The 144,179-nt window shown below is 47.1% G+C and overlaps 1 pseudogene; it reads left to right on the forward strand.

Annotated features, from left to right (window-relative positions):
• The first annotated feature begins 12,116 nt into the window (after positions 1-12,116).
• LOC119954580 lies at positions 12,117-12,297 on the forward strand (annotated as a pseudogene).
• The last annotated feature ends 131,882 nt before the right edge of the window (positions 12,298-144,179 follow it).

A 144,179-nucleotide genomic window follows, 5' to 3' on the forward strand; every position in this document is an offset into this window, starting at 1 on the left:
CGATCCCGGTCCCGGGTCACTGTCCATGAGGAGTTTGCACATTCTCCCCGTGTCTGCATGAGTCTCACCTCCATAACCCAAAGATGTGCTGGGTAGGTGGATTGGCCACGCTATATTGCCCCTTAATTGGAAAAAAATTAATCATTTAAAAAAAAATTATTCCAGGCAAGCAAATTGGACTCGGTTGTTAAGCCCTCCTTCCTGGTGGGTTACCCAAGAGCTGATGGGCCTGTGGAACTTTACAATGAGGTTTGATACAGTGCCCATGGGAAATGAAGGTTCATCAAAATCTGAGTAAGTGTTTGAATATTTATGGGAGTGCAGACAGCGAGATTCTCTCTTTTAGGCATCCACCACCCACCACTCAAATTTTTTCCATCAGAGCTGGGCCGCAAGAAAATTGTTCTTCAACTAATTAGGGGAAAGAATGGTTGAACAACCAAACTTCAATGTTTCCAGTCAAAAATAATGAAAATTGATGCCAACTGTTTAATAGGAACATGGAAAGGCTTACCGCACAGAATTAGGCCATTCAGCCCATCGTTCTCGTGTTCATGCCAGCAAAAAGGGAGCTGTCCAGTTTAATCCATCTTCCAGCTCTTGTTCCATTGCCCTATAGATTACTAAAGCTCAAATACATATACAAGTGTTTTTTTAAATGCAATAAGGATTTTTGCCTCTATCACCTTCTCAGGCAGTGAGTTGCAGACCCCCCACTATCCTCTGGATGAAACATTATCCCCTCAACACCCTGCAATCCTTTTAACAGGCGCATTAACTCTGTTCCCACAGCTTATTGATCTCTCTGCTGAGGGAAATGGTTCCTTGCAAACCACTCTATTGAGGCTGTTCATTGTTTTCCACACCTTAATTAACTCTCCCCTCAGCCTCCTGCAAAGAAAACAGCCCCCGCCTAGCCAATCTTTCCTTGTGGCTGAAATTATCCACTCCAAGCAACATGCTTGTAAATGTCCTCTCTGCCATCACATCCTTTCTGTAACGTGGTCCAGTACTGTCTAAGCTAGAGTTTGTATACCATTCTAACGTAATGCCGCTGCTCTTATACTCTCAGCCTCAGTCAGTCCAGGAAAGTGTCCTGTATGCCTTCCTAATTACATGTCCCACCTGTCCTGGCTGCCAGCTTCACAAATCTGGGGACACACACTCCAAGCTGCCTCTCTCCCTCCACACACCTCAGAATCCTCCCATTTATTGTGTATTCCCTTGCCTTGTTTGTCCTCTCTAAATGCATTACCTCAGACTTCTCCAGATTCAATTCCATTTACCATTTTTCTGACCAGTCTATTGATAGCTTTCAGCAGCCTACAGCCTTCTCCCTCATTATCAACCGCACAGCCAATTTTCGTTAATATTTATGACTCCCAGCTCTGTTCTGACCTTATCGCTCAGATTTGAATAATCTTATTTAAATGTTCCATATGAATAAAAATTATGCAAAGTTTTGTGTGTGCATTTGGGGGATCACCAAGGTCTCAAAACCTGATGGCATCACATTAGGAGCCAACCTCCTTTTAATGGGTTGTCTGTCCCCTGAGTGCTGTGGATGGTAATGAATGAAGATCTGGGGAATAAGGACTCGTTGCGCACTGATCATTATTCTCCTGCTGCTTCAGTTAAGCTGCACTCCTGTTAAAACACAGCTGACCCACAGCTGTCTCAAAATTAATTTTAAAATATTCTTGCATACTGTTAGTCGATCAGCTAAAAATACATGGATTTCTGCCTGTCTCGATGGTGTTCAGGTTTCACAAAATGCGGTAAACCTACATGACTCTGCCTTTCTCTTGTGCATTTTCTGGGTGGGTGACAGAAATCAATCTTGATAAACTACTCTGCATTATGAGTAAGCCAATCCTGTCCTCAGAGGAACATGTAGGGCATTGGTGAGGCCACACCTGGTGTGGTAGGCTATATTAGGGGTATCATTAGGTGGGATGTACCTGATACTGTAGTATGAGTGGTAGAACCTGCCTGCTGGTTCCGCCCAGCAGGCAAAGCATAAGAGTCTGTGTTTCACCCACAGTAGTCATTCTGTACCGGAGTTGCTGGGGTAACTACTTGTTCATTAAAGCCTTCAATTGGACTACAATCTCGCTTCAGTAGTGATTGATCGTGCATCAATTTAATGAACAAAATTGAAGAATGGTTGCTCTCCGCATCAAGCCAGAGTATCTACAAATCAACCCCCACGCGGCAAATGCAGCAGCAACTTTTAAACATTGGCTGGCATGTTTCAACGGGTACATCAGAACAGTCCAGACTATCCCCACGGAGGAACAGGAAATGCAAGTCTTCCACTCAAGGGTGAGCCCAGAAATCTACACGCTTATCGAAGACGCGGACGGTTTCGAGGACACAATGACTTTGTTAAAAGAGCACTACATCCGCACTGTGAATCAGGTATACGCTCGGCGTCTTTTAGCTACCAGACGGCAGATCCCAGGGGAATCGCGGGATGATTTTTACCGCACATTGTTAGTGTTAGGTAGAAACTGTAACTATCCACAAGTCTCAGCCAATGACCACACCGAACTCTTAATACGGGATGCTATTGTTGCGGGCATGCTGTCCTCTAAAATCCGCCAGCAACTGCTGGAAAACCACATGCTAGGGCTGAAAGAGGCACGGAAACTTGCGCACTCCCTAGATGTAGCCTCCCGCAACGCCCAGGCCTACGTTCCCGACTGCGCGATACCCGCATGGACATGGTGGACCCCACCTGCGGCCGATTCCCAAGCACCCCTAAATTCCCGCCAAGCTTGTGCAGTGCGGCAGCGAGGAAACCCGGGGGGGGGGGGGGGGGCAGATGCTATTTTTGCGGGCAAAACAAACAACCCCGGCAATGCTGCCCGGCCTGATCCGCAATCTGCAAGGGCTGCAGGAAGAAGGGGCACCTCGTGGCAGTATGCCAGGCCCGGTCGGCAGCCGCTGTCTCCACAGGTGAACCGGGCCCGCTGCCATTCCTCTCCTCACAGGCCATGTGCGATTCATTGGTGCAGCCATCTTGGATAATGTCTCAGGACCCCGACGCGGGTGGCCGTATACCGCCAGACGAGATCACTCAGCTTCTGCCCCAACTTGCCTCAGTGACACTGGACCAGTCTCGGTCCCGAACGCTTTCAACCGCTACAACGTCGGTACTCATCAACAGGCACAAGACATCCTGCTTGATTGGCTCTGGGGGCACGGAGAGCTTCATCCATCCCAATACGGTAAGACACTGCTTCCTCGCTGTACACCCAATTAAATAAAAGATCTCCCTGGCCTCTGGGTCCCACTCTGTGGAGATCCGGGGGTACTGCATAGCCAACCTCACGGTCAGGGCGTGGAGTTCAATAACTTCCGACTCTAAGTCCTCCCCCATCTCTGCGCTGCCACACTCCTGGGACTGGACTTCCAGTGTAACCTGCAAAGTTTGACATTCAAATTCAGTGGCCCCATACACCCCCTCACTGTCTGCGGCCTTGCGATCCTCAAGGTCGACCCGCCTTCCCTGTTTGCAAACCTTACCCCCGATTGCAAACCCGTCGCCACCAGGAGCAGACGGTACAGTGCCCAGGACCAGTTCTTCATTAGGTCGGAAGTCCAACGGTTACTAAAGGAAGGCATTATCGTGGCCGGCAACAGCCCCTGGAGAGCTCAAGTGGTGATTGTAAAGACCGGGGAGGAACATAGGATGGTCATAGACTACAGTCAGACCATCAACAGGTATACACAGCTCCCCCGCATATCTGAAATAGTCAACCAGATAGTGCAATACAAGGTTTTCTCCACAGTAGACCTTAAATCAGCCTACCACTAGCTCCCCATCCGCCCGGATGACCGCAAGTACACTGCATTTGAAGCAGATGGGCGGCTCTACCACTTTCTAAGGGTTCCCTTTGGTGTCACAAATGGGGTCTCGGTCTTCCAATGGGAGATGGACCAAATGGTTGACCGGTACAGCCTGCGGGCCACGTTCCCGTACCTCGACAATGTGGCCATCTGCGGCCACGACCAGCAGGACCACGACACCAACTTCTGCAAATTCCTCCATACCGCAAAAATCCTTAACTTAACCTATAACAAGGACAAATGCATGTTTAGCACCGATCGCCTAGCCTTGTTTGGCTATGTGGTGCATGATGGAGTCAAAGGCCCAGATCCCGAACGCATGCGCCCCCTCATGGAGTTTCCCCTTCCCCACTACCCCAAAGCCCTGAAACGTTGCCTGGGCCTCTTTTCTTATTACGCCCAGTGAGTCCCCAATTATGCAGACAAGGCCCATCCACTAATCCAGTCCACGGTTTTTCTCCTACATGCAGAGGCCCGCCAGGCTTTCAGTCGCATCAAAGCAGACATTGCCAGGGCGACGATGCACCCAATCGATGAGTCCCTCCCTTTCCAGGTTGAGAATGACGCATCAGACGTAGCTCTGGCTGCCACCTTCAATCAGGCGGGCAAACACGTGGCCTTCTTTTCACGCACCCTCCACGCCTCAGAAATCCACCATTCCTCCGTCGAGACGGAGGCCCAAGCCATCGTCAGCTGTGCGGCATTGGAGGCATTACCTGGCCGGCAGGAGATTCACTCTCCTCACTGACCAACGGTCGGTAGCTTTCATGTTTGACAATGCATAGCGGGGCAAAATTAAGAATGATAAGATCTTACGGTGGAGGATCGAGCTCTCCACCTATAATTATGAGATCTTGTATCGTCCCGGGAAGCTCAACGAGCCTCCTGATGCCCTGACCTGCGGCACTTGTGCCCGTGTACAAGTAGACCGACTCCGGCCCCTCCACGACAACCTCTGCCCCCCGGGGGTCACCCGGTTCTTCCACTTTGTTAAAACCCGCAATCTGCTCTACTCCATCGAGGAGGTCAGGGCCGTAACTAGAAACTGCCAAATCTGCCCGGAGTGCAAGCCGCACTTCTACAGGCCAGAGAAAGCGCACCTGGTGAAGGCTTCCCGCCCCTTTGAATGCCTCAGCATGGATTTCAAAAGGCCCCTTCCCTCCACCGACCACAACACGTATTTCTTAAACGTGATTGATGAGTACTCCCGGTTCCCTTTCACCAACCCCTGTCCCGTCATTAAAGCCCTCCACACCATCTTTACCCTGTTCGGTTTACCCACCTACATCCATAGCGATGGTGGGTCCTCCTTCATGAGTGAGGAGCTGCGTCAATTCCAGCTCAGCAAGGGAATTGCCTCCAGCAGGACGACCAGTTACAACCCCCGGGAAAACGGGCAGGTAGAGAGGGAGAACGGGACAGTTTGGAAGGCCGTCCTACTGGCCCTACGGTCTAAGAATCTCCCAGTGTCCCGATGGCAGGAGGTCCTCCCCAATGCACTTCACTCCATCTGATCACTACTGTGCAGTACTACCAACGAAACACCTCATGAACTTCTCCTTGTCTTCCCTAGGAAGTCCGCCTCGGGGACCTCACTCCCAACATGGTTGGCAGCCCCCGGACCCGTCCTACTCCGCAAACACATACAGGCCCACAAATCGGACCCACTGGTCGAGAGGGTACATCTCCTCCATGCTAACCCCCAGTACGCCTATGTGGCACACCCCGAAGGCCGACAAGACACGGTATCACTCCGGGATCTGGCCCCCGCTGGATCCCCACCCTCACCCACCCTACCAACCCCAACCATTTTTTCACCGGCGCACACCACCGCAGCCTCCTTCCCAGGAGGATCCGTCGTCCCACTGGCCCCATCCGGATGCGATGAAGCTGAAGACGACACGCTTCCAGAGCCACGGATGCCCGAGCCGACGCCAGCATCACCGTTTGGACTGCGACGATCGCAGAGGAAGATCAGGGCCCCCGACCGGGTGATAGTTTCATTGCAAAATGAACTTGTAAATAATTGTCTGTAAATATGTGTATTGCATGTAAAGGCACCGAAGGGTACCGCTATAACCTCTACCACTGTAAAAGCAAGGCCACCACCCCCGCCGGACTCTTTTTTAAACAGGGGGTGAATGTGGTAGGCTATATTAGGGGTATCACAGTACCTAGGTGGGATGTACCTTATACTGTAGTATGAGTGGTAGAACCTGCCTGCTGGTTCCGCCCAGCAGGCAGAGCATAAGAGTCTGTGTTTCACCTACAGCAGTCATTCTGTACCGGAGCTGCTGGGGTAACTACTTGTTCATTGAAGCCTTCAATTGGACTACAATCTCGCTTAGTAGTGATTGATCGGGCATCATCTGGAGTATTGGCTGAGGAAGGTTGTTGCTGTGGAAGGGAATGCAGCCAAGATTTATCAGATTGATTCCTGGGATGGCGGGACTGTCCTATGAGGAGAGCCTAAGTTGGTTCATTGGCGTTTAGAAGAGAGAGAGGGGATTTCATAGAAAATTATAAAATTCTAACAGGATTAGACAGAGTAGATTCAGAAAGCATGTTCCCTGATGGTGGGGGAGTCCAGAACTAGGGGTCATAGTTTGCGGATAAGGGGTAAACCTTTTAGGACTGAGGTGAGGAGAAATGTCTTCACCCAGAGAGTCGTGAATCTGTGAAATTCACTCCCACAGAAGGTAGTTGAGACCAAAACACTGTACTTTTAAGAAGGAATTAGATATGGCTCTTGGGATTAAAGGAATCAAGGGATATGGGGGGATGGAGGGATAAAGGTATTGAACTTGATGATTAGCCATGATCATAATGGATGATGGAGCAGGCTCGAAGGGCTGAATGGCCTCCTCCATAGTTGGCCCAGAAAATGGGTACTGCAAATTGGAATTATTAGGCTATATTCTGTTTGCACCTGGAGAATATATAACTCTTGACTTAATTTCAAATTCCAAGAGCATAAAGTGCCCGAGCTGAAAGCTTTTGCTGATTTTGCACTTTTGTACTTTTTTCTTGTGTGTTGAACTGGGGCATGTTTTTTCCTAGAAATTACAGGAATCCCTATAGTAATGAAGCTCTGCAAAATTCTCTCCTTATTGATTTGACAGGTTTGCAGTTCTGGAATGACCTTAAGCGTGATTTTGCTTATTGAAGGTTAAACAAGTCTGCAGTTCCAAATGATGCTGCTGGAAATCCAAACATTGCTCCACATTGCACATCTATCTGTTTTGTGAGTATCCCAGGACATGGTGGCCATTTTGGGAACACAAGGCTTGAGTTCCTTGATGAGTTACAATAAATGCAGCAACAATGAACCATTTGAGGACTTAAATATGAATTAAATTTTTCTGATCTGGGTATTGTCAGCCTTTGAGGAGCCTTCTTTGGAGGTAGAAATAGACCAATAAAGGAATATCTTCTTTAATCTTCATTCACTTTAAAGGTTTGAGGGCCTCATAAAGGTTTCCAAGGTGCCACTGGATGTCACATGATTCTCATTTTTGGAAGGGAGAAAGGAAGTACTCGTGTTTATCAAAGCCTTTCACAACCACAGACTGTTTCAATGCACTTCACAGTCAATGAAGAACTAGTCATTGTTGTAATATAAAGAAATGCAGAAACCAATTTGTACATAGGAAACTCATACAAATATCAATGAGATAAATGATCTGTTATCCTGTTTCAGTGATAATGTCTCAAGGATAAAGATTGGCCAGCACACCACGAGAGCTCTTCTTCAAGTTGTGATTTGGACTCCTTTACAGAACTGCTACAGAGCAGAAGGGAACCATTCAGCCCCTCAACTTTGCTGCGGATTTCCGAATAAGCTTAATATTACTTTCCTGCATTCAGTAGACCCTGAAAGGTTGTAAAGCCCACTACCTTCATCAGATCAAAGATGAAATTGTAAATCAAAGATAATTAATCTAAAGGTCTGTTTGAGGACATCCCAGAGCAGGCTACATTGTCGTGGAGATGGGTGGAGCTTAGGGAATTTCTCTGGTTTAATGTTATCTGGGTGTTTGCTGAGTTAGTTGCAGTTTGGATCTCGTGTTGTTTGCAACTCAATGAGGAAGACAGCCTGTGTAAATGACAGATAGGCCTGCACTGCAAGCAGAGTAAAAAAGAATAACTTGGTGATACACTGGGATAAGGTGAGGCTCATACTCAGTTCATATTTTCAGAAGGAACAGAAATTAGAAGATAGATTAGTATGAAACTAATGGAAGAATCTACAGTGGTCCCCAACAGAGTCTTGTGCCAAAGAAAGCAAGAAGCAGATTAGCTTGAAAGTATTGAAAATGAACTGGGCCTATTTTATCATGGGCAATCACCATCAACCCAATCAGAATATAATTTCAAGTCCTTCCTAGTGGACCTCTAGCATGGCTTATAAAGGAGTCATTAGGCGTTCAAACTCTAGCTGTTATCCCCCGTAAAGCCTCAAGACTTTGAAGGCAATTGCAATGGCCGAACTTTAGCTCAGCTCCCTCAGCATTAAACAAGAGTGGGAACCAGAACATACTGGGTATAGCTGGCTTTGTATCAACTGGGTGCAGGTGGAAACCGATATATTTATGCTGTGCATGTGTTCCTGCGGATGGTCAGAAGAAAGGTTCACCAGCGAGAATGCAGTTTGAAGGATGAAGTGGCAAATGGGAAGAGGATGAATATTGTCCATGATAAGGTATGAACATAAAAAATAAGAGTAAACCATTCGAGCCTGCTCCATAATTCAATAATATCATAGCTGATCTGATTGTGGTGTTAACTCCACTTTCCTGTCTGCTTTCCATAACCCTTGGCTCCTTTGCAGGCCAAAAATCTGTATAACTCCTGAATACGTTCAATGACCCAGAAGAAATTCCTTCTCATCCTCCGCCTGTGCCCCCCCCCCCCCCCCCTTCCCACCATCACCACCACTCCCACTCCCCCCTCCCATGGCATGGTTTCTCGCAGCGGCGGCCAATTGCCATTTCAAAATAAGGGGCGGGACATTCCAGCACTTCCCGGCGGCAGAATCTTCCGGTTCTGCCGATGTTTGTGGCGTTTTGCATGGCTCATCCGTCCCTCGGTCGGGCAGCCTGCTGCAGGAGTCGATTTGGCATGGCTGGAAAATCCCGCTGGTGGGAAGGGCTGGAAAATCTCACCCTTTATTTTGAAACTGTGCCCCTAGTTTGAGACTGACCCCTCAAAGCGTTATATGATACATCAATTTCCAAGTGTTTATTAAGATTCTGATCCAGTTTAGTTTACCATTTTCTCCCTCTAACTTTATAGAGGGGATGCATTGGAGGTTCACCAGACTAATCCTTAGATTGGCAGGTTTGTATTATGAGGAAAGTTTGGGGAAACTAGGCCTGTATTCTCTAGATTTTCAAAGAACGAGAGGTGATCTCATTTAAAGTTACAAACTTCAAATCTGGTATTGACAGCATAGGTGTGGATAGGATGTTTCCCCTGGTTGGTGAGTCTAGAACCAGGGACACAGTCTCAGAATAAGGGGCAGGCCATTCAAGACTGAGATGAGGAGGAATTTCTCCACTCAGAGGTTGGGATTAATCTTAAGAGTTCTCTACCCCAAAGGGCTGTGGAAACTCAATCATTGAGCCTGTAAAAGAGAGAACTTGACATATTACTGGATACCAATTGCATCAAGGGATATGAGGATTAAAGTGGTGTTGTGGTAGATGATCAGCCATGACCTAATTGATTGATGGAGCAGGCTCAATGGGCCAAATGGCCTATTCCTGCTCCTATGTTCTTATTCCTTGCTTTGGTATGGTTATGGCTATCCAAAGCGTTATATTGCTTAATTCCTGGTGCTCAACATTGAGTGTCAACAAGTCATTAGGGAGCGAGCCTCAAAGCAAAGCACAATCCAGTCCCAGCAGAAGTCTATGTACCCAGTTACAGTTAGCATTCACTGCTACCCCAGCAGCGATCAGCAGCACTCAGCATGGACTGGGAATCAAAACTGTGACTTCTCTGGTATGGAGGACTCAGCTAATCACTGAATAAACTTGTTGAGCCACAGGGAGCATTCCGCTAGTATTTTTCTCTGGAAATGTCCATCCATATCTGCCTGGCTTGAGGTAGAGACAATGTATAGTTCAAAGTTGGGTTCAATTTACACTGCTGTAGGTTCCTCATAGTTTAGATAGCCTGTCCCCACTATGAATGGAATGAACAATCAGACAAATGACTGCATACTGATATTGAAACACGCCAAATTGCACAGCTGAAGCCCTACTTCTGTTCGAGGTTGCCTTTAGGTCATGTTCACTTTGAATCAAAATGAAGTTAACTCTGAGGGTTTACTCTAACAGCTGTCCCGAATCAGTTTCAATAGCTGGCAGCATTAAACCAGCAAACTCTCTTCCTGTCTCTTAAATAATGTGATAGATTCTCCTTTGGAGTTGGTGTCAGGAGAAGGGTTGATTTTTGTATGATATTGTAAAAACTCTTACCTCATGGAGTCACTCCTCACTGATTGCACATTGAATGTACAGACAGGATAAGCAACATACCTGGTCAAGGTTTATTCATTAAAAAACATCACCTTAAACAATCATTCTCTCCACAACTGACATACAGCTGCAGCTGTACCATTTAGAAGAACAAAGGCAGAGAATGGGAACACCGGTAACTGCAAGATCCCCTCCAATGGGAACACCGGTAACTGCAAGATCCCCTCCAATGGGAACACCAGTAACTGCAAGATCCCCTCCAATGGGAACACCGGTAACTGCAAGATCCCCTCCAATGGGAACACCGGTAACTGCAAGATCCCCTCCAATGGGAACACCGGTAACTGCAAGATCCCCTCCAATGGGAACACCGGTAACTGCAAGATCCCCTCCAATGGGAACACCGGTAACTGCAAGATCCCCTCCAAGCCGTTGGGTTTTCACTTTTCACTTGATTCCAGATCTGACTGGATTCCTATTACCACAGCTTGACCTTTGTGTCCTGGTAGCTGCCTGGGTTTCTGACAATTTTGTGACAAAATTCGACTCCATAGCACTGATAGTTCCAGAGGAGGGTGCGAGTTTAGGTGCAAAAGGGTGTCTATAAGGCTCCTGCACACTTTCTGCAGAATGCCATATTGGCAAGGGCATTAGTGCAGATGTTACATGTGTGCACCAGGAGTGTGGAGAGTCAGTGGTGCCATCCAGCACCCAATGCTGACTTGACCCTAAACTGCTTTTTAATTGTTTTTTCTTGGATACGGGCATTGCTGACAAGACCAGTATTTTTTGCCCGTCCCTAATTGCCCTCGAGAAGGTGGTGGTGAGCTGCTGAAGTCCAGCCAGACTAGGTACAGCCACAGTGCCGTTCGGAAGGGAGTTTCTGAAATGTAATCCCACTAGAGTGACGGAATGGCGATATAATTCAAAGTCAGGATGGTGAGCAGCTTGGAGGGAATCTTGCAGTTACCACTGTTCCCATGCATCCTCTGCCTTTGTTCTTCTAGATGGTAGAGGTCGCAGGTTTGAAAAGAACTGATGAAAGAGCCTTGTTGAGTTGCTGCAGTTGTTGCTGTAACTGTGTGTCAGTTGTGGAGACAGTGAATGTTTAAGAACACAAGAACTAAGACCAGGAGTAGGCCATCTGGCCCCTCGAGCCTGCTCCACCATTCAATCAGATCATGGTTGATCTTTTTGTGGACTTAGCTCCACTTATCCGCCCACTCACCATAACCTTTTATTCCATTACTGTTCAAAAATCTATCTACATTTGCCGTACAAATGTTTAATGAGGTGGTGTATATGGGGTGCTAATTAAGCAGGCTGCTTTGCCTTGAATGCTATCAAACTTCTTGAATGTTGCTGGAGGCACACATATCCAGGCAAGTGACTTGTGCATTGTAGATTGTGAACAGGACCTCAGTGAGTCAGTAGGGGAGTTACTCACCTCAGAATTCCAGCCACTGTCCAGCTATTGTGGCGACAGTATGTATAAAACTGGTCCAGTTCCTTGTCAGTGATAACCCCGAGGATGTTGATTGTGAGGATTCAGCAGTCAAGGGGAGATGGTTGGGTTCTCTCTCATTTGAGATGATCATTGCCTGGCACATCTATGGCATGAATGTTAATTACCACTTATCAGACCAAGTCTGAATGTTGTCCAGGTCTTACTGCATACTGGCATAAGTTATTTCAGCAACTGCGGAGTGGCAAATGGTATTGAACATTGTGCAATAATCAGCGAACATCCCCACTTCTGATGTTATGATGGAAGGAATTGCTTCTCGGCCTTTTGGCTAAGGTCAAGTGTAGTATCTGTTATGGTGGAAGGAAGGTCATTGATGAAGCAGCTAAAGATTATTGGACCTAGGACAATACCTTGAGGAACTTCTGCAGTGATGTACTGGATTTGACAACCGCAGCCACCTTCCCTTGTGCTGGTATGAGTCCAACCGGTAGACAGTTTCTCTCCTGCTTCCCATTGACTTCAATTTTGCCAGGGCTCCTGGTTGCCATTGTTACGGTGCCCGAACCAGCCTCCAATTTATTTTTCAATTTGTGAACTGTGAGGATAGGATACTTCGCTCCAGGAGTGATTCCACTGACATTGAGGGATCTTTTATATTAAAACAAACTTTATTATTAATACAGGATTAACGCCATTAACATACAGGGAGAAAACAGCTTTTCAATTAACAGTTAAACAGTTCGACAAAAAAATAAAGGTCTTTGAGCTTACTTTCCCATCTACATCTAAACTTTCAATTAAGCAAAACCCACGTGAAATGTCACTTGTTAATAAAGTTAACACTCGATGGCTTACAGATTATGCACAAAGTCTTTGGGAGAGAAGCTTTCAGAAGTCAGTCTGAGAAACACACCTCCTTCCCTCAGAATTCAGAGCAGAGCTCCAAAAATGAAACTAAAAACAACAGACACAGAGCAGGGCTGAAAACGAAACTAAAACAAACCCAGGCCCTTCCATGAATGATATCACAGCGTGCCTAGCTATTAACCTTTAAGCACATTGCAAGCAGACATACAATCTGGATATCTTAACCTATGTTATTGTAATAATGTTATTACAACATAATACAATATATAAAAGTTTCCCACATTCATCACAGCCATACTTGGTCAAACACTGCCTTAATATGAAGGGTAATCAGGCGTAACACCTATAATGATTTCAGCTCTTTTATGCATGTTTAGACCAAGGCTGTTGTCATGAAGATGTGTAATATGGAATTAATTTGATATCTTATTGGCTGATTTCATATATTAACATTTTTAAAAGGGCCATTTCACTGAAGCAAAACTGACTTAAAATGATTGCTAATTTACATCCCATTTCATGGAGATACTGGGTCAATGAATGCCCCCAATAAAAGTAAGGACTTACTTGGAGGTGTGAAGAGCCTCCTTCATAGCTCATCCAAATAGAATAATGACCCATTCAGGAGTTAATTGCTGGAACATAAAAAAAAATTAATCACCTCAGCTACCACAATTGCTACGAGAGAGCTGTGTCAGATATGGGCTGTTCACCTTTTTGGAATATACAAGTGCTGTGACACAACATTCTGTGTGGACACTTGGATTTGAGATTTGGCAGAAATATCTTAGCTGCTGGAGTGAGCGCCTGTCTCTTGCACCCCCCTCTCTCTCTTTCCAAGATAGTCTATCTAACCTTTGAACCCTGTTTTGCTGTGTTAAAAGTGTGTCTACATTCCTGTAGCAGACAGAGACTTTACAGATGAACATCGGATTTCTACAACTGTCGTTCCATATTAAACACAAATATAAACCGACTGCCCCATCTGAAGAATGTCTGGAATACAATCAAGGAATCTTTACTGACATTGTTTTTTTAAAAAGCTTCTCTTTAACTTAGCCAAGTTTACCATCTGATATCTGGTGAATTGTATTATTTTCTGCATGCTTGGGGTGTGCATGCAAAGGAGGATGTACCTGTACATTTTAAACATATTAAATATTTTTACCTGGGTGGATTTTAGCATAATAAAACTGACCCCTTACATGATTAAGTAATTAATGGGGAGGCAGTGGTGTAGTGATATAATTGCTGGACTAGTAATCCGGAGACTTAGGGTAATCCTCTGGGGATTCAGGCTAGAATACTACTATGGAATTTGAACTCAATAAAACATCTGGAATCAAAGTCTAACGACGATAGTGAAGCCATTATTAATTGTAAAAACCCAACTGGTTCACTGATGTCCTTTCGAGAAGGAAATCACATATAGGCCTGGTCTGGCCTATATGTGCCTCCAGATGCATAGCAATGTGGTTGACTGTTAAATGCCCTCTGAAATGGCTTAGCAAGCCACTCACTTGTGCTCTGCCACTGCAAAGAAAATACAAAGGAATGAAAGCGGACAGTCCACCCGGCATTGATCTAGGCACCAGGAACCACAATGATAAACCCAGTCAGGTCGACCCTGTAAAGTCCTCCTTCCTAACAGCCAGGGGTTTGTGCCAAAATTGGGAGAGCTGTCTCACAGACTAGTCAAGCAACAACCAGACGAAGCCACACTCACGGAATCATACCTTACAGATAATGTCCCAGACACCACCGGCAAGACAGACCCAGCAGGGGTGGGACACAGTTGGATACAGTCAGGAGGGAGTTGCCCTGAGACTCCTCAACATTGACTCTGGAGCCCATGATGTCTCTCGGCACCAGGTCAAATGAAGACAAGAAACATCCTGCTGATTATCAGGTACCGTCTCGTCGCAGATGATGAATCGATACTGGTCTATGTTGAACACCACTAGGAGGACATATTGAGGATGGCAAGGGCACAGAATGTTCTTGGTGGGAGACTTCAATGTCCATCACCAAGAGTGGCGTGGTAGCACCACTACTGATCGAGCTGGCCAAGTCCTAAAGGACATATCTGTTAGACTGCATCTGTGACAGGCCATGGGGGAACCAACAAAAGGGAAAAACATATTTGATCTCATCATCGCCAACCTGCCTGCCACAGATGCATCTGTCCATGACAGCATTGGTTGGAGTGACCACCAAACAGTCTTTGTGGAGACAAGGTTGTGTCTTCACATTGAGGATATCTCCATTGTGTTGTGTGACACTACCATCGTGCAAAATGGGATAGAACATAGAAAAATACAGCACAGAACAGGCCCTTCGGCCCACGATATTGTGCCGAACTTTTGTCCTAGATTAAGACCAAATTAATCTACACCCCATCATTCTACCATAATCCATGTACCAGTTTAAGCATCTTTGCTGGTCCAGGAAAAGATGTTTCCCAGATTTGATTATTCACACTGTATTGTGTGGTAAATACAAGCTGGATTTGATTTATAGATTTGTTTAATTTGGATTTTTTGTTGGGAATTGGGAAGTCTTAAGGAGTTCAAGTATTGTATATATATTTTAGGAATAAGGGGTATGGTCCACGTAAAGTGTATGTTTAGTGATTCATATACTTAATGGTTGTAGTCTTGTTTGTGTGTATTTATCTTTTCTTTAATTTAATAAATAGTCTTCAATAATTGTTACACAATGACTAAGCTGGTTATTCTCACTGGGGCTTCACTTTACTCCTCAGCCCATTCCAAAAAAACATATGCCACGAACCAATGTTCCAAGTTGGGATATCAGCAGCATGGTATGGACACTGTTTATCCCTCCAAAAAAAATCTCAGTCTTTTTATATTTCTGTTCTGTTGTGTGGGGTGAACTTATTGGAAATACTTTGATCAATAAATTAAATTAAATGATATAATTGTATGTTCCAATAAAATTTCTGTGTATACTTGCCGGAGTGAAGAAAATTAGTTGCTGAAATTAGTGAGAGTGATTTAATGGGCAGTATGGTAGCACAAGTGAATAGCACCATGGCTTCACAGCGCCAGGGTCCCAGGTTCGATTCCCCGCTGGATCACTGTCTGTGCAGAGTTTGCATGTTCTCCCCGTGACTGCGTGGGTTTCCTTCGGGTGCTCTGGTTTCCTCCCACAGTCCAAAGACGTGCAGGTTAGGTGGATTGGCCATGATAAATTGCCCTTAGTGACAAAACAAAAGGTTAGGAGGTGTTATTAGGTTAGGGGGGTACGGTGGAAGTAAGGGCTTAAGTGGGTCGGTGTAGACTCGATGGGCCGAATGAGAATGGGTCGGTGCAGACTCGATGGGCCGAATGGCCTCCTTCTGCGCTGTATGTTCTATGTCTAATGCGAGAGTGATTTAATGCAATTGAAAAAACAAATGGAGATTCTGCAAATAGCTGGTTCACAATTAGTAACTTTGATTGTGACTTCAAACAGATCTAGCATCTCAAGACTGGGCATCCAGGAGGTACTGTGGGCCATTGGTAGCAACAGAATTGTATTCAACAACAATCTGCAACCTCATGGCCCGGCATATCCCCCACTCTATCATTACCACCAAACCAGGGAATCAACTCCTGGTTCAATAAAGAGTGCAGGAGGGCATGCCAGGAGCAACACCAGGCATACCCAAAAAAATGAGGTGTCAACCTGGTGAAGCTTCAACACAGGCCTACTTGTGTGCCAAACAATAAAATATGCAATAGACAGAGCTAAGTGATTCCACAACCAATGGATCAGATCTAAGCTCTGCAATCCTATCACATCCTGTCATGAATGGTGGTGGACAATTAAACAACTCACTGGAGGAGGAGGCTCCACAAATATCCCCATCCTCAATGATAAGAAGCCCAACACATCAGTGCAAAAGATAAGGATGAAACATTCGCAACAATTTTCAGCTAGAAGAGCTGAGTGGATGATCCATCTCAGCCTCCTCCAGAGGTCCCCAGGACCACAGATGTCAGTCTTCAGCCAATTTGATTCACTATGCGTGATAGCAAAAATTAGCTGAAGGCACTGGATACTGCAAAGGCTATGGGCCTTGACAATATTCTGGCAATAGTCCTGAAGACTTGTGCTCCAGAACTTGCCGCAGTCCTATCAGACTGTTCCAGTACATTTACAACAATGGCATTTAACTGGCAATGAGGAATATGTTCCAGGTGTGCCCTGCACAAAAGACACAGGGGAAACCCAACCAGGCCAATTACTGCCCTATCAGTCTACTCCATCAACAGCAAAGTGATGGAAGGGTTCATCATCAGCACTATAAAGTGGCATTCACTCAGCAACACAACCTGCTCACAGACACTCAATTTGTGTTCCTCAGAGTCACTCAGCTCCTGACCTCGTTACAATCTTGCTTAAATATAGACAAAAGAGGTGAATGTCAGATGAGAGGTGAGAGTGACTGACCTTAACATCATGGCAGCATTTTACCAAGTATGGCATCAAGGATCCCTAGCAAAATTGGAGTCAATGAGCCGCAGGGGGAAAACTCTCTGCAGATTGGAGTCATCCCTGGCACAAAGGAAGATGGTGGTAGTCGTGGAGGTCAGTTATTTCAGATCCAGGACATCACTGCAGGAGTTGCTCAGGATAGTGTTTGAGGCCCAACCATCTTCAACTGCTTCATCAATTACTTTTATTCTATCATAAGGTCAGAAGTGGGGAAGTTTGCAGATGACTGCACAATGTTCAGCACCATTCACAATTGCTCAGGTGCTGAAGCAGGTCACATCCTAATGAAGCAAGACTTGGACAATATTCAGGCTTGGGCTGACTCGTAGCAAGTAACATTTGTGTTGCACAAGTGCCAGGCAATGACCATCTCCATAAGGAGAGGAGATCTACCCTTGACATTCAATGGCATTACCATTGTTGAATCCCCCAAACCCCACTATCAACATCCTGGGGGCTACCATTGACCAGAAACTGAACTGGACTAGCCATATAAATACTGTGGCTATCAGAGCAGATGAAAAGCTAGGAACCCTGCAACGAGTAACTCACCTCCTGACCCCCTCAAAGCCTGTCCACCATCTATAAGGCACGAGCCAGGAGTGTAATGGAATACTCTCCACTTGCCTACATGAGTGCAGCTCCACCAACACTCAAGAAGCTCAACACCCTCCAAGACAAAGCAGAATGCTTGATTGCTTTCCGTTCCACAAACATTCAGTCCCTCCACCACCGATGAACAGTGGCAGCAGTGTGTACCATCTAAAAGATGCACTGCAGGAACTCACCAAGGTTCCTCAGCCAGCGCCTTCCAAACCCATGACCACTACCAGCTAGAAGGACTAGACCAGTAGATACCTGGGAACACCACCACCTGGAGGTTCCCCTCCAAGCAACGCACCATCCTGGCTTGAAAATATATCGCCGTTCCTTCAGTGTCGCTGGGTCAAAAGCTTTGAATTCCTTCTCTAACAGCACTGTGGGTGTACCTACACCTCAGGGACTGCATCAGTTCAAGAAGGCAGCTCACCACAACCTACTGAAGGGCAAAAAATTCTAGCCCAGCCAGTGACATCCACATCTGTAAATTAATTATTAAAAAATTCAAAAATACTTATCTTGCTTAGTTCTTAACTCTCAGTCAAGGCACATACTAAATGGAAAATATAGCATCCTTTTTAAAATTCAAAACCTCTCTTTGAACCAAACAGGACACTGGAAAAGAGGGGACGATCGACAACACCTTTAATCACTTTGCCAATGATCAGAGGAGGCTAATGAGGCAGTCATTGGCTGGATAGGATTTGTCCTGCTTTTGTGGGTGGGATATTCCAAGTCAATTTTCCACATTGTTGGATTGATGCCAGTGGTGTAGTTGTAGTGGAATAACTTGTCTAGGGTATGTGGCTAGCTCTGGAGCACGTTTATTCGGTACTATTCACAGAGGCCATAGCCTTCACAGTGTCCAATGTCTTCAACTGTTTCTTGATATTATGGGAATGAATTGGTTGAAGCTTAGTATCTGTGATGTTGGGACCTCTGAGGAGACCAAGATGGATCATCCACTTGGCACTTTTGGCTGAACATGGTTGCAAATCCTACAGCCCTATCGTTTGCACGGGTGTGCTGGGTTTCCCCATCATTAAGAATAAGAATAGTCTCCTCTTCCTTTTAGTTATTTAATTTAGTTAAGTAATTTAGTTATGGTCCATCACCATTCAAAGACTGTACATGGCAAGACTTAAGAGCTTAGGTCTGATCCATTGGTTGTGGGATCGCTTAGCTCTGTCTATCGTATGCTATACCAGCTGTTTGCCGTGCAATGGCCAAATTGTTGTAGCTTCACCAGGCTGACTGCTCATTTTTAGGTACGCCTGGTGCTGCTCCTGGCATGCCCTTCTGCACTCATCATTGAACCAGGATTGATTCCTTGACTTGATGGTAATGGCAGAATTAGTGATTTTCTAGGCATAGAGGGTACAAGGTGTGGTCGGAAACAATTTTGCTGTTGCTTCTGATGCTTACAGAATATCATGGATGCCCAGTTTTGAGGTACTAGATTTGTTTTGACTCTATCCCCTTTTGGAAGTCCCACACAACATGATGGAGAGTATTTGTGAAGACGAGACTTCATCTCCACAAGGACTGTGCAATGGTCATTCCTACCAATACCGCCATGCCAGATGCATCTGCAACAGGTAGATTGGTGAGGGCCGCGTCCGGGAGGTAGGTTATTATCTCTTGTTGGTTCGCTCCCAAGCTGCCGCAGGCCCAAACTAACAGCTTTGTCTTTTAGGACTTGGACAGCTACCAGCACTATTGAGCTCCTGGTGATGAATATTGAAGTCCCCGACCCAGAGTGTATTCTATATGCTTAGCACCATCAGTGCTTCTTCAAATTGGTGTTAAATATGGAGGAATACTGATTGCTCAGCAGAGGGGTTGATGGTGGTGGGGCACTGTAGGTGGTTACCAGTAGGAGACTTTCTTGCCCATGTTTGACCTGGTACCATGAGAATTAATTTGAGTACAGAGTTAATGCAGAGAATGTCCAGGATAACTCTCTTCCTACAGTTTATCACTTTGCAGCCACCTCTAGTGGGTCTGTTGTGGCAGTGGGATGGGTGCTATGTGTTCTTGTTGGTTTTAAGATGTTGGTAATAATCACACTTGGAAAGCTTGGAAAAATCAGGACTCTTTACATTAACTTGCCGTTCTGATTTGTACAATAAAAGCATGGTAGCATTGTGGATAGCACAATTGATTCACAGCTCCAGGATCCCAGGTTCGATTCCGGCTTGCGGAGTCTGCACATCCTCCCCGTGTGTGCGTGGGTTTCCTCCAGGTGCTCCGGTTTCCTCCCACAGTCCAAAGATGTGCAGGTTAGGTGGATTGGCCATGCTAAATTGCCCTTAGTGTCCAAAATTGCCCTTAGTGTTGGGTAGGGTTACTGGGTTGTGGGGATAGGGTGGAGGTGTTGACCTTGGGTGGGGTGCTCTTTCCAAGAGCCGGTGCAGACCCGATGGGCCGAATGGCCTCCTTCTGCACTGTAAATTCTATGACAAAATTCTATGACCGGCTTGAACTGGTTGCTACACATCACATCAGTCTCTAGTGCAGCTGTGAAATGTGGCCCACTGGAACAGTGTGACATAACAATTAGTTCCAAGCTATTTAGTTCCAAGCTCTTTACAGATATTTACAGATAATAAAATCCCTGACCCAACTATTTTCAATTTGTAAAACTGTGAGGAAATGTTACTGCACCACAGGAGTGACACTGACTAATAGGTATCTTTTATGTTGAAACAAACTTTAATTTGAATCACAGAATTAACCACATCAACAACAAAATCTAGCTTTACAGTTAACAGTTACAAAAGTTCTTAAGTAAATGAAGGGACCTTACCTTACTTCATAAACCTGCCACTATATCCCAATTAATCAAACCAATATATATTAAATACCACTCATGAATAAAGTTAACAACCAGGGTTTTACTTAATTTTCTCTGTGCAGAATATTTGGAGGGAGAACCTTTCAAGACCAAACTGAAAAACCTTTGTCAGATTAGAGTTCTGGCGCCTACTGACTTTTCAGACAGACCTGGGTCCTCCCATTAACTGCATCATCTGTACCCAAATTCTTTTGTCTCTTCTCACAAAATATACCTTGACTTGTTTAGCCAGGACCATAAATTATCTACACCCCAGGGGTCCTTTAAACCTAAACAATATTCAATTAGCTTGCTATCTGTAAACAAGTAAATGGTTCTCAAGATCTATTAGCAGAACACTTCACCTGCAAATAAATGGTTTTGTGACTCACTTTTATGACACTTTAATCACCACTCTAGCAGTGATGTTGTCTGTATGCATCTTAACCCAGGTTTTAATAACATTACTGCCAAAAATATAAACTATGACAATTTCTTACATTAATCACACAATACATAGTAGGGAATGTGATGTTGGTATTTGGGACAATTGTCTGTAGGTATGATTCCATAAGTATGACTATGTTATTAGTCAATAGGACAGTTCTCTCAATTTTGGCACAAGCCCCAGTTGTTATGGTTGAGGATTGTGTAGGGTTGAGATGGTTGGATGCGCTGTTGTAGTTTCCTTCGCCCAAGTCAATGCCAGGTGGCTAGTCCAGGTTTATTCCTTATTAGCTTTTGTATAGCAATTTGGTATAATTGAATCGCTTGCTTGGCCATTTCAGAGGGCAGTTAAGAGGCAACCACATTGGCGTGGATCTGGAATCACGCGTAGGCCAGATCAGGTAAGCATGGCAGATTTTCTTTCCTAAGGGGCATTAGTGAACCAGATGGATTTGTACAACAATTAAGATAGTTTCACAGCACCATTAGTGAGACATCATAAGGCTATTCCCGTTTATTTTTTTAAATATGATTTTTCAACTTTTAACTGACTCGAACCTTTGCAATTGGAATGTCTGTAAGCAGAGGTGTTTTTATTTTTGAAGTGAAATGAAAAAATGAAAATTGCTTATTGTCACGAGTAGGCTTCAATGAAGTTACTGTGAAAAGCCCCTAGTCGCCACATTCCGGCGCCTGTCCAGGGAGGCTGGTATGGGAATCGAACCATGCTGCTGGCCTGCTTAGTCTGCTTTAAAAGCCAGCGGTTTAGCCTGGTGAGCTAAACCAGCCCCCGAAGTAGGCTGAGATGAATTTCCCCAAATCCTCTGGTCATGATGTTGATTTTAAAGTGGCTCGCAGTGAACTCTCTTTAGGGTTAAGACAGAAGCATAGTTTATTCACACATTTAAACCCGGGGATGGTCATCACAAATACACAAACACACTCACAATCGCACAAGACTGATGAAAGAATTTGAGTGGGGAAAGTAAATTGTTCCTGCAAAAACAATTTAAAAACGGCATATGTTTCTCTTGGGCTTGTAGCACTACAGTGCTAAAATGTGCAGATTCAGTGTCAATGCTTTCGTAGGACAGGGTGAGATAGCTGATGAGAAGCTAAGGGCACTGTCCTTGGAAGAATTAAAAGGTGTAGCTATGCACGTCGTGGTGGAGTTCCGCCCCAAAACTAGGAAAATTTAAATTTTGAAATGGTGGTGAAACTGCTCGCGGTGGAAATTGTGCACACTGAAACAGATAAATTAGCAGAGAAATTAAGATTGGACCAGAGGAAATTGGAACTGGAATTTGAGGGAAGGGAAAAAGAGAGAAAGGCAGGGACAGAAAGGAGAGAGAATTTCAGAAAAGAGAAATGGAAACAGAGCTTAAATTAGAACAGCTCAAACTGAGGAGGATCCCACTGTGCCCATTGAAGACACCCCAAGCTCAGATTTAAGGGCTGAGGTATTCAAGTATGCCCACTTAATGATGAAATGGGTTGATGCCTTCTTTATCTCTTTTGAAAGGTTAGCACAGCAGTTAAAATGGGCAATCTAACATTGGTCGCTGCTTTTGCGGAGTAAGCTGACAGGAAAAGATCACGAGGTTTATTCCCTCTTGCCTGAATAAGGTGCAATATGAGGCAGCAATAAGGAAATGGCCTGACTAGATATACCTGGAGTTTGATTGGCTGAAGCAGCTCACATTTTACCGGTAGGTATAGATGCTTAAAATTGAGGCCACCCCCAAAAACATCTGTGAAATAACTTTCCTCATGGAGTTCAAAAGCTCCACATTCTTCTCCCACAAAAACTCAGATCGGGAGACAAAGGATAACAGGAGCCAGGCAAGTATCAATCTTAACTGATGTTCATGAGCTTATCCACAAATAATCCTAAACGCAGAGAAAACCTGTGATGAATGGTATCGGTATAACTGCTGTAACTGTACCTTGCCTTTAATACAGTGGCCCCTTTAAGACTGGGCTTGGAACCCTCGGGGACTCTGCCTCTGGCTCCGCCCCCAGGAAACTGTATATAAGGTGATGCCACTGGGCAGCATGCTGTGACCACACTTCTCAGCAGCTGTCTGATTCTCTGGTAATTAAAGCCTTTGAATTATCAATCTGCTCTCCTGTGTCGTAATTAAGGGTATCTCAAAACCCTTCTCAAGTCACCCCCAACCAACTGAGAAGGGGAGAAGGTGGGAGAGTGTTCGGAAACTGAGCACCCCTGGCAGAGAAAGGACAGCTGGAAACACATGAGGCCCACCTCAAGCCAGAAAGGACGGTTCTAAGAAGAGGAGTTAGGCCAGGAAGTCCATTTCTTTAACTTCCACAAGATAGGACGTCTCCATGCTGTTTGCAGGAGGTCATGGAAAAGTCCCGTGGAATTTGTTGTGCCACATAAACCCCATAGAGAAAATGGGAGTCAGATCGAGAGCACGGCCGACCAGGCTGTGGATCTGACTGTAGCAGAAAATCCCTCTTGTCACAATACTGTGAGTGCAGACGAAGTGAAAAAGATCCCTGGCCGTTACAAGTATATTTTGTATCAAAAGGGAGAGTAGCCACATGTGTCCCGAGTGCAGTGAATAAACCTATACCAATATTGAGGGATACGGGGGTGAAGTGAGATTTGAGAAGGTGCATTGGACAGGAATGCCCTCAATGACTCCATGAAACCACTGACCACAAACTCAGCGACGGTTGTACCAGATATGCCCAGCACCATCTCCTCTTTGGGATTTACCACATAAAGCGACTTTAACCACTTTGACCTGCAAACGATAAGCGAGTGTGTCAGTGAGAATGATTCAGTGATTCTGCATGGTGTGCTTGCCACAGTTGCTTGTGCAAGCTATGAGATGTGCGTGTCCAGCTTTCGGTAAGTGTGTGAGGGTAAGGTGAAGCTTATGATTATAAGTCATGGTTGATAAAGATTGTTGTTTGGCGATTGAAGGGATTGTGGTAAATGGAGCAGGGAGCCTGGAAGGGCAGCTGGGAAGATATTGCACGTGAGGATTCAATCACTGACCTTGACCTCATGTGGGGCAATTTAAATTCTTTTGGCACTGCATCCGAGGGCTTGGGACTCTGTTATTGGCATTGACTGCTACGACTATAGGCTCCTACTGCCTCCTCAGTATTTGTCTGAATGTCCTCCTGGTCTTATGAAGGAAGACAACCTCTTGCTTTCCTCCTGTCCACCTCAAGGCCACCAGTGTGGCATCCATGAACCCTTAGGGCACATTCTCCAGCCTGTAGCCTGGCCGTTTTCTGTTACTTCCTCCAGATCTTCCATCTTTCTGTAAGCAGTTTCTACCCCTGGCACAGCCAGAATACACCTCCTCTTGAAATAATGCGGGTTAACCTTAAGTGTTGCGACCCCATGCACCAACCTGGGCCCCCCGCAGAAGCATGCAGCCATTCCACTGAGCTGTAAGCCACAATCATTATAACTAGCAGGCACTTTGAATAGATGCAAAGTAATTGATGTTCAGATCCCCTCGTTTGAATTCGGGGGCAGTTGATTTTAGCCCCCTCTGATTTTTTTTTCCCTTCAGCTCACGTAAAGGGAGGCTGGAAAAAAAGCACAGATCTAGTTCAAGCCAAAAGGGGGAAACAGAAGGAGTAAAACTATCCTGTTTTATATTCTTAAAGCAAGGAAGCTGTTCACTCAGACTATTGAAGTGAACTTTCAACTGAAACTTCATTAGACGTTGCTAATAAAGTTGAACATTGTAAAAAAAGGCTCACAATGCATGCCTGCTTGAATATAAACTGTACTCCCTCACAAAACTAGGGATAAACAGAAACTTTATTATGGCTATCGTTGGTGATTCCAGAACATCAATGCCAGTTTTCAGTCTGGCTGAAGTTCAGCGATTTCAGTAGCGGCAGGAAGCTTCTCTTTGCTAAGTGACTTTATGGAAACATCTCATACTCAGTTTTTGTTTACACAAGGTTTGTCAAATCATTAAAATCTGCTCAGTCGCTCCCCACCAAAAGAAAGACTTACATTTGTGTAGCGCCATTCACAACCTTAGGACATCCTAAAACATTTTGCAACCAAAGAAAGTACTTCTGAAGTGTAAGCACCATAGTGATGTGGGTAACAGCGTAGCCAATGGGCGCACAGCAAGGTGTCTCAAACAACAATGTGGTGATGTCCAGATAATCTGCTTTTTGTGATGTTGGTAAATGAAGGAGCCAATCGTTATATATAATTCCATCGCGCACACACAGGAAGGAATTCTCTTAATGTTGTGTTTGGAATTCCTTGCATACATATAACTGAAAAGAATTAGAGTTTGTAGCATAAGAAATAATCAATGGCTCAATGGTGAAATGTTCGGTTGGTGCTGGTTGGTGCAGGGGCTGGTTTAGCTCACTGGGCTAAATCGCTGGCTTTTAAAGCAGATCAAGCAGGCCAGCAGCATGGTTTGATTCTTGTACTAGCCTCCCCAGACTGGCGCTGGAATGTGGCGACTAGGGGCTTTTCACAGTAACTTCATTGAAGCCTACTCGTGACAATAAGCGATTTTCATTTTCATTTCATTTCATATTTTTAAGCTGTACTTTTAACAATGAATATTTCCATGACTCGTGGCTTACACTAAGTTCCATCATACTTTCCCCCTTCCCTGCTACTTTCTGAACCCTGAGGCCCAAAAGAATCTACACCTAAGACGACAATTATACGTTGGTGTATCTCAAATCAACAGGCTGAGAAATCTGGCAAGGGGCCAGGCCCATACACCCGGATCTCATTTACCCAATGGTATGTGGTTGAGAAGGGGCTAGAACAGCTGGCTGGAAGGCTAGTGTGTGGTTCAGAGGGCGCGATTCAATGGCCATGCTGCACCAGAAAAGCAGCTCGCAGTGGCACAGCGTGGCCAATATAAGCTGGGAAACGCCGCTCCTGGGAACTATTCGGCTCACAACACCTCGCGAGATCCAACGCAATCTCGCGAGACGTTGCAATGTAAATCCTGCCCATTGTGGGCGGGATCACATTTTGGCAAATCTGCATATTAGAGCGAGAAGCTAGTCTGACTCCAATGTGCACATTCCTGAGGTACCTGAGGCCTTTGGATTCATCCCCTCCCCCAGATGAATGCACTTTGGGAATGGTGGTGCCCTGGCACTGCCAGCCTGGAACCTTTATGGTACTACCTGGGTGCCAGCCTGGTGGTGCTGCCAGGTTGGCACTGCCAATGTGGCATTTTTTGCCGGTGCATGATCGGGCTGGTGTGCCCTGCGTGGGTGTTGGGCGGGTGGGGGTGCTTGAGACCCTCCCGCAGTGTGTTTGGGCTGGGAGGAGGTTGGAGATAGCTTTGGGGGCCTTGGAGTTTGGGATGCCATTTAAAAATTTTGTCCTGATCTTTCGCTTTCTTCAATGTACAAAACAGGGCTTATGTGCAGCCTACGCTGCACATTCCCCATTCTCGGCACTGTAAACGCCGGGAAACACGCAGCTCAACGCGCTCGCCAAGGACTTTGTTCCCTTTTGGGAGAATCGCGCCCAGAGTAACCCCAGCAGTGTGGGTTCAATTCCTGTTATGGCTGAGGTAGACTTGGAGCCTACATCCTTGCCCTGCCCCTGAGAATGGAAGGCAATGGCAAACCACTGATGTTCAAAACTGCCAAGCAAATTGTTCAGGATGAAGCCACAGCAGGCAATGAGCCGTGGACCTTTGGGCAGAACACACACATCATGTTATGTGCTTGAGGGTAGAGCTTCTGGAGCACTGGGCAGCAGTTTTGCAAAGTGTTTTTCAGTAACATCAAAGACAAACACATACATTGCCTCATGATAAGATGCCCTGAAAAATATGAGAGGATTGACTTAACTGATTCCTGTGACAGCAGAGATCCTCATATTACATTCATAGAAGATAGGAGCAGGGGGAGGCCTTTTGGCTCTTCGAGCCTGCTCCGCCATTTATCATGATCATAGCTGATCATCCAACTCAATAGCCTAATCCTGCTTTCTCCCCATAACCTTTTATCCCATTCGCCACAAGTGCTATATCTGGCCGCCTCTTGAATATATTCAATGTTTTAGCATCAACTACTTCCTGTGGTAATGAATTCTCCAGGCTCACCACTCATTGGGTGAAGAAAAGTCTCCTCATCTCTGTCCAAAATGGTTTACACTGAATCCTCAGACTGTGACCCCCTGGTTCTGGACCCACCCATCATTGGGAACATCTTCCCTGCATCTACCCTGTCTAGTCCTGTTAGAATTTTATCAGTCTCTATGAGATCCCCCCTCATTCTTCTGAACTCCAGTGAGAACAATCCTAACCTAGTCAATCTCTCCTCATATGACAGTCCCGCCATCCCTGGAATCAGTCTGGTAAACCTTCGCTGCATTCCCTCGAGAGCAAGAACATCCTTCTTCAGACAAGGGACCAAAACTGCACACAATATTCTAGGATGGCCTCACCAAGGCACTGTGTAATTGCAACCACACATCCCTGCTCCTGTACTCAAAACCTCTCGCAATGAAGGCCAACATACCATTAGCCTTCTTTACCGCCTGCTGCATCTGCATGCTAACTTTCAGCGACTGGTGCACATTCCCCTCTCCCAATTTACAACCATTCAGGTAGTAATCTGCCTTCCTGCTTTTGCTTCCAAAGTGAATAACCTTACACTTATCCAAATTATACTACATCTACCATTGATTTGCCTACTCGCCCAACCTGTCCAGATCATGCTATAGGATCTCTGCATCCTCGTCATAGTTCACCCTCCCACCCAACTTGGTATCATCTGCAAACTTTGAGATGTTACATTTTGTTTCCTCATCCAAATCCTTAATATATATTGTGACTAGCTGGGGTCCCAGCACCAATCACTAGTACCCCACTAGGCACTGCCTGACAATTTGAAAAGAAGCCATTAATTCCTACTCCTTGTTTCCTCTCTGCCAAACAGTTTTCTATCCACCTCAATACCTTCCCCCACTTCCATGCGCTTTAATCTAGCAAAATAATCTCTTATGCGGGACTTTGTCAAACGCCTTCTGAAAGTCCAAATATACCACATCGACTCGCTCCGCCTTGTCAACTGTACTAGTTACATCTTCAAAGAATTCCAACAGATTTGTCAAGCATGATTTCCCCTTCATAAATCCATGCTGACTCTGACTGATCCTGCCACTACTTTCTAAATGTTCCGCTATAAGGTTCTTGATAATGGTTTCAAGAATTTTCTCCAAGACCGATGTTAGGCTTACTGGTCTATAATTTCTGTTTTCTCTCTACTTCCCTTTTTGAATATTGGAGTGACATTAGTTACCTTCCAATCTGCGGGGACTGTTCCAGAGTCTATAGAATCCCGGAAGATGACCATCAATGCATCCACTATTTACAGAGCCACCACCTTAAGCACTCTAGGATGCAAATTATCAGGCCCCGGGAATTTATCCGCCTTCAACCCCATCAATTTTCCCAGCACCATTTCTCTTCTAATATTGATCTCCCTCAGTTCCTCCCTCTCACTAAACCAACATTTGTGGTATCTGATTTGTGTTCTCTTTTGTGAAGACAGAACCAAAGTATGTATTCAATTGCTCAGCCATTTCATTGTCCCTTATTATAGATTATGCTGTTTCTGTCTGTAGGGCGCCTACATTTGTCTTCACCAATCTCTCTTCACAAATCTATAAAAACTCTTAGTGTCAGTCTTTATGTTCCCTGCAAGCTTCCTTTCATACTGTATTTTCCCCTTCTTAATCAGTACCTTGGTCCTTATTTGCTGAATTCTAAACTTCTCCCAATCCTCAGAATTATTGGGCTGGATTCTCCGTTTTGGAGGCTAAGTCCCGACGCTGGCGTGAAAAGAGTAGACTTTCACGCCAGGAAAACTGCCGTCAAAAGGCCATTGATTCCACGTTTTGCTAGGGGCTAGCAGGGAGTCAGCATAGAGCTCGCAGTTCCTGGTTCAGAGGTCTGCTGTGGCAGTACCGTGCTCCATGGCGGACTCAGCCCTCGGACCTCGTCCACCAAAGTAGTGCCCCCCCCCCCCCATCGGCCGCGTGCACGCCCCGGACCACCTGGCTACAATGCTCCAGCCCCGAATGAAGCACCCCCTGCCCACCGATCGACCCTCCTCCAACTGTGGCGGCCCCGGAGTGAGTCCGCGGCAAAGGAATTGAAGGGGTTCATTGAACAGACGGGGGGGAGTAGACTCATGGAGGTTTGGACGGCCAAGGGCGAAGGAGTTTACTTTTTTCTCCCATGTCCACAAGGTATACTCTCGCATTGACTTTTTTGTTCTGAGCAGGGCTCTAATACCGGGGGGTGGTGGATACGGAGTACTCGGCAATCGCAGTGTCGGATCATGCCCCACATTGAGTGGATCTACGGGTTTGTTTGGAGAGAGGACAACGCCCACTATGGAGGCTGGATTTGGGGTTGTTAGCGGACGAAGCGATCTGTGGGCGGGTGAACCAGTCCATCCAGAACCACCTGGAAACAAATGACACTGGGGAAATCTCTGCAGTGACAGTTTGGGAAGTTTTGGAGGCAGTGGTCAGAGGGGAATTAATTTTGACACAGGCCCACAGAGAAAAGGCGGAACGGGCTGAGAGGTCTAGGTTAGTTAAGGAGATACTCCTGGTGGACAGGACATACTCGGAGGCCCCGGATGCGGGGCTACTGAGGGAGCAGCATAGGTTACAGACGGAGTTTGGGCTGTTGACCACAGGGAAAGCGGTGGAACAGTTGAGGAAGGCAAGGGGGGGGCGATCTATGAGTATGGGGAAAATGCAAGCAGAATGTTAGCACACCAGCTCAGAAAAAGGGATGCGGCCAAGGAGATAGAGAGATTAAAGAGGAGAGGTGGGAATATGGTCCTGGACCCAGTGGGGGTGAACAAGGTGTTTAAGGACTTTTACAGCTAATTATATGAGTCAGAAACCCCAGTGGGGTTGGAGGTGATGAGGCGGTTTTTGGGTCAGTTGAGGTTCCCGAGGATGGAGGAGGACCTGGTGGAGGGGCTGGGAGCCCCAATTGAAATGGAAGAAATAATCAAGGGTCTGGAGGACATGCAGTCGGGCAAGTCCCAGGGCCCGACGGCTACCCGGTGGAATTCTATAAGAAGCTTTCAGAGAGATTGAGCCCACTGTTGGTTGTGGTGATCACAAGTTAACTAGATGCAATACAACTGAGCAAACACTAGAGGGGGCACGGGAGAGCCATATAAATAGACGGGGACAGGAAGTGAGGACACACTTCACAGAGGGCAGAACTTGGAGCAGGACAGATACACCCACACCAGCTAGGAGCACTGAAGGTAACCTTAGGAAACAGCTCTGAAGAGAGAACGAACTCACAATAAAGCATCTTCTCCACATTTGAGACTACGAGCTTTATTAAGACACGAGTAACAACACATGGTACCCAGGAGTGGCTTCAGACGCTTACTACAGGACAACTCAGTGGCAGATACAGAAAGCTCAAAATGGCATGGAAATCTCCTATTGGACATTTGACTTGGGAAGACATCGCTAATTCGAGGATGTGGCTTGGATACCCAGATCAGCTAGACCTGACTGGCAATGTAAGAAATGTCTGGAAAAGGTTTAAACAAATGTTTGATTTTAATCTCGTAGCTAATGATATACAAGAAGCCTCAGACAACATTAAAATAGCAATTCTCACCGCAGGGCCTGTAAATAGGAAAGTGTATAATGGATTTAAATACTCAAAAGATGAAGACAGAAACAGCTTACAAACGTTACTAAACAAATTTGAAGAGTACTGTGAGAAATTTGAACAGCAAGGCATGCTCAGAGTCCAAACTGCACAGAGACTGAGTGATGCAAAACTTAAAAAATCACGAAAAGAACAAGAAATCGCGAATGAAAAGTACAGATCAAAAAGAAGAAATGACAAGAATTTCTCACAAAGCCAAAACGCTGAAACCCTGTCCAAATAGGGAAGAGAAGATTACTTACGAATTTTGGAGAGAGAGTCCTGGTGGGAAAGAAAAATCCCTGAAATCCGCGAAAAACGCCAAAAAATGGCGATGGAGCACATTTTGCAGTCTCCGGTAAGCAAAGAACTACAAATGGCGTCTGCGCATGCGCCGGAACCGGAAGCCGCGCAGGCGCAGTTTAAAAAAGATCGCGGTGCCGATCGTGATGCGCATGCGCAAGCCGCGCATGCGCAGTCAAAAAAAGTCTTGGTCGCGGATCGTCATGCGCAAGCCGCGCATGCGCAATGGACACAGAACCGCACAGGGAAGGAAAGCCGATTTGCGCATGCGCAATTCATTCCTACGCGTGACGTCATGACGTCTGAGCATCCCGACCACGCCCACTTAAAAGGGAAATGCCCGAAAATTGAAAATCAGACACTTAAAGTGGTAAACACAAATTTTCTTGCCTCAGAACACAGAAAAACGCCTGAACTTAAACCAACAGTTAAAAACAACTTGCACAACACCCTAAAAAAAGCAGTCTGCACCACCCAAAGTGAAGAGAACAAAAAGAATTCCGAAACAACAAAAGAAGATTTGTTTTTCGAAGATTACCTCTCAGACATGGCTGAGACAGTCGGATATGCTTATCACAGCATCAGCGACACGGTCGCAAAGTTCAACACGAATCAACTCGTGGTAGAAGAAGCCAACGAAGATGAAATGGGTATCAAAGAATACTACTCAGACATGGAGGAGTTATTTGGACATGCTGATCACAGCATCAGCGACACCGTTGCAAAGCTCAACACGACTCTACTCATGGTAGATGAATCCAACACCATGATGCCATGGCAGCTCGTCGATACATTGGATGACAGCAATACCCTAGACGAAGGCGACGCCACACAGAGAGCACAGGAAGACTCCACAGAGCGAGCGATGACAGGCTCCACAGTGCGAGTAATGAAAGACTCCAAAAGGGATGCAAGCAAACACTCCCTGGCGAACACCATGCATGAACAAGACCATGCAGGTAAACCCGCAGTATCTGAGCAACCGCAAGCAGACTATGAAAGTCTACCAAGCTCACAGGAACAAGAAGAAGACAACGTACATCTAACCACTGACACCATGCATGCACAAGACCATGAAGGTCAACCTGCCGTATCTGAGCAACCACAAGCAGACTATGAAAGTCTAACAAGCTCACATGAACAAGAAGAAGACAGTGCACCTCTACCCACTGCATTCGAAGACAGTGACAAGGTGATCACACTCGACGTACAGGATCACAGTGAGACTGACAGTTCTCAGCTTGTCTGTACCGAAGCACAGAGCGAAAACAGTAACAAGGTGATCGCACTCGACGTACAGGATCACAGCGAGACTGACAGTTCTCAGCTTGTCTGTACAGAAGCACAGAGTCGGGCCACCCAACAGTCCAGAGAGACGATGCCGAAAGAAAACATGCAGATTTTGACTCCAGAAGAGGAGCACCTGGAGTCCAGAGAGACAACGCCGAAAGAAACCATGCAGATTCTGACTCCAGAAGAGGAGCACCTGGAGTCCAGAGAGACAACGCCAAAAGAAACCATGCAGATTCTGACTCCAGAAGAGGAGCACCTGGAGTCCAGAGAGACCAAGCCAAAAGAAACCATGCAGATTTTGACTCCAGAAGAGGAGCGCCAGAAGTCCACAGACATCACGTCAATTGTAATCATGGAGGTTTTGACTCCAGAAGAGGAGCGCCAAGAATCCAGAGACACCGCGTCAAATGAAATCGAGAAGAATTTGACTCCGGAAGAGGAGCACCAAGAAAGCAAAGATGAGGAATCCAATTCTCCACAAATGATTGAGGTCACCTGCACCGATGCAACATCAGATCATTCGCACCACTCTCGAGACGAAATGCTCAATGACTCAAATTATCCACTCGGGACACGAATAGAGTATAACAAGAAAAACAAAAGTCAAAAGAAGCACAGCAGAAACGAGAACGACAACAGAAAGAACAAAAGCAACATGAAGCGCGACAAGACAAACAACAAAGTCAGGCACAAAGATAGCGACAACGACAGAGATAGAGACAACAAGAACGGCAACAAAAACAACAAAGTCAGGAACAAAGATAGCGACAACACCAAAGACAGAAACGACAAAAACAGCAACACGAACGGCAACGAAAACAACAAAGTCAGGAACAACGACAGTGCCAACACCAAAGACAGAAACGACAAAAACAGCAACAAGTACGGCAACGAAAACAACAAAAACAGGAACGACAGAAACAACAGCAATGAAACAACGACTTGTACACAATGGTACTACTCGGCACATGAAGGACAATGCCACAGCACACTGCAAAACGATGACAAGACTACAAACATGTCATGGGATGACAACGAATCGCACAAACTCACGTCTGCTCCAGAACGAGCAAGCACACCAGCATCCAAGGCGGATGAGACAATAAATCAACACCACAAGCACAGAAAAAAGTCCATGCCAGTCAACATCAGTGAGGTGACCATGCAAACACCTCGGGATGATGCATTGGGTACTTAAAATAACAAGGAACACCAACAACATTCACAGCGGACTTGCAATATCAATATCACCACGTCATCAACAACAAAAAGAAAAAAAAAGCTCTGAACAAATTCATCAAGTTTGGACTCATAAATGTTTTATTGAGATTGGACATATAACTACATTGGCTTTGTACAGTATGCAATAGCACCGTCACCTGTATAGATACGCATATCATAAGTAACTGTTTTCTATAATTTTCTTTAACGATGTACAGCAAATATGTAAAGAGAAAAAGGGGGATGTGGTGATCGTAGATTGACTAGATACAAAAACAACTGAGCAAACACCAGAGGGAGAGCTAGAAATACACCGGGACAGGATGTACAATTTTCTTTAACGATGTACAGAAAATATGTAAAGAGAAAAAGGGGGATGTGGTGATCACAAGTTAACTAGATGCAATACAACTGAGCAAACACTAGAGGGGGCACGGGAGTGCCATATAAATAGACGGGGACAGGAAGTGAGGACACACTTCACAGAGGGCAGAACTTGGAGCAGGACAGATACACCCACACCAGCTAGGAGCACTGAAGGTAACCTTAGGAAACAGCTCTGAAGAGAGAACGAACTCACGATAAAGCATCTTCTCCACATTTGAGACTACGAGCTTTATTAAGACACGAGTAACAACACATTGGTGAGGACATTTAATGAAGCAAGAGAGAAGGGAGTCCCCCCCCCCCCCCCCCCCCCCCGCCCAAAAACAATGTTGCAGGCCTCGATTTCACTGATCCTGAAACGGGAGAAGGATCCAGAGCAATGCGAGTCATAAAGGCTGATTTCTTTACTGAATGTGGATGCCAAACTGCTGACTAAGATACTGGTCACAAGGATAGAGGACTGTGTCCGCAGGGGTGATAGGAGAAGACCATATGGGATTTGTTAAGGCCAGGCAACTCAAGGCCAATGTTCGAAGGCTTTTAAATGTTATTATGATGCCCTCCGAAGGAGAGGAGATGGAGGTGGTGGTAGCAATGGATGCGGAGAAGGCTTTTGATCGGGTGGAGTGGGATTACCTGTGGGAGGCGCTGGGAAGGCTTGGGTTTGGTGAGGGCTTCATTGACTGGGTGCGGTTGCTCTATCAGGCACCAGTAGCGAGTGTGCGTACAAACCGGCTGAGGTCCGAATATTTTAAACTACACCGAGGGACGAGACAAGGGTGCCCCCTCACCCGTTACTGTTTGCTCTGGCCGTAAAGCCATTGGCCCTGGCGTTAACAGCCTCTAGGAACTGGAAAGAGCTGGTTCAGGGGGCATGGAGCACCGGGTCTTGCTCTACGCAGATGACCTGCTCTTGTATATTTCAGACCCATTGGACAGGTTGGGGGAAGTTTTCTGGACCCTCGAGGAATTTGGTAATTTTTCAGGGTATAAATTGAACATGGGGAAAAGCGAGATGTTCGCGATCCAGGCATGAGGACAGGAGAAGAGACTGGGAGAGCTGCCGCTTAGAATGGTAGGAAGGAGCTTTCGATATCTGGGAATCCAGGTGGCCTGGGAATGGGAGGCACTGCATAAATTAAACATATTCCGGTTGGTAGAACAAATGGAAAGGGACTTTAAGAGATGGGGCATGCTCCCGCTATCACTGGCGGCGAGGGTACAGACTGTGAAAATGACCGCCCTCCGCAGATTTCTGTTTGTCTTTCAGTGCCTCTCCATCTTCATCCTGAGGGCCTTTTTTAAACGGGTGAATAAGATTATTTCGGGCTTTGTGTGGGTGGGTAAAACCCTGCGAGTGAAGAAAGTGTTGTTGGAGTGCAGTCGGGGGCAGGGTGGGTTGGCGCTGCCGAACTTTTGTAATTATTACTGAGCGGTTAATATAGCCATGATCAGGAAATAGGTAGTGGGGGAGGGGTCAGCGTGGGAGCGAATGGAGGCGGTGCCATGTAAAGACAGAAGTTTGGGAGCACTGATATCGGCATCTCTTCCGTTCTCGCCGGCCCGATACTCCACAAGTCAGGTGGTAGTGGCGGCTCTTGAGGATCTGGGGGCAGTGGAGAAGATATAAGAGAGTGGAGGGAGCATCGGTTTGGACCCCGATTTATAATAACCATCGGTTTGTACGGGGTAGGCTGGATGGTGGGTTCTGGAGATGACAAAGGGCAGGAATTAGGAGGATGGGGGATCTATTTATAGATGGGAGCTTCCCCAACTTGAAAGCCTTGGAGGATAAATTTGAATTGCCAGCAGGGAATGGGTTTAGGTATCTGCAGGTGTGAGATCTCTTGAGAAAGCAGGTTCTGGCCTTCCCACTGATGTGTTGGGCAAGCTGGGTCTATGTGGACTGCGTTTGATGCATGTAGAGAGAGACAGGCTTCCAACACTTGATGAGCTGCAACACGATTTTATTGAACAATTAACTATAATACATGCTTAACTGTGGGTTGACACTATGCTGACTTGACTGGAGATCTGAGGTTAACTTGACCAGACTAACTGACTACCACATCGTGTTTGTACTAGCTGCTGCTCACAATCTCTGACTGTCTCAGAGGCTGCATCCCGAGAGCCCGGGAAAACTGGTGCCCATTGGCTTTATAGTAGTCGTGTCCTGTCTGGTGATTGGCTGCTATGTTCTGTGTGCTCACTGGTCATCCTGTGTGTCAATCACTGCCTGTCTGCACTCCATCATGTACCTGGATGTATATTATGACACCTGCTGCAGCTGCCACGGGGGATACAGGACAGAGTAGTCGCTAGTTCATGGGTGGGAGAGAGGAAGGTATCAGATATTTACCAGGTACTTTTGGAATCAGAGGAAACTCCAGTGGAGGAGCTCAAGGGCAAGTGGGAAGACGAGCTAGGGGGAGAGATAGAGGTGGTTCTGTGGACGGATGCCCTAGGCAGGGTTAATACATCCTCATCATGTGCCAGGCTTTGCCTGATACAATTCAAGGTAGTCCACCGGGCACACATGACGGTGGCCCGGATGATGGACAAATCATGTCCACATGTTTTGGGCATGCCTGAAGCTTAGACGGTTTTGGCAGGGTTTCGCTAAGGCAATGTCTGCGTTACTTAAAACACTGGTGGTGCCGAGTTCGGAGGTGGCGATCTTTGGAGTGTCGGAGGAGCCGGGAGTGCACGGGCCGAACGAAGCCGACATCTTGGCCTTTGCCTCCCTGGTAGCCCAGAGACGGTTCTTGTCAATGTGGAGGGACTCGAAGCCCACGAGTGTAGAGACCTGGGTTAGTGACATGGCTGGGTTTCTCAGTCTTGAGAAAATAAAGTTTGCCTTAAGAGGGTCAATGGTTGGGTTCACCCGGAGGTGGCAGCCGTTCGTCGACTTTCTCGGGGAAAATTAAAATGTCAGCAGAAGCAGAATTCCAAAATGGGGCGGGGAGTAGAGGGCCGGACTGTTGTTTTATGGTTGGTGTGTGTGAAGATTCTGATGGGGTGGAAATGTTTATTGTACCATGTTTATGCCGTTGTTATTGTTATTATTATAAAAACTTGCAAATACCCTAATAAAAGTGTTTTAAAAAAAATAGTGGCTTCAATCCTCACATTAAACCTAACCATAACAATGTGTCCAATGATATATAACCTAACAGCAATCAATTCCCAACACTACGTTGTATGCTAAAACCATGGGCAAGATTTTCCGTTGGCCGACGTTGGAATCGTGAAACGGGCGGAGAATCAGTTTTGACGTTGAAATCGTGGCCGACACCGGTTTCACGCCAAATCGCAGCTTGACAGCTTCGCTAATGTCAATCACAGATCCGGCGAATCCAGTACCGTTTCCCTTTGGAATCAACTGTATTCCGTGTGCTGCCGGTGCCAGCCCCCCAACAGTTCCTGAATCGGTCCAGGTGTGGCACCAGTTTTGCTGTCGAGGGAGTCCACGAATCCTGGCCTGGCATCAACACAGTCTCACGAACGGAGAATCCACCTCATAACTTTCAATGGGCTTTGTAAATAGATGCGTAGAGTACAAAAGCCCAGAAAGTTCTTAAGACGTAGGAACAGGGTAAGCCATTTGACCCTGTGTGCCTGCTCCCCCATTCGATAAAAGGTCATGGATGATCTAGGGTCATCTGGACTCGAAACGGTAGCTCTTTACTCTCCCTACAGATGCTGCCAGACCTGCTGAGATTTTCCAGCATTTTCTTTTGGATTATTGATGTGTTGGGTAAGCTGGGTCTGCGAGGACTGCATTTACTGCAGCAGTGAGAGAGACAGGCTTCCAACATTTGAAGAAATGCAACTCGATTTTATTGAGCTCTTAACTATCATACATACTTTAACTGTGGGTTGACTCTATGCTGAGTTGACTGGAGACCTGAGGCTAACCTGACCAGATTGTACTACCACATCGTGTTTGTTCTAGTTGTTGCTCACGGGCTCTGACAGTCTCAGAGGCTGGATCCCAAGAGAGCGGGAAAACTAGTGCCCTCTGGCTTCATAGTGGTCGTGTCCTGTCTGGTGATTGGCTGCTGTGTTCTGTGTGTTCATTGGTCATCCTGTGTGTCAATCGTTGCCTGTCTGTGCACCATCATATACTTGTGTGTATATTATGCCAAGTATTATTTTGATCTAGTTGTGGTCTGAACTCCACTTTACCTGTCCACTCGCCCATAACTCATGACTTCCTTGTCTATCAAAAACCTATTTACCTCAGCCTTCAGTAAATCAAATGACCGAGCCTCCACTGCTGTCTGAGGAAGAGAATTCCAGACGAACAAGCCTCCGAGAGAAAAATAATCTCATCGGGGGCGGGGGCGGCGGGGTGTTGGTGAGTATAAACTGATCCTCCAGCCACATGTAGAGAATTGCCACAGTGGGGGATAGGATGACTAACATCGACTCAGTAACTCAACAGCCATTGTCCAGCTCCGTAATGCATTGCCGGAGTTCATTAAGTAGCATTGAAGTGAAGACTGGAGATAGTTCGACAACAGACGCAGAGACAATGTTACATTCTGCATAAGTGTGAAATCAGTCTCTGCACGGCAGTGTTCCCATATGAAGCAAAGCATGTCAAAAATCAACAGAAGGAGATTAATTATCTTTTTAACGCGTTGAATTAAAAAAAAAGTATTGAGGGCATTCTGCCGAACGCTCGCTCCTTAAACAAACATTTTCCGTGTATTTGCCTTAAATGTTTACTCCAATTGCCAGTAACCTGGAGTTACAAAATGTCACATGGAAATATTAGCCGGCAAGCGTCATAGCACATTTTCTGGAATAATTTTAAAAGCAATTAAATGATTTATAAAACTCAACCTATTTCAGGCTGGTATTTATGTACTTTGGAGACAGGACAAGAAGTCCTTACTGGGCAAGGATGCATTGCCCCGCTGGATGCCATATGTAAGTAGACTGAAATGCAGAGTTGGATTTAAAAGCAATAGGAGGGATTTAGATTTAAATGCTCCACTGAGGGAGAGGACTGTCACATTCAGCATTTGTTCACTTAGAGAACACAGCTCTGTTCTTTTAAAACAGGTAAAGCAGATGGGTCTGATCTTCAATACGGGGGAGCAAAGGGGAATGTTTGATATTTTTGTAATGTGATTCTCTTTCTAGTAATCTGTTCTCCACAAAATGTCAACAGCCCCTTGGGTAGTAGCAGGATAAAACAATGTTTTCATGTACTTCTCGATGGCCTTCGCAGGGTCTGAATGAGTGATGAGCCTATGTACTTCAGGCACAGTTAAGTAATCAATCCTTGTCTGAAGCAATCCTTTTTCCTGTTATACACGTTTCCTTTCAGCTTTACCCCTTCCTTGAAGATACAACTCACACTGGGTTTGGTCCCATTAGGTGCCACATGCTCTGCTACTTCCCCAAGAGGCCGACCCTTCCAAGTGTGTGCCTAAATACTGAGTGTTAGTTGTCTATTTGACAAGGAGAGGCTTCACATCTCTGTTACTATAGAATCAAAAAATGATACAGTACAGAATGAAACCATACAGCCTATCACACATAAGACAAATACAGGCACACATAAGTATATACACACTACGCATACACACACAGACACATACACACATGCGCATACACACACACATATGCATACACACACACATGCACACACACGCACGCTCACACACACATATACACACACATACACCCATGCACAAATGTACACACATACACCCATGAATGAATGTACACACACACACAGACACATATGCACACGGGCTCACACACACATCTGCATGTGCACACACACGTACAAGAACATACACGCATGTACAAACACAGGCACACAAACATACACACATAAGCAAACAAACACACATGCGTACAGGCGCATACGTACATATGTGCACACATACACCCAATTGCACCCATGCACGCACATGCATATACATAAACACACACAAACATACACACACTGACACGCACACACATGAGAAGCTGCCTTTCAAAGCCCCTTTTCTGTCAGAGATTATGGGTGCAATCTACCGATCACTTTATGCCCGAACAGGAGCGCGACACGGCCGGTAGATGCTGGGAGAAGCCGACCATGGGCTTTCCAGCAGACAACATGCCTCGCGAAATCTACCCAGATCTCGCAAGGCGTTGTGATCAGGATCATGCCCCCAATATGCGTGACTAAGCTTTGCATGCCTAAGTAGGCTTTAAACCCACTTAGGCATGGTCACCCAGGATCTACTGGGCTCCCGGCTATGGTCTCCCTCGGGAGTCCCAAGCCGGGTGTCATTCAGTACTGGTTTACATATATGTGGACCAGACAGAATGGCACCCAGGGAATCTTAAATGCCATGTAGACCCTTGAGTGGTCAAGGACAGAGCCCAGTGACCCTGGTCCTCCCCCTGGAACATGGGCATCTTGGCACTGCCAGGTTGGCATTTTTACATTGCCACCCTGTACTGTCAAGGTGCATGCCACTGCAAAGCCGGCAGCAGCACTGCCAGGGTGGCTGTGACCAGCTCGGGGAGTGTGACCAGGACTGGCACCCAGTACCGCAAAAAGATCAACATCCTCCACCGGGACGCATGAGTGGGTTGGCACCGGATACCCGACCCCCCCCCCCCCTCCACACAACGTGAAATCACCTGGCACCGCGCCCACCCAGCACCATTCCATGCCCCCGGCCCACCCATATCCAACCCTCCTGTACTCCCCATCCCACTCCACTCCCTATCTGCCCCCCATTTCACCACCCCCTCAACCGAAACCCCACTCCCACCCTGCGATGAGTGAGGCGTGGGGCTAACGTTGTCCTTCTGTGTCCCCGCAGAAGAGGTTAGCCCACAACAGATGGGAGAGGGGCAAGACAGGTGGTGGGAGCCGAACATCAGAGTCCTCACCCCCGAGGAGGAACAGGCCCTGGAGGTGACGGCTGGCAAGGACTGATTTGTCACCAACCTAGAAGTCGGTGTATGGTGCAGAGGTGAGGGTCCACAGCCTCCACCCAGGTGAACTATCACACGTGGGGTTGTTAATGCCATACAGAATGACCCACCCCTCCCACTGATCACCTGTCCATTCTCCCGCAGGATCGTCATCCGGCGTTGCTGGCCCATCTGTGGTGGTCTCCACCTTTGCCTCCCATGAGAACATCTCGGAAAAGAGCACCAAAGCTGCCACCATCGATACATCACAGCTGGCATCTCCACCAGCATAGCGGCACACACCTCGATGGGCAACGGAAGTGGACAGGCTTCTGGGGCACATTCTGATAAGCACCATATAGTCGCTGATGCACATCAGGTGAGACAGCAGGACCCAGCCGGGTCCCAGTCAGATGCCGAGCCTCTGGAACAGGTTTATCCAGAGCTGTGACTGACTCTAGGGTGCAATTGTGAGATTCAGAGCGAATTGTCAGCAACACTCCAGCAGCTCCACAGCAAATTAGAAGAGTCCCTCATGTTCCCTCATCCATCTCTGAGCACTGGGGCAGCAACCCCAGTGCCTCCGGCCTCTTGCCTGTGAGTGAAGATGGCGACTGAGCTCCTTGGATCCCCGCAGCATCCCTTTCGCCAGCTTTACGTTTTTAAAAAGGAGTACTTATTGATGCCTGTGTGACAACTTGCGAGGGAGGCCGTTAGATCACGAGGGGGGGTTAGATAGGGGGTTGCTCCCATTAATTGTCTGGAGATTGGCCTTAACTAATGATTATTAGAATCTCACCACGCTATGGCAGGATCCTTAATTTTGCCAACGGGAGTGGGCCAGTTAGATCACAAACAGATCAGCGCTCGGTGCGGTTCTCAATTTTGGCACCTCCCATGATTTAACAGCCTTGTTCTCTTGCTAATTACAACAAGGCCATTAAAATGCGCCCTAAGTGTGGGCTTGACTGAGGGGAAACCCCCAGGGCCCAAAAAAGTGACTAAAGGATGAGCCTGATGTAGTGTAAGGTGGTGCACAGGGTGCATATGACTTGGGGCGAGAATGAGTGGGTTCTTTCAGGGGGTAGCAGATGAGTGTGAGAGGTGTGGGTGGGGGCCAGCGAATCACGCGCACATGTTTTGGGGTTGCGAAAAATTGGGAAGATTCTGCCGGGCAGTATTAGAACATAGAACATAGAACATTACAGCGAAGTACAGGCCTTTCGGCCCTCGATGTTGCGCCGACCTGTGAAGCCACTCTAAAGCCCATCTACACTATTCCCTTATCATCCATATGTTTATCCATATCGCGGTCTTAGCCAGGATAGTGGAGGAGGAAGTGGACCAGACCCTATGGTGGTGATATTTGGGGTTTCAGATAAACCGGAGTTCATAGAGAGGCAGAAAGCTGATGTCGTGGCCTTCGCCTCTCTGATTGCACGGCGGCGCATTTTGCTGGAGTGGCGGTCGGCATCGCCACTGGGGGGAGCGACTTGGTTGGGTGACCTATACGACTTCCTGCAGTTAGAGAAGATAAAGTATGAGTTAAGGGGCTCAGCAGGGGGGGGGGGTTTGAGAAAATGTCGGGGATGTTTGTGACCGTGTTTGAGGAGCTGTTCATCGCAAGGGGTGTAGGGGAAGGGGGTGGCGGGGGGCGGGATGGTGAAAAAGGGCAAAAATCTGTACAGACTGTATTGTTGATTGCTGGTAAGTATGTTTCCTGGGGTGTTTATTTTCTGTAACCTGTTTTAATACATGTTTGTAATAAAATACATTTTAAAAATGTAACTAAAGGGTGATTTAACTAAATGGAACTAAAGTCCCACAGCGAGTGCATTTAGCCACATGTTTCCCGGCACTCGCAGCGCTGACAAACACAATGCTATACAATGGCACTCATGTTAGATAGGGGGCATCAGTGGGGAACATGCAGCCGAGGCCGCAAATCGCCCCGTTTTGTGCACCGAGGAGCTCCGCTCGCCACATCCCCACAGTGTAGCAAGAGATCAGGAAGCCATTTTTAAATGGCATCCCAATCTCTGGAGGCTGCAAAATGACCCCCGACTCTCCTACCAAGCCCCAACGCACTGTTGGAGGGTCCCCAGCCCTTCCCACACCACCCCCCCCCCAACACCCATGCAAGTCACCCCTAGCCAGATCACCACAGCACACCAAATGCCAGCGTGCCTTCTTGGCTGTGCTAGGCTGGCACCCAGATGACAGTGCCAGACTGAGTGCCAGGGTGCCAGGTTGGCAGCATCAGGATAGCATCCTGCCCAAAGGGCATGCACCTGGTGGCCTCCAATCCCCTAGGAGAGCCCCACAAGTACCATTCTGTCTGGTCACAGTTTGTGGAGACTAGTACTGAACAGTGCTCGCCCCAAATCTCCGAGGCAAAGGAAATAGATCCCATGTCTCGAGTACCTCAGGAATCTGCACATTAAAGTGAGTCTAGCTGTCTCACTTTAATATGCAGATTTGCTAAAATAAATGACCCTGCCACGATGGGTGGAATTTACATTGCAACGTCTGGGTGTTGGGAGTCGGCCAGATCCCGGGAGTCGGGTCTCCCGGCTACTATTGGCCACGCTGCCCCACGCGAGCTACTTTTCAGGCACAGCGTGGCTGTAAAATAACAGACTAAGTGTGGTTAGATAGCGGTAGGGAACTTGCCAACAGAACCGGCAGGAAACGCCCAGCAAATTCCTCCACAAATGACACTTTCCTGTTGGATCACATCCTATTTCATTGCTTGACAGATGATTTCTAACTGCCTGGAAGTAACTTCACCTGTCTCTTCTTCACTCACCTTGAGCTGCACTTTCCTGCTGCCAACCTTCACCACAGCATTTGGTCGTCTTCTGCTGCTCTACCTGGCACCCACCCTTTTGAGTGACACTGGGCGAAACATCACCACTGCCAAAAGCACCAGCAGCACCAGGAGAAACATCGCTTGTGACACCTTATGTAGCTGCCTTCCTCTCAGCTATATATCACTCCACAGGGCAGAAGGGATGGATACCAAAATGCAGCTGGAAGGAAGTGAGATTCCCAGCACAGTGTCCATAGGCAGTGGATCAGCTCTCTCGCCATGTCTGAGCTCTAGTTCCACAGGACGCTCAGGCTGTCAAGGTAGGTCGTGGCTGCTTCCTGGAATATAATGTCCTTCCCTATAGAGCAGGTGGGAATGCATTGTCAGTGTAAGATAAGATTCATGTTAGTGGATGGTCAACATCCACCTAGGTCTTTGCCTCTCACCAAGTTATGTGCCCTTGCTCCTTCCTGCAAAGAAAGAAAGCAGAGAGGCGCGAATATTTGTCATGGCTCATGTACAGAGAAGGGAAGGACATTTGTGAAGGGTGACTTTGAGGCTCAGTTGCGAGAGGGCAATGGACTGCCGTTAAATGTAGGCAGCTTAGTTGGTGATGTGAGGTTATTGTTCTTTGGGAATCTTCACCCCTAGAAACTGTCTTTTGGGGAACAGTGGGTGATGGATCTCTGTGTCTATCCGGAACCCTGGATATGCATTATCCCTTTGTGGTTCCCAAATAACAGATTTCAGGCTGTGCTTTATGACAAAATTTCATTCAACTTTATTTGTCAGCTTTTGTGTACTGGTAAACTTTTGTTACAATACAAACTTAGGTCAGATTTATTGTTTTTAGCGAGTACAGTGGTTGAGTTCAAAATACAAATCGTGGTAATTCTTCAAATCATGAATGAAAAAAATGAAAATGAAAATCGCTTATTGTCACGAGTAGGCTTCAATGAAGTTACTGTGAAAAGCCCCTAGTGGCTACATTCCGGCACCGTTCAGGGAGGCTGGTACGGGAGGCTGATACGCAGTGCAAAATTGTTGGTTGATTTAAACAAAAGAAAAATGGCTATTTAGTAAAAACAAGCAAAGAGAATACGTTTCAGCAATAGATAGATTGATTCCGGAATGGATTTTTCCATCCGACAAGTGATTTTTAAGAAGATTATTATCTTAAAGTCTTGCCTTCTTTTCATCTCTGATTGGCTTTAACTAATTTATAATTCACTCAATTCAACCAAACTGTCTGTCTGTCAATTTAAGAGATAAGTGTTTGGTGTAATTTTCCATACCCTGGCTTGCCAATTATGCCTCTAGCATTACTTAGATTAACACAGTTTTAGAAAATTCATTATGACCCTGACTGACTGTGCATTACCATGGAAATGGAACTTGGGAAAGCAGCTGCATACAATGGAGTCTTTTGGACCAGTTGACGTCACTGGCCTTGGATTCTCTGGCTGTTTGCAAATGGTAAAGTCTAATTTTAATGAAAGAAAATTAAAGTGTATGATCTGAATTAACCCTTAATGTGTCTCCAGCTATAGTTACACTGAATGAGTTCTCATTTAAACCTCTTGTATCTGACTAGAATAGTCAATTTCTATCAGTGGGTTAAGTGGCAGAAGGGTTTCCGAGCTGATTAGCAGCCTGTTGGATCACGTTGAATGCTCCTTCTGTGACCAACAAGTCCTGGACTTGAACTTGAACCTGGAGCTTTTAGTCCAGGGGTAAGAGTGCAACCACTGCACCACAAGGCCTCATGAGATGTGAAGTGCCTGCTAGCAAGAGGAATGAGTGTTGACCCAAGGAGTGCTGTACAGGAGAATGCTGTGCAGATCAGAGTAAGGCATGGCACCTGGAAGTGTTATTCACTTCACCTCTTCTGCCCTCCTCAGGTCCTGGGTTCTCTTGATGCACTGGTTCCAGTTTGGAGGCAATGCACTTCTTCGGCTGCTTGGAGAAACTACCCTCTTCCTCCTGCCCTTGTGAAAACTCAGCTTCCTGTGGTCTCTTGTATCCCACAGCAGGAATTCCAGGGAAGAGGCTTCCTGGGTTTCCTCTCCATTTCTGGGGTTGCTGAAGCCTCAAAAATCTAAGAAGTGGTGAGTCATTCCAACAAACATTGCAGTCACTTCAGTTAGAAATCCTTCCTCTGATAGAATATATCCAGCCTCCCTGGATGGTGGCGCAGCTCAAGACTGGGAAGAGTCTCAGAAAACCTCCAAAACTTATCAGGGGCTAAGCTGATAAAATTTTGCCCGCTGTGTCCCAATTTGGGCACCGACTTGAGGATTGATGCTAAGAGAACAGAGAGGGAATTTGCAGAGATGATGGCAAGAATGAGAGTCTTTCATTATGAGCAAACTCTTTTTACCAGAACAGAAAAAGGTTGAAAGGAAACCTGACACAGTGCTCAAAATAGTGAGGGGTGCTGATGAGGTAAATTATGAAAACTTTGTCCACTGGTGCGTGAGTCAGCCCAGCTGGCGTCTGACTGGAAATGTACCGAAACAATTTGAAAGACGTCTTGCAGGAATTAACTTTTAGGTTTTCCGTCTAGAAATTGTCCCCATCAACCCTCCCAAACCGCCCCCCCCCCCCCCCCCCCCACCGCCCCCCCCCCCCCCCCCCCCCTCCCAGCCCCAGTCTTCACACAACCTTGAGATAAATATGAGGGCCTAAGTTTTGTCATGACCCGGGAGCTACTCAAATTCTTGCATTCTCATCCTCTCACTGTAAATTCTATGAAGGTGCTGACCCTAAAGGGCAGATGATGCTCTCTCTGCAACAGGGTGCACCTAGTTCTCATCTTGATCACCGTGAGCCCCATCTTGAAAGCACATCAATTATTATGGGGAGGCGGGGGCATAATGGTATTCTATGCCCACCAACAACTCTACTTCTCAAAAGGCTAAGGAAATTTGGCAGGTCAGCTATGACTCACCAATGTCTACAGATGCACCATTGAAAGCATTCTTTCTGGTTGTATCGCAGTTTGGTATGGTTCCTGCTCGGCCCAAGACTGCAGGAAACTACAAAAGGTTGTGAATGTAGCCCAGTCCATCACGCAAGCCAGCCTCCCATCCATTGACTCTGTCCATAATTCCCACAGCCTCGGAAAGGCAACCAGCATAATTAAGGACCCCACGCACCCCGGACACACTCTCTTCCACCATCTTCCCTCAGGAAAAAGACACGAAAGTTTGAGGTCATGTACCAACCGACTCAAGAACAGTTTCTTCCCTGCTGCCATCAGACTTTTGAATGGACCTACCTCGTATTAAGTTGATCTTTTCTCTGCACCCTAGCTGTGACTGTAACATTACATTCTGTAGTCTCTCCTTCCTTCCCTATGTACGGTATGCATTGTTTGTACAGCATGCAAGAAATAATGCTTTTCACTGTATACTAATACATGTGACAATAATAAATCAAATCAAATCAAATTCTCACTGGACTAGCAATCCAGAGACACAGAATAATGCTCTGGGTCCCAGGTTTGAATCCCGCCATAATAGATGGTCAAATTTGAATTCAATGATGATCATGAAACCTTTGCCGATTGTCGGAAAATCCATCTGGTTCACTAATGTTCTTCAGGAAAGGAAATCTGCCTTCTTTACTCGGTCTGGCCTACACCTGACTCCAGACAGCAATACGATTGATTCTTAACTGTCCCCCTCTGAAATGGCCCAGCAAGCCACTCAGTTCAAGGGCAATTAGGGATGGGCAACAAATGCTGCCACAGCCAGCGATGTCCACATCTCAAGAACAAATTTTTTAAAAGGATAATATTTCCCTTTTTACTAGCTTAAGCATGAAGTTTGCTTTCCGTTTACTTACTTCTTTTGCTGAAGTCGGAACATTCAATTGAGTAGTTGCACAAATCCCAGCAGTTCTTTGTTCCTCACCTAACTGGCTGTAGTTGAGCTGTGAGGTGAGACAAAGAACAAAGAAATAATAATACAGCACAGGAACAGGCCCTTCGGCCCGCCAAGCCTGTGCCGAGACAGTGAGATCTTCTGGTTATTCCACAAGTTGGTGGGATGGAATGCTCATTGGATAGTTGGTTGTTAATTATGTTCATGAGTTAAGTATTATTCACATGTGATATGTATATCGGAGCTGACATGGTCTCGATGAGCTGAGCTGAGCTGCTCCCTTCTGAGCTGTGATGAGTCTCGGAATCCAGGTGAAGCCTGAAAGAGGCGTTTGTTTTTGGAGGTGCACGGTATGCAATTTTCATTTCTGTAAATATTTGTATGTGAATAAAGACACAGTTTTCCGTCTTTTACTCCCTGGCTATCCCAGTTCTGACAAGCACAATGAGAAGAAATCGTTGCTAAGCCATTTCACACCAGCACTGGCAGCATTTCGAGCACCAATCATTGACACCGAGCCATTTCAAGAACTTTGGTGGATATTCCACCCATTGGCTCTGGGAGTTCTAAAGCTGATTCTGGCACCTTAATTCTACACTGGATGAGATCAGCTAACATAGTATGGCTCGAACCTTGGACGTGCAGTCAAAGTGCTGTAACCTACAGAGCCCTGGACAAGAGTCCACAGAACCCATAGAATCCCTACATTGCAGAAGGAGGCGGTTCGGCCCATCGAGTCTGCACCAACCCTCTTAAGGAGAACCCTACCTCGGCCCACCCTCCCATCCTCTCCCCACCTCACCTAACCTGCACATCTTTGGACTGTGGGAGGAAACTGGAGCACCTGGAGGAAACCCACGCAGACACGGGGAGAACGCGCAGACTCCGCACAGTCATCCAAGGCTGGAATTGAACCCAGGTTCCTGACGCTGTGAGGCAGCAGTGCTATCCACTGCACCACCGCGTCGCCCTAAGAGTCAACTATCACATGTAAGCCAGACGAGGTAAGATTTAATGAGACAGATGGGTTTTTACAACAATCGACCATGGTTTCATGGTCACTATCAGACTTTTAGTTCCAGATATATTATTGAATTCAAATTTCACCATTTGTCATGGTGGGATTTGAACCCAAAGCTGAAAAGTGACATGACAATGGATTGCAGTTTTTCAGCTGGCACAAGCATGATGGGGGGGGGGGGGGGGGGGGGATGGTCCCCATCTGCACCACTGCCCACTGCATCGTGTTTTCCAGTGGCGGAGGTGGCTCGTCGTTGGCCACCGCCGTGCTCTTCCAGCCCCGCCGATGCTGATACATTTTGTACAGCTCGTCTGTCCCCCTGCCAAGGGAGAGGGGTGGGGGTCGCCTTTGGTGGGACGGGAAGATCCCATCAGGGGAAGAGCCAGGAAATCCTGTCCTATGTTTTTGGAGCCTGGTGACACAATTTTAACATAGATTCCAGAAAGGAACTCCAGATGAACTCCTGCAGGTTGCCTCCTACTATTCTCTTCGGTTTGTGCGAAAATTTAAATTCAATGTGTGTATTTTTTTTTTAACTGAGATATTTGGACGCTTAACACCACTATCCTACCAGCTGGTAAAAGCAATGAAAATATTAGTTCAAACAGTTTGAAAGCACAGAGGGGTTTCTCACAATGACAACAGCATGCTGTGCACAGTAATTAAAATCCGATTGCACCCACAGAACACCATAGCAACACGGGTGCAGGCAATGATGTCACTAGTTCACAGGAGTTTATGGTTTTGAAATATTTTTCATGGACAGTAAACCAAGCCTTTAAAGGGGTGTAATCCAATTCATTGCCATCCTGCTGTTGTTCAGTGACATAAGAGCACAAGAGACTATTCATCCATCTGGAATCACATTCCATAGAAATCCACAATGCTGAATATATAACTCAAACTTAACTGCGTAAAGTACAGGTGGGTTCACTCTGAATCAATCGGCATTAAAAAATAAGTTTCAGATTTCATTAAACTGGAAGCCAAAGGGCAGCACGGTGGCGCAGTGGTTAGCATTGCTGCCTCACGGCGCTGAGGTCCCAGGTTGGATCCTGGCTCTGAGTCACTGTCCGTGTGCAGTTTGCACATTCCCCCCCGTGTTTGCGTGGATTTCGCCCCCACAACCCAAAAGATGTGAAGGGTAGGTGGATTGGCCACGCTAAATTGCCCCTTAATTGGAAAAAAATGAATTAGGTACTCTAAATTTATTTTTAAAAACTGGAAACCAGGGGGTCGAGTTTTCAACACTAAAAGGAGGCGCAAATCACGTCACAAAATGCTGAACTGGAAAATTTATTTCCATCCAGAGCATATTCATGTGGCCATTCCACAAATTGAGAAGGCCTTTGGTGCAAAACATGGAGGCACTTCTTCTGAGCTCAGGATCCCTATTGTAAGGACAAGAGGAAAATTATATTTCCTCCTGCGCACTTTTTTCGAGTACTGGTACAAGTTTTGGAAACCTAAAAAAAACCTCCTTGGTAACTTCACCCCTGTTGTGTTGTTACACTGGTATATACACCAATCACTCATCAGGGATTGTGCAAACACATTGTTGGTTCATTGACTTTGAATAGGCACATGACAACATTTATACATAAGTAGGCATCAGCAGCAAAGCTGTGTGTGCGTCCATATGCTCTGCTCAAAGGCAAAAGTGAAACTAAGACTGGATCGCATGACATACCTCTCTTCTAATGATGTCACTCTGCTCCCCTGTAAAGGCAAATTGCAACATCCCCTTTTCTTTTTAAATATACTTTTCCCCCGACTTCTGAAGAGGTATAATTTACAATACATATTCATGTTTAGCTACCATTACATAAGTGCACAGAACAGATGAATCCATGAGTCTTCAAAACATAGAGATAATCTGTTGGTTGCCCACTCACTTAACCTGCCTATATTCCTCTGTCAACTCTTGGTGTCATCCTCACCACTTGCCTTCTCACCTATTTTGTAACAGCTTATAATGGTAACCTTGTCTGGAGGTTTGTTAATTACGCAGAGTCATTCTTGGAAGTTGTTCCTGGTTGCAATTGGGATCTTATATACAAAAGGACTCAGGTAGTGCACAAAAGGCTACTTATAAGTTAAGAACCCATGGTGTTGGTGGTAGTACATTGCATGGACAGACGAATGGCTAACTAATAGAAGACATAGAATTAGGATAAGAAGGGTATTTTCAGGATGGCAATCTGTAATTTATGGATAGCCACAGGGATCAGTGCTTGGGCCACAATTATTTACAATATATATTAATCACTTGGACGAGGGAAGTGAATGTACTGTTGTCAAGTTTACAGATGACACAAAAATAGGTGAGAAGGAAAGCAGTGAAGATGACACAAAGAATTGACAGAGGAATATAGACAGGTTAAGTGAGTGAGCAAAAACTTGGCAGATGGATATATTGTAGGAAAAAGTGAAGTTATGCACTTTGGTAGGAAGAATAAAGAAGTTGAATATTATTTACATGGAGAAAGACTGCAGAAAGCTACAATAGACAGAGATTTAGGCATCCTCATGCATAAATGACAAAAAGCTAACATGTAAGTTCAGCAGGTAATGAAGAAGGCTAATGAAATGTTGGCCTTTATTTCTAAGGGAATGGATTATAAAAGTAAGTCTTGCTAAAGCTATGCAAGGCACTAGTTAGACCAGGGTTTCTCAAACACGGTGGACCCTGCCCATGGGTGGGTCATGGGCAGGTCTTGGGAGGGTCATGGAGCCATCGTTTGGGGGGTTCCCGTGATGATCCCAATTGAAGGAGAAGTGCCCAACGACCACTACCAGCTTTTACATTGAGAATGGCAGCTGCTGCTGCCTTTTCAATGAAAAGAAATGAGGCTGTGTGGAGTCTTCCGGCCAGAGGTGGCAGCAGATAGAAGGTCACACTTGAAATCAAGCGCCCTCCATTTATGTGCTTTTGGTGTCAAATCATGGAGCAGAGTTGCTTCCATTTTCCCAGATGCCAGCAAGAGGACTGTGAAGGTAGATTGGTTTCTTAAAAGTAAGAGACGACCAGAGACTCAAAAAGTCAGTGTACATTCTGGACAGGATCTCACAACAGTATCTGCTGGAGAGAGCTGCTCAGGAGAGTCGATGGCAGGACAGAGCAGTACTAGTGTTAGCTCTGTAAAGAGCATCTGGTTATCAGCAATAAGAAGAAACTTAACTTGGGAACAAAGCAGTAGAAAGATGATTTCTTGAGGTATGGTTTTGTCAATTGTGCCAATGCAAATAAGGACACAAAACTCATGTGTGGTAAATGCAGGGTAGTACTGTAAAAAGAGAGGAGATGTTGAAGATTTTGAAAGAGAAGTGGTGGGTGGAAAATCCCTTTTGAAGTTGAGACCCCAAAGTCAGTTATTAACTTGGAGCAGACTCCAAATTAAAAGACAATGCTGCTGTAGCTGACCTGTGACACCAAATTAAAAACACGGCAAAAGCCCATGAGGCAGAGAGAATTCTGGAGTAGCATCTCCCAGGAGTATCCAGTGCTCAGTAGAATTTTGTTGCTATTGCCCTTCATGACGAATTACATGCAAAAGGTTGGATCTTTCGTTTTATAAAGATGAAAATGTCACAAAGGAACTGGTTGAAGTCTGCACCTGATATGTGCATTGCCTTTTCCTCCTTTGAACATGATTCAAGTGAGATCGTGAGGACCAAGCTGCTCCCCTTTCGCATTAAATCGCTTATTGTCACAAGTAGGCTTCAATGAAGTTACTATGAAAGCCCCTAGTCGCCACATTCCGGCACCTGTACGGGGAGGCTGGTACGGGAATTGAACCGTGCTGCTGGCCTGCCTTGGTCTGCTTCAAAAGCCAACGATTTAGCCCAGTGTGCTAAACCAGCCCCATCCCTTTCGTATTAAAGGTAAATGACAGTGACGTGTGTCATGAAGGTCGGCCAGCGTGAGTCTTGAAGGTCAACCAGTTGACAAAAGTGCGTCCCTGGAAAAAAAAGTTTGAAAAAACTGAGTTAGACCACACCTGGAACACTGTGAACAGTTTTGATCCCCTTATCTAAAGAAAGATATACTGGCACTGGAGGCAGTCCAGAGAAGTTTCATGAGGTTGATCTGGTTATGCAGGAATTATCTTATGAGGAGAGGTTGAGTAGGTTGGGCCTGTACTCACTGGAGTTTGAAAGATAAAGAGACAATCTTATTGAGACATATGGGAATCTCAGACAGCCTGACAGGGTAGATGCTGAGAGGTTGTTTCCTCATGTGGGACGGTCTGGCCCAGAGTGCATAATCTTAGAGTATGTGTTCACCCATTTAAAACAGAGGTGAAGAGGAATTTCATCAAACAGCGGGTAGTGAACCTGTGAAATTCTTCATGCAGTGAGCAAAATAGACTGGGTTGTTAAGACTGTTCAAGGCTGAGATAGACATATTTTTACCAGAGAGGGAATAAAGGGTTGTGGGCTAAAGCAGGAATGTGGAGATTAGGAATATCATATCAGATCAATCATGATCTCATTGAATGGTGTCGCAGACTTGCTGGCTGAATGGCCTACTTCTGCACCTATGTCTTATGGCCTTAGGATGGTACAGCAGTGTAGGAGCTAGAATAGATATGATTTGTCCTCAGTTATGCCTCACTGTTGCATCTCTGTGTCCAATGACTTCAGAGGACTTTGGTTCTGAAATAAGCTGTCACCTTGGCTGGTTTCACATTTCTTCTGTGGGATCTTGGATGCCAACTTGTTGTCCGAACTGTAAATTTGCCAATTCTATACCTGCATTTTTATTTTGTAGGTTGGTCATCTTTACAGCAGTTTTTAAAGTTGCTCTCTTGGTTCTGAGAGGATAGAACGGGTAAGAGTTGGCAAATTGGTCTGCACTGGTCTGCCAAACGCGAGCTCTGAGGGTGATGGAATCGTTGCACTTAAAGTTTTTGCTCTCAGATGTATCATTACAATGTGTCAATATTGCTTTTCTGTCCACAGTCCAGGGATTTCACTATGGTTTCATCAATCATTCAGCTAGGCCATTACATCTAGAATAATGAGAAGAAGTAGTATGATCAATGTGCCACTTCTCATATATATCCTGAAATGGCTTACCAATACATTGCAGGCAATTATCCATAATGGACTCTCTAGACATCAAATAAACTGAAAAATCATTTGAAGCGTGTGTGCGACCGTTGTGCTTTATCTATTATGCAATTGCCAAATAATTGGGTACTTGGTAAATTGGTCAACAATGATGATGATATTAATGCCATGGGCATGAAAGAGGTTGGATCTGATTTTGGATCAAGGATGGGTCAAAACTTCATGTGTAATCAAAAGCACTTTCTGCTGACTTGCATATGCTTTTGACATGCCTTGCATTTTTTGACAACAGCTTCAATGTCATTGTTCATACATGACCAATAAACTGTCTCTCTTGTGAGTCTTCTTGTCTGACCAATCAAGTGTCTTGGATGCTGTTGAGATTCTTGAGGTTTGTTGGAACTACACTCATCCAGGCAATTAGAGAGTATTCCATCACACTCCTGACTTGTGCCTTGTAGAGGGTGGACAAGCTTTGGAGATTAAAGGTTAAGTAGCTCACCTCAGGCAGGACTTGCTCTTGCAGCGACAGTAATTATATGGCTTGTCCACGTCATTTTCTGGTCAATGATACCACCAGGATATTGATAGTGGGGGATTCAGCGATGGTAATGCCCTTGAACGACAGGGGCACTGGTTAGATTATCTCTAGTTGGAAATGGTCATTACCTGGCATTTGTGAGGTGCCAGTGCTACTTGGCACTTCCCAGCCCAAGTTTGGATGTTGTCCATTTCTTGTTGCATTTGGACATGGATTGCTTCAGTAGCTGAGGAGTCACGACTGGTGCTGAACATTGTGCAATCAATCATCAGCGAACATCCCCATTCTGATCGTATGATGGAGGAAAGGTCATTGAGGAAGCAGTTGAAGATGATTGGGCCTAGGAGCTCCTTCAGTGATGTCTTCATAGAATCTCTACAGTACAGAAGATGGCTATTCAGCCCATCCAGTTTGCACTGACCCTCTGACAGAACCCCCATGTCGGCCCACTCCCCGCCCCATTCCCGTAACCCTACCTAACGTTTGGACACTAAGGGGCAATTTAACATGGTCAACACCACCTGACCCGCAGATCTTTGGACTGTGGGAAGGAACTAGAGCGCCCGGATGAAACCCACGCAGACACAGGGAGAACGTGCAAACTCCACACAGACAGTCAACCAAGGTCAGAATCGAACCTGTATCCCTGGCGCTGTGAGGCTGCAGTGCTAACCGCTGTGCTACCATGCCACCCATCAGGTAATGACCTCCAGAAATGCTAATGACAACAGTGACAGCATGGCTGGGTAAAATAACCTTTCAAGCGCTCTTTTGTAGGATTAATACAGGGCATACTTACAGGTCAAATGCATAGGAAAACTCTTCCTATAGTAAGCATTGTAGCATTGTCCCAGGCATGCCACTGCGGTGTGTCTTGCAGACACTGCAGCGTTGTGCCTGGAGGGTCTGGATAGCTGCCAAACAATCAGATTGGCGGCAGCTCTTCAAGGCGGGACTTCCGCCAAAGTGAGGATGGAAGACCCGCCTGCTGCCAATCAACATTCGTCAGAGTGTAAAATGGCAGCGGGCCGCTTGGAGATCCCCATCAGTCCTCTGGATTGTGGGTCCTGAGCCTCCATCATCCTAAATATTCAAGCCCTGATGGTTTGATCGTTAGTTTTTGTAATTTCAAGCAGTTCCCTGCACCGCTCTCCCTATCACCCCCCCCCCCCCCCCACCCCTGCCACCCCCCCACGTCTCCCCCCCTACACCTCCAGGGTTAAAATCCTAACTACTGAATGAGTCCACCAGGTTAACATGGATGAGTGAGCAAGAATTTTGGCACTTGGTAATAATATATCATACAAACCTACACTCTCCCAAGACTTTAAGCTTTTTATAGCAGTCACACAAAGTAGGCAGACATTCTAAGGTGGCTGTCTCTTGTTCTGAGTAAAATGAATCTCCAGCTGTGACTGACCACCTGATCACTAATATTATATGGTTATGCAAGCAGTGTTTTTGGAACGCGACAATGATGCATCTGTACATTTATTCAGAGAGGTCTTTTAGCAGTATAAACAGACTGCTACCCGACCATAACTCAAGTTGATCGCGAAAAGTGAAATTGGGTCAATAGTCCATGCATGACGTGTTAAGTGGAATCTTACTGTTACGAAATTGTCTCATTTTCCTGCAGAGTAAACCAAACCGGAGACATTTTCTTCCCTGTTCAATGTGGAGGATGCACAAAAATCACACCCCAGTCCCACCTCCCCATCCCACCCTACCCCCCCCCCCCCCCCCCCCCCCCCCCCAGTCTCTTTTCAGAGGATTTTATTCTATAGACAAAGGCTCAGGATATTTTACTTGTGCAGTGAAACCTTTTGCTGATCAAATCTACTTTGCAGCACCAGATTTCATAAAGATGGAAATTTCATTATATTAGCAGCCAGTGAATGAGCAATTCGAAGAAAATATTCCATAAAGGGAAAGGAATGTCTTCCCAGAAAATGTCTGCCAATCCTTTCCTGATTTGGATGGGAAAACAGCCAGGCATCATTCCCATCCTTTGTAAATAATGTCATCAGTGATGAATGTCCATGTGATTTACATCATCCCATTTGAACATTTGTAAACAGCCAGACAAAGACAGAACCAAACAAATGATGCCAGGACTTTGAGAGGTTGAGGGGAAAATCCAGCAAAGTTCCAATCTGATGCATTTCCTGTCCATTTTTTGCTGAAGCATTGCTGGTCAGTCATGTCCACAGTGCAATCAAAAGCAGCTTTTTAAAAGGGAGGAGCGGTAATGCTCGGGACAGGTGATGAAAACGTGGTCAGAGATCTTTGGAAGTGTCAAATTGTGTGTATGTGTGTGTGTCTTGTGGGAGGATGCTGAATGAACAGAATGACAAATCAAGGGGCGATGGCAGACTGCAGATTTGCCCTGGCAGGTCAGGGTTGAAGGAGCAAAGGGCACAAATTGGGGCTTCAGTTTGCAGAGATAGGATCAGATTAGGCTGGTATGAAGCCTTTTGAGAGGTGAGAGTCCAGTTGCATGTCACCTGATTCCTTTTGTGACCACATCACCCCTATAAATGCATAAAATAACATTTCAACTTCAGCTTCATCGCTCAGCCAACCAGGTTTGGAATTGTTGAATATTCAACACATTTGAAGAACTAACAATTCTATCAGGGCTCCTTTGTGGCTGGGGGGATTAAGAAGGGGGCTTACCTGATGCCTGGTCAAGACGATGCAGGCGACATGTAAGCATCGTGCAGCTGATCCTCTGAATGGTTGAGGTGTGGAACTCAGTCTGAGATGTGCTGCTGACTACCTGGATGTTGAACAGGGGTCCCAGGTGCATGTGCCTGGCGATTACACGTACAGCTGACCGCTCTTCATCTCTACTCTTCCCCTTATAAAGGAGGCGCATTCAGCTTTCAGCTGAAGAAGAAGAACCACATTGGGCTCGAAATATTAACTCTGTTTTTCTCTCTCCACAGATGCTGTCTGACCGGCTGAGTTTTTCCAGTGCTTTCTGTTCCGTCTCCAATATGAAATGAAAAATGAAAATCGCTTATTGTCACGAGTAGGCTTCAATGAAGTTACTGTGAAAAGCCCCTAGTCGCCACATTCCGGCGCCTGTCCGGGGAGGCTGGTACGGGAATATGGTGCTCGATACCTTAATCCAAGAGGTCAACAGCAGGACAGAAGTAATGTTTCTGCAGTGGGCCAGAATCAGATCCCACCTTGCAAAGAGGAACAGGAGTAGTTGATCCCAATCGATAAATCCCAGGAAAGGGGACCTCGATGGTGCAGCAATGATTTCATGAGCGGCCAATAAGTTCAGTGAGTGCATCTTCAAATTCCATTTGTTCACCAATGCATCACCAGCCTCACAGGCCACTTAATGCATCATGCCCTCATCACGCACCCAGCAGCAATCTCTCACAATCAAGACATACGCCTCACATTCATATGCTTCATTCACCCCTCGCGCCCTTACCAACTGCAAGCCTCGTGCCCATTGGCAGGCCTGTGACAGGGTTTGTTGCCAATGTCAATGACTCCCTCCTCACTTCAACATTTTTTCAGAACTCATTCAACAATAATTAATGTTTATAAAGTGCCTGAAATGTAACAAAGTGTCAAAAGGGACCCATGCTGAATGCTAATTGTAACACTTGCGTTCACATTCCACAGCAGCAAATGGAAGCCAAAAGCACCTCACCTGAAGTCCTATGCTGATGTCTTTTAAATAGCACTGGTAGGGTCCCTTGTGCAGCTGGGCACATTGAAGTGAGGGCATCAACAGGACAGGCAAGGCCCAAAATGGCAAAGTACGTGCCAATTCAGTGGATGTAAATGATGCAAGAATCTGTCTAGACTGTCTGCCTCTTGCATACGTACAGCACACACATGCTGGCGGCCTTACCCAGCATGGACGCCCTGAGGGCCATGCGGATGTGGCCGGGAGCTGCTCAGTCACCATTTTCACTTGTCTGGGCCACCGCACCACCAACACCAGTGCTGCCACGTGGCAAAACACTGAGGCCAAAAGACGTGCAAATCCAGGGAAGGTTCTGCGGCTTCTCATTCTCCACGTTACGACCCTGCGCTGAATACTTTGCAGGAAGGATTACAGTCCTGAGACAGACTATTTCCTGTAGCTGAACCCGGGTGAAAACTTTTTAAAAATGTAGTGAAGACAGTCAGTGAGCAGACCGACCAGGAATGGTCCCATGGCTGCGAGCATTGCCTGGCCATCGATCTGTGATTCACATCCCACTGCTCGTTAGGGACAAAATAATTGAAGATTCGTGCTCAGATTGTCACTGTAAACACTGGCTGTACCAGCAGCTTACTGCACTCAGTTGTCAGGGATTGGGACATAGTTTTTTTTTACTGTGAATGGTTTTCCTCCATCTGGATTGACTATAAACAGATGGCACCAGATTGCAATCTCAGATCAGCAGAGAACTCAATCCATCAGATAACATCATTGTGATATATTACCATTCTGACTGGCCCGCATGGTAAATCTCATTCTGATAGTCAGCTCACCACAGCCTGATGGGAAACATTATTGCAATGGTTATTTTGGAATTATCTACCCCATCCTTCATAATTTGTTTATTTCTGTCCCAATCTACTCCTAAAATGGCTGACTCTTATTGGGCTAACTCACCTGAGTCCCCATTCTAAATTGGTGAGCCATGAGAGTGTGTCACATCTAATTACTACACCTTGCATGATACCACTAGTATTTATGACTGTCCTTTATGGGTGATATTTAATGCAGGTGACGGGGATTTTGCCCATCATTTGGAGAGCCCTTCATCACCTCCTCTCAGGAAAGCCTTCTGTACGAAATGCTTCGCAGGGATCTAGGACCCCGGATGGAGCAATCTCGCCACCTCACCCGCACCCCCCCCCCCCCCCCCCCCCAAAGATCCGAGGAGTGACCAGGGCCAGACAATCCCAGCCATTGATTCTGTTTTCACCATTGGTTCTGATGAGGAACTCCGTGCTCGTGAAAACGTGCAGTGCCAACGGAAAGAAAATCTCCCAATCTTCCTCTTTCAGAGTTTGTGATAGAGACAGCGAATTGGCGATAGGACAGACACCTTCATCTGATCAAATTACATTTGGTACAAAATCTAATTCAAATTGCTACCTGCTCAGCTTCCACTGTTGCTCCTTAAGTAAACTGGAGTGTGATTCAATGGAATCATTTCTAAATGTCATTTTGGGTACATTTGGCGAGGTGTTTTGGCCGCATTGGTCGGATCGTGGCCCGTAATCAATGCCACTTAGTGCCAAAAATGAGACTCACCTCTCAGCTTCTCGCTGCTAACAAGACGGAGCTGCTTTTAAACGGTCTCTCACCACTCACTCCCAGTCAACACACAAGCATGGCAACGCACAGACCTGCTCTTCGCAACCTGGCCAATCTTCTTGGCACCTCGATGGGAGATGCGCAACCCCGTTCCACTGAGGGGGTCAGAGAACCAGCAGCAGGGTGAGCAATGCCACCTGGGAGACAGTGGCAGCGGCTGTCAGTGCCAACAGCGTGGCCAGGGGAACCACCGTCAAATGTCTGAAAAAGACTAATAACCTCCACCGAGCCGCAAGGATAAATGATCAACTCTCTCCTGGTATCAGTTCCGCCTGCGACACCTCAAATTCCCAAACCACCCTCCCCCACCACAAATCCCTGGCTGACAACTCGCACCCTCTCCACATTTGAACTTTGTGCTTGTTCCTCAGCACCTCCTGACCCCCACCAGCACAACTCCTTCATGTCCAGGTGCAATGTCCACACATGCGACCTGCTATAGAGCTCCCTGACCCGTCAAGCACACGGCTCACAATGCCCTCTCTTTCTGTCCCCACAGGTGAAGATAGCCCATAATAATTGGGAAAGGACCAAGACTGGGGGCGGGATGCCAGAGATCCAAGTCCTCACCCCATGAGGAACGGGCCCTGGAAATCGTGGGGTTGTCCGAGGAGAGAGCAGTCACTGACAGCGAGGCTGACCTGCACCACAGCGGTGAGGATTCACTGCCCCTTCACCCAGATGACAAGTCTCAAATGAAAATGTGCAGTCAAAGGCATGTCCACCCACTTACTCCTCCAGCATGTCACCCCACTGCTGTGCTAGGTTGTGGAGGGCACAGCAGACTACCAGAAATGGAGTTACCCACTGGGGGGTGTACTGCAGGGTGTCACCAGAGCTATCTAGGCATTGGAACTGCATTTCCAGCAATCTGATGTGCTGTTCAGTGACAGCACGGTGACAGCACGGGTGGCAACATGGGCCTCATTACAATGGGTCTCAGGCCTCCGCACCAGTGTCTTCAGCCAGGACCTCAGCTTGTATTCCTTGTCCCCCCAAGAGCCATCCTGTCATCATGGGGTGGTCCTCGAAGAGGCTGGGGATCTCCGAGTGCCTCAGGTTGTAGCTGTCATGGGGCAGCACGGTGGAGCAGTGGTTAGCACTGCTGCTTCACGATGTCGAGAACCCGGGATCTATCTCGGCCCTGGGTCACTGTCGGTGTGGAGTTTGCACATTCTCCCCATGTCTGCGTGGGTCTCACCCCCACAACCCAAAAAGATGTGCAGGGTAGGTCGATTGGCCACACTACATGGCCAAAAAAAAAGATTGGGTACTCTAAATGTATTTTTTAAAAAGGCAGCACGGTGGCGCAGTGGGTAGCCCTGTTGGCTCACGGCGCCGTGGTCTCAGGTTTGATCCTGGCTCTGGGTCACTATCCGTGTGGAGTTTGCGCATTCTCCCCATGTTCGTGTGGGTTCACCCCCCACAACCCAAAGATATGCAGGTTGGTGAATTGGCCACTCTAAATTGCCCCTTAATTGGAAAAAATTAATTGGGTACTCTAAATTTATAAAAAAAAGATTGTACAGACTGCAACAAGCCAAATAAATGATTAACAACAGCATGCATTAAAATAATGGAAGTAGCTGTCATGCATGCTTCCTGGATAGCTGGCACACATGCATGATACAGGGGTGGTGGTCACACACAATCTCATCACTGAGGGAATGTAACCCTTCCTGTTAATAAAGGGCACATCCTGATGCCCTGGTGCATGCAGGGTGACATGCATGCAGGTCCATCGATTGCCCCCTGGGCCTGGGGTATCTCGGCGATAGCGGCAAATCCTGCAGCCTGGGCATCTTGTTGGGCCTGATCCAGCTCAAAGATGACAGAATCTGATGCCCGGGCATATGGAGCATCCATAACCTCATGGGTGCACCTGTGGTCTGTAGATTGTGAAATGCCACACAGGTCCCTACTCAAACCCTGGAATGAACTAGCGGCATAAAGGTTGACGGCTGTGGTAACTTTCACAGCCACCGGGAGTGGGTGCCCTCTTTCTCCTCCTCCACGAGGTGCCAAGTCTACGAGGCAGTGGCACAAGTGCTGCACTGTCTCTCTTGAGACACATGCTATCCATCGGCTCATTGAATGACCAACGAAACCTGTACACCTTGGGCCGTCACTGGCCTTCCCTTCTGGGTTCCTCCCCAACCTGATGGGTGCCCGGATTTTCAGGATGTGCAGTGGCCCTTACACTTGGGTTGTCGCCTCCAGCCTGTGTCGTCACCAATCATCTCTGGTGTCAGACCGTCATGGCTGCCACCAGCAACATGAGGCATCGACACCAGCAACTGTTTGGTATCTGTAAGGAACTGGAGAAGGACATAGACTAGAAATCAGTTAGAGCTTCCATCCCGGGACCCTTAAATCCCCCAAGCCTTCCCCAATCTAGCATGTCCCATCTTCTCTCAGTGTGCCATCCAGTGAGCCAGTTGAGCTGGCAAAGCTTGCTCTGCACACTCACCACTGGTCACATAAGGAGCCCCTAAACCCAGGTTCCAGATCTCTGCCAGGAACATTCGGGGGACCGTGCTTAGGTGCCCTCCCCTGATCCCACACTCATCCTTTGGTCGCGAGAGTATTCCGCTCTTTCATGTTTGATTGTTGACAGCTGCCTCTACAGTGCTGACACGCCTGGAGTTCAGGCGCACAATTCAAGCATCAAAGTTTGATTGACATGCTGTGAAGTAAATAACCTCTGAGACATGGCACGTGAGCCCTCGAGGAGGAACATGAGAGCTGAGAATATTTTGTTCATTAAATAGTCAACAGTAACAAAGATTTGAAAATCAACTACATAACATTCCACATATCGCGCTTGTCATGTGAGAGTACCTTTAAGAAATGGGAGTTCATAAAATAGCTGTAATGGATGTACCTTTAAGAAATGGGTGTTTATCAGTGCTGTCAGAGTGTGGGTGGAGCTGGGCTGTCTGTCTGCTTTTACTTTCACTTTGGGCTTGCAGCTACAGGGTGTGTTTAGTTTTGTTTTAGATTTGGAGAAGCTGCAGTCACAGCAAGATGTGTATGAATCTCTGCAAGCTGATAAATGTTCATTTGGTGATTTCAAAGTGGTAACTGTTCTCAGTAGTGAAGTTAAACCTGATGTCTTTCTGTAAAAAAGGGTTATTTTTGTCTTATGGATGTTGCAATGAACGATTAAGAGTTACTTAGAGAGTACTGTATTCTTTGGGGGGATTTATTGGTGTTGATAGTTGTTAAGATGTTTACTGTGGGATTATCAAGTGTTAACTGGTTTCATAAATAAACAGTGTTTTAATTTAAAAGTACTATTAGAACATAGAACATTACAGCGCAGTACAGGCCCTTCGGCACTCGATGTTGCGCCAACCTGTGAAACCACTCAAAAGCCCATCTACACTATTCCCTTATCATCCATATGTTTATCCAATGACCTTTTAAATGCCCGTAATGTTGGCGAGTCCACTACTGTTGCAGGCAGGGTATTCCGTGCCCTTACTACTCTCTGAGTAAAGAACCTACCTGTGACATCTGTCCTATATCTATCTCCCCTCAATTTAAAGCTATGTCCCCTCGTGCTAGACATCACCATCCGAGGAAAAAGACTCTCACTGTCCACCCTATCTAATCTGATCATCTTGTATGCCTCAATTAAGTCCTCTCTTAACCTTCTTCTCTCTAACGAAAACAGCCTTAAGTCCCTCAGCGTGTTGCATCACACATACAGAGTGGGCCCATGTGCTCCCCATAACCACAATTTATTGAAAGTTGTGGGTCAGGTGAACTCCATGATACACTCTGGAGTTCTCTAAACCCTGGCCCATAACACGCTAACCATTAATCAACAAGGAAAAGTCACCATTGCATATTGATACTAGTACAAAAAAGCCCCAAATCTCTCAGGTTCCTCAACAGAAATGGAAGATAAGCCTGAGAATGTGTTATCACGTCCAGAAATTTGACATAGAAATTTATCTGAACATCAAGTTCCAAGTGTCAGTGCCATTCTCAGTCCAGGAGCCGCAGCTGTGCAGGCCCTCCCACACAGCCCAATCTCACCGAAACCAAATTCTGGCATCCACATGTTCCGCTGGTGTTCAAGATCAATATCCTTGACTTCCAGCATGTTTAGCCCACGGTGACGTGCCAGTTACATGCTGCACTCACCACACCAGAAACAAATGTGATCAGCAATCTGTGAAAGCATTTCTTCAACAGCGTTATCGGGTGACCCATTTGGATCAATGTTGCGCATCAGATCCCATAGCATCTTCTTGCTTCAAACCAGATCGCCTTCTGGACTCATACGCTCCCCTGAGCCTGGTGTTCCAGGATCCAGGTATCGTTGTGATTGCCCCTGCTATAGCTCTCCACAATATTTAAAAATGGCTTGAAGGCCTCGCAGATGCAAAGCCCCTCATTCACCCAGGACACAGGTGACACCCATCCTTGAACACTTCAGCCCCCTGATCAAGCCTGATGGGTTTTGGCCATTCCTGCTATTTACCCGGCGCACACAGATCCACGCGGGGCGCAATGCGGTGATTAAATCACACCCCTGAGCTTTAATGGAAATCGTTTCACACTATCCTAATTCTTCTCTTGGAGCTGCAGAGATCTTACAAAAAAAACCTTTGCAATCCAGAGTAAAAACACTTTTTTACATGTGCTTATTCAATCTCTCTGAAGGCAGAATGAATTAATACCAACTACCTTTATTTACCTATACATAGATATATAGATACATAGAAGATAGGAGCAGGAGGAAGCCTTATGGTCGTTCGAGCCTGCTCCGACATTCATCACGATCATGGCTGATCATCCAACTCAATAGCCTAATCCTGCTTTCCCCCCATAGCCTTTGATCCCATTCTCCTCAAGTGCTATATCTAGCTGCCTCTTGAATATATTCAAAGTTTTAGTATCAATTACTTCCTGTGATAATGAATTCCCCAGTCTCACCACTCTTTGTGTGAAGACATGTCTCCTATTCTCTGTCCGAGATGATTTACCCTGAATCCTCAGACTGTGACCCCTGGTTCTGGACACACCCATCATTGGTAACATCTTCCCTGCATCTACCCTGTCTAGTCCTGTTAGAATTTTATAAGTCTCTGTAAGATCCCCCCCTCATTCTTCTGAACTCCAGTGAGAACAATCCCAACCTAGTCAATCATTCGTAATATGACAGTCCCTGCCATCCCTGGAATCAGTCTGGTAAACCTTCGCTGCACTCCCTCGAGAGCAAGAACATCCTTCCTCAGAGAAGGAGACCAAAATCTGCACACAATACTCCAAGTGTGGCCTCAGCAAGGCCCTGTACAATTGCAACAACACATCCCTGCTTCTATACTCAAAACCTCTCGCAATGAAGGCCAACATACCATTAGCCTTCTTTACCGCCTGCTGTACCTGCATGCTTACCTTCAGCCAATGGTGCACAGGGACACCCAGGTCCCGCTGCACACTCCCCTCTCCCAATTTACAACCATTCAGGTAGTAATCTGCCTTCCTGTTTTTGCTTCCAAAATGAATAACCTCACACTTATCCAAATTATACTGCATCTGCCATTGATTTGCTCACTCGCTCAACCTGTCCAGATCTTGCTGTAGGATCCCTGCATCCTCGTCACAATTCACCCTCCTACCTAATTTGGTATAATCTGCAAACTTTGAAATGTTACATTTTGTTCCCTCATCCAAGTCATTAATATATATTGTGAATAGCTGGGGTCCCAGCACCGATCCCTGTGGTACCCCACTAGTTACTGCCTGCCAATTTGAAAAGGACCCATTAATCCTTACTCTTTGTTTCCTCTCTGCCAACCAGTTTTCTATCCATCTCAATACATTTCCACCAATCCCATATGCTTTAATTTTCCCCATAATCTCTTATGCGGGACTTTGTCAAATGCCCTTTTCAAATGTTTCTATTCGCCATATCAATAGAACTGCCCTTCTCACAGGCCAGCAATAGTTAAAAATGTATGCCTATCAAATGCCCAGACAAAATAATGGATCTCATATTACTTAGTCTCTGGGAGAAAAACTATCCGTTTGGCATTTTATCCAACTTTTATTTAGGTGTCTCTTTTTAAACTCAGGAAAATACATGTTGCTTGTAAAAGACCAGTACTCAAAGTAACTTTTTACAACTCCTTTATCTGAAAAAATGATTGAAAGAAATTCATGTGCAATTATAAAATTTACAGCACATCAGGAAGCTACGATCAAGACCCTATCATTATTAGCAAGGAACAGTTGGGCTGAAAGATGTATTTCTGTAGATTTTATGAAATTAAACCAACCGCATTGTGGATGGAACATTTCAGCCACCAACACCTTCTGTTATTCGAAACCTCGTCACTTTGGTAACATTGGCACAGTGTGCTAAACAGCTGGCTTGTAATGCAGAACAAGGCCAGCAGCGTGGGTTCAATTCCTGTGCCGGCCTCCCCGAACAGGTGCCGGAATGTGACGGACTAGGGGCTTTTCACAGTAACTTCATTGAAGCCTACTTGTAACAATAAGTGATTATTATTATTAACCCTCCCCCATTTCAAGTCCAAAGACGTGCAGGTTAGGTGGATTGGCCATGATAAATTGCCCTTAGTGACCAAAAAGGTTAGGAGTGGTTATTGGGTTACGGGGATAGGGTGGAAGTGAGGGCTTAAGTGGGTCGGTGCAGACTCGATGGGCCGAATGGCCTCCTTCTGCACTGTATGTTCCATGTCTATTAGAAAAGGTAGGACTGGAAAAGAACCAATGACGTTACACTCTTGTTAGCTGGTTGATGAAAGCCAGTCTTTCTTGGAATAGATTTATTCATAGTGTGAAACATTGCAGGCATATAGCGCCTGGCTCTACTCTACTGTGCTGTCAATAAGTGTTTCTTGATATGTTCTCAAGTAACCATCAAATCACTTGTATGTACTTCACCTCAATCAATAAAATTAACAAAAGACTCTAGTCTAGCTCCCTATAACTCACTCATCACTCCATCCAATCATGTCTGGAATAATCTGAGACTGCATACAGTTTTGATAAAATAGGTATAATTTTCTTTGGTAAATCTGTCTTGAACACAAAGAAGTGATCAATATTACGCTCACTGGGTGGAAGAATTCTCGCCTTTAACCATCTTGTTCCTGATGCCCAAGCCCACTTAGGATCACGACAGAGTGAGTAAACTCCTCTCTAATAGACGAGAACAAAAAAGTAAGAGGTCAGAAGTGTCAGCCTTGACTCAGTAGTGGCATATTTACTTTTACGTGGTGGGTTCAGGCCTAACTCCAATGACATGAGCAGATTATCACGATTTACACTTCAGGGCAGTACAGAGGAAGTTTTACAGTTAAAGGGGCGGTGTTTTAGATGAGATATTAAACCAGGGCCACATCTGTCCACTCACGTAGAGATACAAGATCACTACTTTCAGAAGATCAAGAAATTTCTTCCAACATTTCACTTGCATCAAACATCACTAAAACCTAAACCACCTGGTCATTTATCTCGCTGCTGTTTGGAGGACCTTCTCATGCATAAATTGTCTGTTGTGGTTTCCTACATTACAACACTGACTAGACTGCACTTAAAAAAAGTATTTAATTGATTGTGAAGTACCTTGAAATGTCCTGGGGTTGTGAAAAAGACTGGCTAATTGCAATTTATTTATTTCTTAAAAGCACAATACTATCTTTACCAATCTCCTTATTGTGTTTATACCCTTGATTCTTATTCTCGATCTCTTCAATTTGGCGAAGGCATTCAGTCTAACAAAGGGTTAGTACATCTCATAGAAGTTATCATAGAAGTTACAGTACAGAAGGAGGCCATTCGGTCCATCGAGTCTGCACCAACTCTTGGAAAGAGCACCCTACCAAGCCCACACCTCCACCCTATCCCCATAACCCAGTAACCCCACCCAACACTAAGGGCAATTTTGGATACTAAGGGCAATTTAGCATGGCCAATCCACCTAACCTGCACATCTTTGGACTATGGGAGGAAACCGGAGCACCCGGAGGAAACCCACGCACACACGGGGAGAACGAGCAGACTCTGCACAGACAGTGACCCAAGCCGGGAATCGAACCTGGGACGCTGGAGCTGTGAAGCAATTGTGCTAACCACTATGCTACCGTGCTGCCCATCTCCCTTGTTTCAATCACTGCCTCTCTTTCCCTTTGAATTTATGATGAAAAGTTAAGTGTAAAACCAGGATGTTTACTGAACAAGAGTTTTTCCACAGTTTATGTCCCTGAGCAGATGCACAAATTTCTCAGCAGACTTCAGGAAGACAGAGCGAGGCAATGTATAATTCGAGAGACTTCCACTTGATTTGGGAGGTGATGTATTTAGAGGGAGAGTGATTATCTCCACTCCTGTTGAACAATGGGATGAAAATGCACAATAAATACCAGTAATGAGAAAGAGTTAGGACCAGTTAACCATTGTTTTCAATGGCAGGAATGAGATTCTGTCCTATTTTTCGCTCTTTGGTCTTGTTCTGAATAATCCAGCAATTTGTACCCAGTTTATTCTTTCCTTGTGCAAGATCCCAAAGTCTGAAATCAGCTCTTTACCCTTGACAGCATAATGGAAGTGGCTTTTACAATGCCGTTAATATAATGGTGGAGGGAGCACTGTGTTACTCAAGGCAGCTATTGTAAAACTCCTGGGCCGTCAGAGATTTGGAACTGATCGCCTTGGCTGTGGCGGACTGCAATGTGGCTAATCTGCTGGTGCAGCAACTTGTCATTTAGCTCTCTTCTTCTTCCCACTACCCCCTCCCCCACCCCCACATCTCCTCCCTTAATCTCTTTGATCAATTCCAGTTTTATTCGGTGGTGTGATTGTGGCTACACCACTATAGTCATCCTGATACTAATTTGCTGAAAATCTTAATACCTAATATCACGACAGACCCTGAAACAAGGGTAAAAAAATGGACTTCTGTTTAACGAACCTGACTTAGACAATTTGCTGCTTAGAAATTCATAAATACTTGACTCAAAAACTAGACTGAACAGCCCGCATCCATGCAAATTGCAAACCGGATTGGCGGATGTCGGTGACCTTTCCTGCCGTCGGTCCCTCTCCACTCCTCCATATCCTCTGGTTGGAAGAATTTGGCGAGTGGAGATGCTCAGAAAAATCAGGTTAAAGGATTAAACATTCAAAAATAAGATTCAACCCATATCAAAGATTTCTTTTAAGGATCAAAAATAAAGTGATTTCTTCGACATATATTAGGGACTGGCTCTCTGATTCCTTCAGAGTTTGAGCAGGCAGTGCTTTCACTTCACACTTACGATTCACAACTAAACTCCTTGCCACGGCCATGTCTTCGTGACAAGGCATTTAGATATCAGTTCACTTATTCCCAAACACATACAATGTTGACTTACTTCAAAAACAGGCAGGTGGACCATGAAGTTTCCATGACAAAATAACACACCTCTGCTCCCTCTACTTTAATGATCAACAACCGCCTAAAAACAGATATTTTGTTAATTATTTCACACACTCCATCGATTTCTATGAAGATTGCTTGATTCTCTGGCTTCACAATATGGGGTACTCTATGATCATTAAAATTATTGTATCGGAGATAGAGAACCCAGTGGCATGGTGTAACAACAGCAATCTCTCTCTCAATGTCAGCAAATCTAAGGAACTGGGCATTGACTTCAGGAAGCGAAGTGTCATACACCCCACTGTCTGCACCAATGGTGCCGAGGTAGAGATGATTGACAGTTTCAAAGTCCTAGAGGTGTGTATCACCAACAATCTGTCCCGGTCCACCCATGTCGACGCGACGACCAAGAAAGTACAACAGCGCCTTTACTTCCTCAGGAAACTAAGAAAGTTCGGCATGTCCACATTGATATTTACCAATTTTTACAGATGCACCATAGAAAGCATTCCATCTTTTTTTTTAAATTTAGAGTACACCCAATAATTTTTTTCCAATTAAGGGGCAACTTAGTGTGGCCAATCCACCTATTCTACACATCTTTGGGTTGTAGGGGCGAAGCCCATGCAAACACGGGGAGAATGTACAAACTTCACACGGACAGTGACCCAGAGTCGGGATCGAACCTGGGACTTCGGCGCCGTGAGGCAGCAGGGCTATCCACTGCGCCACCGTGCTGCCCAGAAAGCATCCTATCTGGCTGCAATACAGCTTGGTATGGCAACTGCTCGGCCCAAGACTGTAAGAAACTAGAGTCATGAACACAGCCCAGTCAATCATGAGAACCCCGCTCCCATCCATTGACTCTGCCTACACTTCCCGCTGCCTTGGGAAAGAGGGCAGCATAATCAAAGACCCCTCCCACATGGGTTATTCTCTCTTCCAACCTCTTCCATCGGACAGGAGATACAAAAGTCTGAGAACATGCACTAACAGATTCATAAACAGCTTCTTCCCCGTTGTTACCAGACTTCTGAATGACCTTCTTATGGACTGAACTGATTTCTCCACGCATCTTCTCCACTGAGTAGCGCTATACTCCATATGCTTCACTCGATGTCTATGTCTACTTACATTGTGTATTTATCGTATGTCCTATGTTTTTCATGTATGGAATGATCCGCCTGGATTGCTCGCTGAATAATACGTATCACTGTGCCTCGGTGCACGTGGCAATAAATCAAATCAATCAATATGAATGGGGAACACTCGTGATTGCTTTCTCTATGTCCTACTTTTAGGCAGTGAAACCATTTATTTTATGGCAAGGATTCAATGCAATAGTTGAGTGTGTATTATCTCATTTAGTCCTGATCCTTTGTCTCTCTTGTTTCCAATCGTCTCACGATGGACCCATCCCAGGGGTGCTGGATGCATTGCACATGGAGCCACTGGTCACGTGCGGGTGTCGTGAGAGTACTGGAACATTACAGCCGACTCCACTGCACCCTTGCCTGCTGGAATCTACATCGGTATATTTAGCAGCAGCGGCCATTAGTTTGTCGTCAAGTTAGAAAAGTCCTTTTCCTGTGGGTCTGGAACCAGAAGCCAATTGCATGGTGATTGTCCCTTTCAGGGCAACACAGCAGAGTAAGGGTCACCTGGCCTGGATGACCAATCGGGACTCAGAGTGGGGAATCACCCCAGGGGGAGGATTTCTGCTGGGCAAAAGTATTTTGGAATTAGCTACAAACATGCGGCTGTTCTTGAAGGTCTCTAAATAAATCCCTTTTTGTTCCATAATGAAGCCTCTGAAAGTGCATCATAATTGTAAAGAGCCGGATGAGACAGCTATCTCTTGAAAATATCTGGGGATCAGACCTCTGAAGTTTTAGTCAGTACAGCTCAATACTACTGCACATAGTTGTTTTTACCCATTAAGGCATTATGCTTCAAGATCTGTGCATAATAAACATGGCATCCCCATCAAGGTGACCTAACTATGAATGTCCTTGCATTAGATGAAGCACTGGGAAAAAATTTGCACTACTAAGTGGACAGAAGGGTGAGTAATACAATGAGAGACATGGCTTCATTGCTATGCTTTTGTCCCCAATAAGACTGAATAGAAATTATAATAATCATATGCAAAAAAATGGAGATGTAATTCACAGGGAACTCATCCTATTTAAGACCATCTTTTATAAGAACACAGGATGTGCTGACATTCAACATCTATTATTTAAGACTGTTTTCTCCCTGATCAAAATCCCCTTTCTCAAAAGACTACCTTTGTCTTTGCAAAGTAAAACAGGTTTCACCATGGTTTGACTGTGCGTCCATTTTCTATTTTGATATTGTATTTTTGCAACAGAAAGATTTGTTTTGTTTCTCTTTTCAATCCATACTATTTAATAATAATCTTTATTGTCACAAGTAGGCTTACATTAACACTGCAATGAAGTAACTGTGAAAAGCCCCTAGTCGCCACATTCCAGTGCCTGTTCGGGTACACAGAGGGAGAATTCAGAATGTCCTATTAACCTAACAAACACGTTTTTCGGGACTCCTGGGAGGAAACCGGAGCACCCAAAGGAAACCCACGCAGACACAGGGAGAACGTGCAGACTCCGCACAGGCAGTGACCCAAGCCTTGAATCGAACTGGGACCCTGGCACTGCGAAGCAACAGTGCTAACCACTGATACCATGCTGCCTGGTTATGTAGTCTATTCATAATTGGATTAACAGACTAAACATCTGAAGGACACGAATTGCTTTCTTTTTCCACTGACTTTATTAGTGTCTCCTGTTTCTTTTTTAAAATAAATTTAGAGTACCCAATTAATTTTTTCCAATTAAGGGGCAATTTAGCGTGGCCAATCGACCTAGCCTGCACATCTTTGGGTTGTGGGGCGCGACCCATCCAAACACAGGGAGAATGTGCAAACTCCACACGTATGACCCAGAGCCGGGATTGAATCTGGGACCTCAGCGCCACGAGGCAGCAGGGCTAATCCACTGCGCCACCGTCCTGCCCAGAGTCTCCTGTTTCAATACATTCTGCCATGCAATATTCTTAATATTGTGACACTTGGGCATTTTCTCACTGCAACTGAGGAGACTGCTGTCTTTAGGATTTTTGTTTCTTTATTTTTTTATGGGATGTGCGCATCATTTGCAAGGCCAGTATTTGTTGCCCATCCCTAATTGCCTCTGAACTGAATGACAAGTTTGGCCTTCCCAGAGGGCAGGGCCAATCACATTGTTTTGGATCTGGAGTCAATTGTAGTCCAGACCAAATAAGGACAGCCGATTTCCTTCCCTAAAGGGCATTAGTGCAACAGATGGGTTTTTACAACAATCGATCATAGTTTCTGTTACAGCCCCCTTGGGGGCCATAGACTATGCTCCACCCGGTTCCCTGTAATTATGTCTGAGCATGAACTCCTCCAGCAAAAAGGGGTGGAGTTTCCCCTTAAGAAACCTTTCTGTATAAAAACCCGGGACGGGGTGCAGGTCAAGGAGGATGGCCCTTTGGGTAGAGGAGTTTCTTTGTGGTGTTAATAGTGTGACTTAAACAAACCTGCATTTCCGTGCGTTCCTGCATCTCTTTCGTTGGATTCCACAGTTTCATAGTCACCATGACTGAGACCAGCCTTTCAATTCCGGATTTTGAACGAGATTCCCCGGTCCCCCAGCCACATGTTTCTTGACAATGCGCCATTCACTGGTGGCGGGAAACTCTACTCCCGCCACTCACCAATGGGATTTCCCATTGAAGCCACCCCATGCCCCTGGGAAACCAACGGGCAAGGCTGCGCTGTCATCGAGAAAAGGAATTCCGGCTCATTTGAACTAAATTTAAGTTCCACCAGCTGCCGTGGTGGGGTTTGAGCACATGACCCAGGGCATCTGGCTGGGTTGTTGGATTCTACAATAACTAGATAACGTAGGCCATGACAAGTTATTTCATCTCCGACATTTCCCAGCCCTTGCCGCTGGCAGGATCTTCCGGTCCCACCGAAAGGTGCCCACCCCCGTGGCAGGTTCCTTGGCGGCAGGATGGGCAAGCCACACACAATGCCATAGACACCGGCGGATGGCGAGTCGCTTTTCCTGCAGGGAATCATGCCACGGAGGCGGGGCACAGAAAATCCCACCCAATGTTTGGATCATTTCAACTCCACCTAATGTAGGAATTATTGTGGGCGGGACAAACTTGATGAAGGAAAAGGAAGTGCAGCACTGCGATTTGAAATCCAACAATAGCGGGGGTAGCATGGCGAGGGTGCAAGGCAAGGTGCATGTGGTTAGATAATGCTCAGCTCAGTCCAGTTCAATCCCGTGGTCACTGTCTGGTGGAGTTTCTCCCCTGTGTGTGGTTTCCCGGGTGCTCGTTCTCCAATCAGATGAGTCGGTAGTGGATTGCCATGTTGGTAGTGTAATAAAAAGTACGTAGGGGGGGTGGGTTTGGTATGGTGGTACGTTGAGTAGGTATCATATCTCGGCCCAATTGAGGCAAGGGCTGTTCATGTGCTGTACTGTTTATGTCTATGTTTAGATGGGTGGGGAGTTGGCCTATGAGGGTGCTCTTCCAGGGCAGTGTAGAGTCTATTGGCTGAATGGCCTCCTTCTGCACTACAGGGATTCTATGATTCTAACAGAATGAGATGACAGGACTTGTGCTCAAAGCGGATGCATTTTTAACTATACTACAGAAACATTGGGTCCGCTTTGAATTCTCCAATAGAGGATGAGTTTTGAGTGAGTTAAGATCTCATCCGTTATTTCAGAGGGTGGGACAGGCCCCCTCGGGAGAAGATGGAAGCAGTTTATATTGTATTCAAATGCAAGTTTGACAGATTTTTTTCATTTTGGGATAATGTATATTAGTAATTTAGGGCATGACAGGTGGTGAGTGTGGCAGACCTCGGAGGAACAGATGTGTTTGAACCAATGGTTCCCACAGTTTCCATTGCAGGAGCTTAATGCCTCATTTTTGGATTTGTTGAAGGTAGAGATTAATGGTGGTCATGAGTCAATATCTCATGGAAATACCAGGCGACAAGCTGGAGAGATGTATTCATTTTTCAAATAGATGTTCCTATGGACTGGATGTAACAGGTGCCATGGTCCTCACAATCCTCTCTCTCCCCCCCCCCCCCCCCTTCATCTGTTCCCCTAACCCTCGCCCCGCTTTCCCCCATCCCTCCAACAAACCAGGAAGGAGCACACTACCCGATCTAGATAGCAGCCCTACCGGTAGTCTCTGATTGGCAGAAAGCTCTCCAGTATTTGGAGTGCCACCAAAGGCAGTGGCCACTGCCAGTAATACAATAAAGCTGAGAGGTGGCATGTGGTCCAGAATCTGAACTGGCGAGTAATTCTTGGCCAAGCAAGGAGCCTGATCAGGGCCAAACAAGAAATATAGGGATCAGGGTAGAAAAGCAAGAGGTGGAAGGAAAATTGGGGGGAGGGAAGGTGACAACTTGGGGGTTGACCTCTGATGGGCCCTCTCAGGAGCGGCGCAGGGAGGCCTGCACAGGGAATGCTACCAGGCTTGGTGCTTGGCATGTGCTTCTCCCACCACTGGTTTAATCCTGGTGAAGACAGGATAATGCCTTTATGTGAACAATTAGTGCCCACTTAAGGACCTCAGTTAGTCCAAGAGTGGGAAAGCTGCCCAATTCTCACCTTGCTGGTTGTTATGGTGATTACAAAGGACATGGGGGACTGTCAATAGTTCTCCCTGTGAATGGCGTGGAATGCAAATTGCCCAATTCAACAGACAGAGGCTTGTCCATTAGGAGATGCATGGTTTGAGTTTAAAACCCACAGTTCCGACCTGGACCGACATCTCCGTGGGTTCCAGGGCTGGGACGTAAGTGTTCTATGTCATCGTTGAGGCTCTTTTTTTGTTGCTTCAATAAAGGGAGTTAGTGTTTGTAAACTGGCCTTGGGGAAGTCATGACATTGACGATGAGGAATAAAACAAGTTTTTCCGAGAAATCTTCAGAGTTGAGTATGTGCAGCTTCTCCAGTAAGAAACAAAATGCCTCTCTTCGGTAAGCTTGAATCTTATGACATTAACAAAGAAGACTGGTTCGAATACACGGAGCACATGCATTATTTCTTCTGGGCTAATAATATTGTGGGAGATAACATTTAACATAGAACATACAGTGCAGAAGGAGGCCATTCGGCCCATCGAGTCTGCACCAACCCACTTAAACCCTCACTTCCACACTATCCCCATAACCCAATAACCCCTCCTAACCTTTCTGGTGACTAAGGGCAATTTATCATGGCCAATCCACCCAACCTACACGTCATTGGACTGTGGGAGGAAACCGGAGCACCCGCAGGAAACCGACGCAGACACGGGGAGAACATGTAGACTCCGCACAGACAGTGACCCAGCGGGGAATTGAACCAGGGACCCTGGCGCTGTGAAGCCACAGTGCTATCCACTTGTGCTGATGTCCTGCCCAGATGAGAGAATCTCCGTAGGCTTCCGGGTTGGGATACAAGTGTTGTATGCCACAGTAATGGCCCTATTTGTTGCTGCAATAAAGGGAGTTATTGTTAGTAGACTGGCCTTGGTGAAGTCATTACACTGATGGTAAAATAGTGGCGGTGTGACGACAGACATGGCTCATCTCCCCCCCCCCCCCCCCCCCCCCGCCCCCCCCCCCCGCCTTCTAACACACTAGCGGGGAATCATTAAATCCAGCTCCAAGTCATCTCAGAGTCACATAATCGGTGGGTATTGTCTTATGCTCACAGACCAAAGTGAAACTGAGACTGGATCGCATGACACCCCCCTTCTGGTGATGTCATGCTGCTACTCCTTAAAGGCAAATTACAACATCATCCTTTCTTTTCAAAGATACTTTCCCCTTCCAAAGAAGCATAGCTATTTACAATATATATATTTATGGTTAGTTACCATTACATAGTGTAAAGAACTGATTAACCTAAGAGTCTCTAAAATGTAGCGATAATCTACTGGTATGCCCAGATCTTGTAACCTATCGGAGGTTTCTTTATTTACTGACATTCACAATAATCTGTGGGATTGAGATCTATGGGACTCACATTCTTGGATATTGTCCTCTGTGCAACAGCACCTTATAATGATTGAGCAACTGGAATGCATCTGATCTGTCCTCGGTTAAACCTCACTAGTATGTTTTTTTGTGCATGACTTCACAGAACCTTGGTTCTGACAAAATCTTTATCACCCAGGTTGATTGCCATGTACCTTCTGTGGGATCCTGGATCCAAACTATTTGTCCCAACGGTAAATTTGGCAATTCTGCACCCGAATTGTTATTGTGCAAGTTGGTCAACTTCTCTTGCAGTTTTAAAAGTTGTTCTCTAGTTTCTGAAAGAGTAGGGGTTGAGGAGATGAATAGCCGTAAATAAATATGGAAGTGTATCAAGATTGATTCCAGTTCTATACTTCACTAACTGACTTTCTGATGTGTAACATAGAACAGCAAAGGGATTTAAAAAAATAGACTGCACGGCTGAGATTAGCCGGATGGAATGAGAAGGGATTTGTGCGGAGTATAAACACTGGCAACGGCTAGTTGGGTTGAACAGTCACTACGTCTGTGCCATGTATTCCATGTAAAAAAGCCTCTGACCCACAAGTAGAGGGCTGTCAATCAAGCTGAGCTGGTACTAAACAGAACAGATAAGAAAGAACTAAACAAAAACTGCTGAAAATGTCACAAAACAGGGCAAAAGCACCCAGATGCAGTCTTGGGGAAAACCAGGGTGTGGACATAAAATTTCTTACTTATGTAAATTATCTATAACAAAAACAATGGGGCGGCACAGTGGCATGCACTGCTACTTCACAGTTCCAGGGACCCGGGTTCAATTCCAGCATCAGGTGACTGTAATTGTGGAGTTTGCACGTTCTTCCCGTGTTGGCATGGGTTTCCTGTGGCTGCTCTGGTTTTCTCCCCCAGTCCAAAGATATGTAGGTTAGGTGGATTGGCCATGCTAAATTGTGAAGTTTCCTATTAGATATTGGTGTAGTTCCAATGTGTTATGGACAGAGATTTTGGAGCAAATGCAATCTGTTTGCCTTTTTATACTATGCATGCCCGCCAGATCTTTCAGGGGGGCACATATCAGCATGGTGGTTAGCATAAATGCTTCACAGCTCCAGGGTCCCAGGTTCGGTTCCCGGCTGGGTCACTGTCTGTGTGGAGTCTGCACGTCCTCCCCGTGTGTGCGTGGGTTTCCTCTGGGTGCTCCGGTTTCCTCCCACAGTCCAAAGATGTGCGGGTTAGGTGGATTGGCCATGCTAAATTGCCCGTAGTGTCCTTAAAAGTAAGGTTAAGGGGGGGGGGGGTTGTTGGGTTACGGGTATAGGGTGGATACGTGGGTTTGAGTAGGGTGATCATTGCTCGGCACAACATCAAGGGCCTGTTCTGTGCTGTACTGTTCTATGTTCTATCTCCAGTATAGTGATTTCCCTAGGATCATAAGAGTACAATATCAATGCTTCTTATGAGGACTGTTTCAGTGCTTCAAAGAGGTATTAGTGATCTTCATGCCACAGGAAAGGCACATCCTTTCTCAACAATTCCCCCAGTGATGAAGATTTTTGATTGAAATTGGGAATGTATGAAGGCAGGAAGTTAAAGAGACTTAGACAACTTCAACGATCGCCCTTATCTTGAGGCGTTGGCAGTGCTTTAATATCTTGTATATTGCATAGGGGCTGGTTTAGCACAGTGCGCTAAATAGCTGGTTTGCAACACAGAACAATGGCAACAGATCAATTCCATTACCAGCCTCCCCGAATAGGTACTGGAATGTGGTGACTAGGGGCTTTTCACAGTAACTTCATTGAAGGCTATTTGTGACAATAAGCGATTATTATTATTACTATTTTTTTTGGGTTGGGAAATGTGCCAGCACTGGACCTAATAGAATGAAGAAATTGATGCGCTGCACATTGATGAGATATTTCAGACTGTTGAACACCAATCCTTTGTAATGTGCAGCTTGCTTCAATAAGTGCAGATTATGGCCAAATTCTTGCTTTGTTCTTCCCACAGCTGCAATGTCATTGGTGATTCAGATGCATCCCGACACAGTGCAATTAATACAGTCCATGTGAGCCTGAAAGAGACTCTGGTTAACAGACAGCCCGAAAGGAAGGCACTGAAACCCGTATCATCCCAATGCAGTATAAAATGTAGTAAGCTCTTGGACTTCTCTGTGAGATGTGCTGATATTTAGCTCAGCTTGGCATCAAACTTCAAGAAGAATTTTGCACCTGCAAATCTCAGAGTTAACTATTCTAATGTGAGTATTTAGTAAGGACAATGTTTCAAATTGTGTTTAAATGGCATGGATCAAGTCACTCTCAATGGCCCATCTTTATCCATTTTGTTTGGTTTGGCCATTAATTTATCTTTAAATGGTGGTGGATCAATTGATGGACTGGCATTCTCCCGCAAGTGTAATGCTGCAGCTCCATTGAAACTGCCGATTTAGGCAAAACGTTATGGATATTTTGATGTTAGGTCATGAATTTGTCTCAAATGATCATTTCCAAAATCTTCCCGACTACTGCAGTTAAAATGCTTATTGTTGCACCTTATTTTGAACAAGGGTGTAATATTGGCAACTCTCCAATCTCCTGGCACTATCCCTGAATCTAAGGAAGTCTGAAGAGTTATGGCCAGTGCCCCTGCAATATTCACACTCATTTCCCTCAGAATCCTCGGGTGCATCTCATTCCATCCTTGTGCCTTATCAACTTTAAGTACAGATAGCCTATCCAATACCTCTTCCTTACCAATTTTAAACTCTTCATGTCTGAATTACCTCATTTTTCTCCATTGCCTGTACAGCATCTGGTTTTTTGGTAAAGACAGATACAAACATTCATTTAATACCTCAACCATGCCCTCTGCCCCCATGCTTAAAGCCCCTTTTTGCTCCCTAATCAGCCCCACTCCATTTTTTTACCACCATTTAAACTTTGTGTATACCTCTAGAAGACTTTTGGATTCCTTTTTATGTCAGCTATCAGTCTCTTTTTCTACCCTCTCTTTGTTTCTCATATCATTTTACACTTTCGCTCTGAACCTTTTATAATCACCCTGATATTTGGTTGTATTGCCCATCCGCCTCTGTCATAAACTCATTCTTTCTTCTTCATGTTAATTTCTATCACTTTTGTCGTACAAGGAGCTCTAGATTTATTTTGCCCTGCCTTTCCACTTAGTGGGAATGGACCTTGTGTTAGACATCCTGGGTTAGCGCGTGGTCACTTCCAGCCCCACACACCTGGAGTCGCACACAATTGAATTAACCAACAATCCTTGGATAAATACATGAATTATTTGGCCCTTGGCTGCCCAATAATTGCAATAACTAGGTTTGTAAAGTTAAACACAATCACTTTTTATTTATAACAAGAACTATGATGAAATATGCAGCAAACACAACTGATTAACTATTATGTAATTCCTAATCCCCTACTTTGACTTTCCGCCACCCTCTGCACACACATACATGACAGACAAACACAGAGGGGAGGGGAGGGATGAAAATAGTAAGTAAAAGGAAAAGAGTCTTTGTTTCAGATGGTTGTCTTTAAGTTCCTTCAAAGTAAGCTTTCTGATCCAGCTCTCTGTTTGCAGTCTGTAACTGGTTTCATTGTAGATTCATTCAGGTGTCCGCAGTTTCATAAATACAGCAACTCACAGCCTTTCTGGAGAGAGAGAGAGAGCAGAGAGCGAAGGTCCTTTCCCCTGAGTGTCCAGGATTCAAACTCTGATTTCCTTAGGTCTCTGGCAATCATTCCACTCAAGCAGGATCTTATCACCACGTTACTGGGCAGAATATGGCCTTTTGGCCAATTCATTGGCCACCAGCCAAGCAATCAAATTGAGTCCCACCTCATCTCTTCGGTGCTGGGAAGTCTGGGTCTTGCTGTCCAAAGCTAGCAACACCATATACTATGTTGCATCTTCATGAATTCCTCCTTCTCTCTGCTGCTTGACCTAAAGATAAATATCCGTTAACTGTTCATGGATCAAAATGATAAGAGCAAAAATAAAGAAAGGGGAAATAAAGGAATCAGCAGGAAAGACCCTGACACCTGTCCATTTCTGAACTATCCCCCCTCTAAAGGCAGCCCATTGTTCAGATATCGTTTTGCCTGCCAACGTTTGATTCCAAATGTCTGGGTCAAATTTGTTCCTCCCAGGCTTTCCTCACAATTAATTATTCTTACTCATGTTTGTTTCTTGCCCTTTTTTATAACCAACCTCAGCCATGTGCAGCCCGGAAGCACAAGTGATTAGCACTGTGGTTTCACAGCGCCAGGGTCCCCGGTTCGATTCCCTGCTGGGTCACAGTCTGTGCGGAGTCTGCACATTCTCCCCTTGTCTGCGTGGGTTTCCTCCGGGGGCTCCAGTTTCCCCCCACAGTCCAAAGACGGGCAGGTTAGGTGGATTGGCCATGATAAATTGGCCCTAGTGACCAAAACGTTTAGATGGGGTTATTTGCTTACGTGGATAGGGTGGACGTGAGGACTTAATTGGGTCGGTGCAGACTCGATGGGCCGATTGGCCTCCTTCTGCACTGTATGTTCTATGTTATGATACAATGACCACCGTCCCCTAACTGTTCCCCGACTGACATTTGATCGACTCTGCCCACCTCATTCCCAAGGACCTGGTGCAGCACTGCTTCCTTTTTCGTTGAGTATCTAATTGTGTATTAATAACTAAGGTGTTGCAGCACTCTCTCCCTAACTGACACAACCTTATTTAATAGTGTAAAATTCACACCGTCATAGGACTGAATCTTTAGACCCCCATAAGGGAGAGCACACAGCTGTAGCCAGATAAAGTTGTTTGGAATGCCTATTAAAGGCTATTGTTACAGGCCAACTGGAATTTTTCAGTTGACTTCCAGGCCCCTGGGGGAACCGAGGAACAGCTCAGCTGCCTGGAAACAGCCACCCAGCTGCAGACCAGGGTGGGAAGGGACACTGCTCCATGCAGGCTTTGAGGCCCTCCCTACCTCCCTGGCTTCAGCTGCACTGGCAGATCATCTGTTTTGCTTCTACAATGGTAACCCAGCTGCTAAGGCATATTTAAATCATTATTTTAAGAGTTTAAAAAGTTGAAGAAAGTGCATTTCAATGTCAAAGATCCTCCTATTGGTCCTCCAGCTTTGAGAGCCTGCCTGCTATCCTGACTTTGATGGTGAAGTCGCCCTCTGGCTAATACTTGGCCAATTTGGAGAAGATCACAGCTGGGTAACTGTGTCCCACAATGTGGGCCTTGGATCCCCAATTGACCCTAATGTCAGGCTCCTAAACCCTTCATCGAAAAAAAATCCTGCCCATGGAATTTCCCAACTGCTGAAACCTATTCGGCCTTAAAATACTTTGTACAAATATTAAAATACAAACACTTAAACGATCCCAATGAAAGCACTTTATTACTTTAACAGATTGGTTTACTTGATGAAAATACGACGAGCTATTCAAATGAGGTTATTACCTACTTTAAAGGTGGGTGGCAAAGCAATTTCATATGACTGTATTAAACATTCATTCACTATTATTTCAGGACCTATGAGAGGTTTATAGTACAGCTTGTATGAAAAGATTATATTCCCCAAACCCTTCCTTTCTCCCACCCTCTAAACATAAATCAAGCGTAACTCCGGGAACTCAATGCAACGTTTCCATCTAAATTATTCAGTCTTGACTTGCTAAGGTCCTCATGGCACTTTCATGATTCCCACACAAATTTCTGGGTCTACTTTGCAGTTTTATCTTGAGTTCTCAGTCTGGTCCCTGGAGCTGCATCTAATGCGGTGCTGTCTACAGGCCACTGCTCGGTGTTGCTGTGCCCAATTCGTAAGGCATCATGCAGCAACGCTGTTCGCTCCACCGAGCTCAAGCATTTAGTGCTTTGTCCTATCATTGCTGCAATATATGTTAATCCTTGCCCAATCTACGCTGACTGTGTGCTTGATATTCTGTTTGGTGGATGTAAGGCCTGTTTTTGTTGAGTCCGTGCAGTACCTCCACTTAATGCAAGGTGCATCCCAGGAAGCTGTCCTGTGGGAGAGATGGTTTCCCTGGTTTGTATTCAGTGATGGCCTGGAGACATCTGACAGTGCTGACATGAAAATGATGAAAGGAAGTTTGAAAACTCTTTTGTGGAAAAGTCAGAGAAAGGACCGGCGTCTGCACAGTAAAGACATTTTTGTTTTTAATATTCATAAGGAATCCATGAAAACAGCAAATGTACATGAACTCTTTTAACTTTGAAAGGAGAGTATTCCTTTTCTTAATGTAGTTCGAGGCTGTCAAATTCAAATATTTTCAGCATATTTTAAAGGTCACTCTGCATCAACCAAGCCAATATTTAAAGCAAGTTCCTGCCTGAGCAGCTCAAATTTTCTGAAATGTGGTAGCCATGAGTCGGGATGAATGTTTTTGGTGGCATTCTGCCTTTTAGCCAGGCAGTAAAGGAGAAGAATTTATCATGAAGTAGTTGGAAATTTGGTCTAAATGCTCCCAGTATTAGAGCTATTTATTCTAGAAAAATTAGAACCAACTGTTAGTTTCTCCAAAAACTGGAATTAAAAAATATACAAAGTTTACTGTTCGGTTTGGAAATGTAATTTGTCCTGAATTGATTTCATTTTTCAGCAATATCTGAACATGATCATTTTAAGTCCTATAAAACCTCAACACACTGCATTGTTTTAAGCCCCTTTTGCTTGCTATGCTTGAAACAAGCCATTCTCTGACAATTCCTGTTAGATTGTAAGCAAACCTGACAGATGATTTGATAGATACTCATTTTCTCAGTACTTGGTGGCACTAATGCTTCTCTGTCAGGTTATGGGTTCAAACTCCACTTCAAAGGTTTAGCACTAGGTTAACATGTCAATGCGCTACCAGAAGACTGCTGCATTGTCAGAGATGTCACCTTTTAGGATGACATGTTAAACCGAGGCCACGTGTGCCATAAAATATCTCATACTCACAGAATCACAGAAAAATAGTGCAGAAAAGACCCTTTGACCCATTGAATTTGTACCACCACATGAAAGGCACCTGATCTGCCGATCCTAATCCCATTTGCCAGCACTTGATTGTTAAGACATGCCAAGTGTTCGCCCAGGTACTTTTTAAAGAATGTGAGGCCTCTACCACCCTCCCAGGCAGTACGTTCCAGACCGTCACCACCCGCTGGTTTTTTGCCTCGAATCCCCCCGTCCCTCACCTTGAACTTGTGTCCCCTTGTAACCGACCCTTCAACTAAGGGAAACAGCTGTTCACTATCCACCCTGCCCATGTCCCTCATAATCTTGTACAGCTCGAACAGGTCGCCCCTCAGTCTTCTTAGCTCCAGTGAAAACAATCCAAGCCTGTCCAACCCTCTTCCTAACTAAAATGTTCCATCCCAAACAACGTCTATGCACCCGCTCCAGTGCAATCACATCCTTCCTATAATGTGGCGACCAGAACTGCACACAGTACTCCAGCTGTGGCCCCATTAATATTCGATATAACTCAAAGATGACTTCCTTGCTTTTGTAATCTATGCCACAATTGATAAAGGCAAGTGTATCATATGTCTTTTTCACCACCCTATCAACCTGCTCTTCTGCCTTCAGAGATCTAGTTAGAAATACACTACGGTCTCTTTGTTCCTCAGGACCTCCCAGTGTGGTGCCATTCATTGAATATTTCCTTGTCAAATTGTTCCTTCCAAAGTGTAACACCTCACACTTTGCAGGATTAAGTTCCATCTGCCACTTTTCTGCCCATTTGACCATCCCGTCTATATCTTCCTGTAACACAAGACTCTCAGCCTCACTATTAACCACTTGGCCTATCTTTGTATCATCCGCAAGCTTACTGATAAATGACAAATAATAGGGGACCGAGCATAGATCCCTGTGGTATGTCATTGGACACTGGCTTCTAGTCACTAAAGCAGCAGTCTGTCATCACCCTCTGTTTTATTCAAAGCTCAGCCAGCTTTGAATCCACCTTATCAAGTTCCCCTGTATCCCATGTGCATTAGTCTTCTTTATATGTGGAACCTTATCAATAGTCACATGCTCAAAAAATTCAATCAAATTTATGAGGCATGACCTCCCTCTGACAAAGCCATGCTGACTATTCCTGATCAAACCTTGCCTCTCCAAGTGGAGATAGATTCTGTCCTTCACCACTGATTATCATAGAATTTACAGTGCAGATGTGAGACTCACTGGCCTGTAGTTCCCTGACTTATCCCTGCAGCCTTTCTTAAATAGTGGGACCACATTTGCGGTTCTCCAGTTCTCTGGCTCTTCTCCCGTGGCCAGAGAACAATAAAAAATTTGGATACTGCTATTGAAGTAGAGCCAGGGAGTCCCTTGTGATGCCCTGGAGAATATTTCTCTCTTAACTGCTGCCATCAAAAGCGGATATTTATCTCATTACTGTTTGGGGCACATTGCTAAGTGTAAACTAGCTGGAGCAATTAGCGATGGGCAAAAAATGCTGGCCTTGCCAGTGATGTCCCCATCCCTGGAAAGAATGAAAAAAACATTGGGCGAGATTCTCTGCCTCCCACTGTCAAGGTGCCAGGCTGGCACTTTTTGCGTGACGGTGATTGGGCTGGCCCTGCGCAGATCTGTGGGTGCCCGGAGACCTCCTTATAGTGAGTTGGGCTTGGGGTGGATTTGGAGGTCATGTCAGGGGTACGAATGGCAAGAGAATTCTCCAATGCAAAAAAACAGGGCCAAGTGCTGCCTCATAGAGGAGTTCCCCACCGAGATCCCTGATCTACCCAGATGGGCGTAAATAATGGGACGTGTTTCAGCGCTGCGAGCGTGGGTAAAGACTCGGCTAATCTCGCGCTGTGGGACTCTGTCCCCATTGGGGTAGCTCATGCCCTGTGACTGCAAGAGCAGGCCAGAGACTGGGAATTCTGTGGCATTGAATAACTCATTTCCTGATTCCTTACAGCCTGTCCATCATCTAGCAGGCACAAGTCAGGAGTGTGATGGAATACTCTCCACTTACCTAGATGAGTGCAGCTCCAACAACCCTCAGGACGCTTGACACCATCCAGGACAAAGCAACCCGCTTGATTGGTATCTCTTTCACAAATATTCCCTCCCTTCCACACCGACGCACAGTGGCAGCCATGCGTACCACCTACAAGATGCACTGCAAAAGCTCATCAAGACTCCTAGAAGGACAAGGCCAGCAGATACCTGGGAACACCACCACCTGGTAGTTCCCCTCCCAGTCACTCACTGCCTTGATTTAGAACTATATCACTGTTCCTTTACTGCCGCAAGGTCAAAATCCTGGAACTCTCTCTCTCCTATCACTGTGGGTGCACCTACACCACCTCCTGGAGTACAGCAGTTCAAGAAGGCAGCTCACCACCACTTTCTCCTGGGCAATTAGCATTCACAAAAGGTGCTGGCTTTGCCAGCAAACATCACATTCCATGAAATAATTAAAAATAAATGAACATACCTTTCTGTGTTGCATGCAGCCTAACCGACTGGAATTAGAATTTTCTTCATTTTCTTTCAGAAGGAAATGAAGACTTAGTAATTAGTTGTCAGATGAGGGAAACAGTTTGATGAGGTGCATCAGTGCATCAGTGCATTTTCAATGGAGATAAATTGTTTGATGAAATCATTGGCCCTTTAATCAAGATGGTGAGCAGTGGGTCCTCAGGTGAACTTGCTGATATCACAATATCATCTATTAAAAGGGAAAGTAATGGATATTTCTCGCAACTTGTATTACAGCTTTGCATGGTTCAATATACATCTCAAAGTGGATGCTTATTGAAAGGTACAAAAAGTCTTGATTTTAATGTCCCAATTGATATGAAGGCCAACCTGGACACAATTCTTTGCTTTCAGTGAAGGACATTGTTATCTATTTTCAGGACAGCAAAGTCCCAAAGCAGACTAATCCTTTGGTGTTAAAGGCACGTCATTGTGAACCTCCAAACCATCTTCCTCTGATACATAATTTTGTTATGCGAGCTTGTAGATATTCCAAATGCTGTAAACTATTAGGATAATTCCTGGGCAGTCGACCACAGAATGTGCTGGCAAAGGGTTTGGGACACTTTTCTTCCAGTGCGTTAACGCACTCAGTTCCATGTACGTAGGGTACCAAACTCAGGCCCAGGTAGCATCCTCTGGCGGAATAGCAGACTAGTCTTCATCACAAGCCCGAGCTATGTGTAGATGACAGTATGTATTAAGGTGCCACAGGCATTTCAACAGGAAGCTGTGATAAAACCAGAGTTACCTACAGTAGCTGTCTAAGGTTACATGAGTATCCATGCACAGATCAAAGGGTCTAATGGGGACTTAATTTCAAACACAACACGCATAGATCAATATTGGAGATATTTCTCCTTGATACTTGTGTTGTGTGTCCCATTGGAGAAGGCAATAAGAATAAACACCCTTAAATGTAATCACTTCCCTTTTTAATTCCACACAAAGACATCTCAATCAAAACCTTTAGTTTTCAGTTCAAGACTCATGTGCAAAATCATTGAGCCCAAAACACCACTTAAAATCTTTGAAGAGCCCGTAATCTCGTAATAAAAATGAAATCTGATAAACTCGCTTGCTATAAACTTGCTTAATGTTGGCTGGACAGAATCATGGAATATGATCTAGAAAACGGTGGCAGAAATTGCCCGTGATTTCCTTGTAATAAAAACAGATAATGAATAATTCAATCACGCAAAATAACACCTCCAGCCCTAATTAAGCAAAATAGATGCCTCAGGAAGGCCGCCTCTCCAATGTAAAACCACCACTAGCTTTATGCCTGCTGCTCAAAATATATTTGGGAGACATTCCTTCTTGCTGATGATTAATATGACAGATACGCTACCATCCAGTAGCAGATTCCCAGGTGTTTCTGATTGTGTTGGAATCTTCCAAATCTCCCAAAAACAGATTTGGCCAAATTAGGGCACCTAATCTAGCTACACATTTGGAGTAGGAGGGCATTACTCAAACTTCTGGTATTGGGAATTATAAACCTAAAACCTAAAAGTACAAATTGCCAATGTGCAGTGTCAGCCTTTTCTAGTTGTTTCCTGTCAACAAGTTAATTTGACAAAGAATGCAATACTCAAAGAGGTTGCAAAGTTGCCAAAATGTGAAGGACTTACTGAGAGGTGGATGATAAGATGAGATGGTTGCCCTCGTTTCCGTAGGGTGAGGCGATAACATCCCCCCCCCCCCCCCCCCCCCACCCCACCCTAGACCCCCAACTGTGATTTCTGGGGTCTGCATTTCTTCTCAGTCATTTCCTCTTTCCTCTAGTTTTGAACCCAGGACAGGAACTGACTTGCAGATATGCTGAAACCAACTTCAAAGAAAATCGAACACGAGCCAGCGAGGGACTCCGGTTCCCTTTGTTCCACTTTCAAGAACAACCCATAATGATCATATTGCACATCGGAATGTGGAGTTGAACCAATTTCACAGCTGCTTGAATTTCCAACGAGTGATACAGCCAGAGTCTAAGAAGCAAAGCTTGGCATGAACCATTGCCTTCATGACAAATATGAAACCACAATGCAGAGTATCTGACACATTTCATCTTAAACTTGGCAAGTTTGCATCCTGCTGGCTAAATGGACAAAATGCTGCAAACATGTATTGCTTCAGTTTGCAGTAACATTGTTCTCAGGCTGATACTGAGTCCCGAGGTGGTGTGAGAGGAGCCTAGTCTAAGCCAGCGCACTGCACACTTGCTTGATATTTGCCCGAAGAAGTTACAAAGCTTTCCACTTCTCAAACATTATCCCCAGCTTCAGTTACAGACACAGACGAAGAGATAGAAAGGGGGCTGTGGAAGTTAAGCAACTGTACTCCTTGAATAAAGCCACAAGCTGCTAACAGATCTACATTCTTGCTCCTCTGGATTGCTGTTTCAGGCTAAAGATGAATTTCACTAGACATCCAGCTGTCATCAGATCACTGCGAGATGCTTCAGCAACCAGCATGGTTCAATGAAGTTCACTATTATTCACACAGAGTAAATCAGGAAAAATGGTCACAAAGGTAATTGGTCTCTGCTATTCATAACAATTCATGCTACAAGCATGGCCTGGTGTGCTGCAGTAAGATAACTCAATGATTACAACACCTCTGGGTCGACTTCCTTGCAGGTGCAAGCACATGGAAAGATTTGCTGTGAAACGCAGGAGGTGGATTTTTAACTGCTTCAATCTATAAACTGAACAAAAACAAAATACAACATGATGTCTGAAGGATGTTTCTCTGCCATGACCATGACCACCTCACTCTATTTGCTTCTAGAATAAATTCTTCTTATCCCAGTGGCCCAGTGTATATCAGTTCTGCAACTCACTCCATGCACGGATCACATCTGGCATCAGTGACCTGGGTAAGAACCTAGTCCTAAGAAGGGAATGTTTTGACCATAAGCGTGTAACCAGCCTATTCTCAGAGAATAACCACATTCACTAACTATTTAATCAGTTTGCTTTGTAAATGCAGGTACATGAAGTCAATTCAAATGAACCATGTACTTTACTGTGCAGAAGATGTGCACATCTATCATGTGACATGAACATACATTATACAAATACTGACTGCAGCATTATAATGTTTGTATGAAAACAGAATATTTTCTCAAATTAAAATACATTGCAACTTTCTTATAGTACCCCAGATCACAAAAAAAATGCAACCAGGTAAGTGATTCCCACATTAATTTTGCCACCCACCTGTACTTTGAGATTTCTTTCCTCCATCTCACATCGTCTACCCAAGAAACGCAATAACACAAGTATAGCAACTATAGCATCCTTCAAGATGGGGAATGTTTTATAAAATTCGACAATTTTACAATACAAAACAACCCCAAACAAACCCCCCCCCCGACACCACCCCCTCAGTAGTCAATGGTCAATGGTAAACCAATGGGCTGGTTTAGCAGAGTGGGTTAAACAGTTGGCTTATGATGCCGAATAAGGCTAGCAGCGCGGGTTCAATTCCCATACCGGCCTCCCCGAACAGGTGCCGGAATGTGGTGACTAGGGGCTTTTCACAGTAACTTCATTGAAGCCTACTTGTGACAATAAGCAATTATTATTATTATTGACCAACTCCCGAAAATGCATGATGAACAAACCCCAACAATTGTAGAACCCGTCACTTGCCCCCCTCAGCACGAACATCACCTTCTCCAGAGTCAAAAATACCAGCAGATAACCCCACCACGCGAGGCACAGGATGGAGAAGCTGTCCTCTGCACCAACAAGATCCGCCTGCAAGACAAAGCCTAAAACATCTGCCCCCGCACCCATCTGCAACTCAGGCCGGTCCGACACCCGGAATATGGCTTCTAGGGGATCGAGCTCCCACACGCACATGTAAGACCATCATCCGAAACCTTTCCAGCTTCGGATAGAACCAAAACATGTTTCACAGGACCCCTCCTGTGGCGATCAGCCCATGGTCCACTGGGACGATGGCAATATAATAAAATGCCGTGTGTAAAACTTAGACAGTGAGTATAAGCAGACTTTCCAACCACATGGATCATCACATGCAAAGTCCATATGAGTACCCGTTCACCAGTCAAGGATCATTAAATTCAATAGCAGTGTTCCCCACTGCCTCCGTAAAGCTCAGTGAACATACCACACATGAAAGTGATGAGCAGGAAAGGACAAACTGGTGCAACAAGCCTGTCCCTCAGTCATGATGACTGGAGCATTAGGACTTGCCACTGCCTACAACATCAACCCCCCACAAGCGTGCAATCTCCAAAGAAAGGAAAATGAAATGGAGAGGGAGGAAACTGGAGCACCCTGAGGAAACCCACGCAGGCACGGGGAGAATGTGCAGACTCCGCCCAGACAGTGTCTCGAGCCGGAATCGAACCTGGTGCTCTGATGCTGTGAAGTAACAGTGCTAACCACTGTGCTACTGTGCTGTCCCTATTTGTTTTGTTTTTCACTGATAAGGGTTTCACGTTTTTCCCTTTTCAGCAATTTCTGGGTGTGCAGGAATTATATATGGGCTACCCTGACAGAGAGAGCAATGTGTTCGACTCTTAGTCCTCAGCTGATCCAAACTCTGCATGTGGTCAATAAACATGGGCACCGGACTGCCTGAGAAGGGAGAGTGCCGGTTGAGAAGGGAGAAGGTGGGTTGGGAAGCAAAATGAGCGTCCGGTTTTATTTGTTTACAATTTAGCTCCGAATATTGCACACCCCCATACCCGTGATTGTACTGCCAATCAGTGACTGAGTCAAGTAGACCAGGAAGGTTCCAGGTTTGGCCTCTTCTCCTTCAGTCTAGCAACTGGATGCAGAGATCCTTGTTGACGAAAAGCTTTCTTTAAAAAAAAAGGACTGGTTTCTCAAATGTTATCAGCTAAACCTGCTGAAATTTACTGCATATGGATGCTCAGTCAAGATTGTATCAGGCCCAATGGTGATGCCACACGTAGCTGAATAGCTAATAGATGCTTCCTGTAGAAGTTTCAGACTCGAAATCTTGGAAGGCGACAACTTGTCCAGGACAAATGTTTTAAATAATATTTTAATAGCCCCGAATACCAGCAAGTTTATTTACAGACAATTGTTTATTCCCATTTACCATTCAGTCAGCCTCGAGTCTCAGAACACACACTAAAGACAAAGAGAGAAAAGAAAATGAAGAGGTAAACAAGAAAAGCAACTTTCTTGATGGGCCGAATGGCCTCCCTTCTGCACTATAGCGATTCTATGGATTCTATAAACGTCCCGAGGCAAGGGTGATTGTCAAGCAAAAATTTGGCCGTGTGCCACCTAAAGAGATATCAGGGCAGGGTTTGATCAAGGGGAGGCATTGGCGTAGTGGTATTGTCAGTGGACTAGTAAACCAGAGACTCAGAGCGATGTTCTGGGGACCCAGGTTCAAATCCCACCACTGCAGATGATGAAAACTGAATTTAATAAAAATCTGGAATTAAAAGTCTAATGATAACCATGAAACCATTGTTGATTGTCATAAACGCCCACCTGGTTTGCTCATGTCCTTTTGGGAAGGAAATCTGCCACCCTTACCTGGTCTGGCCTACATGTGACTCCAGACTCACAGCAATGTGGTTGACTCTTAACTGTCCCCTCAATGGCAATTAGGGATGGGCAATAAATGCTGCACAGCCTGTGATGCCCACGTCTCATGAACAAATAAAAAAAAGGAGCTAGATTTGAAGGAGTGTCTGAAAGGAGGACACAGAGAGTCGAGGAGGTGTAAGAATGGAATTCCATAGTTAAGGCCTAGCAAGCTGAGGACACGGCTGCCAATAATGGGGCGATTAAAATCAGAGATGTGCAAGAGGCCAAAAGTGGGCAACCTTCACCAATACCACTGTTTCCAAAATGACTGATAAATCTGCCTTGCAATTGTCATTCTGTTGCCCTGCCCTCCCTCAAATGCCACAATTTCTCTCAAACGCTGCGGTCAACCTCTCTTGCCCATGAGTGACTACAAAACATTCGAGCTACTGCAAACTAGAACAGTAATATTCCCAATTACTGGACAGTTCCAGTCTCGATTTTTAACCCAGCCCTGATTCTCCCGCAGCAGAGATGTCTACTTACTGTAGCTAATTGCCTTTAGGAAACTGAGCAATGCAGCATTCCTTCCCTGTACAGACGCAGAAACATTCTATATTTCTCCTCACCAAATGCATTTGGTATTTGCATCACTGAGTTGGCTCGGTCTGTGCCTAATCCCAGTTTTTTTAAATCTTGCTGTGATTGCAGCAGGATATTTCCTTGCAAAAAAAAATCCTGGAACCGACGCAAGTAACAGACATCTGGTGTGAGACAGCTGACTATTCAATGTGAGAAATGTGGTTATGGTGTTGTACTGTTCTCCATTACAGATAGTGTTTCTACAACAACATGTGACTGATGATTAGTTTCTTTAATGCCATTAAACGGAGTTATAATGGAGATGGTTCGGAATGTGCGGAATGTTTATCATCCACTCAAACCTCTTTTCAACAGTGGCCGCCCGCCATTTTGAAATTCTTTAAGTGAGAGTTTTAAGTGCTCAATTCATAAACTCCTCTGCTTCTTCCTGAGTGACTCACAAGCCGAGTCTGAATGTGACTCAGTACAACCACAGTCTACAAAATAACAGCCCTTTCAAATTATTTCTGCCATCCACTGCGCAAAACGCAGAGCTGTCCTCACTTTTAAGATTGTGCACCCTCGATATGAGGGTCTCCCTCCTCCTCCACTGTCTCCTTTTGCTGATTTAATAAGGGCACGCGGAGTCCACGTCGAATGAGAAATCAGAACTTGGTTTATTTACAGTTACATTATACACAACGCCCCGGTCGATCCCTATTGGGTATCTCCACGGTCGATACCTTACTATATATAGCGGAATGGAGTTCACGCCCCCCCTCAGCGGGGGAGCTCGTACTCCCTGACAACCATGGGGAAGATAATCATTCTCAACCCGTAAGTCTGGTGCAGGATATTACAGCTCATTAGCCCTTTGCGAATAGAGTAATGACCAACGGACAGGGGGCACATGACCAGGTTACACTGATGGAAAAATCAATTATTATTGACCTCAAGGTAACATGTGGGAGGGATGATCTGATTTCCATTGTTTCCGGTTTGGCAAGTGTCCACCAGATTCCACTCACTGGGACTGGGAACTCAGTGGGTACTGCAGGGTTAAAGAGCCCATGAAATTAAGTTAAAGTTCAGGTCACATGAGAGTGATAAGCTGCTATTATACTTGTTCAGAATACATTTATTACGTCGGACAGCATTTTTCAAACTTTTTTCCCCCGGGTCCGCTTTTGCCAACCGGTGGACCTTCGTGACCCCTGTCGGCGGACCTACACAACGCACGCCGGCCAAACTTTGCAACACGTGTCACATGCACCTACCTCAAATGCGAAAGGGGAGCCTGCCTGGTCACACAATCTCACTCCAATCAGGTTCACCGGAGGATAGAGATTGCAACTATCAGGTGCAGACTTCAGCCAGTTCCTTTTGTGCTGATCTTCATCTTTGTGAGAACGGAAAATCCAACCTTCCACATGTAGGTTGTCGTGAAGGGCAGTAGCAACAAAATACTTGTTTTACCCAGCACTGGATACTTCTGGGAGACGCCACTCCAGAATGATGACAGCCTGATGGACTTTTGGTATGTTTTTACTGTGCTGTCACGGGTCAGGTACAGCAGCATAGTATTTTTGTTTGGAGTCAGCTAATAAGTTAAAGACTGACTCTGGGGTCTTAACCTCAAAATAAATTTTTCAACCACCACTTCTCTTTCAAAATCTGAAACCTCCTCTCATTCACCAGTACTTCCCTGCGTAGAATCCACATGGTCTTTGCATTGGCACAACAGTCAAAACCATGGGCGCGATTCTCCGGAAAGATTTTGAAGTGTGGCAGCGAGTGGAAACTGCCGAGAGCTACCTGGCGCTCGGCCTGGCGAGGCTGGCAACGTTAATTGATCCACTTAATGAGGTCTCACGGGCTTCTCACCAGAAATAAAGCCTCACCAGCAGATTCGCTGGGACCACGCTCGCCAGCCTCCTGCTAAGAAGGTCGGGCAGCACTTAAACAGCACCAACCCCACTCAGCTTGCAGCCGTGCTGCCGCGAGGACAGGCCCTAAGGTTTGGAGACACGGACCTGGGGAGGCTCCGAGATGCGGTGGAGGCCAGGAGAGAGGTCCTGTTCTTTTGAGGATCCTGGAGGGTGAGCCACAGGGCAGCCAGTGCCACCTGGGATGAAATGGCAGCGGCCGTAAGCTCAGGAGGACTGGCCTCCAGTGCCGCAAGAAGATCAATGACCCACACTGGGCAACACAGGTGAATGGACATCACCACCCGCATCCCCCCTCCGCAACCTTCTCACCCCCCAAACATGACAAAACCCCCGGCAATCCTCCATTTGCCCCAAACACGCCCTTCAACCCCCTACCTTCACCCCAACCCTCCCTTCACACCCCACACCCTCAGCACTGTGAACCATGCCTGTGTCTAACAATGCCCTCCCTGGGCCTCCACCGGAGGAACTCTCCCACAATCGTCAGGAGAGGGCCCAGACTGGTGAAGGGGTGCCGGACATAAGAATCCTCACGATATTCGAGGAACGTGTTCAGATATGTAATTTGGAATAACACATGCTGCCACTTGATGCAGTTTTGAGTAAAATATGCACCAGACTTTGAAGTGAGTTCAATGTGTTTTATTGAACTATTAGCACAGTTCTCGATGGGTTCGACACTCTGCTAATCTAAATGTAATAACTCAGTCTAACTGAACCAGCCTTGCTCTAAGGCACGTGCTGGGGTGTGATGCTGAGGATACACCCTGTCTCACTCTGTAGATGTTGTTCTGTGGAAAGAGGAGGGGTGTGGGTGCCTCATCCCTTTGATAGTGAGATACCATCCCTGAGTGTCCTGACTGCTCATTGGTCATGTCCTATTCCATGTGTTCATTAGCTGCATGTTTGTATATCATAACAGAACGGGCCCTGGAGCTGACGGGGGTGGCCAAGGACAGAATGGTCACCAATGTGGAGGACGCCGCACGCCGCAAAGGTGAGGATCCACTGGGCCCCACCTGGATGGACTGTCACACATGTGTTGTTATTGCCATACAAACTGACCCACCCCTCCCACTGATCACATGTTCATTCTCCCGCAGGTCCTCCAGGCGACGGTGCCGGCCCATGCGTGGTAGCCCCCCCCCCCCCCCCCCTCCTCTGCCTCCCATGAGACCACCTCGGAGGAGAGCTTCGATAATGCCACTGTTGATACATCACAGCTGTCATCCCCACCCTCCACTAGCGCAGGTACACGCACCTCGGTGGGAAATAAGTGGACAGGTTTCTGGAGCACAATCTGGTGAGCACCACACAGTCGCTGATGTACATCAGGTGGAGACAGTAAAGCCCAGGCGAGACAGCAGCCTGATGCTGAGCCTCTGGAACAGGGTTATCCGGAGCTGATGGAGAAACTTGGGAGCATCCGGGACATCCAGCGGGAGATGTCAGCGACACTCCAGTAGGTCCATTGCCGATTGGAGGAGCCCCAGAGGCTACAGGTACAGGAAAGGTCGCCAACAATATGTGGCACCAAGGCCAACACTGCTAGGGTGGCGACCGCAGTGGAGAGCCAGGTGCACGACGTTGGCAGCATGAGTGAAGGTGTCCAAGGCATGGCGCAATCGGTGATAGCCAAGCCTGAGGGCCTCGGCAGATTGTTCGACTCGATGGGGGATGTGACCCAGTGCCACGCTGATCTTGATGAGGTTCTGCGGGACATGTCCTACTCTCAGATGGCAATGGCCGAGGCACTGCGGAGTTTGTCCCAGTCAAAGGTGGGCATTGCTGAGCCACTGCAGAGCATGGCCCAATCACTGAGGAGCATTGCCGAGGACATCAACACGATGGTGCAGACCTGGAGAGCCACCAGGGCTGGTAGGGTCAGATGATGCAGGTGCACCGACCGGGAGAAGGGGGAGTGAGGTTGCAACCCGGACCCATCCTATGGACTGGCGACGATGGCCATCAGCTCCCCTGAGTCGTCCCCCCCCCATCCCCGCCCCCCCCCCCCCCCCCCCTGACAAGGCCACATCTCACAGCCAGCACAGGGTGGCTCGACTCTGCATGTGTCACCGATAAATGCGGCAGGGCCCTCTGGCCATTGAGCCCCCAGAAGACGCCTGTCAGGAGCATCGAAGGCCACGGGACAAGGTAAGCAGCTGGCTGTCTCTGACTTGCATTCTGGGGATACACCGAGATGTAGCGGTATACCAAGGAAGGCAAAACACATCAAGGACCACTGAGGGCACTGGGTGGGTGGGTGGGGGGGGGGGGGGGGGGGGGGGAGGGGGGGGGGGATAAGGAGTGGAGTGCGTCAGGAAAGGAGGCTTTGTGGGGATTTGGGGGAGGAGGGTGGGGGTAGTGGGGTGGCATCATCGGGATAGTGGGGTGCGGGTGTATACTTGGACAAGGAACATTAAAATACCCTCAACACAACCTGTATCAAGCCCCTGGCTCTTTGTTCCGCAATACGGGCCGACCACTAATCCTATGCCCCTTTCCCCCATTTATGCCCCCCCTGACCTCCCACTCGACACACCCTTTCCACGCACCCCCGGCCACGGACATATGCCCAAGGCTGGGTCCCATCCCCTGGGTACGGATGTTGGCTGCTGCATCTGTGGTGCTGATTCCCGCAATGTTCAAGCACAACCCTGGGCGCGATTCTCCGTTGCCCATGATGGGTCGGAGAATAGCGGGAGGGCCTTCCCGACATTTATCCCGACCTCCCGCTATTCTCCCCCCCCCCACACAGCCACCCCACGACACGAATCGCTGCTCGCCGATTTTTACGGCGAACAGCGATTCTCCCCTGGCTAATGGGCCGAATTCCCAGGCCTTGATGGCCGTTTTCACAAACGCAAACACACCTGCTCTCACCGTTCGTGAAAACGGCAGCAAAGTGCCGTCCCGGACAACCATGGCACCGATTGGCACGGCCGCACCACGGCCGTGCCAAGGGTGGCATGGGCCCGCGATCGGTGGGCACTGATCGTGGGCAGCGGGTCTGATACCCGCGCACTATTTGTTCCTCCGCCGCCCCGTAGGATCAGTCCGCGGGGCGGCTGAGGGGCATGACGGCCCGCGCATGCGCGGGTTTGAAGCATATGCGCGATGACGTCATCCGCGCATGCGCGGGTGACGTCATCGTGCGCGTCAGCCACCGTGACGCTTGGCGCGCGGGCTTAGCGACGGTCGCTAAGCCCGCGATGCCGTGCTTCACGGGGCCGCGCTGCTAGCCCCGCCCGGGGGGGAGAATCGGGTCCCGGGAGGGGGCGCGGAGACTGCCGTGAAACACGGCCAGTTTCACGGCAGCCTTTACGACTCGCCGCATTTGCGGAGAATCGCACCCAGGGTCTTTGCATCAAGGTGTGGTTGGGATGCTAGGCAATTAGCCCCACCTGCTTCATGGCTCGCCCACCCACAGGGATCCACTTTGGATGTGCAAAGTGTTCACTCAACCACGATTGCCAATTTCGCATTAGCAAGGCCAGAGATCTGTGTGGTCAGTGGGAGTTGTGGGTGGTCGGTTGCACAGACAGGCAGGGGCTGGAGTGCTCCCAGTACGGAAACACATGGTCCAGGGGTTGGCATGGTGAACCCGGACACATCCGCCACCCCCCCCCCCCCCCCCCATTGCCCCTTCAGGGCCTCCTCCAGCTCGATACCCCAGCCCCCCATGACAGCCCATCCCCAACCGGGGCTGCACCCCTCCTGATTGTGTTCCACAGGGGCAGCATGTCCAGTGCCCCCGGGCTGACTGTCTGAGCGAAGATGGCTACTCACCTCCTTGGCTCCCCGCAGCTGCTCATCCGCCAGGTTCACATTTTTCACAAGGAGTATTAATCGGCACCAGTGTGACCACTTGCTGGGGAGGCCGCTGAATGACGGAAGGCCATTGGATATGGGGTGGCTCTCATTAATTATATAGAGTTAGGGCTTAAGTAGTGATAATTTGTTTCTCGCCAAGGCACGCCGAGATCCTGATTTTGCCTACGGGAGTAGGCCTGGTGCATCACAAACGGCTCGACACCCGGCACGGTTCTCGTTTTCCGCCTCTCCTGCTATTCAGCGGCCTCGTTACGCTCAAGCAAGAGCACAGCAAGGCTAGAGAATTACGCCCCATACCTCAAGAAATCATCTGTATCCTGTTTTGTTGCCGAGTTAAATTTCTTCTTTGTAGGCTGTTCACCAGAGGCCCTGGAGTTCTGAACAGAGCTAACACTAGCACTGCTCTGTCCTGCCGTGGGCTCTCCTGGTTCCAGCAGATTCAGATGTGAGATCCTGGACAGTAGGTACACTCTGACCATCTCTTTCTTGCAACAAAATGATCCACCTTCACAGTCCTCTTGCCTTGCTTGCTCGCAGCTAGAAAATGACAGAAGCTCTCCTCTGTGGTATCGCGCCAAAAATACTTACATACAGGGTGCTCAACATCAAGTGCACATTCAGGGCCTGTGACCTGCTCCATGCTGCCACTTATGGCCGGAAGACCGCACACAGCCGTTCTCATTTTAAACGTCGGTAGTGGCTGCCAGTCTCAATATGAATGCAGGCAGTGGCCATTGGCACTTCTCCCGCGATCAGGAATACCGTGACCGATCACTCCGCGAACCTACCAACACCTGCTCTCAACCATCCGCTGGTCACAACCTGCACTTTGAAAAACCCTGGCATAGCACATAGTCAGAAATGCATGTTTAACATATACTACCCAAGATATACCTGCATCCTGAACTGTGCGGAAGCTATTTCAGAGTTCATGAATAAATTCATGGTAATCACTGCAATATCCAGGCTTGGGCTGACAAGTGGCAAGGAACGTTCATGCCACTTAAGTGCCAGGCAATGACCATCTCCAACAAGAGAGAATCTAACCATCTCCCCTTGATGTTCAGTGACATTACCATTGCTGAATCCCCCACTATCAACATCCTGGGGGTTATCATTGATCAGAAACCTAATTGAACCAGCCATATGGTCCAGTGCAGGTCAGAGGTCAGGAATCCTGCGCCAAGTAACTCACCTCCTGACTCCCCAAAGATGTTCCACAAATGCAAAGGCACAAGTCAGGAGCACTCTCCACCTGTCTGGAGGAGGATAGCTCCAACAACACCCCAGAAGCTCAACACCATCCAGAGCAAAGCAGCCCAATTGATTGGCACCCCTTCCACAAACGTTCATTCCCTCCATCACTAACACGCAGTAGCAGCAATGTGTACCATCGACAAGATACACTGCAGGAACTGACCAAGGTTCCTTAGCCAGTACCTTCCAAACCCGGGACCACTATAATCTCTAGATCTCTAGGATATGGGCAGCAGACACGTGGGAGCACCACTACTTGTAAGTTCCCTTACAAGTCACTCACCATCCTAACTTGGAAATATGTCGCCATTCCTTCACTGTCACTGGGTCAAAGTCTTGCATCTTCCTCCCTGACAGCACCGTGGGTGTCTGTACACCACGTGGACTGCAACAGTTCAAGAAGGCCGTAAACCACCACCTTCCCAAGGGCAATTAGGGATGAGCAATAAGTGCTGGGCTCGCCACCGACACCCACACCCCTTGAATGAATTAGAAAAAACCAGAATGATTGAGGGGATGGTGGGATTGGATTACGAAGAGTGATTATCTAAACTGGGATATTCCATCTAGAATAGTGAAGGCAAATAGATGGTATGATTGTCGTTTTTAGGGTTCGAAAGGAGCTCCGACAATGTGGACCGTGACAGCCTGTTTTATCTTGCCCAGAACAAGAATACAAGAGGATGAGAGGATACCTCCTGCTGTTGAAGGGGGTATATATGCACATTGTGTGCTGTTTAGCACACTGGGCTAAATCGCTGGCTTTGGAAGCAGACCAAGGCAGGCCACAGCACGGTTCGATTCCCGTAACAACCTTCCTGAACAGGCGCCGGAATGCGGCGACTAGGGGCTTTCACAGTAACTTCATTGAAGCCTACTCGTGACAATAAGCGATTTTCATTTTTAAAAAAATTTTTCATATGCAGCTAACCTATGGAAAGATTACGTCAGTGAATGATAGACCTATGGACTGGTTTCCTAGGGGGCGTGGAAGCAGATACCATTGATCCATTCAAATGCAAATTGGGGATAGATTCCTTTCAGAGAATAACCTTTTAGAATGCAGTAATTCGACCTATAACATATGCCAAGTGCAGTATGCTTTGGAGGAAGAGGTAACTTTGAGTCTGACTTCGAAAGGCCTCTTGAGAGTTTTCTTGGCTTCATGTTTGGGCCTTCTGTAGAGTGATTGATATAAACTAATTACTGTGATCAGTGGACAACACCATTATTGCTGTGTCATGTGGCGTGGCACCTGCATGGGAGCAGGCCAAAAGACCATGGTCTTTTTCATTTAGCAACCAATGTGTTCCTACAATATATGATTGCATTGCTGCTGTTTATAACATCAAGATATAATAATTAAAGTGAAAGAGTCCAATAACTGGTAATGAGCCAATTAACCAATACTAACAACAGCAATTTATTTTGTACTGCTGACTGAACCAAAGTGACTCATCAAACTGCGAGCATATCTCATGGAGCTTCAGCACACACTGTGATCATTTGCGAAAAGGAATGTGGATCCAATGAGCTTGGATTGACCATTAAAATGCCTGGGATTAAATTGATGTAACAACAATTAAAGTGCAAAGGCTCAGCAGAATAGCAGAAGAATGCAGAAACCAGTTTTTTTGGGAGGGGGGGCAAAATTTGTCTCGGGCAGAACTGCAAAATATGGCATCAGCCGCACCTTAACTCTGACTAATCTCCCTTTCAATGTTGATGCTCAATCGCCCATTTCAGACTGCCGCCCTCTTCGAACAACCTGTGGTGATATGAAGACTGAATGTACTTTTTACTGAGATGGGCTGAATGGCCTTTCCCAGTCAGTGAACTGAAAGGAAAGCACAAAATAAATACAAATAAAACCCTGTCAAATGAAAAAGATACTCAATGATTTGAAAAGACGAATTAGAGACAAAAGCCAGGCATTGTGAGAAGTGGGAATAAATAGCAAAGGAGCTATTGAGGGGATGGATCATCAGACTCATGTTATTGCTGATGTCGAGCTGGAAGTACAAATTATTCAGAGCTCGCAACTCTGGAAAACACAAGTAGCTTCTTCCCACTTAGCGTAAAGTACTGATTAAGAGGAAAGTCGCGTGCACAAATTGTCTTGGAGTCCCCTTGTTGTGTCAGGTATCATGTGAGTGTCCCTTTAAGAAAGGTTTTGTTTTACCACATGGCTTGTAACACAGCTTTAGTGATGTCATTTGTGGGTGGAGCTGGGCTGTGGCTGTCAGGTGAGAGGGGGTTTAGTGTTTTGGTTTCATTTTCGGTTTGTTCATTTGGATTGCAGGAAGTTTCCCTGTTTTACTTTAAAAGCTGTTCCAGTGAACGGAAAGCACATTGGGTGTGGCAAACTGCCTTGGTAACCTTAAAGTTAGAGTTGCTTTCCGGAAGGAGTTTTGCTGGTTGGAGACTGCACCAGAATCACAGGGAAAGGACCAGTCCTATTCCAGTGAGATTACAGTGTGCTGGGCCATGCCCTTGAAAAGGGTTTTGGTTTTATTGGATTTTGTATTGGATTGGAACAGCTAAGGGGGACTCATTAAGAGTTATATACATAGATTACTTTAGCTGTTGTGTTTTTTTCCTTGTTTGTAATTGATAACAAATCATTGCTAAGTGTTTTATATATGTTAGCTACATTCTTATAGGAAACTTTGTTTTTGATAAAAGCAAATAGGAAGTCTGATGCATCACACCTGAAGTGAACACTCTTGTACTCATCCTAGCCAAATTCAACATAAAAATTGTAGGTCAGTTGAACTTCATAACATACTTAGGAGTTTCTATACCCTGGCCCATAACACAGGTTGGAAACTGATTGACTACCATGTGAAGTAGAGGCTGTGTTTCAAGACTAAGGAACAAATTCAGAGCAGGTTTCTGCCTAAAGCTTATCATGAAGTGTAGAAATATCTATTATTATTAAAAGGTGAGGTGGGGTTACTGGGTGACAGGAATAGGATGGAGGTGTGGGCTTTGGTGGGGTGCTCTTTCCAAGGGCCGCTGCAGACTCGATGGGCCGAATAGCCTCCTACTGCACTGTAAATTCTCTAATTATGCCATATTGATTTTAGGAAAGCTTCCAATCCCATCAGCGGATAAGGCATTTGAGTGAAGAAATGAGAGTATGAGCACTGGGAATTACTGTCAATGGATATGTGAATGAGGTGAGTTATATTTAAATAGATTGTGAAACATTAGAATCGGTTAAAGATAGAAACATCTTTTCACACTTGCCCAACGTGGTCCAGTAAATATATTCAATAAACACTTAGCCCATAGCGACCAGGACAATGCCAGTAAAACTCCTTGGTCAGTGCCTGGTTAGCCAGTGGGGCACTGATTGCTTTGAGCATTCCTTAGATAGAGTCAGGTTCCACCTCTTCATTGCTATCCAGTGACAATGGCTATATTTTCCTCCATTCCAATGGTCACTACACTGCAAAAGAACTTGATTGGCTGTTGAGTGTTTGGGACGTCCAGTAAAAGATTTCATGTAAATGCAAGACTTTCTTTTTTCTCTATGGGAAGATTTGGTTGAAGACAGTGGGGTTGTGCAGCCTGAGAAAAGCCTACCAAGGTGCCAAATAACTCTCACTCAGGCAAGGTGCCAGAGGGCACATACCAACTGAAGGAAGCGAGAGCATATAAGTGGGTGAACTAGTTTTACATATCTCCTTGATATAACGCTCAAAATGATTATAGCAGCAACTACAGAGTCCCAGGGTTGGAGCTCCAGTGTTAGGCAGATTACTGCCTGACATCTGGACAGTTTGGGTGGTGGGTGGGAACAGAAACTAACAGCCAGATGTGTGTGGAAATAGACCTTGACAGTCAGTGGATATGACTCAGGGCTGAAATTGGGGGTGGTGGGGTGAGGTAAGTTATTGGGCCTGCGCAGGCCACAGGATTCTTAGTGGGCATTGCAGCTTAGCAAGCGTGGAATTGGCTGCTTATTTGACACCCTCCTGAAGTGTGGGAGCGAGTCGGTGGTTGGGTGGATGGGGGTTAAATCAAGGCCCAAGTCTTTGAAGTGAGTTATCTGTGCACAAAGTTTGGTGTTGAGAAGAAGCCATTTAGGACCTGTGACAGCTCAAAGACAAGGAGATACAGTCATTAGAGAGGCTGCCATACATTGAGTATTCATCAATGTTGTGTAAGCAATGTTAAACAATACTTAGAAGGGTAACATGGGACACTTAGCCTAAAAATAGATCTGAAGAAACCATTGGCCCAATTGAATCCAAGATGGCCGACATGAATCCAAGCTAAAATGGCATATAGGCAGGTGAAAGAATCGTGAGATAGGAAATTTTGACGTGGATTGCCTTGTGTTAATTGACATTATGAACATTAAGGGAAAAATTGTAATGAAGGCACCAAGACAGTCTGCTGCAGAAATTAAAATGTCTAATTGTGTCTGTCTTAGGAAGGTAGCTCAGATGGGAATAACACAGCAACCCCGCAAGGCAACACCACGAGCTCTAGATTTCCGATGAATCAAGGCCTTGTAAGCTCCATCAAAACTGCAGGCAGTTTTGAGGGTGATGAGTTAAGCTTCAGCAGATGGTATTAGACAAGAAAAGGGCTGTGTTCATTGATTGTACACTTATGTGGAGAGGCCCATGTGTCATAATGGTTATCAGTATCAAGGGCGGAGACTGCCCATAACTGGCAAAGTATCAGGGGAAATGTGCATTCGGATAGGGTGAGGAAAACATCCCACCCGACTTGTGCTTAGAATGAGAAAAATTAGACTGTAAAATCGCAGAACAGCTAACAGGAAATTGTATCAAATGGCATGAATATATAACCTTCGGGCACCAAAACAATCACTGATGCAGTTAAGCTCATCCCTGTTTAGAAGTTGTTGCCTCGTTTATTGATGTCTAAAATAAACGGTGTCATGTGACAGTTCCTCAAGGCAGGTTTAGCATCATCACTTTGACAAAGCCTGTTACAATTTCAATAGTGGTTAAGTCATCACATGACACTTGCCAGCTCGTCCAGGCGATTCTTAAGAAAAGAACTGCGAGGGGTGGCTCGGTGTTTAGCACTGCTGCCTCATGGCGCTGAGGACCCAGGTTCAATCCCAGCCCTGGATCACTGTCTGTGTAGAGTTTGCACATTCTCCCCATGTCTGCGTGGGCCTCACCCCCACAACCCAAAAGATGTGCAGGGTAGGTGGATTAGCCACGCTAAATTGCCGCTTAATCGGATTTTTTTCAAAATAGAAACAAACTGCTGAAGGATAAAACTCTTGAGGGTGGTAACAGTAATGAATTTAGTTACTCTGTTTTCCTGAAATGTATTCGGAAGTGACTTGATATATATATAATGCCAGCCCCTGGACCAGACAGAGAACATGGGGCGGGGTGTTGGAAATGAAGGGAAAACAGGGGTTCCTGTTCCTAATTCTAATTCTCTTTGCACACCTGTTGAGCACTATTAATTCCCAGAACAGATCGTATCCTGTCACCGGTGCTGGTAGCTTGCCAGGCACCACTCCATATCAAGAGTGGCTGACCAGGAGTGTCTCCTGCTTTTATTGCCAGCCACTGGAGTGTTTGAAAGGATTTACAGGTTGACACACAAACCTGTTTGACTGCGTTATTGATGTACCATCAATTGAACGCGAGACGAGTTGCTGAACAAAAGTATGGCTTTAATCTACTAGATGTTAGCCCTGCGGTCGATTACAGTAGAAGGACGACCGCCGGGAGTGCTGGGTATTTATACCCCGCCCTGGAGCCTCTTGACCAATCAGGGAGCCGTCACATGACTGGTCTCAACCAACTGGTCGAGAGGCACATGACCGACCAGGGCCAATGGTAAGCCGGTGTTCTGCACCAATGGCAGGCAGCTATGCTAGTCATACCACCACATTCATCCCTTGCGGAGAAAGAAGCCGGGGGGGGGGGGGGGGGGGGGTGTCAATGAGAGCTGGGGGGGGGGGGGGAGAACTGGTGGTATGAGTAGTAAGGAGAGAAGGAAAAAAAATGTATCCTTGGCTTCCCACTGGCCCAGACATTTAGCAACAGTACATAGTGTCCATACAAGGTCCATGGTGGTGTTGAAGTTAAATGGACTCGATCAGCCTTTTCGTTGCCCGTGACGTCCTGGCAGACCGCCGCAGTGGAGTTGGTGACGTTGGTTCAGCCGATGGTGGTGGTTCTACTGATGTCCTGGACTCCAGGAGCGATGGTCCTTGAACTGTCTCCGTAACCCGGGCTGGTGGGGGAGACGCCATGGATGGGGGAGGGGTGGCCTGGGTGGGGCGCTGAGGGAAAAAGGATAGGGGGGGGTCAGTGGTGAAAGGGGGGGGGAGGGCCACACGCCGGCGGGTGCCAGGTCCCGGAGGGAGACCGTGTCCTGCCGACCGTCGGGGTACTCCACGTACGCATACTGCGGGTTAGCGTGGAGTAACTGGACTTGTTCCACCAACGGGTCAGACTTGTGCACCCGCACATGCTTCCGGAGCAAGATGGGTCCGGGGACGGCCAGCCACGTCGGGAGAGGGGATCCGGAGGACGACTTCCTGGGGAAAACAAGAAGGCGTTCATGAGGTGTCTGATTAGTTGTGGTACAGAGGAGGGAGCGGATAAAATGTAGGGCATCGGGGATAACCTCTTGCCATCGGGAAATAGGGAGATCTCTGGACCGGCGGGCCAGTAGTATGGTCTTCCAGATGGTACCATTCTCCCGCTCGACCTGTCCGTTACCCCGGGGGTTATAGCTGGTTGTCCTGCTAGAGGCAATGCCCCTGCTGAGCAGGAATTGACGCAGCTCGTCGCTCATAAAGGAGGACCCCCGATCGCTGTGTATGTACGGGGGGTAGCCGAACAGGGAGAAGATGGAGAGGAGGGCCTTAATGACGGTCGATGTGGTCATGTTGGGGCAGGGAATGGCGAAGGGGAAGCGGGAGTATTCATCGATCACCGTCAGGAAGTAAATGTTGCGGCTGCTAGAGGGAAGGGGCCCCTTGAAGTCTATGCTGAGACGTTCGAAGGGGCGGGATCCTTTGATCAGATGCGCGCGCTCGGGGCGGTAGAAGTGCGGTTTGCACTCTGCGCAGATGTGGCAGTCACGGGTTACTGTCCTGACTTCCTCGATGGAGTAGGGCAGGTTGCGGGTCTTTATGAAATGATACAAACGGGTCACCCCTGGATGGCAGAGGTCCGTGTGGAGGGAGCGGAGGCGGTCTATCTGCGCGCTGGCGCAGGTACCGCGGGACAGGGCATCAGGAGGCTCATTGAGCTTCCCAGGACGATACAAGATATCGTAGTTGTACGTGGACAACTCGATCCGCCACCGTAAGATCTTGTCGTTCTTAATCTTGCCCCTCTGTGCATTATCGAACATGAAGGCTACTGACCGGTAGTCTGTGAGGAGGGTAAACTTCCTGCCGGCCAAATAGTGCCTCCAATGTCGCACAGCTTCAACTATGGCCTGGGCTTCCTTTTCCACTGAGGCGTGGTGGAGTTCGGAAGCCTGGAGGGTTCTGGAGAAGAAGGCCACGGGTCTGCCCACTTGGTTCAGGGTGGCCGCCAGAGCTACTTCTGATGCGTCGCTCTCGATCTGGAAGGGGAGGGACTCGTCGATGGCGCGCATCGTGGTCTTTGCGATGTCCGCTTTGATGCGGCCTGGCAGGCCTCTGACGACAGCGGGAAGGTCGTGGACTAAATGAGGGGACGGGCCTTGTCGGCGTAATTGGGAACCCATTGGGCGTAGTAAGCGAAGAAACCCAGGCAGCGTTTAAGGGATTTGAGGGTATTGGGGAGAGGGAGTTCCATCAGGGGGTGCATGCGTTCGGGGTCGGGGCCGATCATTCCGTTACGCACTACGTAGCCGAGGATGGCTAGACGGTCGGTGCCAAACACACACTTATCCTTATTGTAAGTTAGGTTAAGGAGTTTTGTGGTTTGGAGGAATTTTCGGAGGTTGGTGTCATGGTCCTGCTGGTCGTGGCCGCAGATGGTGACATTATCGAGATACGGGAAGGTAGCCCGTAATCCGTACTCGTCGACCATTCGTTCCATCTCCCGTTGGAAGACCGAGACCCCATTTGTGACACCGAATGGAACCCTGAGGAAGTGGTAGAGGCGCCCATCTGCCTCGATCGCGGTGTACTTGCGGTCACTCGTGCGGATGGGGAGCTGGTGATAAGCAGACTTGAGGTCCACCGTGGAGAAGACTTTGTATTTCGCAATCTCGTTTACCATGGCGGAAATACGGGGGAGAGGATACGCGTCCAGTTGCGTAAACCGGTTGATGGTCTGGCTGTAGTCGATGACCATCCGGTTTTTCTCCCCAGTCCGAACCACCAGCACTTGGGCTCGCCAGGGACTGTTGCTGGCCTCGATGACCCCTTCCTTCAGCAACCTATGGACCTCGGACCTGATGAAGGTCCGGTCCTGGGCGCTGTACCGTCTGCTCCGGGTTGCGACGGGTTTGCAATGGGGGGTGAGATTAGCAAACAAGGAGGGGGGGTCCACTTTGAGGGACGCGAGGCTGCAGACAGTGAGGGGGGGTATAGGGCCGCCGAATTGGAAGGTCAAGCTCTGCAGGTTGCACTGGAAGTCCAGTCCTAGGAGTGCCGGTGCGCAAAGGTCGGAGAGGACAAGGAGTTTATAAACCTTCCCCTGGACCGTGAGGTCCGCGATGCAGCACCCGGAAATGCGGAAGGAGTGCGAACCTGAGGCTAACCCGATTTTGTGTTTTACAGGGTGGACAGGGAGCGCACAGCGTCTTACCGTGTCAGGGTGTACGAAACTTTCCGTGCTACCGGAGTCCAGCAGGCAGCCCGTCTCGTGCCCGTTGAGGTGGATTTGCGTCGTCGTCTTGCTGAGCGTGCGTGGACGTGACTGGTCGAGTTGAATGGCCGCGAGCCGGGGAGAAGAACCATCGTCGTAGTCGTCGTCGTCCGAGTGGGTGCTGGCAGGACCTTGTGTGCCAGTCCAGGATGGCGGCGCCCAGGACCCGCACGTGGAGTCGGGGCCCCAAGATGGCGGCGCCCAGGACCCGCATGTGGGGTCGGGGCCCCAAGATGGCGGCGCCCACGACCCGCACGTGGAGTCAGGCCCCAAGATGGCGGCGCCCAGGACCCGCACGTAGCGTCCGGGGCACAAGGTGGCGGCGCCCGCAGGGCCCGAGTGGTTGCTGGGGGCGGGGTTAGCGGTGCCGGCGGGCCGATCGGAGCGGCTGAAAGCGGGGGCAGAGAGGGGCGCAGGCTGGGCGCAGGGGCCCGGGGGCGGGGGGGTGGGAGATTGGTGCGGTGCGCTGGAAGGGCCCGGAAGGGCCCGGTGGAGGAGATCCCCAGTCGTTGCGCGGCACAGCAGCGACCAATTTGGCCTGGCAGACCGACGAAAAATGGCCCTTCTTCCCGCAGCTCTTACAAAGGGTGGAGCGGGCCGGGCAGCGCGGGCGAGGGTGTTTGGCAAACCCACAGAAATAGCAGCGGGGCCCCGCGGACTTGTCGGGGCGTCCCGCGGCGCAGGCCTGAGGGGGGTCGGGATCGGCAGATGGCGGTGGGGAACCATGCCAGGAGGCCCAGGGCGCTGCAGCGCGGCTGGGGACATAGGCGCGGGCGTTTAAGTCGGCGACCTCCAGGGAGGTGGAGAGAGTCCGTGCCTCAGTTAGGCTGAGGTCGTGTTTTTCCAGCATCCGCTGGCGGATAGCGGCGGACTGCATCCCAGCCACGTAAGCATCTCTGATCAAAAGTTCCATGTGCTCAGTGGCTGAAACTTGGAGGCAGGCGCAATTCCTCCCCAGGACAGTGAGGGCCCGGTAAAAATCGTCTAAGGACTCACTGGGAACTGTTGTCTGGTAGCCAGCAGATGTCGGGCAAACACTCGGTTTACCGGCTTAAGAAATTATCCTTTTAGCTTGTCCATGGCCACGTCATATTCCTTTTCTTCCCCTATCATCGCGTAGGCCGCCATGCCCACACTGGAATGGAGAATATGAAGCTTCTGTGCCATGGTGGGGGGGCTGCTTGCTATCGCCAGATAGCTATCGAAACACGGCAGCCAATGTTTGAAGATTTCCGATGCGTTCGGAGTTTGCGGGCTGATGCGGAGGCATTCGGGCTTGATCCGGAGCTCCATCTTCAAATCTCTAGTAGATTAAATTGATGTACCATCAATAGAACACGAGACAAGTTGCTGAACAAAAGTATGGCTTTAATCTACTAGATGTTAGCCCTGCGGTCGATTACAGTAGAAGGACGACCGCCGGGAGTACTGGGTATTTATACCCCGCCCTGGAGGCGGGGTTAACTCAGGCTCTCGACCAATCGGGGAGCCGTCACATGAATGGTCTCAACCAACCGGTCGAGAGGCATATGACCGACCAGGGCGAATGGTAAGCCGGTGTTCTGCACCAATGGCAGGCAGCTATGCTAATCATACCACCACAGTTATGAACGCACTTTCCTTGGCCGTAAAGTTCTGGGATAGGAGTCAAACTCAAAGCTTCTGGCTCAGAGGCAGGGATGCCACCTTCTGTGCAATAAGACCTCCTCTGCTCGCAATTCTTGCTAGGATATAGACTAGTGCAGGCTTGAGGGCAGTATTAGGCTCAACCATGATGCCTTGCAATGTCAATTTGCCAGACAACATTCACCTTCTCAAGTCGGGTATGAAGAAGCATTGCAAAGTGAGGTTTACGAGGAGTTATTAGTAGGCAATATTTTCCAAACTTTCCCCGCAGTGGGACCTTCCAGTCCCATTGGTGGTGATTTCCTACCATGGTTTCACTGACGGTGGAGGGGGAAAAAATGGGAAACTCCATTGACAGCAGCGTAACCAGGAGATCACGCCATCGGCCAATCGCAGGCTGCTTCCAATGCCGCAAAACACCCTGCGGGCGGGGGCAGAAAATCCCACCCTTCAGAACAGAAAAATAGAAAATGGGAAGAAAGCAAATGACTAGGGCCTAGATTTTAATGTGCAAATGCGTTGGCAACAATGACACATGAGAGATCTGGAAGTATGTGAAATGTTTTTTTATCACTGAAATCTCGAAATCCACCCCAATTGTTTATTTAGTAAATAAATGCAAGGCCAGAAACTGGCGGGCAGTACAGACGGGACCATCCAAAGAAGTTGGTTCCCTTCCTAGCTGGCTTTTATCGGTCTTTTTTAACGGGCCCTGCTATTAGGCCTTAGCCCCTCAGTAGGGGAGCTCGTATTCCGCGAGTCCCATGGGGAGATGAATCAGATCGTCCTGGTGGGTCTCATGGGGGTTATTACATCGCTCCCCCCTCCCCTCCCCCCAACCCCCAACCGCCGAAGTCCGCAAGTCTCTCAGTTGTAGAGGGTAGAGGAATCCCATCCTCGTCGTGAGTATTATAATCACAGGAGTCCCGAGAAGGAATTAAGTCAAAATGCTTTGATGCGGAACCGATTTTCCCGTAAGAACAATGTTAGAAATCTGGGATTGATTCCTGAACCAAGGCCCAATACCCAATTTTCACCAAAGTAATCCAGAATTTTGTACTTAATCAATCATAAAATAGAATATAGTAATAAATTATTATAAAATATAAATTTTAAGAAAATGTCGCCCGGTCAAAACATGCATCCGCAACAGCGTGATTTAAGAATAGCGCGAATGTCAACCGGTTTCTAAAAGTGTGCACCTGTCAAGTGGACCACCAAGGGGAGCTCGGAGGTCAGCGAAGTGATTATGGAGCTGCTCCACGGGTACTAGGGTCTGACTCTGGGTACTGGGGTCTGACTCTGGGTACTGGGGTCTGACTCTGGGTACTGGGGTCTGACTCAAAGGTATCGGTGGCCTAGTCGGGGAGACCAAGAGTTTAACTGAAGGGTACTGGAGCGGCATGGTGGCACAGTGGTTAGCAGTGCTGCCTCACAGCGCCAGAGACCCAGGTTCGATTCTGACCTTGGGTGACTATCTGTGTGGAGTTTGCACATTCTTCCCGTGTCTGTGTGGGTTTCCTCTGGGTGCTCCGGTTTTCTCCCACAGTTCAAAGATATGTAGGTTAGGTGGATTGGCCATGCTAAATTGCCTCTAGGTGGGATTACAGGGATAGGGCGGGGGATAGAGTGCTCTTTCAGAGGTTTGCTGCTGACTTGATGGGCCGAATAGCCTCCTTTTGCACTGTAGGGATTCTATAATCATCTGAATCTCAGGTCTATGTTAACAGGCCTATAGCACAGTCCTTGTCACCCATTCCTTGTGATTCGCCACAGCAAACTTCAAACAGCACATCTTTTATCATTCTCACCGTAGCACTAAGAGCTCATAATGGCTTCTAATGGGTACCTTTGCCTGTTTCTGATAAATGTCTGGCACACCGCAGTATTTTCAAAGACTAAAATTATTTAAGTTATAGATTGCAGGGAGTAGTAAAAAATTTTCCTGTAATAGATGGAATTGGAATCAGAAACCGTAAGCCTGAAACCCAAATGCTTTATGAATGTCATTGGAAACTTACAATTAATCACAATTTTGAAATTCCTTGTTTGCTTCTGTTCACATTTATAATAATTGCTGGACATCATCCGTTATGCCATTAACTCTAACCATCACTATTGTCTGTACATGATCTCGCATCCAAAGGCAGTGGAGAATGTTCTTGTCGTGAAGCAGTTCCCTATTCCTTTATAATATTGCAGTTCTTCTGATGGTGGATGAGAATATCTCTCCTCATTAGTAGCAGTGATCAAACAAGGTTGACAGGAGCTGAGGAAATTATAAATCGTGTTTGGCGCTTGCGTTCCTGAGGTGTCATTTTCTTCGTTCCTTGTGAGCATCACATCTGTAGCAAACCGGGGGCTGACAGTCGTGTGTCATGTGACGTCGATGGAAGGAAATTAAAGGAGTTCCTGACGTCATGACTGCAGATTTTCAGGGATGTCAGGAAAGTCTACATCTAATTTAGAGCTGGAACATATACAGAAAATTCAGCAATTTAATGGGTAAACATTGCATTAAATTCTGTTTGGAGAATTGCATTTGGGTACATTTCACATTGTGTTGTACTGTTGCATTCTGCTGTCAGGGCCCACATGATATCACATCCCCTTCACTGTCCACACACTTGTGTAGCGAAGCCTCACGTTGTGATAGTAGGTAACCCAACATAGTTCCTGAGGAGACAAGAGTAGGGTCATTGGGGGTCAGTTGCTGGAGAGAATCAAGAATATATTGTTCATCAATAATGGATGCGGACATGTATCGTTCTCGGGCAATGAAGTCCACAGACTGATTAAAGTACTCAAGTATGATCTTGTCCTCCAGGTTAACCAGCCTTTCATTAATTCCTGGTCCAATCAAAGCCTATTATTAGTGTTCCAACACAGTTTCTACCACCATTCGGATCCACTAAATTGTTTTGATTTTGTTTAGCTGCCTCAAGCTCAAACAGTTGCAGATAGTTTTCTGCTGCAGGTGACATGCTGCCGATTGTTGGTTGGCTAACATGTCCCATGCGTGAAAGCAGCTTCTATCAAGACTGAATGTGCAAAATTACTAATCAAGCATTTGGATCAAATGCATTATAAGATGCTCACGAGATCACATACGTTGGCTGCAGGAGTAGGTCAAAGGCTAGGAATCCTGCAGCGAGTAACTAATCTCCTACCCCCCTAAAGCCTGTCCATCATCTACAAGGCGCAAGTCTAGAGTGTAATGGAATACTCTCCACTTGCCTGGATGAGCACAGCTTCAACAACACTCAAGAAGCTCAACACCATCCAGGGCAAAGCTACCCACTTGATTGTTACCTCTTCCACAAATGTTCAACCCCTGACAAACAGTGGCAACCACGTGTACCATCTACAAGATGCATGGCAGGAACTCACCAATGTTCCTTAGGCAACATCATCAAAAACCACTGGCACCTAGCTGGTCAGTAGCAGCAGATACCTGGGAACACCACTTGGAGGTTCCCCTCTAAGACGCACACCATCCTGACTTGGAAATATATCGCCATTCCTTCACTGTTGCTGGGTAAAGATCTTGGAATTCCCTCCCTAACAGCACTGTGAGTGTTCCTATATCTCAGGGACTGCAGCGGTTCAAGAAGGCAGCTTATCATCACCTTCTGAAGGGCAATTATTGGGGAAGTGGTGGAGTAGTGGTTTTGTCATTGGACTAGTAATCCAGACACTTAGAGTAATTCTCTGGGGACATGGGTTCAAATCCCGCCACAGCAGATGGTGAAATTTGAATTCAGTAAAAATCTGCAATTACAAGTCTAATGTTGACCATGAAACAGTTGTTGATTGTCATAACAAAAACACCTGGTTCACTCACGTCCTTTAGGGAAGGAAATCTGTTGGCCTTACCTGGTCTGGCCTACATGTGACTCCAGCAATGTGGTTGCCTCTTAAAATGCCACTCATTTTGAGGGCATTTAGGATGGGTAACACATGCTGACCTTGCCTGCGACGCCCACATCCCTTAAATTAATATTTTCAAAACGTACGGGCACGGGATCCTCAGGTGAATTTGGATTTTATGTGGATGTGAGTTGTTGTGCTTTCATATACAAGCTGGCCCTAAACCAATTTTGAGCTCAATGCGTCTCTGTAACTCAATCCTGAACTATTAATCTATTATTCAAGAACAATCCTACTATTTTAAGATAATAATGAAGCACAATGTATTAGAGGAGTTGCACACTAATTATTAATATTGTTCACATTTGAATAATTTGACTCACAGCCAAATTCTGAACGGAAGTCTTACTTACATGATTTCTCTATTATTTATTATTTCTTTATTATTCAGATTTGTCCTAATATTTTCACCATTTTTAATCCAATTTCCAGCCAGCTTTCCCAATATACAATTAGCCCAGCAACAGAACAGGAGAGTATTTTTTTTTAAATATGCTTTAAAATGCTGCCAAAAGTGAATTCAGTTACAAAAAAAAAGCATTTTTTTAAAAACAACCTTGGTTAGACCACAATTAAAACAAAAAGCTCTTTCAATTCAAGGAATGAATTACAAATGAAAATGGAATGTGACAAAATGTTCACAATATCCAACTGAAATTGTGCTCCAAAAACATTGGGATGGAAATGAGAGAATGGTGTGTCTGTCTATTGCGTGTGTCTGTCTGTTATGTGGGACTGTGTTAGTGTTTGTGTGCACATGGCTGTGAGTGTGTGTGTGCATGTGTGGCAGGGGACAGTGGTGCATGTGTGGGGCCTGTGTGTGAAGGTCTTTACATAACCCGTCAATCTATTGAGTTGTAAAAAAAATCATCAAGAGTGCAAAAGAGGCTATTAATTTGTCCGTTGCCCAAGAACAATTTATACCCAACTATCTTTCATTTCTGGGAGCTGGGCTTCAGTGTATCACAGGCTGGTGGGATGAAAGTCTGCCTTCTGTTGAGAGAGAGAGAGAGAGAGAGAAATACAGCACAGAACAGGCCCTTCGGCCCACGATGTTGTGCCGAACTTTTATCCTAGGTTAATCATAGAATTTTGGACTCTAAGGGCAATTTATCATGGCCAATCCACCCAACCTGCACATCTTTGGACTGGTCAATATTGTCAATGGTACACCATTGAGAGAGTAGAGTACAAATCAAAAGGAGCTCCATTGTAGCTGTAGGGGGGCATTTGTTAGGCTCCAGATGGAGGATAGTGTGAAGTTCTGGCCACCTAATCACAGGAAGGATATTGTTCCCCACAGTGGGATACAGAGATGATCCACAAAGATGATTCTGAGCATCAGAATTTTTAAATTATGAGGAATACTTATGGAAGTTGAGCTTGTTTTCTCTACGAATAAGAAAGTTTCAAGCTGATGTCTCTGAAATCTTCACGGTTCTGAATGGAATTGCGAAACCAGACCCACACAAATTAACTTTGAGGACGAGTACAAGTGCTAGATGGACAAGTTTAAAAATGAGAGGTTGCAGTTCCATGATATACTCCATTTACTTCCTTAGAGGGAAATTCCCACATTGCTGACCATGGGAACAACATTTCTATCCCTGGACATTCTTCGTTTAAAATTGATTCATGTGTGGTGGCCATCGCTGGCTGGGTCAGCATTTGAATTGGATTTGTTTATTGTCATGTTTTCTGAAGTACAGTGAAAAGTATTGTCATTCCCTACTTGCCCCTTGAACCAAATGGCTTGCAAGGCTAGAGGTTTTCAAACTTTTTTGCCCGGGACCCTTTTTTACCAAATGGCCATCGTTGGAGATCCACAGTGGCCAACATTCATCATCCCTGCTTTGTGACCTTTGTGACCCACACTGGCCGACATTCGTGACCCACCATTTTCACTTACCTTTAACATGACAGACGAGCCTGCTTGGTCCTCATGATGCCACTTGCTTTGTTATTCAATGTTACATTTCTGATAATGACTTCTGCTGATGATATAAGATCTCACTGCATCCGTTGAAAAAGGTAAAGAGGTTTGTTCTCAAACTCACCATGTTTAGTCTTCAAATATCTTTGAAGTTCTGAGAGCTTTGAACTTTCATTTGCCAGTGCTTCCCTGCATATAACACACATAAACTTTGAATCCTGATTTGCAGTGGAACAATTAATAACCCATACCTCATGTAACCATCTTAATGCTGTTTCTTTCCCTGTTTTCAGCTTCTTCTTCATGGGTTGTTCGGCAGAGGCCCTGGAGTTCACACCAGCACTGCTGCAGCTGCAGAATGGAGGAATCTCTCTTGCACCCAGAACACGAGACGTCAGTGTGACCTGCTCGCTGACTCCACCTCCGGTGGGAAGTTTCCATTGTTTTCCAAAAAAAACTGGCCCTGGACAGCGCGCCAACGTCAGGAGGAGGCAATTCACCCCACTAGTCTCTGAGCCCGCGCACCGCTTGATCCGGCACGCATGTGCGGGATTGTCGGCATCGCAAAATTCGTTTACGGCTGGCATTTTTAGAAGCCAGTCGTGGCCTTTAGCCATTCCTCCTGCAATCGGGAATGCTGTGAACGAGAGACGCAACCCACCCGAAATCTGCCCGCGACAAATCCGCGGGTCGTGACCCTGAGTCCGAAAACCCCTGTACTAGGTCATTTAAGAATCAACCCACAGTGCTGGGGTCAGAACAGGTAAGGGTGACAGATTTCCTTCCCTAAAGGGCATTGGTGAACCAGATGGGTTGTTACGACAATCGACACCTGTTTCATGGTCATCATTAGACTTTTAATTGGATTCAAATGTCACCATCTGCCAGTGTGGGATTCAAACCTGAGACCATAGAGTATTACCCTGTGTTTCTGGGATGTGGGAGGTGGGGGGTGGGGGGGATAGATATACAGACTGGGCTTGCTCTTGCTCCATAAAAATTATTATGGTCTACAATGTATGAATTAATAGGGAGGTCAGCACTGCAGTCACACAGCAGAGGCTGAAAACAGTTGCAGTTTGCACAGTAGTTCTGATTTTTGATTGTAAACCTGCCTCACACTCGTGTTCACTTTTACAAAGACTTCAACTGATCAACTTCACGATGCCATTTCCTGACATTGAACGGGCTAAGCTCCAAACTTTGACTTTTGACCTGTGTGACTTTGGCAAGCAGCGTGTGTCTCTCCCCAGTGGCTTTCTATGAACCTCTTGATGTACACAGGGAGAAGCAAAAAAACTGAACCATGTAGAGGGAGATAATTTGATCGGCGAAGGCAATCTAAATAGAGGCACTTTGATTAACTGCAAAATTGCCTTTTATCTGTGTGTCAGTGTGTATTTGCTCCACCATAAAAAGCAGCATATAAGCCTGATAAAGTTTATTACACCAATGATCCACTGAAAAGATTTGTATTATAACCTTAAGAGACATGTAAAATTAAAATCTTTTGAGGAATATCTCATAAACATCCACTTAGCAGGGGCTGGTTTAGCACAGTGGGCTAAACAGCTGGCTTGCAATGCAAAACAATGCCAGCAGCGCGGGATCAATTCCCTTACCGGCGTCCCTGAAGAGGCGCTGGAATGTGGCGGCTAGGGGCATTTCACAGTAACTTCATTGAAGCCTACTTGTGACAATAAGTTATTATTATTATTATGTTTATCCCCCTTTTTTTCTGAATGTTTTCATACAAAGTTTGCCCTTTTTTTCCTGAACGTTTTCATAGTGGGTAGCACTGTTGCTTCACAGCTCCAGGGTCCCAGGTTCGATTCCCAGCTTGGGTCACTGTAATGACTTAGGCTATGCCTTTGAGATTGGCCAATTAGAATACGAGTTCTCTGATTAGTGGCCCAATCAGAGAACCCCTTTGTCTGTATATACGAGGGAGTGTCAGATCCTCTGCACTCCCAGTGTAGACAGCAAGCTGAATGCACCTGGTTGTTCGGCTGTTGGTTTTGTAAATAAAAGGAATTCTGGTGAAGAGATTTCTGCCTCTGTGAACCTATTACCGTGGCGACGAGGAAAATGGAATGACCCAAAGGAACCTGCTCATTAACAGCCGCCACATATTGAGGGGAAGTCACTGACAAGCAAAATGCCTTTATTCAGGAAGTTGGACTCTTTTGACCCTACAGTGGAAAACTGGGCCAAATCTGTAGCCAGAGATCGGAGCCAGTGAAGAGAAATAGAAGCCCAAACCCAACATCTTGGAGAAGGACACTTAGCCAGGGTACAGGAGAATGCACACACCAAAAGCCCCACCTACCTCCGACGAGGAACAACTAAATTGTGAAGCGATGGTTAAATCAAAAACCATTAAATTAACCATATGATTTGATGTGTTGGGTATGCTGGATCTGCGAGGATTGCGTTTACCATAACAGTGAGAGAGACAGGCTTCCAACACTTGAATAAATGCAACTCTATTTTATTGAACTCTTAACTATTAAACATACTTTAACTGTGGGTTGACACTATGCTGAGTTGACTGGAGACCTGAGGCTAACCTGACCAGACTATCTTACTACCACATCGTGGATGTTCTAGTTGTTGCTCACGGGCTCTGTCTGTCTCAGAGGCTGCATCCCCAGAGAGCAGGAAAACTAGTTCCCTCTAGCTTTATAGTGGTCGTGTCATGTCTGGTGATTGGCTGCTGTGTTCTGTGTGTTCATTGGTCATCCTGTGTGTCAATCAATGTCTGTCTGTGCACTATCATATACTTGTGAGTATATTATGACATATCCCCCTTTTTAAAAAATGTGTATATGTCAATAAATAGTGAGTGTGTGAGTGAGCCTGACTACGTACAAAGTATGTGAGCATATTTACATGAGTAGGAGCCTGACTATATACAAAATACGTGAACGTATTTACATGGGCAGGTGTCTAGTGCAGATAGAGTGCATACAACAAATTAGGAAGAAACATGTACAGATGTGTAAACGAAGCACAAGGCAAGGAAACATTCAGTCTCTGTGGCGGGCGACGAATTCTGGTTGACCACCTCAAAGGGGGGGGGGGGGGGGGGGTCAGGGACCGCCTGCACTGGAATGGGCGGAGCTGCATCCAATGTAGAGGGTGGCAAAAGAAGCGGCAAATCGGTGACCTCTTGGAAGTATGTGTCCTGAGGAATCAGCAGGCGAGGCGGGACTTAATGTTCAGGTGCCCGCCTGTTACGCCGAAGAAAAGAACCATCATGAATGCGATCGAGAAATAATCTGGGGGCCACTTGAGCACCACAGCTGTGGCAGACCAGCCACCGTCAGGTAGCTGAACACGAACTCGGTCAGCAGGGACGAGAGCAGGGAGATCTGTGGCATGGGCGTCATACGCCAACTTGCATTGGGCCCGAGACTGTTGCATTCTTTGCAGGACCGTAAAATTGTCAAGGTCCGGGATGTGGATTGCTGGCACCATCGTCCATAGTGTGCAGTTCATTAGCAGCTGTGCTGGGGACAGGCCAGCGGGCAAAGGAGTCGCCCTGTAGGCTAACAGTGCCAGGTTAAAATCTGAACCCGAATCAGCCACTTTACACAACAGTCGCTTGACAATGTGTAACCCCTTTTCAGCTTTCCCATTTGACTGGGGGTAGTGGGGGCTTGAAGTGACGGGCGTGAAATTGTACTGTCGGGCAAATTACGTCCACTCCTGGCTGAAGAAGCACGGGCCATTATCATTCATGACCGTAAATGGAATGCCATGACGGGCAAAGATCTCTTTGCACGCCCTGATGAATGTTCTGATGTGAGGTCATTCAGTCTGACCACCTCGGGGTAGTTAGAAAGATAGACCACGAGGACGACGTAGTCCCGGCATTTTGCTTGAAAGAGATAAATGCCAACCTTGGTCCATGGGGACGACAAGAGTTCATGCGGCTGCAAAGTCTCTTTCGGCTGAGCCGGCTGGAACAGTTGGCACGTTGGGCAATTGGGGACAGTGTTGGCGATGTCTTGATTGATGCCAGGCCAATATACTGCCTCTCGGGCTCACCGGCGACACTTTCCACCCCCAGGTGACCCTCGTGGAGTTGGCCGAGGATGAGCTCCCGCATACTCTGTGGTATTACTATACTGTCCAGTTTCATCAGTATGCCATCGACCACTGCCAGATCGTCTTTTATATTATAGAACTGTGGGCACTGGCCCTTTTGCCAACCATCTGTGAGATAACGCATGACACGTTGGAGTAGAGGATCCCTGGCCATTTCATGATGAATCTGTTTCGTCAGTGGCCGGAAAGTTGGATGTGCAGAACTCAACATGAGCGTCGATTTGGCAAAGTCCGACTGCTCGCATGGCATTGTGATGGAGCGAGAGAGTGTATCGACCACAATGAGCTCCTTGCCCGGGGTGTAGACCAGGTCGAAATCATAGCGTCGGAGTTTGAGGAGGATACGTTGTAGGCGTGGCATCATATCATCCTTCTGTATGATGTGAACCAGTGTCCTGGGGTCCGTTTTGAGCGTAAACTTGGGGAGTCCATACACGTAATCATGGAATTTGTCAATCCCTGTGAGGAGGCCCAGACACTCTTTCTCGATTTGAGCACAGCGCTGCTCAGTAGGTGTCATGGCTGTAGATGCATATGCGACTGGGGCCCAGGAGGAGGATTCGTCCCGCTGGAGGAGTACCGCCCCAATGCCAGCCTGGCTCGCGTCAGTGGAGATCTTCGTCTCCTTGGCAGGGTCGAAAAACGGCAGTACCGGGGCCTTGGTGAGTTTCGCCCTGAGCTCACGCCACTCTCGCTCATGAGCAGGGAGCCACTGGAAGTCGGTAGTTTTTCTTACAAGATTGCGGAGAGCTGTGGTGTGTGATGCAAGGTTGGGGATAAACGTCCCAAGGAAGTTGACCATCCCCAGGAAGCGGAGGACCGCCTTCTTGTCCTCCGGGATCTTCATGGCATTGATCGCCGATACCTTATCTGCATCTGGCTGCACATCGAACTGCGAAATATGGTCGCCGATGAACTTAATTCTGCCTGACTGAATGAGCATTTGGCTCTGAGTCGGAGGCCATGCTCGTGGATCCTCTGGAACATTCGCTTGAGGCGATCAATGTGTTCCTGCGGAGTCATGGACCAGACAATGATCGACATACACTCGCACCCCCTCGATGCCCTCCATCATTTTCTCCATTATTCGGTGGAACACCTCCGAGGTGGAGATGATGCCAAAGGTCATCCGGTTGTAACAATAACGACCAAACGGGGTGTTAAAGGTGCAGAGCGTTCGACTGGATGCATCCAGTTGTATCTGCCAAAAACCCTTGGAGGCATCCAGCTTTGTGAAAAACTTGGCGTGAGCCATTTTGCTGGTGAGCTCTTTGGGGTCGATACAAATGCGTAGTTCCCCTGACGGTTTTTTGACACAAACCATGGAGCTAACCCAGTCCGTGGGTTCCGTGACCTTAGAATTGACGCCCTGGTCCTGGAGGTCTTGCAGCTCCTTGAGGCGGTCCTTGAGGGGTGCTGGCACCCGATGGGGTGCATGAACCGCAGGTGTGGCATTCGGTTTCAGAAGAATCTTGTATGTGTAGGGGAGTGTGCCCATACCCTCGAAGACGCTGTGGTATCGTGCTATGATGTCATTTAATTGGATTTGGAAGTTTGCATCTGGCGAGGCTAATACCTCAGCGGGCGACATGGAATGAACCCGTTGCACAAGATTCAGGATTTTGCAGGCCTGAGCACCGAGCAAGGAAGCTTTAACTAGACCCTACAATTTCGAAACGCAGGGTGGCTCTTGAAGAACGATGAGATACCACAAGCTGGCATGAGCCACTGGCAGCAATGGCATTGCCATTGTAGTCGAGAAGCTGGCAGGCCGATGGAAGAATATTCGGCTTGACGTGGATGGTATCCAGGTCAGACTGCGAAATGAGGTTAGCTGAAGTGCCGGTGTGCAGCCTGAAGCGTATGCGAGATTTGTTGGCCGTAAGGGTGGCACACCACTCGTCGTCCGGGTCAATGCTCATCACTGGGAGTGGTTTAGCCTTTTTGCGGAAAGCATCGTATGCTTGGTGATGATGCCCACCCGGAATGGGGATGTGAGATCCTCGGTGTCAGGATCTGGATCTGCAACAGGGTGCTGCACTGACCAGACGTTCCTGCACTGCTGTTGGGATCGATGTGTGGTGGGCAGTTGAGTAGATCTGCACAGGGCTGTGTAGTGTCCCAGCTTGCCACACTGGAGACAGCGTTGAGATTTCGCGGAACATTGCCGCTTTAAGTGGGCGGAGCCACAGTTGTTGCACGTCATGGCGCTGACGTCAGGACGTTCCGTGCACCACCATGCATGCGTGGTGCGGTCGAACGATGTGCGCACCTGCGCAGTTCGGTCCTCTGCCTCGCTATCCCCTCGGTCGTTGCGTGCATGCGCAGGAGCCCTGGAAAAACATGCGAAATGGCTGCCCTCATCCAGACTCAGGCCCTGGAGCTGTTTTACGGCCTGCACCTGCTCCGCATCATGGGGGCCTTGCCGCGCCGTCTCTGCCGCCTTGATATGGGAGTACCGGTTATTAGCGTGCTCATGTAGGACGCAGGTCTTGATGGCGATGGCGAGGGTGAGCTGCTTCACTTTAAGGAGCTGCTGGCGAAGGGGATCGGATTGGACCCTGAAAACGATCTGGTTGCGGATCATGGAGTTGGAAGCGGAGCCGTAGTTGCAGGATTGCGCAAGGATACGGAGATGGGTTAAGAAGGACTGAAAAGGTTCATCCTTACCCTGAAGCTCTGCTGGAACACATAGCGTTCAAAGCTCTTGTTGACTTTGATGTCATAGTGGCTGTCGAACTTCATCAGGACTGTTTTGAACTTTGTCTTGTCCTCACCCTCAGGAAAGGTGAGGGAGTTAAAGATGTGGATAGCGTAGTCCCCGGCTGTAGAGAGGAAGAGAGCGATCTTCCTGGCATCCGATGCGGCTTCGAGGTCAGTGGCTTCAAGATACAGCTGAAACTTCTGCTTAAAAATCTTCCAGTTGGCACCGAGGTTGCCGGCGATGCGGAGCTGCGGGGGAGGGTGGAAGCTGTCCATGTTACCGGATGGCTGATCGCTGGTCAAAGGCAGACTATCTCGAAGTAGGTCCGTCAAACTCCAACATGACTCACTGATACCATGATGTGTTGGGTATGCTGGGTCTGCGAGGACTGCGTTTACCATAGCAGTGAGAGAGACAGGCTTCAGACACTTGAATAAATGCAACTCTATTTTATTGAACTCTTAACTATTAAATATACTTTAACTGTGGGTTGACACTATGCTGAGTTGACTGGAGACCTGAGGCTAACCTGACCAGACTATCTTACTCCCACATGGTGGATGATCTAGTTGTTGCTCACGGGCTCTGACAGTCTCAGAGGCTGGATCCCAAGAGAGCGGGAAAACTTGTGCCCTCTGGCTTTATAGTGGCCGTGTCCTGTCTGGTGATTGGCTGCTGTGTTCTGTGTGTTCATTGGTCATCCTGTGTGTCAATCAATGTCTGTCTGTGCACCATCACATACTTGTGTGTATATTATGACAAGATTGAATGGATGTCCCACATTAATGGAAGTCGACACGGGAGCAGCCATATCAGTGATAGGGGAAACAGTATTTAATAAAAGTCACACTGGACTTCAACCCTTATACCTAACCAGGACCTCGGCAAAACTGAGGACAAGCTCAGGGGAACCACTGAGAGTGTTGGGCACAATATATGTACCTGTGGCTTATGGAAAGCAACTGGTTACATTGCCTTTAATGGTAGTGAAAGATGCGGGGCCAAGCTTATTGGGACGAAACTGGCTGAAAGAGATCCAGCTGGATTGGATAAACATTTTCCAGCTGGAAAATGGTCCCTGAGTGAACTCCTGTACAAATACCCAGAGAAGGGCTCGGAACAATAAAGGGAGCAAAGGCAACATTACATTTCGAACCAGAGGCAGCCCCAAAATGCTACAATGCCTGACCAGCACCCATTTGGGCAGAAAGTTGATACGGATCAAAAGATTGGAGCGGGAAGGAATAATAAAACTGGTCCAGTTTGCAGAATGGGCGGCACCCCTGGTGCCTATCCTTAAGCCGGATGGCTCGGTCCGCCTTTGTGGCGATTACAAACAAACGATTAATCACTACTCACAACTGGACAAATACCCAATTCCCCGGATTGAGGATTTATATGCAAAGCTGGCTGGAGGACTCCTATTCTCAAAGCTGGATATGAGCCATGCGTATCTACAGCTGAAGCTGGATGAAGAGTCGCAAAAATTCTCAACGATAAACACTCTGAAGGGCCTTTTACAGTACACAAGATTACCCTTCGGGGTACCGCCAGCCTGTGCGATATTCCAGAGGACAATGGAGAATATATTACTAGGATTACCACAGGTCACCATTTACCTAGGCGATATCCTCATTACGGGAAAAACAAGGGCAGAACACCTGCAAAACCTGGAGGAAGTCCTTAAGAGGTTTTCAGCAGCAGGCGTGCGCCTACAGAGGGAGAATTGTGTTTGTTTATCTAGCACTTCAAGTAACTTTTCTGGGGTACAAGGTTGACAAGTCAGGCTACACCCTTTGGAGGATCGGGTGAGGACAATGATGCCCCACCCCCTCACTACCACAATCCAGAAGATCTTTTTTAGGACTGGTGACGAACTACGGAAAGTTCATACAGAACAGGGCTTCCATCCTCGGCCCCCTACCCCAATTACTAAAAATAGGGGCAACCCTGGGAGTGGTCTGCCCACCAAGACTGGGCTTTCAAGAAGATAAAACAATAGCTCTCCTCAGAAAACATGTTGGCACACTACGACCCCAGGAAAGAGTTGGTGCTCACTTGCGACGTGTCTCCATATGGTGGTGGGGGCAGTTCTGGCGCATAGGGCAAAACGGACAGGAACAGCCTATAGCACTTGCTTCCAGGAAGTTAGCAGCAGCAGAGCGAAAGTACGGCCAAATTGAAAAAGAAGGACTGGCTGTGATCTTTGCGGTGAAGAAATTTCAGCAGTACTTGTATGGGCAGAAATTCACAATAATCACAGACCACAGTAAACTGGGCTTATTGAAAGAAGACAAAGTGGTGCCACCAATAGCTTCGGCCCGGATTCAACGCTGGGCCCTACAACTGGCAGCACACCAATATCAAGCTTTGCGCAAGTCGAGAAGACACAGCCAGAGTGAGGTACATCCAGAGTGGAAAGTTGGAACTTGGTAATTTGGTGCAGTGAAGTAATTCGGTGCAGAGTGGGAGAATGAGCTTTTTCTCTACTGTTTTGTTCTCTCTCTTTCTTCTGGCCTGTAACTTTTAATCTGCAGGGAGAGAACCAGGGAGCATCTGAGACCCTGGGTGAGTTCTCCCAGTGAGCCAGAGAAGACACAGCCAGAGTGAGGCACAACCAAGAGTGAGTTTGGGAATTTGAAGCTAGGTGGGAATTCGAAGCTGGGTGGGGAGGAGGTGCTTTTAACACTGGTAAGTGACTGGTAAGTAGTTTTTCTTTTCATTGTCTAATTTATTTATTTTTCTTTCGTTTTTTGAAATTGTAGTTGTATAGGTTTACCTAAGGTTTAAGACATGGCTGGAGATCCCAGACCCGTGTCATGCTCCTCGTGTGCGATGTGGGAGCTCAGGGACACGTCCACTGTCCCTGGCTCTTTCACGTGCAAGAAGTGTGTTCAGTTGCAGCTCCTGTTAGACCGCTTGACGGCTCTGGAGCTGCGAATGGACTCACTTTGGAGCATCTGCGATGCTGAGGAGGTTGTGGATAGCACGTTTAGCGAGTTGGTCACACAGCAGGTGAAAGTTACTGAGGGAGATAGAAAATGGGTGGCCAAAAGACAGAGCAAGAGTAGGAAGGCAGTGCAGGTGTCCCCTGCGGTCATCTCCCTGCAAAACATATATACCGCTTTGGATACTGTTGGGGGAGATGGCTCACCAGGGGAAGGCAGCACCAGCCAGTTCCATGGCACCATGGCTGGCTCTGCTGCGCAGCAGGGCAGGAAGAAAAATGGCAGGGCTATAGTGATAGGGGACTCGATCGTAAGGGGAATAGACAGGCGGTTCTGTGGACGCAATCGAGACTCCAGGATGGTATGTTGCCTCCCTGGTGCAAGGGTCAAGGATGTCTCGGAGTGGCTGCAGGACATTCTGGGGGGGGGGGGGGGGGGGGGGGGGGGGGGGGGGGTGAACAGCCAGCTGTCATAGTGCACATAGGCACCAACGATATAGGTAAAAAACAGGATGAGGTCCCACAAGCTGAATTCAGGGAGTTAGGAGTTAAACTAAAAAGTAGGACCTCAAAGGTAGTAATCTCAGGATTGCTACCAGTGCCACGAGCTAGTCAGAGTAGGAATGTCAGGATAGATAGGATGAATGCGTGGCTCGAGACATGGTGCAAGAGGGAGGGATTCAATTTCCTGGGGCATTGGGACCGGTTCTGGGGGGAGGTGGGACCAGTACAAACCGGTCTGCACCTGGGCAGGACTGGAACCGATGTCCTGGGGGGGTGTTTGCTCGAGCTGTTCGAGAGAGTTTAAACTAATGTGGCAGGGGGATGGGAACCGATGCAGGAAGTTGGAAGGTAGTAAAACAGGGACAGAAGCAAAAGGAAGGAAGGGGGAAAGTGTAAGGCAGAGAAGCCATAGTCAAAAATCAAAAAGGGCGACAGTACAAGGTACAGTGACTGAAGGGAGTTCAGTGAATAGGCCCAGTAATACTAAAAGGAATAAAACTGGAGATGTTAAGATTCAAAACAGAGGTAAAAAAAACAACATAAGTGTCCTTTACCTGAATGCTCGTAGTATTCGGAATAAAGTAAATGAGTTGATGGCGCAAATCAGCGTGAATGACTATGATTTAGTGGCCATTACTAAAACATGGTTAAAGGATGGTCACAACTGGGAGTTAAATATCCGAGGGTATCAAACTATTCGGAAGGACAGAGTGGATGGTAAGGGACGTGGTGTAGCTCTGTTATTTAAGGATGACATCCGGGCAATAGTAAGGGATGACATCGGTGCTATGGAGGATAAGGTTGAATCCATTTGGGTGGAAATCAGGAATAGCAAGGCGAAAAAGTCACTGATAGGAGTAGCCTATCGGCCACCAAATAGTAACGTTATGGTGGGGCAGGCAATAAACAAAGAAATAACTGATGCATGTAGAAATGGTACAGCAGTTATCATGGGGGATTTTAATCTACATATCGATTGGTTTAACCAGGTCGGTCAAGGCAACCTTGAGGAGGGGTTTATAGAATTTATCCGCGATAGTTTCCTAGAACAGTATGTAATGGAACCTACGAGGGAACAAGCGGTTCTAGATCTTGTCCTGTGTAATGAGACAGGATTGATTCATGATCTCATAGTTAGGGATCCTCTTGGAAGGAGCGATCACAATATGGTGGAATTTAAAATACAGATGGAGGATGAGAAGGTAAAATCAAATACTAGTGTTTTGTGCTTAAACAAAGGAGATTACAGTGGGATGAGAGAAGAACTAGCTATGGTAGACTGGGAGCAAAGACTTTATGGTGGAACAGTTGAGGAACAGTGGAGAACCTTCCAAGCGATTTTTCACAGTGCTCAGCAAAGGTTTATACCAACAAAAAGGAAGGACGGTAGAAAGAGGGAAAATTGACCATGGATATCTAAGGAAATAAGGGAGAGTATCAAATTGAAGGAAAAAGCATACAAAGTGGCAAAGATTGGTGGGAGACTAGAGGACTGGGAAATCTTTAGGGGACAACAGAAAGCTACTAAAAAAGCTACAAAGAAGAGTAAAATAGATTATGAGAGTAAACTTGCTCAGAATATAAAAACAGACAGTAAAAGTTTCTACAAATATATAAAACAAAAAAGAGTGGCTGAAGTAAATATTGGTCCTTCAGAGGATGAGAAGGGAGTTTTAATAATGGGAGATGAGGAAATGGCTGAGGAACTGAACAGGTTTCTTGGGTCGGTCTTCACAGTGGAAGACACAAATAACATGCCAGTGACTGATAGAAATGAGGCTATGACAGGTGAGGACCTTGAGAGGATTGTTATCACTAAGGAGGAAGTGATGGGAAGCTAAGGGCTAAAGGTAGACAAGTCTCATGGACCTGATGGAATGCATTCCAGAGTGCTAAAAGAGATGGCTAGGGAAATTGCAAATGCACTAGTGATAATTGACCAAAATTCACTAGACTCTGGGGTGGTCCTGGTGGATTGGACATTAGCAAACGTGACACCACTGTTTAAAAAAGGAGGTAGGCAGAGAGCGGGTAATTATAGGCCAGTGAGCTTAACTTCAGTAGTAGGGAAGATGCTGGAATCTATCATCAAGGAAGAAATAGCGAGGCATCTGGATAGAAATTGTCCCATTGGGCAGATGCAGCATGGGTTCATAAAGGGCAGGTCGTGCCTAACTAATTTAGTGGAATTTTTTGAGGATATGACCAGTGCAGTAGATAACGGGGAGCCAATGGATGTGGTTTATCTGGATTTCCAGAAAGCCTTTGACAAGGTGCCACACAAAAGGTTGCTGCATAAGATAAAGATGCATGGCATTAAGGGTAAAGTAGTAGCGTGGATAGAGGATTGGTTAATTAATAGAAAGCAAAGAGTGGGGATTAATGGGTGTTTCTCTGGTTGGCAATCAGTAGCTAGTGGTGTCCCTCAGGGATCTGTGTTGGGCCCATAATTGTTCACAATTTACATAGATGATTTGGAGTTGGGGACCAAGGGCAATGTGTCCAAGTTTGCAGATGACACTAAGATGAGTGGTAAAGCAAAAAGTGCAGAGGATACTGGATGTCTGCAGAGGGATTTGGATAGGTTAAGTGAAAGGGCTAGGGTCTGGCAGATGGAATACAATTTGACAAATGTGAGGTTATCCATTTTGGTAGGAATAACAGCAAACGGGATTATTATTTAAATGATAAAATATTAAAGCATGCTGCTGTGCAGAGAGATCTGGGTGTGCTAGTGCATGAGTCACAGAAAGTTGGTTTACATGTGCAACAGGTGATTAAGAAGGCAAATGGAATTTTGTCCTTCATTGATAGAGGGTGAAGTTTAAGATGAGGGAGTTTATGCTGCAATTGTATAAGGTGTTAGTGAGGCCACACCTGAAGTATTGTGTTCAGTTTTGGTCTCCTTACTTGAGAAAGGACGTACTGGCACTGGAGGGTGTGCAGAGGAGATGCACTAGGTTAATCCCAGAGCTGAAGGGGTTGGATTACAAGGAGAGGTTGAGTAGACTGGGACTGTACTCGTTGGAATTTAGAAGGATGAGGGGGGATCTTATAGAAACATTTAAAATTATGAAGGGAATAGATAGGATAGATGTGGGCAGGTTGTTTCCACTGGCGGGTGAAAGCAGAACCAGGGGGCATAGCCTCAAAATAACGGGAAGTAGATTTAGGACTGAGTTTAGGAGGAACATCTTCACCCAAAGGGTTGTGAATCTATGGAATTCCTTGCCCAGTGAAGCAGTTGAGGCTCCTTCATTAAATGTTTTTAAGGTAAAGATAGATAGTTTTTTGAAGAATAAAGGGATTAAGGGTTATGGTGTTCGGGCCGGGTAGTGGAGCTAAGTCCACAAAAGATCAGCCATGATCTCATTGAATGGCGGAGCAGGTTCGAGGGGCCAGATGGCCTACTCCTGCTCCTAGTTCTTATGTTCTTATGTGACTGGAGCATCGGCCAGGAACCTGGGTGGCAAATGCCGATGCACTAAGCAGGCTGCCATTACCGGACACCCTGCCATTGTACCCAGAATAGTACAAACGGTGATGACGCTACATTTCCTGGACACCCTTTTAGTGGCTGCACAAAACATTTGTTTGTGGACACAAAGGGACCCGCGTTTAGCAAAATTAAAACACATGGTGCTAACGGGGGAGGTGGAAAGACCGGTCCAGGCGGAATTTCTCCCCTATTGGAGCAGAAGAGAGGATTCTGCTATGGGGAGCTCAAGTAATAGTTCCAAGTCAAGGCCGTCGAGCCATTCTGGCTGAACTACATGCTAGCCAGGAGCTGTGACTGGGCCTGGACACAAACATAGCGGCATTGGTAGGTCGGTGCCAAGAATGCTAACAAGGGCAGAAGGTGCCACCGGCAACCCCACTGCACCCATGGGAATGGCCAGGTAGACCATGGTCGTGACTTGATATCGATTTTGCAGGCCCATTTATGGGTGCATTGTTTTTTGTGATAGTAGACGCTCATTCCAAATGGCTGGATGTCTACAAAATGAACTCAGCAAACACAACAGCAATCATCGAAAAACTTTGCACCTCGTTTACAACACATGGTATCCTGGAGGCGTTAGTTTCAGGCAATGGATCGGTTTTCTCCAGCCAGGAGTTCACAAAATTCATGAAGTCAAATGGTATTTGGCACATAAGGACGGCACCATACCTCCCGGCATCAAATGGATTGGTGGAGAGAGCCATCCAGACACTAAAGGTCGGGTTGAAAAAACAGCCGGCAGCATCAGTAGAGACTAAACTGTCGTGCTGGCTATTCGACTATAGGACAACCCCACACGCCCACAACGGGAATAGCACCGGCAGATCTACTCATGGGCAGATGACTCCGAACCCGGCTGAGTCTACTATTCCCAAATTTAGGCGGCAGAGTAGAACAACACCAAGAGGCCCAATGCAGAGGCCATGACAACACTCGCCAAGAAAGGCAGTTCAACACGGGTGAAAATGTATGGGTCTGAAATTATCCCAATGGCCCCATATGGGTAGCAGGAACGGTCAAGGCCAGGACAGGACTTGTGTCGTATCAGATACGTGTGGGAGAACATGTAATTAAAAACGCACATGGACTATATTCGTTTCCTCCCCCGGAGCTGACTCAGACCTGCATACTGAGGGCAGTGGAGAGTCCTCCCAGACAAACTATTCACGCCCCTCCGGCATCACTGGTGAGCACATCAGACTCTGAAATGGACACCATGGATGACGCCGCAGCTGTCGCCCTGCCACTGGAGGTAGGGCGCAAACCACTCCTCAGGCACTCGCATTGGAAAAGACAGATGCAGAGCCGATGTACCACACCCCCCCCCCCCCCCCCCCATATCGGAGGCCGAAGTGGCGGATCCAGGCCTGGTGCAGAAATGAAGCAGGAGACCTGTGAGTCATGAGGACCAGGGGAGTTCCTCTGAATTAGGGGGGAGGGGGAGATGTGTAATGACTTGGGCCAAGCCTTTGAGATTGGCTAATTAGAATAGGAGTTCATTAGTGGCCCAATCAGAGAACCCCTTTGTCTGTATATAAGAGGGAGTGTCAGATCCTCTGCACTCCCAGCATAGACAGCAAGCTGAATGCACCTGGTTGTTCGGCTGTTGGTTTTGTAAATAAAGGAATTCTGGTGAAGGGACTTCTGCCTCCGTGAACTTATTGCAGTTAATGTCTGTGTGGAGTCTGCACGTTCTCCCCGTGTCTGCGTGTGTTCCCTCCGGGTGCTCCGGTTTCCTCCCACAAGCCCCGAAAAGACATGCTGTTAGGTTATTTGGACATTCTGAATTCTCCTGTGTACCCAAACAGGCATCGGAATGTGGCGACTTGGGGCTTTTCACAGTAACTTCATTGCAGTGTTAATGTAAGACCACTCGGACAATAAAGATTATTATTATTACAAAGTTTGTCCTTTTCAATGAGGGTAGTCTCCTGGAGAAGATCCTGTTTCAAACCATTATTCTCAAGTCTATAACATTTAATCAGAGGTTTTAGATTTATTATTGATGCAAGGTGACGACATAAGGGCCTGGTTTGCCCTCATCGAACAAACAGCAAAACCAGGGACAAACAGCAAAACCAGGGATTCCCCAGGAACACTGCACCTAGGAAGTTAGCTCAGTAAAGTAGAATCCAGTGTTAACTATTTCTGAGCTCCACTGAACCCAAAGTGAGGTGCATGGATGTGAAAATGCTGCAACACTTTCCAAGTCCCATCAATAGACTAGCTGGCCCCAGCACACAGGCATCATTTACCAGTAGCTCCACCCCACCCCCCCTCGCCGCCCCTCCACCAAGCATTCCCATCTTTGTACAAACAGGCCCTTCTCACCAGATGAAAAGCAGGGCTTCAAAGAACTGCTTGTATACAACAAGGGCAGGCCCTCTGGGACTCGTGCACATTCTGCAGCTATTTTCAATATGCGTGTTGAAGGGTTCACCAGCTTTGCCAGATTTCAATAATGTGCATTTCGAAGGGAACGGGGCTCTGAATAAATGTGAAAACTGATTTGTGAAGTGAAACTCTGAAATATTTGTGATTAGGCATCACAAAAAAAGGTTTTGTTTCGGTCGGTTTAAAAATATTGATGCCTGTATATTAGAAGCTGGACAGTATAATCTTCTTTGTCTCAAATTACTCCCCATAGCCAGGTTCTAATTTAAAATGAGGAAAAATATGCATATCATTTACACAAACAACCTTTCCCATGATGCGTTCTCCACCGTTTCCCAAACCATTGAAAAGTAAAATATCCTGGTTTCGGTCAGGTATTTACAGAAATCAGTTTGTCAGTGTTTCAGGCTGAATGTTATAATATAGAGTTGTAGCTATTATATGTAATAAAACCAAGAAACTTCGTAATTCACATTACCCCTGACTGAAATGTGAAGGCAAATTATAATCCATCCTTATTTGGAAAACCACTGGAGTCTATATCTTTGAGAACGCTGCTAAATTGCTCCTGGCCTAAGATTACTGTTGATAGACGTCTGTTTAATTCACAGCACCAGTTAAAAGCTCAATACAGGGTCATAAAGGAAGGTGACGGTCCATTTAAGAAGCGATTGAAAATTTTTAACTTTAATTTAAAATTAAGTATTTAATTTAAAGGGCAGCACGGTGGCCTAGTGGTTAGCACAACCGCCTCACGGCGCTGAGGTCCCAGGTTCGATCCCGGCTCTGGGTCACTGTCCGTGTGGAGTTTGCACATTCTCCCCGTGTCTGCGTGGGTTTCGCCCCCACAACCCAAAAATGTGCAGAGTAGGTGGATTGGCCACGCTAAATTGCTCCTTAATTGGAAAAAATAATTGGGTAATCTAAATTTAAAAAAAAAAGTATTTAATTTAAACTTCAGAATTTCCATTATTTATCAAATAGAAACGATATTCTTGCAAAACCCATGTAGGATATCCAATCCTTACATATATGATGTGTTGGGTATGCTGTGTCTGTGATGACTGCATTTACCAGAGCAGTAGACAGGCTACCAACACTTGTAAAAGTACAACTCTATTTTGTTTAACTATGAGCTGTTAAACATACTTGCACTGTGGTCAACACTATGTTAGGTTGACTGAAGACCTTTGGCTAACCTGACCAGACTATACTGCTAGCACATGGCAGATGTTCGTGCTACTGACTACGGGCTCTGTCTGTCTCAGAGGCTGCATCCCGAATGAGTGGGAAAACTAGTGCCCTCTGGCTTTATAGTGACCGTGCCCTGTCTGGTGATTGGCTGCTGTGTTCTGTGTGTTGATTGGTCTTTCAGTGTGTCAGTCAGTGTGTCTATGCACCATCATATACTTGTGTGTATATTATGACCATATAATTATGGGGAAATTCAATTAAATTATCAGTCAGTAGAAAGAAATTTATATCTGATACATGTAGCACTCTTCCAATATCTGTTTTCTAACAATATCTGTTTTCTAGGAGGTTCCTCGTGTAGTGGTAGCTATCCTGCATTGGAGCTAAGTGACCATACATCAAGTGTGGAACCAGGCAGCAGATATGATTGATGGTGGAGAGGTCTCACAACCAACCATGACCCCCATCCCAATGTGATACTCATGCATTTGGGCATTTCCCAGCAGGTCCAGTGATCAAGAGCAGGGCCAAAGATATCTTTACCTTTCTCTATTCTACCCTATGCTGTGAGGCTGCTATTAATGTCAGGTGCATTCAATGCAAAGCACTAATTAAAAGCACAGAAAGGTTCACCGCCCCACCTTAATTCAGTGCCGATGAGGGAAATTAACCTTCCTGATGTCCCACATCACACATTATATTCACCTCCTGTGTCTGTGTGAATCAACTCATATTCATTTCTTTATTGTTTCTAGACTACTCTTTATAATGCACTACAAAATTCCTCTAACATCTGTCGGCAAACTGTATAGAAGCCCTTATTAGTGTCTCTGCCTTCTGCCTGTACTTGACTACTTTAGTCAAGTTATTCATTCATTTTTTTTTAGAATTGTGAAATATTGGTTAAAATATGTTTTCGCAAGAAATTATCCAAGAAGAGAGTTTATATTGGCTCCTGACCCAACAATTCCATAAATGTAATGTTCTCCTCCCTGTGACCATAGTCCTCCAAAGATCCATCCCTCCCTGTCACTGTAACATCCTCTAGCCCTCCCACCATTTGAGAACGCTGTGTTCCTCCAAACCTGACCTCTGGAGCATCCTCAGTTTCCAACGCCCTACAATGACGGCCATGTTTTCAGCTTTTTAGACTGTAATATTCTGAAATACCCTACCACCACCACCAACCACCCACCCCGGCAACCCTAACCCCATACCAGCTCCTCAAAACCTCTCTCTTTCACCAAGCTTTAGGTCACCTCTTCCAACATCGTGATATATCTCAAATCAAATTGGTGTCTCATAATATTCCTGTGAAGTGTTTTTGGCCATTTTACTACCTGTCCAGATCTTCCACGAAGCGGCAATCAACGTTAGATTGCTGCTTCAATGTGACTTTCCTGTATCTCGACGCAGCTTTATGTATCTGGCCAGATCTTCTGAGACCAAAGAGAAAATGCTGGAAAATCTCAGCAGGTCTGCCAGCATCTGTAGGGAGAGAAAGGAGCTAACGTTTTGAGTTCAGGTGACACTTTGTCACACAGCTTCTCCAAAAATGTCTGGAGCGAACTGTCCATTGGACAGATCCATCGCAACAAAGTAATGTCAGAGAGAAGACCTTAATAGTACAAGCTGCAGTCAGGTAAGTTTTAAATCTCCAGTGTGAATGTTCATGAATAGATGAAAGGGTTAGTAGATGAATGGGAAGGGTGGGTGAGGCAAGTGGGTAAGCAGGTAAGGTGTAGAAGGGTGAGGAGGTAGGTGAGTGAGGTGGTAGGGTCAGGTCGGGTTGGGAGGGATAGTCGAGTCGAGGGCTAGTCAGGCCGGGGTCTCCGGGGGGGGGGGGGGGGGGTAGTCGGGTGGTGAGGGATAGCCAGGACTAGTCAGGGGATAGTCAAGTTGAATCAAGGGATTGATTGGGGGCTGCCAGGGGGTTTGGTGTCTCAGTTGGGGTGCATCAATAGTGGTAGTTGGAGGGTGTGGGGTAGCCGGGGGGGGGGGGGGGGGGGGGGGGGGTTAAAGGGGAGTTGGAGTCACTGTAAGTGATTGTGGGCTCTGATCTGTAATTACCCAGGAGTTGGACGATAATTTTTCTGTCTAATATTGGATTTGGATTTGATTTATTGTCACGTGTACCGAGGTGCAATGAAAAGTATTGGGCGGGATTCTCTGATCCTGAGGCTAAGTGTTGACGCCGTCAACAGGCCCCAGCTATTCCGAGCCCTACAGGAGGCCAGCACGGCACTGGAGCGACCCACGACACTCCAGCTGCCGATACCGGCCTCAATTGGGCGCCGCGGGACCGCACATGCGCGCTGCGACCAGCGCAACACCCCCCCCCCCACCCCACCAGGCCACCCCTGAAAGAATGCACGCCGAGGTCCCACTGGGCAAGACCACACATGGACGGCACCGGCGGGACTCTGACTTTTCTTTTTGCGGCCACTTGGCCCATCCAGGGTGAAGAATCGGCGGGTGTGTAGGGCGGCCCCCGCCCTGGACCGCGCCGGCGCCAATGGCGGCGATTCTCCGCTCTCTGAGCCGCGTTGCGTGATTTGCGCTCGGCCTGGCGATTCTCCGGCCCGGTGTGGGGCGAGAGAATGCTGCCCATTGTTCTGCCTACAGTCCAGAAAGATCGTTCAATACATGAAAAGACATATTTCTCGGGTACCTATTCTGGATATTCTGGCCCCACCGTAGCATGACCGACAATGGAAGATACGGCAGGCCAGCCATAAATCAGTTTGACTCGCGGCAAGGCTGGAAGACCCCAACGGCGGGCAGGGCTGGAAAATCCTAGCCTCCAAGTCTAACTTAGATTTGAAGACTTTATCGGTGGATCCTGGGAGAGGCAGCGTTTCCCATCAGTAGTTCAAACTTGCCAGATGGCTCCCTCGGAGGTCAGCTCATCATAACATGGGCAACATGGTAGCATAATGGGTAGCACAATTGCTTCACAGCTCCAGGGTCCCAGGTTCGATTCCCGGCTTGTGTCACTGTCTGTGCGGAGTCTGCACGTTCTCCCCGTGTGTGTGTGGGTTTCCTCCGGGTGCTCCTGTTTTCTCCTACAGTCCAAAGATGTGCATGTTAGGTGGATTGGTCATGCTAAATTGCCCTTAGTGTCCAAAATTGCCCTTAGTGTTGGGTGGGGTTACTGGGTTATGGGATCGGGTGGAGGTGTGGACTTGGTTAGGGTGCTCTTTCCAAGAGCCGGTGCAGACTCGATGGGCTGAATGGCCTCCTTCTGCACTGTAAATTCTATGATAACTTCCATGGTGTCCTGACATGCATCTTGGGTTGTCTTTCCCATCTAGATGTGTGCCAACCTGTAGCTTCTCCCGCATTGAGAGCCTGTCTCAGATCGGCCAGTTATATACCTCCTCAGAGGGGCAGAGCCACAGGCGGAGCCAACAGCAGCATCAACAATTCAACAGCAACAGTAACAGCAACAACAGTAAGTATATACAATAGTGGATGTCGATGCCAATAGTAATAATAGAACAACAGTGAGTATATACAATAGCCATACATGGCTCACCACAGAAAATTCTCAGTTAAAAGGGGAAAAAATAAAGCCCCCAATGCTTCACTGTGCTGTGCAGTGATGAGGAACAGTGGGCAGGAGAAACCAAAGTTTCTTTTCCCTGTCTGGGTTGTTGGTTGACCTCAGGCTTGGCAGCTGTTGGCTCATTGCACAGTGTTCAGCAACCCTCAGCTCTGGTTACATCAACTTGGCCCTGTGCTCCTAATTGCTGACCAATGAATCTTTCTGACGTTCCGGAGTACCACTCCCAGATGAGGACAGGATGAGGATCATCAATTATGCTAAATACATTGAATTGGCTATTAAGTCTGTTTTTGGCTCGGTCACATTCATGGAGTGAAGAATGTTGGTCTGAAGTGTCCTGCTCTTCTTCAAATAATAGAATCACTACAGTGCAGAAGGAGGCCATTTGGCCCATCGAGTCTGCACCGACCCACTGAACGAACACCTAAGTACCTACTTAGGCCCACGCTCCCACCCTATCCTCGTAACCCACCTAACCTTTTGGACACCGAGGAGCAATTTAGCATGGCCAATCTACCTAACCTACACATCTTTGGACTGTGAGAGAAAACCAGAGCACCCAGAGGAAACCCACGCAGACACAGGGAGAACTTGTAAACTCCACTCAGTCACCCAAGAACGGAATCGAACCCGGCTCCCATTCACTGTGACGCAGCAGTGCTAACCACTATGCCACCATTCCACCCCTTGTGACTTGGAATTGTTTGCACCAATTGCACCAGGTAAATAAAACATTGGTTTATTGTCTCAGCCGAAAGAAAAAGCACCTCTGGCAATACGCCACTCTCCGAACTGCACTGAAGGACCAGTTAAGATTATGTCAAGAGATGGAATGGGTCCTTGAATCGACAAATTGCTGACTCAGACTACCAACGTAATCCAGCCGACTCTAATTTCACCTAAAATCAAAGAGCTTCAAATGGACAAGGGCAATTTAACAGTTCAGTGAAAATGTACAGAAGAACCCAAATCTCTATAACAGCAATCAAAAGTGAGTGAGGAATTTGAGAGATGAAACCGCAGGTTTAAGTGAGGGGGCCAAAGTTCTTTCACCTTGGAGGAAGGGTAATATGGCACGAGTTGCTGATGCGTCATGAGAAAGACTGGAAGCAACCCGAGGTCAGAGGGCAAGCAGAGGTCAGAGGTCAAGAAGCATCAGCTCCTCTGTAGTTCCTGCAGAAGCGTGGATGGATATTCAGAAAATTATCATCTGCAGAACTCAAGGCAGAATTGCTTTTCTCACCATCATCAACAATAAAATGGTGACCAGATTAGATGCTCCATGTCTCATCAAGAATAGATGCAACAGTGGAGAGGTTACTGTGACATTTGTTCCAGAATTGATGAATAACCAAGATCACAAGAAGCTGGCACAAGTGTTGAGAGGCCGGCGGAATTCTCTGAACCCCCTCTGGGTCGGAGAATCGCCGGGGAGGGGGGGGGGGGGTGTAAATCCCGCCCCTGCCAGCTGCCGAATTCTCCGGCGCCGGGGTTTTGGCGGGGGCAGGAATCGCGGCGCACCGGTCGGCAGCTGCTGGCAGCGCCACCACCCCACGGCGATTTTCCGGCCCACGATGGACCGAATGGCCGCCCAGTTTTCGGTGGGTCCTGTCATAATATACACCAGTATATCATGGTGCAGACACACACACTGATTGACATACAATAGGACCAATCAACATACAGAAACATCGCAGCCAATCACCAGTTAGAGCACACTCACTATAAAGACAGAGGGCATCACTTTTCCCGCTCATTTCGGGATGCAACCTTTCAGAAGCACAAGAGCTTATAGTTTACAGCACAGATTCTCAGCATGTGCTGAGTGATTCAACTGGTTAGGACAGGCACAGGTTAATCTAACATTATGTAACCCACAGTAATAGTATGTTCAGCAGTTTATAGTTTAATAAAATAGTGTTGTACTATTTTAAGTGTTGATGGCCTGTACGTGTTTCACGGATACAAAGCACCCAACACATCAGGTCCCGCCGGCGTAAATCACATCAGGCCCTTACTGGCAGGACCTGGCTCCACGGGTGGCCTGCAGAGTCAACAGGGGGCACGGGGAGATCTGGTCCCCGGGGGGTGCCCCCACGGTGGCCTGGCCCACGATTGGAGCCCACCGATCTGCGGGCGGGCTGTGCCGTGGGGGCACTCTTTCCCTCCACACCGGGTGCTGTCAACCTCCGCCATGGCCGATGCGGAAAAGAAATCCCCTGCGCATGCGCTTGGATGACGCCAGCCACACGCTGACACTCCCGCACATTCGCCAACCTTCGGGGCGGCCCGACGTCGGAGTGGTTCACGCCACTCCTCGGCGCCGGAGAAACCCGCCCCAGATCGTCTGTAAGGTGTTGCTACCTTTTTTTATTAATCTCAAGTTGATAAAGAGCACATTATCTCATTTGATTCGGGATTCCTTGTCCCGCCAGCCCCATTGTCTGGCACGGCACACCCTGGCCAGCAGCGGGATTCTCTGTTCGCGCAGTTGGCTAATGGGGTTCCCCATTGTGCCCACCCTACACGTCGGGAAACACACGGGCGTGGGTGCACAGCCGGAAAAGAGAAGGATCCCGCCAACGGAGAATCCAGCAGGATGTTTCATTAAGAACGTGTCAAGGTGAATTGTTTTGTTGGAGCATCTAACTTGCATTCGATGGTGCTGTTGTAGGAATTTATATACTGATCCATCATCTGTACTGAAATATATATGTAGATATAGCATCAGCTGTGGGAGATGGGAACCAGTGAATCAACGAGCAGTTCTCTCTTTTCGTTGCACACAAAGTGCTCTCGTTTCAAAATATGACCTTTGACTTCGCCTAAATGATAAAAAGAATATTGAAAGGTAATACTACAAAAAATCTAATTGAGGGGTTCAAATATCACACTGTAACAGGAAAGCTTAAGTGGTTCGCAACTGAAATGTGAACCCTGAGATCCAATTACAGGCTTGCTGTCATCTCTCGTATCTGCTATTATTTATAATGAACACACTGTTTCAATCTGTGAGCAATTTAATCTGATTTGGCCCATTTATGCCAACAGCAGCCAGTACGGTCGATGCTGATGAACCGTCTGCTCCACGAGAAGGCTCACAATGACATCCCTCCTGTAGGTTTATTTAGAAACAGTCTCCAAGTTGATTTGGAGCTGATACAGAGACTTTCAATCTCGTTTCCACCTCGTAATACCCCCCGCCCCCCCCGCCGCCATCCTATCCTCGTAACCCAGTAATCCTACCTAACCTTTTTGGACACTAAGGGCAATTTAGAATGGCTAATCCACCTAACCTGCATATCTTTGGACTGTGAGAGAAAACCGGAGCAGCCGGAGGAAACCCATGAGACACTAGGGGAACGTGCAGACTCCGCACAGATAGTGACCCAAGCCGGGAATCGAACCAGGGACCCTGGAGCTGTGAAGCAACTGTGCTAACCACTGTGCTATCGTGCCACCCCCAATCTTTGTCAGACATTCAGTGACTCTAAATGTACCAACAATTTCTGAGGCATTTCGCCCAAAGGTCTATTCCCACAGGAGATTTTGTTTACGGATTTCTTAGCCTAATTTCAACCACACCCCAAATTTCAAATGCACGCAATTTTCCATTTAGAGTCAGTGTATGTCTGACAAAGATTCCTCCTGGATTCCTCCGTCCAACAAATACGACATCGACTGCAAATGAGACTCCATCTCTTCAGATCTGTTTAGTTTTGCGCTGTAATTTTAGCAGTATATCCGCAATGGATTTCAACTATCCTTTAACACTTAACTCTTCAGATGCCAACACATCACCCCAAGAATGCAACTCCCCCCCCCCCCCCCCCCCCCCCCCCCCCCCCCCCCACCCCAAATCCTTGACACCTTTGGTCATTAGATATTTTGAAGGTTTAATTCTACCTCCATTCATGAAGACAGATTGCATGAAGATCTGCTGTCACTGACAGTACCTCAATCTATGAATAAAGAAAGCATTCGCAGCCTCTCAACCCAGTTCCCAGTGGACTGCAGTCCACAGCATTAGTCCAGCACCGTCTACGATAATTGACACAATGACAAAATAAGTTAACATAATCCATTCGGAAAACCACTAATCTATCGCCAGTGCCAGCCACCTTGTTAAGGCCCAAGATTGGAGATGTTTCAAAACAATTTGTTGTGAACAGCAAGGGGTCAATGGGTACTTTCCCAACACTTGTGTAAAAGGCCAGCTTGTGGAGCATTACAGCATTTGGTCGCTTCCACTGGTGAGGTGTCACTGCCATTAGTAAACTGTGCACAGGACTCTGAGGAAAAATTAGATATCCCAGTTACCAACTGATTTTAGCAAACTCAGTAAATTTAGCTACAACACCAACTTTCAACTGAACCAAATATAAAGGAAATCTCTAAATGGTGCAGTTGCATTCATTACTGTTACCAACCATCCAATTAATCTCCATTTATCGTTGCGTTCAACCCATGTGCTTCAGCATTTCCTTTCTTTTATTCTGCAAGAGAAACCAACTGATTTCCCCTTCCCATATAGGGATAGAACCCTCAGCTGTAGCAAATGGGGCATCTTTGTATAAGGGAAAGGAATGGATACACAGCAATGAGGCAAAGAATAATGGCTGTGATTCTCTGACCCCGGGCCGAGTTGGAGAATCGGCGGGGGAGGGGGAGGCGCGATTTGACGCCGGCCCGTCGATTCTCTGACACCGATTCTCGGGCGCCCGCAGGATCGCCGCCACGCCAATTGGGGGCCGTTGAAAGCTCCCCTGGCGATTCTCTGGGTCTCGAAGGGCTGAGTGCCTGCCAAGGCCCGCTGGTGTGGGTTATGTATGGTCCCACCCGGCGGGACCTCGGAGTTCTGGCTGCGGGGGTTGCCCTGGTGGGGGGAGCAGGGGCATCAAAGGGAGGCGGCGGAGGCTGCAGCAGAGGAGCGGGCCGCAGAGGGGCAAGTGGCAGACACTCAGGCTGGAGGGCCACCCGCCCGACAGGCGGAGGAGGAGGAGAAGGCCGCTACCAGGGGAGCCACAGGACGAGGATGCCGATGAGGAGGAGGAGGTGGGTGCCACGGAGGCGCCTGATGAGGCCTCGTGTGGACTTCCTTGACAGGGCATGCAGAAGAAAACTCCGGATGATTAGGCAGACCGTCGCCCATATCTGCCACCTGATGGCACACCTGGCACTGCGTGGAACTGGGGGTGGACACCCCCTCCCTGTGGCCATCAAAGTGACGGTCGCGCTCAACCTCTACGCAACGGGGTCGTTCCAGTCGCCGAGTGGGGACCTATCCAGCATCACCCAGGCGTCGGTGCATCCGTGCAGTGACGCCCTATATGACCTTGCGGACCGGTACATACAGTTCCCAGTGGACCGTGCCCAACAGGATGCCCGGGCAGCAGCTTTCACTGCAGTCACCAGGATACCCATGGTCCAGGGGGTCATTGACTGGGTGCACGTCGCCATGCGGCCACCATCGCATAACAGGTCGATGTTCATGAACAGGAAGGGGTCCTACTCCATGAACGTGAAGGTTGTCTGTGACCAACAGATGAAGATCCTGCACGTCTGCGCACGGTACCCATGCAGTGTTGTGGTAGTCACCACTGATGTATATACTGTATATAGGGGCTAGTTTAGCATAGGGCTAAATCGCTGGCTTTGAAAGCAGACCAAGGCATGGTTCAATTCCCGTACCAGCCTCCCCGAACAGGCACCAGAATGTGGCGACTAGGGGCTTTTCAGAGTAACTTCATTTGAAGCCTACTTGCGACAATAAGCAATTTTCATTTTCATCTAATTTCAAATGGACAGGAGGCTGCACTACACCACCGGCTGAGCCAGCGAGCATGGGATGAATTGATAGCCGGACGTTTCACCGACTAGGGGGGTTGATGTTTGCTGAGTAGGCGCATGAACACCATATTACGGCACCACCTTGCCACCCACTACCCTCACCTCCCACAACCCCCATGAGACTCACCTCCCCCACCACCGACCACCCTCACCACCACACTGACTGACCATACCTCCCTCAGCACCGCATCATCCGCATGCACAACACCCCTCCAGTACACATCCACCTGCGGCACAATGAGCTGGGCTCACACAGTTGCTAGTCAAAGCGGGTCTGGTCCATGGCATGCAGGATGATGACAGCCCGCTCTGCAATGAGCTCTGAGCTCCACATCATTAGACAATGTCTGACTCATGGCAACAGTAACACCGTCCACTTGGGTGGTCCCTGCATGCGGGCTGGACACTGCATCGCATGGCCCTGTCGTCTCGCTGGGGGCTACGTCCCATCGCCCCTCACCCACAGTGGCACTCAGTTTCTATTCCACCCCCACACGAATCGGACAGAGCAGCTTTCATAGATGTTACAATGTGTTTAATAACAGAAGTTCTGTACACCTGCCCAAGACCCTATTACTAAGCTGTGCAGTGCACCCGTGCCAACTTGCTATGTGCCTACCTTTCTAGCCTTATGGGCCCTATGGCTACGTCTTGGTGCTTCCCCAGATGGTACAGCAGAAATGGAGGTGGACTGCTGTGACTCCTGTCCTGTAACTAGGGTCCTCGTTTGCGGTCGTATCTTGGGGCGGCCCGGCCTGGATGGGCCAGGCTGTGAATCGGGCAACTGGGATGGCATGTTGCTATCTTGTTCTGCCCGCTGCCCACCAGATGCACTAGGGACGGTAGGGGGGGTGGGGAGTCCGAGGTGCCGCGGTGTTCTGGGACCTCCCCTGCAGGGGACCCGGAAGCTGCCACAGAACCTCCTCCTCCCTCGGAGTGCCCGATGGCCCCTGGGCTTTTTTATGGAACAGGGGTGCGAGCGGAACCAACCCCCGAGGCACCCCCAGCACCACCAGTCCTGGTGGCCCCCTCTGGTATCAACCAGGGTCTGCAAATTACATAGATTACATAGAATTTACTTAGGACCCAGGACCCGTCTGGGCAGCAGCTGATTGCTGGGGCCGGTATGCCCTCCGAGCGTCCGGCCCCTCGGCTGCTCCTACCTCCACCTGCTGTACCGGAGCGGCTGTGTGGTGCGCACCAGGGAGTGTCCCATAAGCCTCATCACTAAAGAGACCAACCGAGGTGATAGTCTCTGCGATGGTGGAGGGTGTAGGAAATAGCAGTGAGGCTCATTCCAGTATGTCCTTGTCAGAGGCAAAGTCCGGGATCTCTTGTGACGATCCGTGGTGCGATGGTCCCGGTGTGTCTGTCCTCTGTCTGTCCGTCCTCTATGTGGCCGTCCATTTTGTGTTTGTATCCCGTGTACCCGTCCTCTTTGTCTGTCTGTGTCTCTCTGTGTCCTGTCTCTCTGTGTCCTGTGTCTCCGTGTCATGGGTGTCGGCCCCCTGCGTTCCTGGGTCCCCGTGTTGGGCGCACGCCTGCTGTGATGGCTGCCCTCCCCGTCCCTGGGGGCCCTGGCACTGGCTGAGGGCGGGGTGTATGGTTAGACAGGCAGGCAGGGGTGAGAGGGTGGAGTGAGGGGGTGGATTGAGGGGTGGAGTGAGGGGGTGCTGTAAGGGGCAGGGGTGAGGGGTAGGGGTGAGGGGGTGGATTGAGGGGGTTGGGTGAGGCAGAAGGGTTTCACTTCCTGATCCCGGCATTGTCAACCTCCCGGTCTTCAGGTCCACCAGCGAGGCCCAGTGCCCTCTGCTCATGCATGGTGAGGGGATGCAATACAGGTGCACCCCATCGGAAGCCCCTCAAGTTTTTTTCCACTCCCTGTGGTTATGGCCGTTCTTATCCTGGGGGACACATAAACATCAGCAGTGTTAGGTGGCCCGACGCATGCAGCCCAGCAATTGGGTCTATGATGGCATAGGTGCACAGGGCACTTGGCCAATGTGGCTGGCATGGGTGGGTGCGGCCATGTGGGTCAGGGCGGGGGTTGTACCATTCCCCCTGTTGAACGGTACATGTGTGGTGGGTAGGGGGTGTTGGTTCCAGGGGCATAGTGCTGGGTACTCACCCTGGCTGCCAGGAGTAGGTGGTTCAGCTTCTTGCAACACTGGTCGCCTGTCCCAGGTGTCGACCCGGCAGCCAGGTCCGGGGTACAGAGACTCCATGGCATCCAGGAGCGTGTCCAGGTCGGCACCCCGGAACCTTGGCACTGTGCGGTGGGCGCCCATCTTCCCAGTGTCGGCTGTGTGTGGGGGGTCACGT

The sequence above is a fragment of the Scyliorhinus canicula genome, chromosome 19, assembly GCF_902713615.1.
Source record: "Scyliorhinus canicula chromosome 19, sScyCan1.1, whole genome shotgun sequence".
Lineage (NCBI taxonomy): Eukaryota > Metazoa > Chordata > Chondrichthyes > Carcharhiniformes > Scyliorhinidae > Scyliorhinus > Scyliorhinus canicula.